This window comes from Python bivittatus, unplaced genomic scaffold, assembly GCF_059951505.1.
Source record: "Python bivittatus isolate LINGU-HERP-01145 unplaced genomic scaffold, Pbiv_v1 ctg000700_np1212, whole genome shotgun sequence".
Classification (NCBI taxonomy): domain Eukaryota; kingdom Metazoa; phylum Chordata; class Lepidosauria; order Squamata; family Pythonidae; genus Python; species Python bivittatus.
The window spans coordinates 13,106,137-13,250,315 of record NW_028277098.1 but is presented as its reverse complement, the minus strand read 5'-3'; the positions used below and the strand labels follow the sequence as shown (position 1 = coordinate 13,250,315).

Genomic DNA, 144,179 nt, shown 5'->3' with positions numbered 1-144,179 from the left:
TAAGCTTACCTCTGGGGGGGTATTTAATTCTTTGTTTAATAATGGCACTTATCTCCCTAGAAATTGTATGTCAAAAGGGTATAGCTTTATTGCGTGACATATTCTCAAAACTAAACGTTACATTATATTCCCTAGGATTTGCATCCTATCTAGACTGGGACCACCAGCTAATAGTTGAGAAAGTATGAGCCTTCCCTTCCCAGGCATTTAAGTTAGGAATTCCTTTCCTTTAGTAGTGCTGAGTTAAAACAGAAAATATAATTTCTGTTATGTCAGTGGTAGGTTTACTTTTTCTTTTAACTTGAGTGCAGAAGCAAGGATAAGATGAATTCCTAATGCCAGTGTCTAGGGAGGAAAGTTTCACAGCAAAAGCTTTGCTTTTCAAAAGAATGTAATTTTAAAGGAAGACATTAGTCTTCTTGGTAGAAGTGTTGAAGTCCATGAAGGGCCTTTTCTTCTTGAGGAAAGGGTTAGTCTACTAGATGGAATTTCTGTGCACTTCCCCAAATAATTCTTATTTAGGGAACCTGCAAAATGAACAGGGCTTTAATGAAAAAAAAATGCTACAACACTGGAATATTAATTATTAAGAGAAAAAGAAAGAACATATTTGCTCATGGTTGCTTTAGTAGTACAGGTGTGAAAGAATGTAGACCTGGCCTTGGAATGGGGAAGGAATGAGCAAATCATTAAGGGAAGATTTTGGGAAAAGATAGCTCAGATCTGACAAAGAGGAAAACATGAGAAAGAAACTCAAAAATCACCTCACTTTGATTTTGTTTGTTATAAGATGGAGTAGAGAGAAACTCTGACAGGCTTTCAAGATTCTGTTATTCTGTCATAAAGCCATAACGGCATTCCTGGAATCCCTGCCATGCCTGTTTCTTGACCTTCCCTACCTTGATGGGCTGAAAATTAATTTCTTTACCTGATTAAATGTTTTCAGTCTTGATTGCTGATCCAGAACAAATGATAAGCACTTTCTGTTTTCTTGACATTTTATGAGCAATAATGAGCAACCAGATGGAAACAAGTAAGTGCTTAATGTTAAATAAAGAATTGGTCTTTTCAATTAAAGATTGCTCAAAGCATTTCCACCCCAGCAATTCAGAACATTATCCAGCCTTTACTGTGGTAATTTATTACTATTGTAGAGCCACTTACTGTAATATCACCACACTGAAGGCTGGGGACACGGTAAATGTACTTGGACTTCAGAATGGCTATTCATGCTTGGATGGGAATGCTGAGAGTTGTAGAGTTTGATACATCTGGAGGGCAATTGGTTGGCATGGATGGAATGCAATCAGATGGATACATGGTGAAAAACATAATGAGGATAGCATAAAACACCCTTATCCCATCAAGAGTCACATGTTGAAGTTTATCATCCCTAGGCAGCATAGTTAATGGTGTCTGGAGAATACCAAGTTTGAGAAAGCTGCTGAGGAAAGTCAGTTGTTGGAAACTACATATACAGTAGTTTCCAACAATGAGAAAGTCAAGGATTGATGGGTGTGAAGGCAGCCTATTTTGTTTTGGGGTTCTTTGGGGGGGTAATCTCTGTATCTTCTCTCCCCTTTAAAAGCTAATCATCCCACAGGGAAGCTTTCGGTGAGGATGTGGTGAACTAGACTTCCCTGAAGGAGCGGGTATGGCATTATGGCCGAAATTGGTGGCCAGAGGATGGATCCTGGCTGGTGAAATCTCTCTGGAGAAAGGAGAGATTATGGGTTCACCCACATATATTCTGGACAGCTACTCTTCACAAGTAGACTGCAGGAACTGGAGTTTTTGCAGTTGGCTGGTGAGTGGAGTAGCTGGGAGTCGAGGGATTCCAACTATACCCACAGTTGTAATGAAGCCTATATCGACATAAAGCTCAGACAAGCCACTTTTAGAATTATCTATTTACTACTTTTCAAATATTAAGAACCTTAAGAACAGCAAGTTTCATGGCATTCACTGGGTGAGTTTCCTTCAATCCTCAGTGAAAGATGTTTTTAAGTATGAGTTTAAGGACTTTGCAAGTTTGGGGAATAAACAACAAAAGGGTGATTAGAGTGTTGTTTCTGGAAAGTTATAAATGGACTAAGGGTCTAGATGGACTTGAAATGAGATTTTGAAATTAATTGAAAGAATCCTTCCCATGGGAAACGGCTGGTGTTTTGAATCCCCCCCCCCCAAAAAACACAACATGATAGGATGGGATTTTGAAAGTTGGACACTAGAAGGAGCCAGAAGGAAGTAAAGATTATAAATAAAGGAGAAAACACCTATTTGACCTTAAGCAAAATGTCTTAACATTGGATGCACTGAAGGATATTTTTGAACAACGGACTCAGACGTTAATTTTAAGAATGTCTGTCATCATAGATAGACTGTGTATGAATGATGTTATGAAAAAGAAACAAATTCTACCAGATATGATAGAAATGATTCGAAGATGGATTTAAAAGTGACTGGCTACAAGAATGATCTGAAAAAAAAGATAAAATACTGGATATACAAATGAAACTGGCTGATGTTTTAATAATTAAAAGTGACATACAAATAACAAACCAGGAGAGTGACTTGGATAATTTTTCTATATTGGATTTACAAAGGAGACCTGTTAAAGTTTTGAAAGACTTGGTGAGAAGAGACAAAGAAAAAAAGAAAAGAAATCAAGTTCTAGGACATTATTTCAAGGGATTAAAGACCAAGATTGTTAAAAATAAAGGGAAGGAATATAAATTTGGTTTATTTGATCAAGATGAAAACAAATGTTGTTATTTCTGGTAACTCTTAATGGACTTTTGCTGACCAAGACTGAACAACTAGGTTTTAAGGATTTGTCTATTGATAAGAGATGTGATACGGGTTGAAGAGATTGTTTGTAGCATTTTAAGGGAAAGTGACAAGTTGTTAAAATTGTTTATACTTGTTGTGATGAAGGGGGAAATTACTTCTTTATATTTTCTTTTCTTTGTTATATTCTCTTTCTTTCTTTCTTTCTTTCTTTCTTTCTTTCTTTCTTTCTTTCTTTTTCTTCCTTTTATATTTTTCTTTTTTTCTTTTCTGCACCTTCTGTTTTTTCTTTTTTTGTACTTTGTTTTCATTTGTATAATTGTAATGCTCAATAAAATTATTTTTTAAAAAATAAAAGTTAATTGTCCCACTGTGATAAGGTGGACAGGACAGCAAGGACAATTAGTTTTCAAGAACATTAAAGAGAAGCAGAGATAAATAGCAGGAGTGCTAGACAGCAACCTCTGGCCTCTCCCTCACTTTGCTCTTAGCTACTTTCTTTCCACAGGATAAGTATGGTTTCCACCAGGCTCAGAATCTCAGGAATCCCCTGCTCAGATTTCCTTAGCTGTGTGTTATTTGGAGCAGGCATTTGCAGCAGAAGTGTGGCTGTGCTGCTATTTCTTTCCACGCAGTCCAGGTTCAGAAAATGTGAATCAGTTTCTCTCTTTGGCATTGCTACAGATTCTGTGAGAAGCGACCTTAGCACAGAGAGGAACTGCAGAACTGCTACAGAGTGGATCAGGTCATCTTGTGCTCCTTTATAATGAGACATAAGAGTCCTGAGCTACATATCAGGAAGTCTGAGTTGCAGATCTCACCTTTGTCCTACTTTTGTCCTTACTATAAAAAGACTGCTCTTTGTCACGTTGAGTGGCCTCTTCTGTCTTTATGTAAATGAGAAGGATGCAGAATTATGTTCCAAGGACATTGCAATAATGAATGTATTGGCTGTAAAATGACTCTCTAGATGTATTGTTTTATATATGTTGGCCCAGAACATTTTTAAAAACGCAGGAGTCATAAAACTGTTGAGTTGGAAAAGGCAGTTTAGGTCATGGAGTTCTAGCCTTTGCTTGGTACAAGTACAAGTACAGTCTCCGGGTTAAGAACATCTGGTTTAAGGACAACCCATAGTTAAGAACGGAGCCTATTGTAGCAAAATTTGAGTTAAATACACAATGATTCGAATTAAACACACAATGGTTTGAGTTAATTACACAATACTACTTATACAATATTATACAATAACACTGTTCTGGTTTGCATAGAAATTTGACTTAAGGACAGACCTTGGGAATGAAACTCGTTCTTAAACTGGGGACTACCTGTATAACTAATTTCCCTCAAAGTGCATCCACTGAGTGATAGAATTTCTCCCATTACTGTTACTATTACTAGTAGTACTACTACAAATGACAATAAACAAATATAGTAAATACTTTATCAAAACTAACACATATTTTTATTGATGCCTGTTGGAGTTTTTATGCTTTTTGCATGGTTTTTAATGTTGATCCTTATCTGCATATCTGTATCTACCTACCATCTGTATTTATGTCATCCATATCTACAGATAGCTAAGCCATCCCGGCCATTCAGGAGTAAGTAAGGTATTTATTTGTAAAATAAAATGTTTAAAGTATATAAGTAATGAAATAAACATGCTAAAATAGAGGATAGAATTCAGCCACAGTACAATGCTTGCTGGAATGAAAACATAGCACTAATTAGCGGAGCCACATGGATTGCAATTAGAAACCATCCCTCTTCATGTGCTGAACCTTTTGCAATATCAGAGAGAGAGGAATGCTTCTACACCCTTGGCAGCCCAAGATGGTTGGCACTTCAAGCAGAAGTCAGATGAAGACTTCCACTTACAGGCACCTGCTGTATCTTTCAGGCAAGAGTCCCCTAATGCAGTGCTCTGTGGAAGAGATTCTGAATCTGGAAAAGATAAACAGCTCGCTGGGCCCTCTCCCACCATTTATAAACTGAATATGGACAGCTGCATAGAAATTATGAAACCTACGCTTAGAGAATTTTGTTCTGCACATGTCCAGGCTCAGTGTTAATGCCTGCCTTCCTCTATCACCATATCCCATGTGGTCCCTTTCCTGCATGGCAGGGCTAGCATCATGGGAATGCTGAGAACCTCCTCTCTTTCCACGACCTTCCTGCCCTAGACAGAGTTCCCAGACTTTATCAAATCATGGTTTGTTTAACCATGGTTTATTAAATAAACTACAGTTGGCTAGGTTCATACAACATACTAAGCCATATACATTATGCATTTACCACAATGTCTGGATTTGCACAATCTGCTAAACTAAGCAAATCATGATATGGTTTATCGTGATGTGGGAACCCAGCCTCCCATAAAAGTCTTCTCATATCTGTACAGCTGTGGAATGGTTGAGATACAGTGGTTTGATTTCACCCCCCCCATAAATAAATAAATAAATGAGCATGAACCAACCATTACCACCTTCCGTTACCATCTGCCTTGGTTCTGTCTTCAGAGCTTGTGGAAGAGATATTTCCCCATTGGGAAGACCCTGCTCCCAGTTCCTGCACTTGCTCCACCATTTTATTTATTAAACCGTATCTTGCTAGTTGCATTCCTCCCTGCTTCTTCCTCAGTGTTTCATGAGGGCCTAACATGTCATGCAAAGCACAAAAATGACTACTGCTGCAGGCAATTTATCTATTCAAGAAAACTTTTAGAAGTATTCAGAAACATCCCTTGCCTTTTCCTGATTACTGATTAGGATGTCATATAGGTAAAATAACAGTAAGAGAATCATTTGTGGTAATCAAAAAGCTCCAAATGCAAAGAAAGATAGCAATTGTGCAATCCTAAACATGTTTACTGTTCCCAGTGGAATGGAACTATAAAGTTCAATCCCAATCTCAATTTTACATTTTAGAGCAGTATCTGATAATAAAGGTCCCCCAAAAGTGTAAGCCTTCAAGATGTTCAAATCTCTTCATTGGGCAAGATGTAGCAAGAGTAGCTACCCAAACTGCCCTCTATTTAATGTAGTATGTTCACCAAAAAGTACATTATTAATATAAAAATGGGCTTTTCATCTCCCTACTTTTGCTTCCATCTATCAAGGATCTGGTACGTTTGGCCTAAGAATGGCTTCAAAACAAGCTGCTGTTTGGGGAGCTATCAAACCATCATTTCTGTGTTGCATTGAAAAGATCCTGGAAAAACTTGTTGGCATGGACCCAGAATCTGGGAGCAGGATTCTCTTGAAGGGAAAATGTCCCATCCACAAGCTTTGCAGGCAGAATGAAAGCTGAGTCTAAGGTGGTGTGAAGTCCCTGTGTAGAATATAGAATAGTGTAGTGTAGTGTAGTGTAGTGTAGTGTAGTATAGTATAGTATAGTATAGTATAGTATAGTATAGTATAGTATAGTATAGTATAGTATAGTATAGTATAGTATAGAAAAGCAATAATAGTTTGTGCAGTGCTTCTGCTACAGGCAGTTTTGAAACCCCTCCATGAACTGAGAATAAATAACATTTACTGAGAGAGTTAGAAAGCCATTGCCAAAAGATATTCAAAAACTGCAATTAATCAAGGACTAATCCTGTTTATAAAGACAGAGTTGGAATCTTCTTGTGTTTAGTTTTTCGCTCCACCCTATCTAACGGATCACTATCTACTACATTTTGAATAGATTGCCTTATTTCATCTGTACAGTGGTCAGATTTGTTCATATCTTGTTTTTTACTGACAGGGTAAGGACTAACTCTCACACCTATGACTCTGTCCAAGGTGTCACCTTGTTCAGTCATTACAGACCCTTGTGTATTTTAATTCATTTTTCTTTAAGAGGAGAAAAGAAAAATGGTTTGAAGGGCTGGTTTGCAATGGTTTGAAGGGCTGGGAAAACAAGTAAGGGACATTCGACATGGTCAGACCAGACTGTATGCTGCTGGTGCATGGAGGTAAGACAACTGATCAGGGAAAGGGATGACTGGATCAGCCTTGTCATACAAACATATCTCATATTAAATGTTTTCGGGGGTGGAAGGGCTTTTTTTCCCACCAAGGTGGGTCCCACTCCTGAGGGCAGCACATGACAGAGCCTAAATGAGTGGATGAATGTAACAGGGGTGGGAGAGAGGCAAAGGCAGGCCCCTCCCCCTACCGTTTCCCCCCTTTTGCCACTACACATTCTTCTACTGAATGGCTTCCATGAAACCAATGTTTTTTTTGCTTGTACTATGTATAGTTTTATTTATAATCTACACCAAATTTTATATCAGGGGAACCTTTCAGTGACAAGTTATTGTTGGATTCCCACTCATGTTACTACCAACAGTCAACGATGAGGGGAGTTACAATTAACAGCATCTGAAGGGCTGCAAGCTCCATATCCCAGGTCCAAAGTAGCTAAGCATTGCTTCCTTATGCTGCTAGAACACAGGGCTATTGTTGTTTTTCCTTTTATGAATTTGCCCTATGATTTTTAACTTCACTATGTAGTAGTTGGCGGGTACAGTTATGTGCAAGACAGGAAAAACAAGAAATAAAATAAACTCGCTGGCTGGATTCTTCCTAATCTATTCCTGTTATATACATAAGTCCCTGCCATGCTACACGCAATTAAGGGAATATCATAGACCCAACTTTTGCACACTGTTCTTGTCTTTTCCATCTTGTTGTTTATACATATTTTTATATTTGTTGCCAAAAGGAGCTGAAGAACAAAAGTTGACAAAGGGCATGTCAATGAAACTCATCACAACTGGGAGTTTGTAAAAGGCCGCAAGTAACTGAAACAGTTATCAAAAAAGAAAGAAGAACATGCGCTTGCTTCCATGGCATTCGAATGGCCAAGCTAGAATGGCCAGAAAAGAAGTTTCTATTGTCTCTACCATGACATTGGCTAAGTCCACCAAAATTCTTGAGTTGTAAATCCTGGTTTATAGATCACAATGGCTAAATTTGCATACCATGGTAAGTAAAACCAAACAGACCCTATTTGACTTAGGGCCATGTACAAATCCTGACAAAGTTTTAGAAGCTTACCATCCTCGTTACTGTGGCCTATGACTGAATAGGACAGAAATCTTGCACCTTCAGTAGTTGTTTAGAAAAGTAAAGTTCAACAGGTGCATTTTATATAGCAAGGCAGAAATCCAGTCCATCTCACTTGTTGGTTAGGCATGGCCTAGAACCCAGTGTAATGTTAAAGAAAGGAATTTCACTACTCCGAAGAATTAAAATCTATCATGTACTAAATGCCTAACAGGTATGTACTGAAACTCTTTAAGCTGCTTTCAGTGAGATCATAAACAATTGTGGGCTAGATAGATAAAAAGTCTCAGTGGGTATAAAAGCTACTTCCTATATTTCTATATTGGGAATCATACCTTGTCTTCATGGTACGTATGTATGCGCTGGGCTTTGACTATTGGAAGGAAGCAAAGGGCAAGGATGCTAATGCTTGGCCATAAAATGACACAACCTATACCCTTATTTACATGAACACATGCAGTTGGTACCAGAAAGTCACTTTCAGTTCTTAGCTTTGTACTCTCTAGGCAAGGTGAGGTTCCATTTAAAGACGCTACACCCACTTTTATTAGAGAAGACTTATAACCATTCATCAGAGTGTTGAGCAGTCCTGTCTCTCTGAGGTCTGGCAAAGGGGAAGCATCATCCCCTCATCATTCTCCCCATTTTCCACCACCCCTTGGGTGTCTGTATTGATGGCGAAAGTGTCAAAAGGAAACAAGGATGGCATCCCTGAAGAACACCTATTTTTGAGGGGCCTCTCCAGAACATAGATTTCACATTAGAACTGGGAAGGGAACATTAACCCACCAGTAAGTAATTCACATGATTCAGTCAGCTAGAAGCTGTTTGTGGGTAAACTAACCCTCTCTCAGTTACAGGTGGGAATTAATTGATTGGTTTAGGGTATATACTGTGCAGGATACCTTAATCCTTGCCTCACCAAGTTAAGTATATTATGTCAACAGAGCCAGTGCATGGTGTTAGGAGGAAGTGGAGGAGCAATGCAAACCCCCGTCCCTAGCACCTCTGGATATTGGGGGTTGTAAGCATTTCTGGTTGAATGCCCTTCATAGGATTATGGATCATATGAATGTGATATATGGTATCATATTCAGAGATCATATTATTTGTGAAGAGAGCTTTGCATTGCATCTGCAAGGGAAACTGGCTCATTGAGATGCTGGTGGCAAAACTTGTACAAGTGTCAACATCCACACCACAGTTGAGGTCCACATGTAAGCTGGATGCTTACATAGTGCTACTCAGCCGCTTCTCCTAGTCAATGGTATAAAGGGGAGTGGATATGTGCAACACAGGGATTATATTCACACAACACAGTTCCCTATGATTAATTTAACTGTGTTTTCTGAAATTCTTAATTATCTGCGTTTGTACGATGCACTTATAATCAGTCTGAATTTGACCAATATGTTAGACTAAAATATAGTTCACTAGATTGTGATTCCGTATGTCATAGAAACAAAGCCAGAGATATTGGCTAGATTCAAACACTTAGCTTAATTATTGTTAACTATGTTTTGCTGAATAAGCCACAGTTGTTGCATCCAGACACTATGCTAAGCCATTAATTACATCCATGACTTCATGCAGTGTGTTAATCCAGTCATGCAATGCTGGACATTCACAGGAATTTAAACATCTTGTTCCACTGCTAAGTTTCTATTCAACAGGGAAGACAATTCTATGTTGTATATAAAATAACAGGTCTTGTGATGAAAATGTCCTGATTATTTGTCTATGGGAGGGAGTATTTGTTTACTATTCTCATTAAAGTTGAAGATAAAGATCTTTTTTTTTTTAAGTTCAAATGAGAAGCCGCACTGCCATTCTCAAAGTTGAGGCATTTTTGTACTAACTTTACTAGTGAGATGTATAGGAGTAGTCCGTTGAAGTATACATCCTTTCTGGCTTCCCATGCTTCAGTTAAATACCGAAGGAAGATATCTACAGGAAAATCCTTGGAAGGGCTTTTTCAGTTCAGGAAGCAGGGTGAGCTGCAGAGTGATGGGGAAGAAAAGCATCTGTCCCTACATTACATCACACTGATCAACCAAGCTCAAAGACATCGTCAAAGAAATTCTCAAGCACCCTGAGCATAAGGTAGAAAAGTAGAAGTGGGGAGGGGTACAGGAAACTGGGGGCAGATTTTGGCACAGAATTATTTCTGAAATAAATCCTCATCTGGAATTAAATGCACATAACCAATATTCATTCATATTTGGCAAATGTTGCACAGAATGTTTGACTTGAAGATTCTCAAAGAAAGAATATGTGAAGAAGTTTGAGGAACAAGCTCATTTTTGTTGTACCTAAAAGTAAGTGAAAATAAATGAAGGTATTTATGTAAGAATTATACTTTGAGGAGCAGAACACTATGTTCTGATCTTAACAAATGAGCCAAATGCAGTTGTGACACATGAAAGTCTCCCTGTTCAAATAAATCGTTATCAGATTGAAGTAGCTAACTAATAATAAATTCAGAGCTTCCCGGTTTTTGTGGCAGGAAAAAAAAAATGATCTTAGGTCAGAAGGGATATTTTAAATTTTCATTTTGGTCTATCTTGTAGCACAACATTTGGAGAGAGAAAACCCAGCAATGTTTTTCGTCATTCTAAAGAAATGTGATAAGGACTGGGGAGGGGAGAGGGGAGAAAGAAAGAGAGTAAAGAGAACTGGCAAAACTGCCTGCATCTCTAAATGTATATAGATGGGAATTATTTTCTAAATGTCCAGAACAACTGCAGACGCTACAGAAATATTTACAAAATACACAGGAAAGTACGAAAGGGGGGGAAAGGGGGGGAGTGTATTGCTTAGCAGTCACACAAGAAAGAGATCAGGACAAGATGTTACTGTATACTGGTTTTATATCATTGCTAAATTACTCAGAAAAAATAAATGATGAAGATCTTCCTGGAACTTCAGAATGACCAGGTTGTATCACACCAAGACTCGTTCATTCTGGGGTTGTACTTTAAACAATGGTCTGTCGTGCCTCTTGTATCTCACAAGCAGGACTGTTTGTTCACAGCACCTGCTATTTAAAGATATTCTGTCTCTGTGAAGTGGTGGCTCATGATGGTGTCATTGAAGGTATGCATGTGTGATGCACATTACAAAATGGGTGAATCTTCAATCACACCATCACGGCTGCCATTGTGACTTGTTTGACCATAACTTCCAGATACCCCTGCCATGCATTCATTTTCAGCTGTATCTTTTAGACTGTAAGACAAATCAGAAGCCATTCTGTGTGGCTTTGTGGCTCCATTTTCTGCCCTTTGGTTTTCTGTCCCTCTCTGAGTCACTCAGCTCCTGAACCTGTTCAATTCTTATTGGGCTGGTTTATTGTGGGAAGGGAGGATTGCCTCCTTCATTTTCTTTCCTTGAAGATTTGGGAAGTAGGAAAAAATTTGGCTAGTCTCTGGCTCTGTAATAGGGTTCAATGAGACAGTTATAAGGAAGGAATGGAATAAAGGAAAAAGAGAAAGGTTGGGAAAGGTTGGAACTGGAACATTTAGAAGGGAACAGAGTCTAGTTCTGACAGTTTGCTCCTTGGGCAAAAGGTAAGGACATCCAAGTTGAGCCTGACCACATGGCATTTCCTTGGTAACAACATGGAGGGTTGCGATTGGCTTCTTCCTGGAAAGATTACTCTAGAGATTTGGGAATCCCAAGTGGTCTCCTGTTCAAGTACTAGTCAGTCCCATCCCTGCTCAGCCATGTCAGTTTCCTGCTGCCACCTGAGACCAACCATCAGACTGGTACCATTTAGATTGATGTCCTCCAATTGAATTGGGGCAACATCTCCCACTGAGTAATGGTTGCCTCGCTTAAATCTTTTTTTTTTTTTTTTTACACTGGCTATTTTATTTGTGGCACAGGCATTTCTATGTAGAAACTAGGACTTTTGAGAACAGAAAGAATATAATTAGCATGGGCTAGTGCTCTTTCCTTCCCTTACATTCCTTTAAATTCTAGCCTATTTGACAAACTCAGGTATGGCTACCTAAAATCTATCGGATGATGATTGATTCATTTAAAAGATAGGTTCTTTGGTTATTAATTGGATACTCTCAGGAGCCCTATTTGTCAAGATTATCTATCTATTGAAATAATTCTGGCAGGGGGCTGGGAGAAAACATGGTAAGGAAGGAAGGGGTAAACTGAAGGAAGTTATTTTTTTTTTTTTAAGGCCTTGTTATAAGTACTAAACTTAAAAATAACTTTTCTTATTCTTTTTGTATACTTCCAGCAATTAATAGACCTTGAATACACAAACATTGTGCACAGGGACAGGCTTATATACATTTCTGGCTGGTTATGACGGAACTGCTTCTTTTTCCATTGATGTCCTTTGAACCCCATCTGAAAACGGGGCAGCCCCGCCTGGTTAAAAAAGCCCTTTCTAGCATTGCTGGCGTCAGGCAGCCATGACTATGTGTTTATCAAAACAGTAGATTTAGGAAGCAGATGTCGGAACCGGCTTTCTGCCACATCTTTGGTGTCTTTGGCCACAAAAGCCGTACTTCCTTGATGTATGTAACTCTCCTCTTGCAGCAATAAAAGAATCTAAAATAGAAGAATTAGTCTTGTGGAGTCACCTATCACAACTTTAAGAAACAAAAGTAAAAAACACCCTTTTCTCTTCAACTGTATAGAAATGCTCCAGATTTTCTCCTTCTAAGTTGTTGTACCACACTATTTCTCATCCCCTGCCCGCCCCAGGCTATAAAATTGGGTCATGCTGGCCAGGTAATACCCCACAGTTATTTCTGAATTTGGTAAAGCAAATTACAGATGTCCTACTCTCATTTTCACCAGCCATTGTTCATATTTTATAACATCTAGTTTCGCTTTACTTTTGGTTTTATGCTCTAAGCTTGAATGAATTCCTGCATGTTCTCACCAGTATGCACATTTCTGTATATAGGCACTCAGGTGGTTCACACAGAGCACTAAAAACCAATGTGTGGTTGGCTTGGTTTTGAAGTAGCACATTGAATGAGCCCTGATTTGAAGTTAGGGTGCCAGGAGAGACAGCAAGGGCATACGAGAATGGTTTTATTCATGGGCCTAGCAGTTGAACTATCTTCAGATCCATTTGGGGTTAAGAAGCTTTAATTACAGTATATATGGAAGGAACTGGCAACTTTTTCAGACCCTGTATACCTCTCCCCACAAAATCACCTGAACTCTCCTGAGATCCCCCATATCATAAGGTTTTAACAATCTCACCCTAAAATCTTATGCAAGAATGCTGTATCTTGTGACTGAATGTGGGGTTCCCATTCAAGATTTCACCCACTTAAAAATAACAATAATAATAAATGTATTTTTATATTTAAATTTACTGTGTAGGAGGCTGAGATTTGTTGGTGTTCATTGTTCATGGACTCCCTATTACTGATCCTTGGTTGACACGTTGTATTTAATCCTGCTTTCCAGTTTCTCTGGGGACCCATCTTATTAAACAATGTGATTTTTTAAAAAATGTATCTTTCTACCAAGTCCTTTTAAATGAAGAAGCCAAGGACTGCACATACAGTGTATGTTTTGCCCCCTTCAGCTTTCACAATGGATAACTGAATCCCTCTGGGAAGATCACAAAAGGGATTGAAGGTAGTGACGACATTAAGACTGACAAAAATCTCTCTTCCACTTTTCCCTTCAAGATTTGCTTTAAAAAAAGGGGGGGGGGGAATATTGCTCTAAAAAAAAAGCTTCTGTTTTTCTTCCTGATCCTCAGAGTGCTTTCAAATAAACATCAGCTGTAGGGGGACAACAGATGGAATGTTGGTTCTTGTATAGCAGAGTCTTCTTTCCTAGAATTTTTCTTTGGAGTGTGTATGTGTATTTTTGTATTATATTGTTGGAAGGTAATGGAGGTTGTTTCAGCCTCCTGATCTTGGGGGAAAAAAATCTCACAAAATAATTCTCTTACGCGATCTTTCCTTATTAATTAATCAGCATGTGAGAAGGCAAGAGGGTTGCAAGTCACTGGGGAGATGATTTAAGCAGGATATTGCCAACATCCCATTTTCATGGTCACCTAAAAAACAAGAACACTTTTTTTCCACAGGATTTTCCTTTTCATCTGAATGGGATTTGAAAGCCATTTAATGACATGACACACATTTCCCATGCAGTGTGCCATGCTTGGAGCATAAAGAGGTAGTGTAATGTTCCTTTGCAAGGCACATTATTCCTGGGACTATAAACAAATGAGCAAAGATGCATTTTAGGAAAAAGAAGGCCCCAGGACCTCTGTTCTGTACATCGGATTTATCGAGGGGGCAGAATTAATAATCCCAACAATGGGACTAGAAACACAGCGACTATTCCATACTGTGGTATCGGTTGGCTGCTTTCCTTGAATGGAACACTGATTTGGATAGACCTTACCATTGCTACTTTTAGATATTTGGCATAAACAAACATATTCCAGGTTTAGCAGCCGCCCAGCATTTCAGATGTTCCATGTTTAAAAGCCTTTCTAATGTAATAGGGGAAAAAAACAAGTAAAAGCTCCATGTAAAATACTCAGGCTGGTAATGAGCATGTAGGAGATAGGAAAGCTAGAGAGAGAGAGAGAGACAGACAGACAGACAGACAGACAGACAGACAGAGTATGCTAGCAGAATTCAGTCAATTCCTTGCATATCTTTTCCCAGCATTGTCAAGGAATGTGCAACAGAGATGGCAGGATTGCATCTGTGTGTAAAGTGGCTTCATGCCAGGATGGGGAGGGGGGCAGATCTCAGTTAAGCCAGGCTTTCCTCTCAGGTGAACATCTTGGTACACAGACAGATATTAAATGGAAAGGCAGACAGAAGGGAACATGGATGACAGTACGCTATCAGTGAGGGTTGTGCTGGTCTGCCAAGGCTATGCAATACTTTGATTTGAACCTAAGGAAAGCATGTACTATAGACTCATCCCTAAATCCATGTTCCAAATCAGAATGTAATGCTAGTTCCCTTGTGCCATTGTAGCTTAATGGGTGGCATGTTCAGATTTATTGAACACTGAACTTCATTGAACCAGAAACATCAGTACATTGCAAGTATTTTTTTTTTCTTCCCATGTAGTGCAATTTTCAAATGTAGAGCAACAGACGTTAGAAACCAAAATGGTAAGTTATCACACATTTCAACCCTTAAACTAGAAAGAGTATAAAGTTGGCTTTAGTAATTTCAGTGGGATTATCATCAGAAAGCAGGATGGAAATGGTTTTTACCTGCATTAATAAATTCATTTCTAACATTTTGCTTCATTCTGTTATAGCAGCTAATTCAGTTCTTTGTCAGCATTCACAACAAGGAATTGCAAAAATCTCCCTTTAACAGGTATAACTTAGTTTCTTTCTGTATCATACAGTTTTCTGCCAATCTTGCTTCCTGTATTGTAAAGCTGTAACCATGTCCTAGAATCACCTTTTGTACCTTTTCAATCACTGGCAAACAAACATTTTGATCTGTAGATTTTTGAAATAACCTAAGATAGACATGCTTATCTGTTTAAGTCAATGAAATACCTGCTGGATGTTTCTGTATTCAGAAACAAGTTAGATGTGTTCTTGCAGAGTGTCTAGAATATTGTTCTTGCTGGGAGGAGCAATAAATCCATGACATCACACAGTAGCAAGCCATACAGTAGCAAAGCAGTCATATGATGATTGGTTTCATATATTACACTAAACCAAAGTTTGTTTGTTTGTTTTCCATCCATCCATCCATCCATCCATCCATCCATCCATCCATCCATCCATCCATCTTTTATAAGCTGCCCCAGACCACTAGCACTTTGGGACGCAAACAGCACAACTGGGATACCCAGTTAAAACCATGATATAAATTCCAAACAAATAAAAACTAAAATTTAATACTCAGGTAGCACTAGGACAATTAGGGGCTGAATGTCCTCTGGTATAACATGGTTTTAAGCTGCTTCCTAAATACAAGGAGACATATTGTTGACACCACATCCTGAACTGGCAGGCAACCTCTTTCAGCAGCTGAATGTAGATATTAAATTACATGAGGAAGAGGACCAAGCCCTGGGCAACCCTGTAATGGAACTCCCAAGCCCTCCAATAGCACCACCAACTGGATCCATTCATTAGGTAGGAGCAAAACCACCAAAAAACTGTCCCAACTCCCAACCACTGTAGGCAGCCCAGAGGTTTATCTAACTAAGCAACCAATGCATTTCTGTCCCTTGACTAGGTGTGAAACCTGGCTGGGAAGGACCCAGATAATACTTTTTTCCAGGATCCTCTGAAGTTGAACTTCTACCATCTTCACCATAACCTTCCTCAGAAAAGGGATGCTAGAGACTGGGTGAAAGTTGTCAAGAATGGCTAAGACCAAGAAAGGCTTCTTCGGGAAGCACCCCATAATTTATTTCAAGGCAGGTGACATCATGCCCTCCCAAAGAACATTAACAATCTCTTAGATCCAGCACATGCACCCTGCCTGGCCATTTGAAAAAGCCAGGTAGAGCATAGGTCAAGCCTACAAATGGTAGTGTTCAAACTACAGAGGACTTATCCACGTCCTCAGACTCTATACGCTCAAAAGAATCCCAGATAAATTCCACAAGACATTGTGCTGCTTACCATTGTAGATTCTGTCCAGTCAGCATCCTAACCACAGTGGATATGAGTGACTTCATCTGCTAAGACATCTGCAATGTCATGCATTGTGCCTCTTGGAACTGTGGCTCACCCATCCTTCCCCAGAATAGTCCAGGTTATACATAACACAGCTTCTAATTGTGGGTCTATGGACATAATAAACAGAACTGATGCTTTCTGGTCTTATTGCCACTGTGTAAGCTCAAACTTAAGTTCTTATCAGTACTTGGTGATGTCCACTCCTTGTTTTACATCAATGTTGCTCCAAACATCTCTTCAGTTTACCTCTTCCTCTAGTTCCATGGATCAACCCAGGCAATCATGGATCACAGACCAGAGGGGATAGATCAAAATATGTCATAACCAATCAGGGTTGGCTCTGTGATGCTGCCACTAGAAGCAACCCGCAGCTCCTCAGTAAACCAAGGAGTTGGTTGGGATTGGTAACTAGAGATAAGCCACACTGGGACAATTGTATCAAGTGCTGTGACCCTCTCCATATTCCACAGGTCAATCAGGTATAAGATAGAACTGCCTATCAGACAGTTGAAATAAACCCCAAGCATCCTCTGGACACCATCTGGATACCTTCAGGGCCTGAGGTGAATCAAAACAATTGGTCCCCTACCCTTGCAGAGTCAGAGCAGACATGATGTGCAGTTTGCTGAGGAAGTGATCTGACTTTGACAAAGGACAAATATCTATGTCCTCCATCTTCATTGCAATCTCATCTGCACTAATGTACAAATTAGGTCCAATCTGTGTGAAGCCATGTGTGTTGGGGCCACAGTTATTATGAGAATCCCTTGGTCACCATGGAGGCTATGGATTCAAAAGCTGTACTGGAATCTTTCCCTAAGGGATGAGGGTTGAAATCCTCCAGGACCAATAACCTTGGGAACTTTACCACCAGCCCCAATACAAAGTCTAAGGGCTCATAAAAGGCCACGTCTCAGCATCTAGGTGGAAGGAACACCAGCATCATCTCAAGCTTGTTAGTGTGGCACAATTCCACACAAAGATCACCTCCACAACAGTGCTGTTCACTACTGCAAGTATGTCTTTAACAATAACAGCTACCCCTTCTCTCTGTCATTGGAGTCATAGTTGCTCAGGTTCTGATTGTCACTTGGACAGATTTCTAATAGGGTTATATCCCTACCATTGCCCAGCCAGCAACACAAGACAGGTCAGTGAGTTCCCTCGTTGCAGTGTCATGAATGGACACAGTCTTATTGTGTACTGATTTGGCATTAACTAGCAGAAGTTGGAGACCAAAAGCTCCAACAATACAACCATCTGGGTCCAGGATAGGGGCCTCTGGCTTAGAAGAAAGAACCTGCACTAACATATGGGTATTCCTTTTCCAAGAACAACTACCCAGAAACCCCTGGCATAATGTCCTCTGCCTGATATAGTCATGATAGGGTGCCCTACCACTGAACCGATAGAAGACATCCCCAGTCCCCTATCCATTTCTAATCCAGTGTAAATTAACTCCATTAAACCATATACTGGTTTAAAAACTAAAATGGTAGGGCTCCCTAAGCCAAACTCAGAACAAATCTTACAGTGATATGTGAACCCAGTTTTTGTCTGAGGTCTAAAGTTCCAGCGTAATTCAGAACTGAGAGCTGAGCGTTATCAGCAGAATGAAAATAAATGCAAGCATGCTTTTGAGTATACACATCTTGAGTTACATAAAGTTTTCAATATGCACATCTTCATTGGGTAACAGGTACATCTATTAAGTGATTGTGCCCAACTTACTATACAAATCAGCCACTGGGGTTCTTCTTGTTGTCTTTTCTTATCTTAAAATATTATGTAAAAGCATTAGATTAACGCTGACCTTTTCCACTGGTGTCTCAGGAAATGAATGCTGGCCATGAAGACAACTGGAGGGCTCTTGCAAGCTTATTTATAGCTCATTAATCACATTAGCGTGCGTTCCAGCAGAGTAATTACAAGTCCTCTAAATGTTTAAGGAAAATATGACAGTAGTTTAAGTGATGTCTAATGTTAATAGCTCTCCTGATAAATGCTACTTATAAATATCTCTGCCTTTTGCTGGGGCTTTAAGCTAAGCATTGAGCTGACATGTTGCTTTATTTTTGGATCAAGGATTGTTTATATGATGTCTTATGAAGAGATATACTTATTTGGTTCCTAAAGGAGCTTGCTTGTTTGCTTGTTATTTATTTATTTATTTGTTTGTTTTTAAAAGTTTGCAAGATTAAGTGACATAAAGCTAGTAAATATCACTAGTAGTCTTAAAATACTGCTGAAGCATTGGCCTTATTGGCATAACTGTGTCATAGGAGATTAAGCATATTATGCACATACTCTAACTCATACAAAGGACCCACTTAATAAACCCAAGAGGAATATCTTTAGCCTCTGAGAGAATCAATCTTGTTTGGGGCTAAGCTAATTTCCCCCAGTCAACTAACTTCCCCTGTGTCATATGAACTTATTGGGAAGTTGATTATTTTCACTCTACATACTGAAATAACATTCTGGAGAGGACCTGCAAGAATGGGATCACTCTATGAATGTCGACATTGAAGATTTGGATTCAGTAAGAGCTCTTTTTAGGGAATGTGCCCCTAACCATTAGCAGAATGCTTAAAAAAAATACGAGGTAAAAATGTAGTAGAAAATCCCATTTAAAAGAAATATGTGTATAATACAGTTGTCTCACATGCGGAGTATTGGCTTAACCCAGTTACCAGTGAATGCTAGCACATATTCATTACATTTGAAGTAAAAGTCAGATTTATTAAGAGATACATAGGATAGAAAAACCTTGCTTTTTTAGAAGTTACCTCTTGATGAGAGAGAAGCACACAAGAAAAGGAGGGACAGGAATTTTCCTTTTGTCTCTTACATGTAGAGAGAGACTCATTTGACTAAAATAGGCCAGGTGAGAAACAGTCACAGCATGTGAAGACCCTTCCCCTTATCTATCTCTCACCATATACCCTAGTGGTCAAAACAGCCTAAATATGGTTGAAGTATGAAGACATGGAGTGGTGGGTTGAGGAAGAAGAAAAGAACAGATGGAAAGCCAGTGTTTTGGTGCCAGTCATAGTGGCACCAACATGATTGCATGACCATAGGTGACAGGTAATTATTTTGGGATGTTACTCTTACTATGGAATCAGATTAGATATCAAAGGATTGAAGCTGGTGAGGCAGGAATCTCTGATTCTTATGCCAGGGAAAGCCATTTTAAGGACAATGAACAGATGGCAGAAAACTTCAAGGCTGGGAAACCACCAGTTATAGTGCAATTGACTCAAAAGGCAGGAGGAAGAGGCCCAGAATTCAAGCCTATGGATTAACGTATAGGGAGTGGAGGATTCCAGAGTACTGTAATGCAGAGAATCTCCTTCTATGTATGGTTTCATAATTACCTCCAATAAGTCTACTTACCTAAACTTCTCTTGTGTCTGTTTGGGAATATGAAGCACGGAGATAGATGATGACCCACCTGCTCCTACATACCATTTCTACCACAATAAATCCTAGAAAAGCTCCAGGTTGCCAGAGGACTTACTGGCTAGGACTATCCGATATGCAAAATCTGGACAACCACTTGGTAGCAGCAAAAGTTGGATTTTTTTTATCTCTTTGCCAGTCTAGTGGTTGTCCAGTTTTTTTGCACCCTAGGTACCATAAATATTTAGGGATGTGCAAAATTCATCAACTCATTTCCCTTCTGACCATACTAAACCTCCTCCCAAATTATCCAATTCTAGGGGTGGTTCCAGAAGTAGATAATAACTCTGTGTAATTCTGAGTTAATTACACAGTTATTATCTACTTCTATAGATAATAACTATACAGATAAATGGGTCTAGGATTATTTATTTATTTATTTATTTATTTATTTATTTTTTCAATTTATATGGCTTCCCATCTCAAATTCATGTCTCTGGGCAGTTAACAACAATTACAAACTATATAAAAACATAGAACAATATTAAAAAAAAACCCTCACAAACACAATAAGCAGCCTAGGCAAAACAAAAACAACAACCAGAAAAAAAAACATCAACAACAAATTAGCACAACCACTGCATGGGCTCTGCCACATATCTGGAACCCCAAGCCTGGTGACAAAACCATATCTTTAAGGCCTTGATTTAAGGCATTGCTGTGCAGAAGATCCATTATAGGATTAATGGACCTTCTGCATAGGTGTGACAACTACTTTATGATGAGAAATAGAAGGAGAAACACCCAGACTTTGTTCACATTGATATTGTTGATCCACATCAATTCATTTTCTTAACTGCTATGCTACATGGCCTTTTGCCCCACTGAAAGCCATATTCTTTCATGACTTGATGGAAATGTAAGTGCTGTAGCACTTAGCACAGAGTATATAGAAGGTTGTTTTATACTGACTGTTCACACAGTCTTAAGTTATGGTTCAACCATAGTTTGTTGCATAAATCATAATTGGTTGGGATCATAAAATATGCTGACCCAAAAACCATGGCTTTCAGTCCCCAAAACCAGGACTCAAAAAACCCAAATAAATCACATTAGGCCTTAGAGCATTCAGTAAGTCATCACTGAGTAAGGCCACTGCTCTAGCTAGCTTACTATCCATAACTTGATGCCTTCTAAACTTACTGGAATGCATTTCCCATAATTCCCATCCCCATGGCTTTGGGTGCTTTACACTGACTGATAACCACAGGCTTTCAGACCAAGGGCCTTTCTCAGCTCAGTTTGCAGGTGCAGGACAGAAACATGGAATTTTTCTGTAGGAAAAACAGGTGCTTTATGACTGACCCATGGCCTTTCCTTCATTCCCTTCCTGATCATGCAAAGCAGAAATCCTGCTTCTCCTGTTGCTTACGCTGATCAACACATGTACTGTTGTTTCAAAGCAAAGGGTATTTAAAACATCACACTGACATCAGAAGCAACGTCATATTATGGCTTTGCTGAATTAATCAGTCAGGAAGGTCAAGTCCAAAGAGGAAAGAGGAAGATGGGCATGCATATTGATAGATTACTCTGCTCCTAAGTATGACTGTGAAATGACAATTGTTTATAAAAGACCACAAGTTCCATTCTGTAAAAAATAATACATCAGCTTTAAAACTACTCTTCTGAAAGTTTTTTAGAAGGAGCTGTCTACTTTTCAACAATGTGCCAGATTGTGGCCTTGGAAATGTCTGAGTGTATTGTCTAAAATTCACTAAACAATCCCCTGGTGTTTCAGGCACTGTGTATTTCTTCACTATTACTCACTTTCTCAAACTGAAGGTTCTCCAGATGTTGAACACCAGCTTCCATTAGCCCTAGCCAGCTATCACAGGAGTTTTGCCAGAAGGCAATTGTATTAATAATTAAAGAAATGGTTGATGTTACTTACAGATTTGATTAATGCATTCGAAGTCTAAATAAATAGAGATTTTTTTGTAGTGTCATTTTCTTATAAAATTAAGTACAGCTATTTATTCTAATGTATTTCTTTCCTTCAGTTATTCTTTTTCCCCTTCCTCTTTACATTTTAGCCCCGAGACATTAACCAAAGGGCTGGTTTCTTTTAAGAGGACAACTGTTTTGCAAGCAAATGTTGGTAAAAAATTGACACCTGGGGTATGCTGGTCACCCTTCAGGAAGGCCAAGATCACACCCATTTTTGCAGTAGATGAATGGTCAGTACTTTCAGTGTGTGTTCATAGTATGTATTTTTTTAAAAAATAAAACATAATGGCTGAGTTGGAGTCAGATGCACCACTGGCAGAGTAAAGTGTGTATTCTTCCTTTATGTACCTCTTTATCTCTCCATTTTATTTCTTACACGGCTGCAGGAGAAATCCATTTAGTATATGCTTCTTCGTAGTTTAGTGTGCTGTGTGAATCTAGTCATAGTGATTTGTAAACCATAGTTTATAGCATAATGTGTACACCCAGATGACTGTGGATTTTTACACATAAAAAGGAATATATTGGGGGAAAGGAAATGCAGCAAAAAGGGAGCAACAATCACACACATAGGATTCCAAATGACATCAACATATGCAGCCTAGTTAAAGTATCTGCTTATTGCACTTACAACATCTTAAAGTTCAGAAGCTGCTCAGAGTTCATAACAGAGGATGGATGGAGAGAGAATGGACCAACAGTTTGAATGTTATTAGGCAACATCCTCTTTTGTAGGACTATCCTTACAGTTTTATAGAATATGGAGTATAAGTGAAAAACAGCTTTTTAGGGGAAACTGTTGCTTAGCCCAAACAAACAAAATGCTCCATCTTTGGTATGATCTGTCTAGCCAGCAAATCAGAAATTTATCTGGCAGATCTTCCTAAGGATCTTATGCTTGAATCTTAAAGACACCAACTGTTGTTCACTTCTCGTGCTACTATATTAAAACAATTACAGAGAAGAGGCTTTTTATTGAAACAAAGGATGAATTATGTCTAGGGATAAGCAAAACGTTCTGTGCACAGAGCGTTCTGTGTACAGACTGGGTGATCTATACATAGTCTTGTGGGCTAGGAGAGAGTAGGGAAAAGGAAGGCTGATGCCATGTGGTGGTGGAGAGGGTGGGTCTACTGGGTGGGTGTGGAAAGTAGGAAAGAAAGGGGCAGCACAGGGGGGAAAGGAAGCAGAACACTGCTGAGTGCAGAGAAGGAAAATGTGTGGCAGCAGAGAAGTAAAGCACATCTATTTTCTGAATGTGAGGCAGCAGCAGTTAGCCCACAGCCCACACAAACAAAAAGAAGACAGAGGGATGAGGTACATCAGTCTAACACTGCTTGCTTCTTAAAACTCTTCTGTGTTTGCCTTGACCAAATCTGGAACAGCCTATGACTGTGTATTCAGGTCTCTCAGAATAGGATCAATGGAGAAGATGTTTTAAAGGCTACTGTTGCATGTGCGCGCACACCCACACGTTTTGTTGCAATGGTTCAATATAGTTTGTGCTGCTAATTTGATTTTTGAGTGGGTTGAATTCCTTACAGTGTCGCATTTCAAAATGTTCATACTATTTTGGTTGGGGGTTCAGAATGTTCACAGTTGCTCCAAACATGGAGGGATCCCCACTTGACAGGATCATCTCTCTCTCTCTCTCTTACTCAGTCATGAAAGCGATGCAACCATATCTGTAAAAAGTTATTCCTAAGATTTGTTTCAGAATTTGGAGTTTCCCCATATATTAGCATAGAATATAATAGGAAGAAAGTGGGTGATTGAGTTCAGATGATTCTGGGCCTCTCAGAGACTTAAAAACATTTCTGAGTATTCTGCACAAATACTTCTCCCCAATGTTCCTGGGAAGTCTTTAATTATTTTTTATCCGATAACTTTGCCAACTCTGGAACTGGCATCTTTTCCTTGAAGTGGCCAAGTCTCACTTCTGAAAATTAAGTTTGGGGATTTATTTTGAGGAAGTCAATAAGTTAAATGTCAGGGCCATTGTCTAGCCAGCTGAGACTTTCTTCTCACTGATGAAAACCATTGTACATATCACCACAGCTAGATAAATAACTGATGTACAAGAGGAGTGAATCAACCTGGACATGCTGGAGCTATCTTTCTGCACAGAGAAATGTATAAAGGTGGAACAAAATGTTTTTAAAATACCCCATTCAGAAAAGGTTATCTGGAAAAGAAAAAAAAAACTGTTTTGTTTATTTCCCTGGCACATTCCCTACTCTTTTCATTTCCCTACTGTGGTACATTTTCATTTTTCTGATTCACTCTTTACGACTGAATCATACAGCCCAACTCCATGGTTACATTTTGACTTCTGAGTCCTGCAATGTCATGACATATCTATGCCTCTTCATCTGTCAGCCTTGCAAGGCAGTCCAGACAAGATGCACACCCAGAACTACAGTGGTACCTCTAGTTACGAACGCCCCTCCTTACGAATTTTTCAAGATACGACCAGCTCCGGCCCCAAAAATTTACCTCGACATGCGAACTCCGCCTTGAGATACGAACCGGATCCGCGGCCATTTGCCCTGCTGCCACGCGGTCGCGGCTTCCTGTGGGCGAGATCGCGGTAGCAAGGAGACGTTCGGTGAGGCTTGTGGTGTGTTTTGTGGCGTTTGGAAGGTTTTTGTGGTGTTTGGAAGGTTTTTGAGGTTTAAAAATAAAATGCATATGTTTCAGAACTGTTTAGCCATATTTACATTGAACCTTATGGGGGAAATTTACCTGGGGGTGCGACCAAATTCAGAGGGTGGATTAGCCGTATTTACATTGAACCTTATGGGGAAATTTGCCTCGTGGTGCAACCAAATTCGGAGGGCGGAACGGATTAACCGTATTTACATTGAATCTTATGGGAAACTTTACCTCGACTTGAGACCAACTCGAGTTGCAACCAGAGTCACGGAACAGATTAAGTTCATAACTAGAGGTACCACTGTACTAGGTCTACCTTATTGTAAGGTTACATTAAAAGAATCTTGCAAGTCTGAAAGTGCATCTCTCCCCTGTCACGTTTACATCCCAAGAAACTAGGGAGGGTCCCTTCTGAGATGTTTGCCCTATCTACATTCCTTCTGAGGGCTAAACTGCTGCTTATTTTACCATTGCCCTGGCTGCAGCTCTTCCCCCGTCTCCCCAGGTCATTCCCACATACCATTACATCATCTGATATCAGCCCCACTTCATGAAATGCAGGCTTTAGAATCCTGGGCATCTGGTAACTATATCTAATCATCCATCCCAGAAGAAAGTCCAAGGTGATGATGATGATTTGAATGGGCCAGGTGCTGAAGCTCTGAACTGTGGGCAATGAGAAGCTTGTTGGGGGAAAACTGGTACTGACCCTTCTTGCTTTTCTGGCCACTGGACGGAAAGCAAAAGCCAGTTGACTGGTAACTTTCCAATTTATTCTGCTTTCTCAAATCCAGCAGTATGAAATCCCTGGATAGTCTTTATGGTGTAATGTAGAACAACTAATGAGGAAAACAAGAAGCCTACAGTTTGGGGTTTTTCAGAGTGGCAGAAGCAAGGGAGGCTAATATTGTTGTGTCAGATGCTGGAATGACATCTGATATGTCACAAATCTGACAAGAAAAGGCCTGATTTGTGCATCATGCTTAATCTAATCATAACTCCTTGCTATTTAATTTGGTAGTACCCAGTTATTTTAACTGGGCAGTGTGGTCCATCTGTGTCTGAGAGGCATTTCCTGGAGCTGCCAAGGTTTAGCAGTGGTTCTGTAATGCAACAGCTTATTTTCCAGCCAGTCCGTACCTCTAACATCTGTAGTTTTGTTTGGTTAGATTTGGAGGATTGAGTGGATATGGTTCCATGACTGAGTTTTTGGATTCACAAAGCATAACAGTATGGAGCAATGCTGCCCAGTGTTGCCTGAGTTAGTGGCTTCATGCAACACACTGACCTCATCATTGATCTTATTAGGTATGTTGTGTGAACTGAGCCATGGTGTATGAAACTTGCTTCTCAAGACTCATTATTGATAGCCTTAGAGCAGAGGTCAACAACTTCAGATTTGTAAGATATACTTTAAAAAGCTGATATGTAAAATAGTGTGTCAGGTGGGCATACACTAGTAACAGGAACAGGTGGAACACATGTTTAGTCCAGGAATTTGTGACTACTATAAAGATCAATTTCAAAAGATGTCTTAACCCTCCCCCCCCCCCCAAAAAAAAGACCCACTTGGATTTACCTCTGCCTGCAGATTATTTTTTCAGCAACCCAATATAGGGAAGGGGAAAAACTTTTTAATTGTTAGTATTATTGGAACACTTTTTATCTATTGTGCTTCACCCAAAGATCCATAGTAGAACACAAACTTCCGTCCGCTCATCCCTGACTTGGATAAGCCACTCATTACTTTTGCATGATATCAGAAACCAAAAATCCCAGTTAGCAAGCATATATGGGGTAACCAATTTTATTCCCTGCCTGACATAATTCTTTAACCAGTTTTAGACATGTTCTGTTGTCTGTACCAGAAATAATCACCATTTTCACTTTAGGGAATCCAGAATTTAAACCTTTGAATGACAGACTTGGTTACAAGCTACTTGATTCCTATTTTGCATCTCCTTTTTCATAAAAGGACAAAGTGGTCTAACCTCTCAGAAGATACATTATGGGAGCAGGGAACAAAAGAGGGATGCAAGTCAAAATAGTCAAGAAAGTGGTGAGAGAATATCTAGCTGCTTTGAATGAATTCAAGTTGCCAGGGCTGGATGGATTACATCCTAGGGTGTTAAAGGAACCTGGGGATGTGATCTCAGAACCACTAAGTCCTGTGGTACAGGTGAAGTGCTGGAAAATTGGAGAAGAGTTAATGTTCCAATCTCAAAAAAGGAAAAAAGCGGACCAGTGAAACTACAGACCAGTCAGCTTGACATCGATACCTAGGAAACTTCTAGATATATCATCAAGCAGTAGATTTGCAAATAATTAGAAAGAAGCAAGGTGATTATTAGAAGCCTACATGGGTTTGTTTAAAATAGGTCATGACTAAGACTAATTTTAAGGTAATCCTCAATTTATGACCATTTGTTCAGCAACCGTTTGAAATTATGAACAATCTGAAAAAAGTGACATATGACCAGTGATTGAAGTTATGGCTATTGCAGTGCCCCCACGGTCATGTGATTAGAATTTGGGTGCTTGGCAGCCTGCCCACACTTACGATTGCAGGGGAGCTTCATCTCCCCCAATCTATGCCCTTTTGCCTTCCTGCCACCCTGTGCTCCGCCGCCCCAGTTGACTTTCTCCATCTTCTTGCTCTCGCTGTTGACAAGGTGTGCCTGGCCTGGCTGCTGGGTCAGGATGGGCTGGGCTTCAGCTGCAAAAAAAAAAAAAAAAAAGCCAAAAGCAGCCCCAGAGCCATGGTATGCCAAAAAGCCCCTTTGCAAAAAGTTCCTGGAGTGCGATGTGCCAAAATGCCCCTTTGTACCATGTTCCTGGGCAGGGCTGGATGGGCTTTTGGCATTTTTTTTTGCAGTGTGAAACAAAAGCCCAGCCCTGCCCAGGAGTGTGGTGCAAAGGAGTGCTTTGGCATGCTGTGGTCCAGCAGCTTTTTGCAAAGGGGTGTTTTGGTGCACTGCAGCTCTGGGGCTGCTTTTGGCTTTTTTTTTTTTTTTTCCACAGCCAAAGCCCAGCCCAACAGCCAGGCTGGGCACACTTCATCAGCAGTGGAAGCAAGAAGACAGCGAAGGTCAGTTGGGGCGGTGGAGCGCAGGGCAGTAGGGGTCTTGGAATGCAGGGTGGTGAGGGTGACTGTGGCTCGGACTGGGCTGGGGTGGCCAAGGCTTCCCAGGGCATGGTAAGCAGCCCCAGAGCTGCACGGGCAGAGATGGGGTGGAGATAGGCGGGTAGGGGAGTTGGAGGTAGTCCTTTATCTTACTGACGCTCGGGGCTAGGAAGCACCAATCCCTGAATGGCTTGGATTGTTGTGGGTACTCGCTTAACGACCCATGATTCTAGGTTAACAATGGCAACTGGAACTGCCGGGACTGTGGTCGCTAAGTGATGCATCACTAGATGTCTCGCTTTATAACCACATTGCTTACTGATGGAAATTCCAGTCCCAATTGAGGTTGTAAGTCGAGGACTACCTTATTGCTTTTTTTTGACATAGTGATTAAATTAGTAGACCAAGGAAATGTAGTGTACCTAGATTTCAGTAAGTCTTCAATAAAGCATTTGATAAAGTTGACCTTAGCCTCCTTCTTGATAAAATGGAGCAAGATAGTCCCACTCCTGGATGGATTTACATTTGGCTGAACAACCGTATCTAATGTGCAAGTCCTTAAAAGATCTATATGTACATGGAGAGAGACATGCAGTGGGGTACCGCAGAGTATGTATATATCTCAGCCTTGTACCCAGTGCTCTTCAATCTTTTTATAAATGACTTAGATGTGGAGATAGAATGGATGCTCAGCAAATTTGCAGATGACACAATGCTGGGGGGATTGCTAACATCTCAAAAGCAGGTTCAAGAATCAAAAGTATCTTGATAGACTTGAACATTGTGCCTTTTTCAACATTATGCAGTTTGATGGCAGGAAATGTAGGGCTCTGTACTTAGGAAAGAAAACCACACCAGTACATCGGTGGAACATGACTCAGCAGCAGTACTTGTGAAAAGGATCTGAGTATCCTTGTAGACTGCAAATTAAACATGAGCCAGCATTGTGCTGCAGTTGCCAAAAGAACCAATGGAACCCTATGCTGCATCAATGTCTAATGTCAAGATCCTAGGAAGTGATAATTCCTCTCTGTTGCTGGTCAGACCATGCCTGGAATGCTGTGTCCAGTTTTGCTTGCTACAATACAATAAAGATGCCGAGGAACTGAGAAAAGTGCAGAGAAGAGCAACAAAGATGGTGAGGGGCTTGGAGGCTAAATCTATGAAGAAGGAAAAGCTAAAGGAAACATGACAGCAGTCTTGAAGGCCTGTCACAGGGAAGAAGGTGTGGATTTATTTTCTGTAGGGCCCAAAGATAGATAAGAACCAATAAGCAGAAGCTTTCCAGACAAAGATCCTAACTCAATATAAGGAGGACTTTCCTGACTGTGACTGCTGTTAGGCAGTAGAACAGCCTGTCCTGGAATTGTAGGTGTGCTGTCAATGGAGATTTTCAGCCAAAGGTTGGATAGCCATTTGTGTGGGATGGTCTGAGGATTCCTCAGTGGGTTGGTCTCAGAGACCTCCAAGACCCTTTCTAATCCAATGATTCTATGAAATTATAGATCCTGATGATTTTCTTTTTCAGTTTAGAAAACATGAAAATCCTAAGGCTGGTTGAAGAATTGCACTCAGGAGATAAAATGTTGAAGTCTGCACACTTGTTATCTAAACAACAGTTATTTCTCAGACTAAATTATCTAGGCTAAAGTGCATGGAGTACCTGCAGAAAACATAGTAAAGAAGTTGACAAATCACAGCCCTGAAGAAGAAACCTTGGTGAACTGCTATTAATAAAAGCAAAAGTACTCCACTTGATCAATCAATAAACTAAGTTTAAGAAAACCTCTGTTCCCAATATAGTGATACCTGTAGTAATATTGACATAGCTTATAGGAAGCTTAAGAGGATTACTGAGATAAAGTGCTCTGAAGACTTGAAATGCTATTTAAACAGTAAGTGGTGTCCTTCGTATCCCATGGAATGGTTTTTGTGACAGTGAATCACAGTTATCAATGGAAAATATCAACATAAATAAGATAAGGGCTTCTGGGAGACTTAAGTGTGACTTTTTATCGGCACATGCACCCATGCGTCTCTTGTTATCCTACGTGAAGTGATTGCATCAGTAAGACACTCCAAGTCAACTGTAAAAAGTATCAGCAAGGGCTTAAACTAGTATCCATTGCCCTCTCCTAAGACAGGTAAATTATTTGCACCATTGGACTTCTTCTCTGTTTAACGTCTTTAAAGTCTCCTTTCTTTTTTAGCTGGTATATTTGAAAACCTAATGTACTCATAATCCAAAGTAAAATGATGTTCACGTGAATGACTTATCCTTATTTAACCTTCATAGGCTGCTTATATTGAAGATACGATAGAGCAGAGGCTGGCTGATCATAAAACTCCAGTCTTTTAAAACCATAAAACAACTATCAGCTCAAAATGCTAATGAGAAGAAAAACTGAAGAAGCCAGAGGACCCCGTTTGATTGATGCAAAGAACTGGCTACAAAAGGAAAAAAAAAAATCTTTAAAATTATAAGAGTAAATGGGAGAAGCAAAAGGCCTTTACAGAATTTAGCATTGTTTATCTTAACAGTTGTGGGAATGAAATGATATTGCTTACATTTTTATCATACTCATTCACCACTTGACCTAGGTTCAAATTTGTGTTCAGTTTTAAAGGAATGATGGTTGCTTAGATAAAATTAAGTGTGTTTGTGAATACAGCCAGTTAGAGGAGGGTAAAGATTGCATACCATAAGAGTTACTTATATTTTGAAGGATATGTGCCCTCTCGCCACTAGGCTATACTGTGTGATAGGGCTTCTACTGACCATTTTTAGAAGTACTATCTCTGTCATTATAAAAATGATATGGTCCATTTCCAGGGAACCTGAAAGTTTTACCTAAGAATAGAAATGGCTTCAATTTTTGAACTGGATTTGAAATTTTTAGAATTTTTAGATTTAAAATTGCTTGCTTGGTCCTTCAGGGCAACAGACTGGTGCAAACCTATGCTAGCTCTGAACCTGACAGAGCCCAGATTACGTTTATAGACTACTTCCACATCCCACTGAAGACTTCGCCAATGCAGTTATGGCTTGAACAGGAGCCATATTTTTTCATCTCTTTCTTTATTCTGGTTTTCATTTCATCATTGTGAAATGAGTTTTGATCTTACACCACTCTATTTTATCCTCTAGTTTGCCTAATAAAAGCATTTAATGAATGCAAATGTTTGTTTTCTCATGGCAAAGTGGCTATTTTTATTTTTTTAAGATTATTTTGACAGTAGCTATGTACTTAGCCTAGCTCACTTCAGAGCTGCTGCATATACAACCCTTAGCTCTCAGTGATAAACGTACTGCACACAGTGTTCTGATGGTTATCCCCAAGTTAAAGTACATAGGATTATATCCAGATGATGTGGTTAAGGATTCAAATGTTAGACTAGAGCTAGTAAAATCTAGGTTAAAAATGTATTCATCTTGTTTGCCTTGTCTTTCTTTCTGTCTGTCTGTCTGTCTATCTGTCATCCATCTATCTGATCTTGTACACTCAGCTGACTAATTTGACTCAACAGAACTCACACAGAAGCTTGAAAATAGTAGCAAAAGATACACGAAAGATATCACCTTGAGATCCTTGGGGCAATAATGAATTAATAATGGAAAGAATTAATATTTGTAGGCATATCTGACTGATTAATTTAGGCTGTTTAGCTATTAGTAGAATAGCATGCACATTCTCTTTGAAAGAATAAAGAGGCAGTGGGGAGAAGATGAATTTTAAGAATAGCCATTATTCTTAAAGCAAAGTATCTATTATCACTGTTAAAATAGAAAAATCAAACTCAACTTTTGGTGACTTTATGTCCATGTACTTCGTTTGGCAACAGTACGGAACTGGTTTGCCATTGCCCTTTTTTTTTTTTTTTTTAATTTCCAGTCTAGCCTATGGCCCCAGAATTTCCTTATGGTTCCTTATTACCCAGGGCTGACCTTGCTTAGATTTTTGAGATCAACCATGTAGAACTAGAAATAAGGAGTTTAAGCAAAACAGTGATCCTGTGGCACCTTGATTACTTGCAGATTTATGCTGGGAGTCCTTGGCTCTCTAGATGTTGCTGAACTATAATCCCCAGCAGCCCTGGTCAATATGATCAGTGGTGAGGGATGTTGAGGGCTATTGTTTAACAATATCTGAAGGGCCCACAGGCTCCTCACACTTTTGTGAGCTTTCATAGAATCCTCTTCCTCAGAAGCATAAAGTATTTTTTTTTAGTTGCTGTTATATATACACAGATGGTGTTGGAAGAATAAACAGTGAGATCAGAGGGAAATGAAATGAAGTGCAGGCAGTGACAATTGTATAGACAGTTCTCTACTTATGAACAGGTTAAGTTCCAAGAGGCTGTTCATAAGTCCAATTTGTTTGTAAGTCCAACCAACATACATATGCAGTACACGGTAAATGCATGGTCATATGTATGCAGTGCGCCATAAACTTTCAGGGCCTTCCTTCCAGGACCTTCATTGTTGGAGTTGCAGACAGGTTTGTTCATATCAGTGAAAGTTTGTAAGTTGAAAGTTCATAAATAGAGGACTGTCTCTAAATGGTGAATGCTGTTGCTGATAACAAATATTTGGCACTGGATACATTAACACAAACATATCTTCTGCCAAATCAAGCCAATTTATCCTGGTTTTTGTGAATGACAACACACTGACCAAGAACAATTTTCTTTCATTCCTCTCTTTTTTTAGCCAACATAATACCAGGTAGAGACTAATTTGAAAGTCTAATATCCTACTTTTATTTTAAGCCTGTGAATGAATATAGATTTCATGAGTGCAACATCAGCCATTGGCCCCAATATGGTCCTACCAGTAATTATAAATCAGTAATATTTTGCTAAAATTCAGACACTGTATAACAGAATGAATAAGTGAGGTTATGATTCCCAAGACAAGGTTCTTTGGAAGAAAGCTTCACATGATAATGGGAAAGTAATCTACAGCAGCAAATAATCAAACAAGGGAGAAAAGGTTTAAAAAGGTATTTCTGAGAAACAACTTAATTATAAATATGATTCAAATATATCTCTATTATAGTTATTAAAACACCCACTTATCTTAGTTTAATTGTATTCTACCAGTTTACCTCAATCTGTGTCTTCCAAATGTATATGAGCACAAATCCCATCATTCCACTGTCAATATGCCAACTGTTATATTATGCCCCTGTAAGGATCATAAAACTGTCCCGGGAAGGCATAGTTTATGTGTCTGTGCGGGAGCTGGGGGCTGGTGCTATAAAATAATCAAAGAACTTGTAGTTTAGAACCATGTCCATCCTGGTTGGTTAAGGCCTCCTGGGAGGTGACATGTAGTTGGGTCCATGAGATGGTGAATGCTTTTCTGAGAAAGGGGATGTTGCTGCCTTTTTGGAAGAGACCATTGCTGAATCCCATAGAACTGGACAAATTTCATCCAGTCTTCATACTTTCCTTTTTAGGGGAAGTTGGTAAGTGGTAACTTGCAGCTCTAGAGGCTGGATTACTATAATGCAGTTTACACTGTACTACCCTAGAAGAGTACTTGGAAGCTGCAACTGGTCGAGAATGTAATGGCATGGGCAGTTTTAGATACTTGATAACATGTTTATATAGTTTCTCTGCTCTGAGAGCTGCACCAGTTTCTTGTGGGCTTCTGAGTGCAATTCAGGTGCTCATTATCACCTATAAAACAAATGCTTAAGTGTCATGATTACACAATGCAGACTCTATGATTTTGGTACTTGTGTTCAATGTCTGGATGCAATATGAAAAGCCATGACTTGCTTAGTGATATCACCATGTATGTGTGGTCACTTTTTCATCATCGTGACTGGCAGCTCTGCCTGTGATGCTTCCTTAATCACTGTCATCTGTATTATTTAAGGTAATGTGTGAATGCAGAGTTGCCATTACTTTCAGTCAATAGTAACTGGCATTTCAATTTCTACCAGCCTTCCCCAATTTGGTGACCATCAATTGGATTGGGATTACAATTTCCAAAAATGTTAGCTTCTGTGTTGTCTAGGTGATTTGTCCAGTGCTTCCAGAGGTTGTGTTGTCTAGGTGATTTGTCCAGTGCTTCCAGAGGTTAAGATAGACTGGTATATTTAGTACTACTGCTGGACAATAAACTGTGATCTCAGTATTGCCCCATTTGCGACAGCGGTGGCGCTGAATCAGTACCCTGTAATCTGATTAAAGAACATTGGCAAAGCTCTGATGTCTACTTCCTCCCAGTTCTGTGATTCAGTCAACATTTACTTCTTCTTTCTGGAGCTCTCCCGATTCCCTCTTTATAAGTTTGAGAAACCATCTGAAGTTAAGTCACAACTTAAAGGTAGAGCTAAAACCCCATTTCCATCCTCCTGTTTCTTCAGAGCTCTTGGCTTTACTGTACTTATTGGCTAATAATTTGACAGCCAGTCTGAGTCATTTCCTCTTTACCAATGGAAAAAAGGGGATCAGTTCATAGTTCATTTTCTGCCAAGAAGCAGCTCACACTTGATTAAGATATTTTGATGTCAGGGCATGAGGCTTTCAACTTTTCAACTTGCCATACAAAACCCCAGATTAAAAGACATCCAGTACTGAAATAGCATTTTAAAACATAGTCCATGTATAGCGGCCAACTGCCCTCCCACTCCTTTGCAGAATGTTCCTGCCTTTTTCTATCTTGATGCTGCCTAATAATTAATTTATGAGTTGAAACATTTTCCTTCATCCACAACAATTACCACCAGTACTACCACACAACACATTACAATCATATGAAACTTCCCATGCATTATCTTTTTGCAATCCTTGTTTTACAATCAGTCTGTGACATAGGACAGGATTTCTTTCATCACACGGCAGATGAAGGCGGAGGCCATGAAGAAGTTGCTTTTTCATGAGGCCACCTTTTGAGTTTGTGGCAGAGCTGAGATTCACACCCACAGCTTCCAGATTTGCAGCTCCGTTTCTTTCCTGCTGCTGCTGCTCCTCTTTCTCCTCCTTCTCCTCTTCCTTTCTCAAAGTATGTAATTCTCCAGTTGGGAGGGAAGCAAAGGCAAAGGTAAACAGGGGAAATGAGTAATTGCTACCAATTTAGGGTTAGTTGCAATCTTACATATACTTTCTTGTGGGCAAGTCCTGCTGAATACAGTGGAATTAACCTCTGAGTAAATACAAACAATTAGGCTTATTTGAGATGATGTGTTACTCTACGCCACCTTCCAGGGATAGCTTTTTCAATTTCTGTTGCTCATAGCCTGGGGGGGGGGGAGGGGAGGGGGGAGGGGAAGCAAATGTGATGTGGCAGTGCACTCTACAGCAGTACTGTCTGTCACCTACAGCAGATTTGTTCCCTGAAGATAATCCCCTACTTTGTCAGGCAAACAAATTAAGGGAAATCTACCAGTTCCTATCTTTACCGATGCATGTAAGAAAGGCTTGGCTTTGATCACATGGTATTGGTCACCATCTTGACCTTTTTGACTCCCTCCCTACCCACAGACACCCAGACTGTCAGACACGCACAAAGGATACTATAGAAACAATCTTGGGGAAATGCAGTAAATTACACTTCTGAGAAAACGTTCTGGAAACTTTCTTCACAGAAAGGTTTCATATACCCCCTTTGGCCAATGTACCTAGTTCAGTGAAGCAAAAAAGCATGCTTATCTTTTGAATTTATCAGATTATTGTGTTCTATATTATTTAATAGTTTCCTGAAACTGCACTCTGTTAGTGTGTGTTCTGAACTGATGTTTTGGACTTTCTTATTATTGGTCTGTTTAAAATAACTTTGGTCTGGTTTGTTGCATGCTTGGAATTCACTTGAGCATAAATCCAAGAAATGGCAATGAACTGCTGAACTGAAATAAATTTAGTAAGATGGTGATATGAAGAAAAAAATAAAGGCATTTTGTTATGGAGTTTAAATTTTATTTCAAATCTACTCTATTATTCCTTTCTAAAAATCTCCTGGCCACATATGGGCTAAGTTTCTGTTGCCTCCAACTTGCTACACATCAGATGCATACATTAGGGGACTACAACTCCCCTAATCCTAACCCAGCATATAGCAGCTCATAGTCCAACCCCAGGTTAGCCATGATTGTTTTGTTCTTTAATTATGCTTTAAATAAAAATAATTGTTCTTCTTTTAAAGAATGGGTGGCAGTTTTAAGAGCACCCCACACTTTATTCCTGTCATATCAATCACTGGAATTTGTATTTGTTTAGTATGGACTTGTATGATAATTGAGGCATTCATTTCCTGCCAAGTTTACTTATAGTAAATATGAGGAAAAGTTAAATTGTAGTAATTGTTTTCAGCAGGTAAGATGATCAAGGGCTTAACCGTCTTGCTGACATTAAATAGATTATTGTGTCCTGCATTACCTTGTGCCTGTATTTTAAAAATGTCTCTAGGAAATGTTTAGGATAGGGCTGACTGATCAGAAACAGACAAGCCCACAAGCTTCTGCCAGCCTTGAGACTTTCTCTCAGTAACAGCCTGATGTGCAGAAATCAGCAGGTGAAACCTTTCCCAGAAGCCGGATTAAATCATCATTGATTACAGGTTGGAAAAGTACATTGGATAATCACAATTTCCTAGTTATTTTTCCAGAAGTCCATTTATGCAGCCCCCCAAGGGATGAGTTTCTCGGTTGCTTAAATCCAAAATTCAGGGTTCTGCATGGATGCAGTTTGAATAACAAGCCATAGAGCAGTGTTTCTCAATCTTGGCAACTTTAAGATGAGTGGACTTCAACTCCCAGAATTTCCCAGCCAGGTTGGGGAATTCTGGAAGTTGAAGTCCACTCATCTTAAAGTTGCTAAGGCTGAGAAACCCTTCCACAGAAAATAGAAAGCAGTGGTGAGTGTTTAGAGGCCTTAAACTTCTTCGTACTCCAGTTCTGGAAATTTTCCATTCTGAGAGCAGGAAAATCTAAAACCTGCTGGACAGGTCTCTGGCTCAAACACATCCATTGTTCTCTAATCCAAAGGGTTTGGTTGCCATGGGAACACAGTAGGCCCTTAATGGTCAGCAAATATCCAAATGAGAAGGCCTTTCCTCCTCTCCTTAAAAGAATGTTTTAGTCCAAATGCCTGTAGTTTCAGGGCAATAATTTGAGCAAAACCTGCATCTCCACAGACACCATACTTTATGATGCTTTTATATGTTTTCATTTAGGGGCTGAATAAAACCAGCCATGTCCACTGTACTTTGTAAACCATAATTTATGATTTAAGGGTTGTGCAAGTCCAGATGTGGTTTCTTCAATTTTTTTTTTTTAATAAATCAGGGCTTGGTGCAGGGTTTGAGCCTAGCTAATTGAGAACTGAGATGGATTGTGCAAGAATCTTAGGATGTTGTCTGTCTCATGAAGGAGCAAGGAACCATAGGGGTAATTTGGGCATATCATATAATATATACTTATGGCATATTATTTTCATGAATTCCTCTAGACCCCTACACTTTCTTAGGAAATAAAAATAATAAACATGTTTAGCCTGTTTAGCTGGGCAGTTGAAAAACTGTTCAACTGCCCAGGAAAGTGAGATACAGTAGAGGTAGGAAGGACCGTCCTGCAGAACGCAAAGTTAAAGGGATTTGTGTCAAGAAGCATTAGTGGCTAACCATATATTCTGGCTTGACCAGAAATTTCAGATTTTATATTACCATCTGGGTGTCCCAGCTGATTTACAAAACATTCCAGAAAGTACAAACCTGCAAAGGGAGTAATATGGATTTAGCCATCTTTCCAATTTGCTCACCCTTCACTGCATTTCTCTTGAATCTTTCTTGGATAATTATTTGAAGTAGTTGATATCTCTTATTGTGAACTATGTGTCCTAAATATTCCATTTTGCTTTTCTTGATGACATTATTTTCCTATCTTTGCCTATTCTTCGGAAGACTATCTCATTTCATATGCATTCAACCATAATATTTTAAACCATCTTCTGTAAATCCACTTCCCTAGGCTTCTGTTCATCTGATGGATCATTATCTATGCCTCTACTCCATGCAAAAACTCTATGTGCAGCCTTTGGAATTGATCTGGAAGCTACATATACTGGCAGGTCAGTCCCACCATGCAAAGTCACTGCACTGGTTACCAGTGGACTTCCAGGCCCAATTCAAAGTGCTGGTGACTTTTAAAGTCCTATATGGTATAGCAGTGGGGTACAACAAGATGTGCCTTCCTAGAATCGAATCTGCCTATCTGTTGAGAACATTTGGGAAAGCCTATTAAGAGCCCCCACCCTTGCCTGAAATGAGGACAACATGCATGTGATAACAGGCCTTCTTTATGGTGGCCCCCAACGTGGAATTCCTTAATTCTAGAGCTCTGTAAACCCCCCTCTGTCACTGTTCAGAGAAAATCTTTAAAGTCTTTCAACCCAGTCTTTCACAAAAAGGGAGGGGGGGGAAGTATTTTCACTAGTCTTTCAACCCGAGCTACTTTTTATTGGCATCCATCTTGGAAGAGGTTTGTTGATTTATTGTGACTGTTGGTTTCATAATTTTGATTTGCTTTATTGTTGTGTTTATACATTTAATTTGTAACATACCCAGAGTCTCTGGACTTGGGTGAGCTATAAAAACTGTTAAATAAAAATAGAGAAATAAAAAGATCCAGCAAGACAGACTGATAAATAGATAGAACAGGGGTAGAAACCATGTAATACTTAAGATAATGCTGAGCTTCAACTTCCAGAAGTCCCCATCATCTGGAAGGCCATAGGATCCCCACCCCTGCCTTACCGTACATGTACAATCTTTTTATCATAGTGGCCTGACTCATGCATGACACTGAAGTAAAGTTTAACACACTGTGTACATGCACAAACCTCAAAGTTTATTTCCTCTCCCTTATTCTTTGGTACAGCTATATGGAGGAGAGCAGAAGTTTTCATTTCTGTGTTTAGCTCTCTGAAGTTGCTCATTGTGTCTAAACCAAGACACACTGGGTTTGGTGTTAATTATCATTTGGAGAAGCAAGTTTAGACTGAAGTATAGTTTAGGATCCTGGCTTCTGTTCTGCTACTTATGACAAGTCCACAGGTCAAGATGGGGAGTAAGTGAGCTCTGACTCACCCAGACATATATATTGCCTTAGCACTAAAATAAGGTTTAGTCCAAATGCATCCCATTACAGGCATTTCATTAATAATGAACACTATTGCATTTTCTGTGTGCTGGGGCTAAAGCTTTGACTTGAAATCAGATTCCATGGCCAAAGTCTTACCCAAATGATACATATGCATTGCAACATCTCTTTTGATGACCTCTGCACAAGAAAGGGATGTTTAGAAACTGTTCTTATTCAACAGAGATTCAGCAATGCAATGGAAATTGCGCTAAGCAAAAAGGGAAGTAATTTTCAGGAAGCGTTTTTGAGCGTCACAAAATCTGCAGAGACACCCCAGCACTCATCAGCTAAACTTCAGTCACTGATCTGGTTTGATGAGAAGTCCAAATTCCAGTGAGTCCATGAGAAATCTTAATGCTAATGGCTCCCATCAATACAAATGAGGAATCCTGAAGGGAAAGCTTAGCAAAGCTGATGACCACAAACTTTTTTTAGGGACAAAAAAAATCCTATGATGTTTGATGGATCCCATTTTCAGGTTCCTCATCAAAGCTAACACAGAGAAAATTTCTTATCATCATCCATTCACTTCTAAATGAGTTAGATGTAACCTTTTAAAAGGCAGGTGATATGTTTCTTGGCTGCTCTGAAAACAGGCACATTTTTCTTATTTGTAATAAATTATTTGAGACAGAAAAAAAATGCATCTACAGGTATTTAGCTGTTCACACTGAAGCCCCCAAAAGCTGGCTGTGACAAGGACTTACTGGCTAGTATCTGACATGCTTCGTATTCCAGTCTTCAAAATGGTTTTGCAAAATTTGTGATAATTGGGAGAAGGCAAAAAGTGAGTGATACAGATGAAGTCACCCTCTTTACCTATTCCCTGGTCACAATTTAGACAGACATTTAAAACGACAATAATTAAAGGCAAATAGACATTTTGATATACTGCTCAGAATTTGGAACTGGAGGGACCCAGGTTCAAGTCTTTACTTAACCAGATGACTTCAAGCCAATCAGCATCTCTCAGCCTAGCCTACCTTACAGGACTGTTGTAAGGATAAAATTGGAGGATGAGTATTTCATAAATTGCCTTGAGCTTCTGAATAGAAAGGGGAAGGTAACTTCCCTGTATTTTTACCCCTTAACTTCCCTGTATTTTTCTACATAAGGCAAATTGTGGAGCTCACCTAGAATCACATGTTGCTTGAAGGGTCTGTTACATCTTCATGCCTTAAAGCATTCAAGTCTTTATTTTTAGAAATAACTTATAATCTGGTGTGCCAAAAGATAGGTTTTCAAACTTTTCAGCACCACGGCCATTAATAATAATAATCTGTTGATGAGAAAGACAAAAAAGTCTGGACAGTGGACATTGCAATACCTGGCGACAGCAGAATGGAAGAGAAAGAACTACAGAAAATCACAAAATATAAAGACCTGCAAAGAGAAGTAGAATGACTATGGCAAAAGAAAGCAAAGATAGTACCAATAGTTATAGATGCCTTAGGTTCAATCCCAAAACATCTGGAGCATCACTTGAACAAAATCACCATCAGTCAATTGCAAAAAGCAGCTTTACTTGGAACAGGTTATATCCTGTGACAATACCTTTAACAACATCAAACAACACCTGTCTATCCCAGGTCATTGGGAAGGACTTGATAGGTTGATAAAAACACCAAATCTAGTCTAAACATCTGGCTGACTGTGCAACCAACCATCATCATCATCATCATCATCATCATCATCATCATCATCATCATCTTTAATATGAACAGCTTATATCCTGCGATGATACCTTTTACACCATCAAACAACACCTGCCTATCCCAGGTCATTGGGAAGGACTCAATAAGTGGATAAAAACACCAAATCCAGTCTAAACATCTGGTTGACTGTGTGACCAATCATAATAATAATATGCAGTTGTAGGTGAATTTGACAAATAACTAGACCTGTCCATGAGAAATGGGAAGGCTGTCAAAACTGATTCTGAGGTTTGTTTTCACTTCACTATGGCTTTGGGTATTTTTCAAAATTTATTGGAGCTTTGCCTTCTGCTTAGCTTGGAAAGGGTGGGTGGCTAAGACCTTGGACCATATTCCTCTATTGATCCTGGGGTGAACGTTGGTTTACCAAGTTCCTCTGGGAGATGATGCACAGTAAGTGACACCAAGAGCACTGTTAGAGGAAGACTGGGGGCAAGTCTGATTGAACACAGGTAAGACCCCATATTTGGGATTATTTGGGTGAAAATGGTGATTAAATGTCAATATTTCTCTGCCTTTATGGTATCCACCAATAGTCATCCAACAGCCCTGTTTAGGGTGACCTCTTGGAATTGGACTCTGACTGGGCAGGTCTGGCTGAGGTACCTGGGGCTTAGTCTTGTGGTATGATCTGGGATGAATTTGAATTGGTGACTCTTATAGACAGGATTCTCTGAATCATCAGTTCACTTACCTCTTTGTTAGACCCAGATCTCTCCTTGTTGTTAAGGTGCCTGGGAGGTGACCTGTAGTTGGATCCATGCTGTAGTTTCCACTTTTTTGAGATAGGAGGTGCTACCTTCAGGTTTGAAGGTGGGGGTGGCACATCCCCTCCTGAAGAGGTTGTCCTTGCCCCCAACAATTCCGGACAATTATTGCTCTATCTCCAACCTTCCCTTTTTAGAGAAGGTTGTTGAGAAGGTGATCAGATCACAGTTGCAGAGAACCCTGGGGGAAGTGGATATCTAGACTCTTTTCAATCAGACTTCAGGCTGGGATCCAGTGTAGATCCTGAATTAATCACACTTGTTGATGACCTTTGGTAGAACTGGGATGGGGATGGTTTCTGCTGCTACTGCTCTTTTGCAGTAACAATTTCAGTATTTGAAAAAGTGGTTCACACAAGAAATCTGCTGCTTTTCAGGCTGTGAAAGTCCATTAATTCTTGCCCAACAGTTGTGTAGATATCTCTCCCCAACAGACTGGTGAGGCATAGATGAGAAAAGAAGCATGAGCTATTGCCCTGCTGGCTTTTTGCTCTATTATAAAAAGGAACATCTTTAAGACAAGCAGATCTGGCCAGATGACCCAGAGGCAGGATGGTAGAAGTAAGGCCAAGCTGACCTCCTAGTCTTGAAGTCCCTCTCCTGGTCTGCAACATGCTTCAGGCTCAGACCTCTTCACTACCAGCTATCCTGTATAGCCAGCAATCTTATATAACCCACTATAGCAGAACCAATGTGGAACATCTGAAGATGTTCATCTTGCACAAGGGTAAATCAGCAGGCAATGCCTTGGCTCCAGGTGGAAAGGCTCAGAATGGGACCCTAGCCCCCTCTTTATAGTAAGCTGCCCAGGACCTGCTAGATTGCCTTGCTGCTGCTGATCTCCCTTCTTGGGTTCTAGATATTGAAAGTGGGCTGAGGTGGATGGCAGATCTTCCCATGTCCAACCCATGAGCAGAGGAGACTGATGCAGGTACTCAGACCTCTGCATGCAGCACCCACCACTCCTGTACCTCAATCCAGAAAGGTGGTAACTGGCTTGGGATGCCAGTGCTCCAGCCTCAATAATTATAAACCTGTCCAGGTCATACCTCACCTGTGAGTCTGTAGACCAAGAATTGCCTTTCTTCTCCCACTGTTGTTTAATGAGGACATTCCAGCAATCTCTAGGGCAACCCACTTTCACCTGCTAAAATCTCAGCTTGAGCAAGACAATGGGGTGCTGAGCCCAAGGCTAGGTTAGAACTCTTGGTATCAGTGCTAAGGAAGAAGGCTGGGCCTTTAATCCCCACACACTATTTCCATCCTCTGATGCTGGCAGCTCCCCCATAGTTGCTCCCAGTTAAGTAGGGGATCAGAGTGCATGCAAGCTGATATTATGCTGCTCCTGCCAAAGGCTTGCTTGCAGAAGTGGCACTCTGATCCCTTCCTGACACAGTCTTTGGGACTTGCAACTCACACTTTATGCTCTCTCTCTCTCTCTCTCTGTGCGCACACAAATGCACAGACACACATATACATTTATTTCCCATCCATCCATCCATCCTCCCACAAAGTTGCTTAATAGAAATTCCTCCTCCCTGGTCTTTTATAGTTTTTGGTCATATTATGTTATGAATAAATTGTAGAAAGTTAAATTGGTAGCAAAAGGATACCGTGACATAATTAGAGCTTTATAGAGTTTTCCCAGCCTTTCTTGGCTTTAATTAGCCCATAATGTTGCTGACCATAAGCTGTTTTTCCCCCCCTTTTTTTCTTTTTGTCCAGGACTTGTGTTGCTGGGAAGATGGATTTAATCTTGGGTTATGGCTATGCTTGAAAAAGGAATAGTTTTCATTCTTTCTTTGTCCTTTCCTCCTCCTCCTTCTTTTAGGCACCCTTTTTTGTTTTCATTATTTTGCTTTCCTTCTGACGTCTGTGACTGCCTCTTTAAAGTACCAGCTAAATAAACTTTCCACTCTGCTCATAAGTACATTTTCCATATGGGGCCGTGCAGTGGATTTCTAAACCATGTGTCAGATTGATACAGGGAACCTGAAGTCAGAACAGTTCCAAGATGCATATCATCAGTGCCTGTTACAAATTTATAGAATAACCAAACCCTAAAAAATAATAATAACAAAATCAGCTAGAACACAAAGCACCTTGTTCTTACCTTTAGTATATCATTGGTAGTTTTATGTATTTATTTGAAAAAATGTATATGGCCACCTATATTAGATAAAACAACCCTACATGGCTAACAAATACACAAATAATATGAACACAAGGTTAAAATTTTAACACACAATCAGTGCCATAACAGTATCTTTTCAAAACACACACACACACACACATGCAGAAATGTTGGGCTCACCTCCCATCCTGACCCAATGAATTTACATTAATAGAACAGTGGTATTCAAACCCTGATCCATTTTATTTCTTTTGGGGGTAAAAGCTTTTATGCAGTCTACAAAGAGGCATGGAGCTTTAAATTGCAGTTGGCAATGTCCTGGAGGAACAGTTGGAGAGAACATTTAAGACCATAATGGCTGTGTTTGCACAACACACTCATGATTTACTGAATTAAACTAACCACACTGGTGCCCAGTTCATTATGTGAATTGGTTGGATGCCAGCTGTTACTGATGGGTGGAAGTAGATAGGTCAAACTTGATTGCCTCCTAGCTTATCCCAGGTGACTAGAGTGGATTCAAGTTGCTTTTATATGCCCCTACTCTCTGTCCGACACATAATATTACATGTGGAGGAGTTTGGGGTATTTTTCCTTTAGGATGGTGTGGGCAATCTGCAGACCCAGGACCACATGCAGCCCAGTGCCTAATTTCAAAAAGTCATAAATGTGAATTCCTGGCAGGAATACTTGCTGGGCAAGAAAAAAGAGAAGTCACGCTCATAGAGAAGAGCAGATCGGAAAGATAAGGGGAGATAGGTGGGGAAAGAGGCAATCAATGGTCTTGCCTGCTCATAACTGACATGTAATCTCTAACCTCTAACCTCTAAATCAGGGTTAAGCAACCCACAACATGGCAACTATGTGTTCTACACAGAGCTCTCAGTGAGTAGGACCAACATTTCAGCAATTTGGGGCATGTGGGACAGGTTTAGAAAGCAAAGTTGGTATTTGAAGCCCCATCCCCTTAAACTTCTGATTTGGCATATTCTTTCCCACATGGTATAATTCAAGGAACAAAATGGATCCTTCAGACCCTCCCTAACCCTGGCAAATTGGGTAACATGACATCACCACCCCCAAAACTCTAAGAGGCCTTTATTTTGTTTCTGGATGCAAGAAAGTTCCTCACTGTGCTCAAGGGGAATGTTGCCCTGATCAGAAAACAGTTGTCAGGCATGCCTATTTTTTCGATGTGAATCGAGAATTTTTAACAAGCAATGAGACTTCTGGTTTCAGAAACGAAAATAGCAGTAGCGACTGAGCGAAGGGCAAGGCTGAGAACAACCTGTATCCCTGTAGGCATCCAAAAGAAATTCAACCCTTTCTTCCCCACCTGCATTCCTCCCCAGTTGCACTCCTGAGCAAAATTTCTCCTCCTGAAGATGCTTTTTCCATTGGGAAGCCACCCTCTGATTTCCTTATTTCTTCCATTTTTAGATCCTGAAGAAAAGCAAAGGACTGTGCAGGGCATCAAAACCCAATCCCTTGCTGTTGGAAATCTGATTCAGGACTTTTTTTTCCCTGAGATGTCAGAGGATATTGTCTCCTGCCAGTGTAATCTTTCAGTTCCAAGAACTGCTCCCCAACATCTGAATCTTAGTATTAATAAACATTTATTCATCCCCTGTAAACTATCAGCAGATTTGCTATTGACTTCTTCTACCATCAAGGATAGAGAACTTTTTGTATGTGTTCTTTCTGCTGGGTTCCAGCTAGACAAGCCACTGTGACACAAATGTGGTATGAGAGGAAGGGGATGATTTAATGTATCTCAGTAGTCATTTAAAGAAGAAAAGGTAATCAGTAATCATGAAAAATATCATGGTGCATATTCATTTAAGCAAGGTTCCCCATTACTATCTACAAAATGTCAAAAACGAATGTGTTTCATATAGGTTGTGTATGGCAACTGTAGTGAAATAAAGTGCTAAAATTGCAATAAATAGAAAGGATTTCCCTTTTATTGTTACCGCAGCATTTTGCTGCTGTAGCTCTTAGTTTTAAGAATCATTTTAGTAACATTTTATTTGAAAAGAACTAACCTGAAAAAAATAGCATTGTGTTTTTAAAGCGGGTGTGTGAAATAGTTTGAAGGCTTTTGCTGAACACCAGTGGAACTGTGATAGTGCACTGGCCTTCCTCAGAGCCACACCTTTAAAACAGCACAGCATCTGTGGAGATTACATTTTTCTTCTGTCCATTTCAAAAAGTTGAACTTTCTGGAGGAAAAACAAATGGAAGTAATAGGAAAGTACAGGGAGACTACAAAGGAACAACATCATTCTGTGAGTACACATGGCAAGAAGCATTGACTTGTTTGTATTCATTTATGTCATTTACAATCCACTTAAACACTTATTATTGTATGCCACCCAGAGTTACATTTTTTGTGAGATGGGCAGCCATATAAATATGACTGACTGACTGACTGACTGACTGACTGACTAGGTTACTAGGCCACCTCTCTCTGAGTGTATCTGCCCATCCTACTAGGTTAGATAGGGTGTGCTCCAGGTCTCCCCCCTTAAGTGGTGCCACCTGATAGGACCTTCTCAGTGGCCACCCCAGCCCTTTGGAACAGGTTCCCATCTGAGATCCGAGGGATCCCTATCCTTAGCCTTCCAGAGGGCTGTGAAGACCTGACTCTTCCCCCAAGCATTGGGCTAGGATTAGGGTTGAGCTGCAAGGATGTTTGGTCTGGCACCCAAGGGGGTGGGGGAGTTTTTATCCATGTTTTTATGGATTGCTGTATAGGGTCATTATATGAGATAGGCAGCCATATAAGTCCTGTAAATATAATAAAATTTTAAAAAAGTATTTTAAATATACTCATTCATCTCCCTTGAAAGCAAGTTTCCCCATCCAAGTCTTTAGTTACTGCACCAGCCTAGCTTTCTAAGTAGGAAAGCAGAAGTCTGTGTCTTATTAGAAATGTGTCTTTCATGTGCAGGATTACAATATGTGATCTCATACTCCCACATACAGAGAACAGAGAGAGTGAGAGAAACCTAACTATGATTTCAAGTTTGGCAAAGAAAAGCAAACAACTGGAGCTGTGTGAGGTTAATTTTCCTTATTACTTTGGGAGAAATTGGTCACAGATTATGCAATGAACCAATGCAGTTGCTCCAAGATAGAGAGTTGATGGGAACTCTGAATTGGTGTAGCAACATCTGGTATGGAATTACTGCATCATCTTTGTGTGTGAGAGAGAGCAATGCACATGGTTTGTGTATTTGTCCACATGTAGGAGCCAGGAAAAGATTAAGTTGGAAAAGATTCAAAAGAATCTTTTGCCATTTTTCAGCCCTCACAAACATGATATTTGGGACAAAGGACTTTTTCTCCTGAAATTTGCTCCTGCTCTGGTTATTGTTAGTTCAGGGACAAGACCTGTTCTTCAAGTTCCTAAAAAAACTTACTAAAGAGTGCTTTTTAATTGTTTTTTGAAATGGAGAAACCTAAACCCAAAAGTATTGTAGCTTCCCCACGATAAATTATTCTGGGATCATTCCTGAAATTCCAAAGGCCTTAATTTCCTCTGATTCAAATAGAACAATAAACAAAGCTGAAGCCTTTTCACACACCCAGCAAATTTTTACCAAGTTACCTTATAATCTGTTTTTGCCATTTCAAATACATTTTCCCCAATTGTGAAAAATAGCAAAGCTTGGCTATTCCTTATCTCTGTAGTCTACTTGCCAGTCAAAATCTCCAACTCTGTGCAGCAACCTATCAAATACTTTATTTGTTTTCTCCTACAGTAAATATATTCATTAGTAGCTGAGATGGGGGGGTGGGGGGGTGGAGGAAGCCAGTCTTCAACCAAACAGCTTTTGGCAACAAGTATTTGCATTTCTTCAGACAGACTTATGGATTGGGTTTTTAACTCCTGGTGTGATAGCTGCAGTCAAGGAGGAAAGTTTTAGAATATTTATTTTTTGTACTTCCATACCGCACCCCCCACCGCCACCCTGCAAGAAACTCAAGGCAGCCTATGTGGTTTTACCTGCCTCCCATTTTATCCTTAGTTCAACTCTAGGCACTATGTAATGCTGAGAGAATAAGAGACTAGTTCAGGATCATCACAGTGAGCTGAAGGGGTGAGTGGGGATTTGTTTTCCCACTCTTTCCCCAATGCAATTATTATCACATCACTCTGCCTCTCAGTTTTGTTTAGTCCCTGACAAATAGCTTTCTATGCATTTTGTAAGTACATATATGACTATTGTTTATGTGAAGCAACATTCAGATTTTTTCCCCCCTCAGGATAGCTGTATTATATGTTTCCTCAATATCAACCAAGAAAACAAACAAATGGATCATTGAACAAATCAACCCAGAGTTCTTACTTGAGACACAAATGACCAAGCTCACATTATTCTACTCTGGACACAGTATGTGAAAACCTAGCTCTCTGGACAAGGCTGTAATGTTGGGAAAGGTGGAAGAAAAGAGAAGAAGAGGACAACCAGCAGCAAGGTAGATGGACTCATTTACAGTGGTGATGGGTGCACCATTGGAAGATCTGAAAGTCCAGGCTAGGGACAAATTGTCATGGAAAAAAATGTATCTATGCATTTGTTAAGAGTCGACAATGACTTGATGGTACATAATCAATCAATCAATCAATCAACCTGCATAGGACCCTGAAAGAATCACTTAATTATAGAGATCTGAAATGCTTCGCTTTAGTCAAGTTGCATGGGCTGAGAATGGACGCTCAACAGATAAAAGCCTGTTCTGACATATACCAAGCCAGTATTCAGTGTTACCTCCAAAATGATATGTGCTCTTATTAGACCTGCTCTTCAACTAGAATTTGTCTTGGATCAAACATCTCCTTCTCTTGTGCAGTCTATGTTCTATTGCAAGATATTAGCTTTCTCAATTAAATATGAACTATAGCAACTTTCCCTAACAAGTTGCCCTCAAAGTGTACTGGACTTCACTCTCATTAATCTCTCTCAGGGGAACTTAAAAAAACAAAGCAACTAGAAACTGTGGGAGTTGAAATCCAGCAGAGTCTGTATATTGGGAAAAACTGATTTATAGGCAGGGTTCACATATTAGGCCAAGCATACCTCTTTATTTACAAAGTTCAAACACAAATTTGTGAAACCCTGTTAGACTCCAACAAGAAGTTGTCTCATGCAGCTATGACTTAGCATGAGAGGTGAGCTAATGTCAGACAGAAAAATGCTGCAGTTTTTTTTTTCCTCATTCATTGTGATGGAAGAGCATTTGCTTCAGAAATTATTTCAGAGAAGAAGAGAAATTTAGCAAAACTTTCATGAGTAAGTATGGTATTCTTGGACTTACCTAGTTATTGAGTTTTGAGATGGCCAAGGGTTTTGTGTGAAGGTCCTATACTTAATTGTGCAATCAATGTATGGGCTGGTGGTAGGTCTGCAGCTCCTCTGGTTTCCCAAGCTTCAGTTAAACCACAAGGAAAAACATTATGAGGGAACATTATCCACTGGACTTCTTTCAACAAGCAGTGGTTTTGTAACTCGAAAGGGGAATCCTGTCCTTAAGAAAGTGTTGAATTCCTTCTTTTCCTGGAGATATTAGGAGAAACAACTCACCCCATTTCTCTGCCTAAAAATTCCAAGAATTTGGAAAGCTATTTCAGTCTAGTGTAATCAGGCTAATTTAAGCAGAACCCATTGGCCTGGTTCATATAGCATGCTAAACCTGGCATAACAAAGCATAAGTGGCTATGTGTCAGCCCTTTGAGGTAGTCCAGACAAAAAGCATAAACCATGAGTACTAACACTATTTTACTGTAAGGTTACAATAACAGAATCTTGCAAGTCTGAAAGTTCCCTTCCTTGACTTTTACTTTCCAGAAAACTAGGGAGGGTCCCTTCTGAGACACTTCCCACTCCCCTTTTGCTTCTGTGGGCTGAGATACTTTTTGCATGATGGTTGCCTAGTCTGCAGCTCTTCCTTCTGTCTACCAAGGTCATTCCCACATACCATTACATTATGCCCAAACAAATACCCCATATTACAGCTTAGAATGATGGTTGCATTTACATAATATGCTGCCACAAATAATCCAGATCAAGTTTAGCCTTGGGTAGTGGGTTGTGAGAATCCAGCCATTGAGTGCACAATATGGAGGGAGGGGTGAGAAACCAACCCACCTTGTATATATATTCTTCTGTACCAATGCCCCTGATCTGTTAGCAATTGCATTATGGATTGTTTTGACATCAGCCCAAGGCCTTAGTTTTTATTGTTCTCCCAAGACAGAGGTCAGATTTCAGATTTGACTGTTTGCCACCTGGACTCCAGTGCTTACCATTTTCCTTGGAGAGGAAGTGGTGGTCAACAGTAGCCCTTCAGCAGCTGCAGATTAAACAAACGATTCATAATTATGGAGACAGATGGCAAAAAGCCAAATGTACTGATTGTCAGGATGCCCAGAACATAGGCATAAAATATCTCTGCCTCTCCTTTTCTTTCTCACATTCTCTACTTTAATGACAGTGATAAAGAAAAGGAATTCATTAAGACTTTTTAGAGCATTTTAGTACTTTCAACACAGTGTTTGGACTGGCTTTCAAGTTATTAAGTGCCTCTTAGATGTTCTGCAGATGGTGCATAGTCCTTCAGAATTCAGCACTGAATTGGAAATACTCCCTGAAACTGCTTGTGTCAGGTGTCTCTTGGATGGAAATGGGCAGTGTGAATACAGCAGTCTATAGGGATGAACCACCTAGAGCAAAAGTGAAAACGGCATAAGGAAATATTTACTTATTTGTTAGATTTATATTTGTCAGCCTTCCCAGGAAAACCAGACAGGAAACATGATCAGATGAGCTAATTCTACTTTATTACATTAACAGAATCTTGCAAGTCTGAAAGTACAATTCTCCCGCCATCCCCTTTACCCCTGAGAAATTAGGGAAGGCCTTCTGAGCCTCTTGCTCTGCCCACTATGCAGCTGTGGGCTATGCTCCCACTTATCAGACTATTCCCTAGGCAGCATCTCTTCGGCCAGTCTTCCAAGATCATTCACACATACCATTACAATATTCTGCTTTCTGTTCAGGAACTTAAGGTGGCACACACAGTGGTCTCTCCACCCATTTTCCCCCACAACAAGAAGACTGTGAGGAAAGTTGGGGTGAGAGAATATGACTGGCACAAAGTGACCCACTGACCTGTGTCTGAGAGGAGACTAGAGCCTGTGTTTCGCTGGTGCCAGTTCAGTACCTTAACTACACTGCATTATATTGAAAAATGTGCTCTAAACAGAGGCATTCTGGGAACAGCATGGGGCTTACATGTGAGTATGAAGCACAACTAAGTTAGTTTATTAAGATTAAAATCCATGCATATGGATTGAAGATACCAGTTTAGGTTTCATTAATTCAGATTTCCCCATCCTGGTACCCACAAGATGTGCTGGGTTTATTAAAATATAACAAACTATTTTCATGCATGAGAAATTCTCATTTGAGCAGGGGTCCATAATTCCATTAGAATGGCTCCCATATATGTAATATTACATATTATACAGCAAGGTAAATACAAACACTTAGAGTATGTTCTGGAGGGAGGGAGGGAGGAAGGAAGCAAGGAAGCAAGGACAGAAGCAAGGACGGAAGCAAGGAAGGAGGATTTCTGATGCTCTCTGTCAGTTTCCCACAAGTCTCTCTGTTTAGGTAAGGAAATATCTCTGAAACAATGACCCATTGGGTTATGGGTTGTCTAGTTTATAGCTATAATCAAGCCATACTGAAATAAGGAGTGGGCAGTAGGATGGAAAGAGAAATGTTTGTGAATTTTTTGCGAGATCTGATTAAAACTTTAATTTATTCAACGTGCAGGTTCTGATGTAAACAATCTCTAATGATGTGGCATGCGCCATATGTCCCAGTGGTATGGCATGTCCAAATCATATGTTCCAGTAGCATGTATCTTAGATTAGGAGAATGCAATGTTGCTAAATATTTTTTGGGATGAGTGTCATTCCTTTAGAAAAGTATTTCCGCTGCATCCATTGAAGAATACAAATCTACATCCTGTTTTATGGAAAGAGAGAGATTTATGCCTTTTCAAATGGGTACAAAATTAATCTCTAAGTGGTCCTGTTAGTTTGGCACAACCTGCCAAATACAGGTGCTACGCAACTACATTCAGTTAAGTACAACTCAAGCTGGCCTTTTGTAGGGAAATATATGCCCATTTATGAGTAGCAAGTAAAATAAATTAAGATAGAATAGCCTTCTTTATCCTATTGCTTTCCAGTGATTTTGGAGGGGACTGAAAATTCTAGGAGCATCACATTAAAAAAGGCCTATTTAGAACATCCATGGTATTAGTTAAAATGGGCTTAAACCATCTTTCCCCCTTGTTGTTTCCAATCTCGGGTGGGGGGGACCTTCAATGATTTGGGCCAGTGTTTTTCAACCTCAGCAGCTTTAAGATGTGTGGACTTCAATTCCTAGAATTCCCCAACCAGCATATGGGTGGGGAATTTTGGGAGTTGAAGTCCCCACATCTTAAAGTTGCTGAGGTTGAGAAACACTGGTTTAGGCTATGTCTCACTGTTGATCTCCACATAGTGAGGCTGGTCTAAGAATTACATAAATGTATTATGAGAAAACGTTACCTTGGGTGGGGGGGAGCCAATTCTCCACTTCAACCCAAAGTCAGAAATCAGTTTTAGTACACCAGATCCTTTGTACTGACAAAAGTTTAGATATAGCTCTCAGTGAGCTGGGAATTTGACACCTGGAATGTACCACTCATACTGAGCAAATGAGGGTTTACATGTGATGAAATATGATACAAACACACCAATTTCCATACTTCCAAAGTGTTCTCCTCAACCAACCCCTTTGGAAGGAATGCTTTGTAAAATATTCTTAGTCATGGTATTCTCACACTCTGAAGTAGTGACCCCTGATAAAGTTATTGCTCAGTAAAGTCTGCTTGGGTTTCCATTCTGCATCTTCAAGAACAGTCAAGCAGAAGTGTTGTTCATCCCAGAATATATCTCTCTCACCTACTCTTTGTTCTCCATTGTTTGCTAGGATAACAGGGTACCTGTTCTTCTGTATGAAGCATTTACATAAGAATTGGAAACCTCAGAAGAGAACGTGATCATCAATGATCCAGATGATCTGAAAGGGCTGTCATCCTTTCCTGGTCTTGCAAGCAGTTACCTTATCAGCAAAACTTTTTATGGGGTTTAGTTAGAACTTAAATAGATTAACAATCAACTGGATACATGTCAACCTGAACCCCCAATCCCATCCCAGCAGTTGTGTCTTCCTACAATCAGGTGTCCTTCATTATATGATCATCAGGGCATTATTACTTCATATTCTAAATTTTGTACATTCACGCGTAATGTACAAAATCACCCTGGAATTGTTTTGTTATTATACGTTGTAACAGTAAATGGTTTAATCTTTTTACTTTAGCTGGCAGTTGGGCAAAGAAACCATTGGAGCAGTAAAACTGCATCTTCTGGTGGTTTCCTGGTTTACACATCACTGACATAAATCATGTGGTTGCTTATCTTTGGCTTAGCATGTATGCAGATCCAACCACTGTACTTTATTCAATCTATCATTGTTCAAAAAAATCATGAGAATATCACAGTACTGCTGGATCAGGCTATCAATCCATCTAGTCCAGCATCATGTATCACTCATAGCCAGCTGGATACATTTGCAAAACTCAGCACCTTGGACTGAAGGGAAAGCCCTCTTCACTGTCACTTCCAGGCAAGCACTATTTTTAAGACATGCTATCATTCAAGAGGTAATAAACAGCAATGAACATTAGGAACCACTGGTAGCCTGACTTTCCAGAAACCTGTCCAATCCTCTTTTAAAGCCATCCAATCTGGCTGCTATTGCCACAGCTGCTGTGTAAAGCCCACCATTCATTTAATTATTCATCTGAATTAGGAGGCTCATCCTTCCAAATAATGGCTGATGCAAAACATGCTATTCCTTCACATCAGATATCCTTGTTTTTTCTAAGAAAGCTTAGCTAGGTTTTAAGAACCTGTTTTTGAAGATCCTTCCAAATTTTTGGCAGCTAACAGCCCACTTTTCCCCTGCCCCGAGGAATGAAGAAAGGTTGTTCTTAGTAAAATAAAAATAATTTATTGAAACATTTGCTTCTCAAAAAAGACAACTTCACTGAAGTCTGTCCTTAAGTCAGTACATTCAACATTGACAGGAGTGTTCAACATAATGTCTATATATAAACACAGAAACAGTGTTCATTTGAAGTCTAGATCAGGTTTAACTCCAAATGGTACATGCACACAGACTGAATTTGTCCCTAGCTAATTAGCAAATCATCATGCTCTGCACATTAAATCAATTAAATTGCTCCTATCTGCAAGAAATCATACAGCAATATTGGTATTTGTGTAACAGTCATGAGGCAATACGCTACATCTGTGCAGAGTTGCAGGATCTGCAAGGAACAGAACCTGCGTAGGGAAGCCGATACAGCAATGATGATTATATACTCCTGGCTATTTAGGAACAAAAGACAATTATTCAAAGCATTTGTCAGGTCCCACAAAGGTCAGTCTGCAAGAACAATCCTAGAGCTTCTTTACATTTAAATATACACACACAGAGGACACTGGTCTTTCTTATGAGCATCAGTACACCCAGATTCACATACAAAGCTGGGTGACCCACACCAGTCCAGTGCTGCACAAGACATTCCATAAACATATATGGGAAGGAAAATCAGCTTTCCTTAATAACTGGCCAGCAGTTTATGTTGTTACTTTTAAACTTTAATAGGGCCACTTGCTAGATTCTGCCCAAGTCAACTATTTCCATCAGCCGAATAACTGTAAATTACCATTTGGGCAGATCTCCTTTGCATTCAGTTCATCGAACCCACTGAGCCAGCAAAGGCACATGGTCCTCTTCCTTATAACAGGCAAAATGCTTCTTTGGATTTTCTTCCCCTTCTTGCTTTATGAGAGGGTTCATGTTCCCTGAGGGTCTCTGCTGATTGACGACTTTCTGCATAACTCCTGGTAGAATTCAGATTCCAGGAATCGAGGGTAAGAATTGTTCTCCATTAAGCTATAGACTCTCTTCTGAGCTGCACTGAAGCACGTGTGTGTGGCTTCTTGGATGCTCTGAGCAATACTGTTTTTGGTCTGAAAGTCTATGTTGATCTGTAACACAAGAACAAATTCATAAAGATACTGTTTCATGGATAATATGCTCTCCAAAAATGGTTGGCTACAGGATATTGGATACTCAAGCTCTGCTCGTTCCCCAGCATCCAATAATCAGCAAGCTTATAAGGAAGAGCAGCTAATTTTTTAAAAAAACCAGTCTTCCCCATCCTCATGCCTCTCTACGTGACAGACTCTGCAACCAGCACAGCATTCTGAGAATTGAGGTCCAACTCATCTCAGGAAGGCTGCTTTAAAGCAATTTAAGTTAGAGGACATCCACACTGTTTGAACAGAACATAGTCTTGCTTATAAACAAATGAGATAGCTCAGTGATATCCTTTTGTGGTTGCAGATTATATATATATATAGATATACAATGACCAGAACACACTAGTGAACCAGGAAGAGTTTTTGCATTAGCCTTGCAGTTACTTCAGCATTCCTATTCAGTTAACATGAGCCTTCCACAGAAGGATTTGAGGGGTGTTAGAGGTTCATAATATTGCTGCTGGGGCTAGAACCCTAGTGCCATCTGACTAAGTGGATGATACAATTTCCTTTCTTCCTGCGAAATATCTGCCACAGTAATTATGATTCTCAGATTTTAAAGATCTGAAGGAATTTCTTGTTGCATCATACTTCTACTTGTACAACTATTAGGTCTATGCAATGCTTTAATTTTGATCCAGAAAAGATTCTTCAGAACTTGAACAAGCAAATCATTAAAACAAATACAATTGTTTTTCCCAAAATTGTGCAAGTACTTTGGGACACTTTTTGCACTGTCCACATAATCCTGGAAATAGATATATGCTAATATTCAGTCCTGTGTATTCTGAAGTCACTGTTTCCAAATACTGAAGCATTGCACAACTTCAATAGCCACTACAGAAAATAAATTTATATGCCTGAGAATTTAACGTTTTCCAACAGCCTTTATTATACAGAAGTAAAAAATTTAGTTTGTCCTTTTCAAATCCCTGTCATGCACTCTAACCTATAGCAGTGTATTGACATATAGTTAGATAATGTCATACAGCTTGAGAAAAGGTTGAAATGGTTAGACAAATTGGATGACTTTGGGGCAACATTCCCAAGTATAGACATGTTTTCTAAAAAAATCAGAAATAATTCCTACAGGGAATCTACATATGACACTAATATACACTACAGCAGAAACTTAAAGGAACCTTAGGTATAAAATTCATGAACAAAATCTATTTTTAATTCTAAAGTTAGCTTTCTGCAAGAGAATCCTTCTTTGGGAATAATTCTAAGCTGTTTATTAGTAAAACCAAGCCTGAGAACACTTGTTTGGTTCTACTAAACTAGTCAAAAGTAGTTTAACTGAACTAGTCAAAAGGAAAGCAATTTAAATTAGTCTACTTGCCTCCTTAGGAGATTCTTTTTCAATAAAGTCACTGTAAATCTTCTTAGCCTTGGCTGTCAGTTTTTGTGGAGACTTGATTTTCTTGAAATCTTCACAAGCCAGCCAGAAGTCAATGTTCTCTTCACAAAATTCTGATTTCAGGAAAGCTCTGAAAGCTGCCAGACCGTCTGCAAAGAAAGATGGAAAAGATCAACTTATGCAAAGCATCCCAGGAATGTTGTAGATGTCACACACACGCTTCTTTCCCTCTCTCATGCCCTTGTCTTGTTCTGGATATATCTCCTTTAAATTGTTTAAGAAAAATGTACCAGAACAAGTTAGAAAGAACATGAGTAATATGAAGCAGTTGGCCAATTTTTACAAGCTTAAACTTAGCAATCTACAATATTTTAAAAAAAAGTTGTATTCTTTCCCCACCAAGCCAAGCCAACTAAATTACTTAAAAAAAAAAAAAAAAATCTCTTTTGGACTTTGATAGCATATGTTAACCTTTAGACTGGATAACATGTTTATGGAAGAGCTATAAACTCTTGGAAGACAGCCACAATGGAAAGAGTGACCCAAAGTCCACTTTGCAGCAGATAAGATATAATTAGAAAGATCTCACTTAGATTAATAAGCACAATATTTCTCTTGCATAGCCGAGAAAGGAACTTTGAGCTTCCATATCTTTAATGAAAGTGTACACTACCACAAGCTTTTTTTAAAAAAAAACCCTACTGCACATTGTATGCTTTATTTATAATAACCATTGAAAAAAATATCAGTCCTGGAAGTTGCTGCCATATCAAATAGCCAGGATCCATTTAAATAGAATTAGTTCCTAAGACTCATGATACTTCTAATTTCAGCTAAAGTTGGACCTTAAAATCACCCAAGGCCAACTAAAAAATACAGATTAGAATTGCAGAAATACAACACAAAAGCAGCTATTTCACACAAAGCACCTGGGAATTGTGCCTAAAGAAGAAAAAAGCTTTTTCTAGGAATCTGGTGCCCAGGAAGTTTCAAGTGCTAATCCATGAATGAAGATTATTGCTAAATTGCAAACAGCCAATGAGAATTGTGATGTATAAAAAAAACTAGTTTGTTTCCTTCTGGGTCACTTTTCCTGAAACTAGCTTTCTAAAAAGGTTATATATGCTTATCTGTTAATTTTTAAAGGCAACTTACATTTGCTAGCTAGAAGTTCATCAAATGTTTCTGACCACAGCTGAGCTTCTTCAGGAGAAGGTCTGTGAAAAAAGACAAAATTGTTTTGATTTTCAAAGGGCACTGATTCTATGAATAATTTGCCTATATAAAGATTCATGAATGTGAAAGATGAAGTACTCACCTAAAACATGTCTTTTGTTGTCCTTTGTTAGCCTTTGGATTGGTAGAATTGGAGGAATTCTGTAGAAAGTAATTCAGTCTTGATTTCCAATCTTTTATGCTAAAATAAAAGAGAAAAGTATAAGTAAGTTCAATTGTCCTCTTACCAGAAATACCATGTAGTTTATAGATGAGTTGGGCTTGCTTAACAACATCTGCAGAGCTTAGTGCTAGCATATCATGTTTCCCAGATCCATTTGTTAAATTTGGAAATTTAGAAACTGCAGGGACTAATGATAGACTAATATTGTGCAGGCACATCTTAAGTTTTATCTTAATTCACTACCTGGCACACGAATTACATGAACTAAAAGAAATATTATGTAGCAGCAATATAACGCACTGCTTGATGCTCACTAGCCCATTCATTTGTAAGAAAATTCTTACATATTCATTGTTTGATTACTGTGGCTGTGAACCAACAATGACTATTTATTCCAAGGTAGATTCAGCAGAGTCAATATTATGTTCTAAGGTTCAGTGCAATATATGGTATTAGAACTGTAATAAGTATGCTATAGTCCAGCAATATATGGAAAAATAAATCATTCATTTTTGTTGCTGTAAAGGGTGGAGTTGTCTTATTTCTCTTATCTTTCAGAAGTGAAAAATGTTTGCATACTGCAGATTACATAATATAGAACTAATATTAGATCAATCATGATTACCACATTCTGCAGAACTACTTTTCTCAGCTAGCAAGGGATTCTCCTTTGCAAATACTTTTAATTCCATTAGAGATTAATAGCAGATCAAGATCACTCATTTGCAGGACTTTAGCACTTCATACATTCAGCAGAAACATGGCAAAGTTCACCTAACAAGCAACACTCACCTTCCATTCTAATAGAGTCTACCTCAAGAGCTGAGCTGTAGCCAAACTACATGACTAAACATGCTTAAAACAAAAGGGAATATCCTTTTAAGAAGAGCAAAACTGCCTCCAAAGAATTTCAGCCCTTAATTGAATTAGGGTACTGGCAGATCAGAACGTAAGGGAGAAGAATTCCTTTATCTCATTCTTTTTAAACGCTTCCAAAGTTCTAAAGCAACTGGATGCACCTACACACTATTTTTGCTCTGCATAATAGCACCAAAACACAAGACATAGGAGGAAGTGCTTTTAAGCCTCAGCTGTTTTAATGCATCATGTAGGCAACACCTATGCACACTGCTTGCAACAGTGAAAGGTGTTGAAAACCTGGATTTGCAGAGATTAGTCATTTTGACCATAGTATGCTCACAAAACGTACTTAAAATATTTATCTAATAAATTAGTTGCTTAGCTTTGCACAATGCAGTGAGCCGTAAACTAATCAAATAGCCTGAGTTCACACAATATACTAAGCCATAAAGAGATTAAGGCTAATGTTAGCATACTGTACAATGGGTAATAATTGGGCTTAAGGGCTTTGTGTCGATAGTCCCGGACTATCAAAGAAAGACAGTAGGTTCCAAAGAGTGAACTTCCAAAATATATTTATTAAAGTCATGCGATCCAGAAATGGGAGAGACATTATCCATCACCGTTCACTTTTGAGCAACTTTAGAAACGCGCTCGGATTTCACCCCCGCGGTTCTGTGGAAGCCTCTCGGAAGCACAGAACCCGTTGCTAAAATGTGCTCTGTGGAGCATCGAAATTGCCCGGAAGAAAAACGTTTAAATAAGACAATATCTTTGATCGCAACGTTCTAGCTACATTCGGGTTCCCCCCCCGTGTACAGAAGCTTTCGATTTAAATACTCACATGGTGTTTTTCATCTTGCCCTTTTTCTCTTCTTTGCTCTGGCAAAGGCTAGCACTTTTCTCCATTCGGCTGCAGTCGTGCTGGAACGCCAAGAACATTACACTCTGCATACTCTTCCTATACTAAGCACGCGCCCCAACCTAAGAGGATGCTTTGGCAACGCTCTAACCTCGCGCGCCCTTTTATAGGGGAGGAGGCGGGGCTTCGCTCGCACGCCTTTCCTCCGCTGATTTGCTTTGCCAAGGAACAAAACGCCTCCCAAATAAGGTGTTTGCTCGCGAGGCGTGCTCAGAAGAACAGCTCTGACGCAAAAAGCTGTCTTGTCTCCGTCTTGCTGCAAAGATCCCAGTTGGTCCAAGGTTTCCCTCTCCCCCCTTTCCTTCAGCAAGAACTGCATTTTTTTAAAAAATAGGGCTTTTTAAATAGTTGCATCTTTGGCTGCTTGGAGACAGGTAAAAATAGACATCCGGAAGAGTCCTCTACAAATTGGGGGACGCGGATGCAAAATCGATACATGTTTTTGGGGGGGGCGGGGTTGTTGTGACTTGGGAGTTTTGTTTTGCAGGTAGGTTAATTGCAAAAAAGCCTATATAGTGTTAGTCGTAACGCACGAGGAAGGAGCTTCTGCAGATGTGAATCAGTTGCATCTGCAGATTTTAGTGCATGAGGATTAAATCCTTCGGAACAAAGCTTGCTGGCTTCATAGGTTTGCATTAGCAACATCCGCTACAATCACTGAAAGATTCTTCCCAATGAATATAGTGGGACTTGCAGGATTAGGTTGTTAGGCTTCTGGGAGTAAGTCCCAGTGAATTCAATAAAACTTACTTCTGAGTGAAGAAACAGCGTTTTTAATTAGAGAGAGAGGCTCATGACAATATTCAGAGCTTCTGGGAATGAAGTGTTTTTAGTTTTGATCTCGGCCTAGAACAGGCTGTTATGTGTGAGTTGTTTTGTGCAACCTTTGCTTACCCTTCTGATGTGTCTGTATGCCTGCCAAAAAAGAGGTGATAGATATGGGAAAGTACTTTTCTCCCTACCACACTGAAATCTGGGTCTGGGTGTTGATTTTGGAAATACGCCATTTTGGTTTTTTTCCCCCAAGGGGCATAAAACTTAAACTTATCTAGAGAGTGGTTTATTTGATTGGAACAAGATTAAGGAACAAATGTTCAGCTATGGAGCACAAAATAACAGTCCAATGCCTGGATCTAAATGGAAACATTTGTATTTCTTTAAATAGTTTTCGTCATGCTTAAAGTAGACTTCTCTCAGTGCTGCTGTTGTAGGAGGAGAGTTGTGTTAGTGCAGGGTACTGGTAGAGGATTTAAATTGGGATGAATCTGATGAAGTGAGCTGCGCTTCACAAAAGCTTTTGCTTTTTAATAAAATGTTTTTTTTATTATTTTTTTGGAAAAGTTGCTACCAGGCTCCATTCGATTTTGTACTAATATTGGAGCTCACAGCTAAATTGAGATTTACACTGAGTGCTTCCCAGGTGATGCATCTAACACTGTGCTATCTCAACATATAGGTAGGTGTGCTCTTAGAAAATCTGATAAAGGATGTGATGACACACGAGTAGGTGGAATATTGAATGTTTGCAAAATAAATTTTCAGTTTGCTGATTTGGGCTATCCGTACTTAGAAGAACAGATAGCCCAAATCAACATTCTAAAAATTAGTTTGAATTGAATGAACCCCCCCCCCCATATGATTGTCAGTGCATACACCATTCTACTTTCTGGCCAACAATTATTTATTATTCCATAGCTATTGGGCATGTTTAGAACATAATTGCTTTATACCCTTAGGGATTCCCTTTTCTTTCTATTTTTGCAGATCCTGAGGTTCCTCCAAGCCTGGTGATATTTCTCTCTTATAGATGGTGATATTCTTTTAGCTATGTAAATGTCACTCAAAGCATGTTAGTTGCACATATTGAACCAAAATGTTATCTAATCTTATTCCAGTTTGTTTTCCATTTGCTTTTATGTAGTTCCTGCTAATTAAATCCTGTGGATCAGAAAAGAGGGTTATGGGTAGAAGTTGGGCATGTCATAAATCTCCTCCTCCTCCTGCTAATGCTCTGCTCATATATTTGAGATTAGTCCCTGCTATGAAGATCTTTGGCCAGCAGGGTCTGATCTGGCACTTCAGACTACATATTACATTCTGTATCTCCTTCCACAGCTGTAATACTTGTTTATCTTAAAGATTTTCAGAGGGTAACTAATAGAAGAGGAAATACATAGAAATGTTTGTTTTTAGTGTATTGTATTCACTAAAACCAGATTCCTACTGAAGCACACATTTACCGAAACACAACATGCAATTGCTTACATATCTTTCTTGGCAGACAACATCAACAGCTTACATCACAAGTAGCTCACAACTGAAAATGTTTGCTTGAAGTTTTATCCATGGGACAAGAAAGTGCTAGATATTATGGAAATAATGATTGTATTCCCAAATTGTACTATATGCTTTGTTTGGTTTAGATGTTGTATGAATCCAGCATTGCAATTTGGAAGGTATGACTTATATATGAATCCAGCATTGCAGTTTGGAAGACATGACTTATAACTTAATGCAGTAGGTAAAACCAGAATATCAATACCACAATGGAGGAGAGGCCCACAGACTAATTAACTAGCAGATCATTTCCATTTTCTCTCTCCCCTTCCCCCCCATTCCCAGTGAATGGTAAACCCAATCTGAAGTGGATTTGACCATGAGAGGGGAGGATACTTTAACTCTTCCTCTGATATGCCTGCAGCTAACATTGCCAAGGAAAACAGATAAACTTGGCTGCAAGTGGATTCAGTGTAGTTTATGGAAATCAGTTGTATACAAACTGTGTGTTACGTCCAGAACAAATGCCTCTGGGGTGATCAAAGGGCAAAATCTTTGTGTGGCCTGGAAATAGTTTTAGTTTTAGTTTAGAAGTGTAATCTTCCTACAGGAGTTGAGCAATTGCAAAGACTTGTCTAAATGCCATGTGACAAAACCTGGAAGTGAGAATAGCCACCCACTTATTAGGAGCAGACAAACCAGATGGGCTTAAAAATAGGAAGAACCTGAAACCTAGCTCTAAGCCTTACTCAAAACCAGCAAAAGTGTCAGAGTGATGTAAGGAATGTAAACAGAGTAACTTCTCTTTCCAGTTTCCTGTTATCCTAACACATCTTCTTTACAGCTGTAGTCTTCAGCTCTTTTACTGTTCTTTCTTCCCTTTTTAGGTGCCTGATTTGATTCCACTGAAAAGATATCTTCTAATTAGTTGATGTAAGGAAAATGGATAAGAAAATCTGCTTCTCTGTGTTGAGTCTTACTGAATAGATTGGGCCATAGATTTAAAGCTGCAACCTTATGTGGCATTGAATTCTGCAGTAGTTACTTTGAAGCAGGAATGGGGTGCATGTGGCTGTTCTGAGACTGTTGAATGAGAATCATGCAATCATATCCATTATTTGCTTGTTAGATTTATATCCCACCTGTCTTCTGGAAGCTTAAGTTAGCCTGTTTTTTTCCTACAACATCCACCCTTGGCTGGGCTGTGAGAATGACTGGTTCAGAATCAAGCCATGATTGAATTTCCATGACTAAAGCTGGACTCAGTCCTGGGTCTTCCCAAGTCCAGAGATGGTTGTCTAACCTCTGCTTGAATACTTGCAATGAACACCATTGGGTAATTGTTTCTGCTGCTGAACTCCTGTTAGGAAATTTTGTCTAACATTCAGTCAGAATTTGCCTTCCTATAACTTAAGCTACAGTTCTGAGAAGCCTGAAGCAAGATGATTGTGGGTGAGGAACAGAAGTGGAATTCTACAATATAGGGAGACCAACATTGAGAGGCTATTGCAGTTCCTACCTATATCTTGATGCAGATTGCAAATGCCAAGGTAATCTGTTCTCATGATTACCAGGATCTTATTTTTGCCCTGAGCTCCTATTCTAGCCCTTTGAGCAGAGCTGGGTGGCTGAATCTGCCCCTGACTTTAATTTTCTTCAGTGCCCCGATCTACACCACATAAAGACCTTATGGTATGGTAAAAATAAGTTCCTTTATTTTATTCAATAACCAACATAAAATAATAAGACAAAAACAGTAAAGTAATGGGGCAAGCAATGAAATAACCAATACAAAGGGGAGAATACAAGATCCATTAAAAAGATGGCTCCATTCCATTGCCTACTGCTTCTTGAAATGTTGCAAACACAGATAAACAGATCCCACTGATAGAGGTGAGAGCTGTACATTCTATATCTGACTTTTCTACTTTTCATTCCAGATACATTGGACTTTAGTCTCCAACTAAGGCAAGAATCTGGCAGATACAGGCTTCAGGCCCTTGTTCAGACATGATTTGAAGTTCATGAGAGAGCATTGCCTCCTTACTGATGGGACTGTGCTGTGTCACCCTAGTGACACACATCATACGGTAATGGAAAGAATATGATTTTTTTAAAAAATTGGTGTAAACAACAATAATAAAAATGTTTCCATTGAGGCGTTCATCTTGTTTTGGGAGCATTTCATTGCAGAGTTGGGTTATCGCATCAGAAGGTTTCAGAAGTTAACAAATGAAGATAAATGTGAAATTCATGAACTTTCCATAAGGAAGATTCCCTTTGAGACTCCTCACATGATAACGATGAGTGGAAAATTAGGACATTTCCTCTCTGTGCTTGGCACCCCTTGGTGAATGGAAACTCTCACAATGTCTCATATGTTTGCCTTATCTTTTCTTTTTTATTATTATTATTATAAGCCTTTATTGCTTTATTTCAATTAACCATAATATTGAAAGTACTGTGAAAGGAAACTCTTGCCATCTTTTTATAGACTCGAGGGAAGAAAAAGCAAATACATATTCAAGAATAGAGTTCGCTAAAAATAAGAGTATAAATATATTCCTGATATAAGTCTGCCTGAACTGTGTGAACTGGGTGGATTATAAAGAATGATCTAAATACTCATCTCTCCATTTGAGTATTTTTAAATTAAAATGATACGGCAACAGCACAGCTTGTAATAAGTAACTGCAGCTTTTTTGGATTGTGAGTGTCCTCATGTTCTTCCATTGGAACGGGTTGTTGCACTTAAGCATTGTTTTAAAGTAGAAACGGGTGGGGGGGGAGTGGGGGTAGAAAAGATTACATTTTAACAAAACAAGGCACTTGCCTTTATGAGCAGCACAAGGATGAGCTGCAATCCTTTTACTCCGGGATCTCACCCCCAGGGGTATAAAGAATGGCCAAATTAAACAAAATTACATTCTATGGATATCTAAGGGCATACTCATACATCCCACTAACTGCCTTAAAGATGCTTCACTCACATTCTTTAAGGACACATCTGTACGATCCAGATTTCCTCTTATCTGCAGCCCATGGCTCAAGTTAACTCTGAATTTTTCCCATCCAATGTGGAAGAAGTGTTTCTTATTTTCTGACACAAGTCTTGCTATGCGTGTGATTTGTGTTCTTTGGAGGTGACTGAGACAGTGGTTGGAATCTGCCCAGATACTATTGGTTACTTTCAGCTGTTGTGAACATAACCCTCCTCCTCTGATGACTGCTGACTTCCTTTCTTGCCCATTTTGGTTTGGGCTACTGGACTGACCTAACACCAGGAGAAGCACCACCACTATCTCTTGAGAAAGTGAAAGAACAGGACTTCTTTAAAGCCACCTACCTGTCAGAGAGGACCTGATCTACCACATTCTCTAGAGAGCTTGATGCTGCTTTAGAGATTGGAGAAATTCTGGTTTACCTGCTGTGTTAAAATAGCCCCGAGATTGCTAGCGAAAATGGGAAATCAGAACCTTTTAAACTAGTGTTTCTCAAACTTGGTAACTTTAAGATGTGTGGACTTCACCTCCCAGAATTCCCCAGTAGCCTATGTTTTATGGAGTATTTGGTGGATGTTTGTCCCACCAGCAAGAAAATCCATCAGTCACCACCGTAAGTTACCCTTCTGTAAAATGTTAGGACAGTGCCATTCACTAGTCTTATTCCCAAGGCAGAATAGAGTCCAGCTATCTGGACTGCGAATTATGCCAGTGTATTTTTGTGCTCCCTCACAAAATGGAGGAAAGCATAGCAAACTGGCTCTCTGGATGTGCCCTAAGAGTAAATTCCATTGAACTTTGTATGGCTTACTACCTGTGTATGATTGCCTTTTGAGATGTTAAACCTGTAGGTTTTTATTGGGAGTCCATCCCACTGAATTCAGTGTTGTTTATTTCTAAATAGGCATGCATGATGTTCTTCTATTAATAGTGAAGCATGTCTAAGATTTCTAACTTTTGAGTTTCTCAGAATGTTTCATCATCTAAAAGCTTGCATGTTCTTTTGTATCATTTTGATCAGTTTGTAGAGATACATGTTTTATTTAAATTATTTAAGGGTTTATCTTTTTTAATGCCTGCTTTGATATTTTCCCTCCACAGAAAGGATAGCACATAGCTACATATTAGCAGTGTGTGTGTTTAAAAATAACCTAAATCACATGCACTCTAGACTTACCTCAGATCACCCTCTACTGGTTGCACTTGCAAAAATGCATATGTATTGAAACACTATCATACACATATAATCTGTTCCTTAAATTGATTTAAACTGGTTCAATAGTCATTTCATTCCTTTTTCACAGGAAATTGTGGGCATTTTTACCCTATGTGTTAAGCACATCAACAAACCTATAGTTCTCAGGATTTTTTATTGGAATTGGTGATTGTAATACAAGAGTATGTATAAAATGGGTGAAGGCTTTATGTAAAGATCAACACATACTTGGCCCAGATAAGCAGATAAGGTGCTGCTTAGGCATATTAAGCCATTAGTCTTACCTAGATCAACGTTGCCTCTGTTTGCTACATGAACATGGAGCTCATGTAGGTTCAGTGCAGTTGAAGAGCTCTGGCTTAGGGAAGGCTGCTCTGTACTAACTGGGAGAAGATCTCCAGTATTTCAGATTGGGGCCAATCCCAGTTATCCTGGGAGAAGCCATGTGTTGAATTTATATTACTTGTATGAGCTCAATGACAGCATCAACTCATTGGCACAACTATAGCTGCCTCCAAAGATGTTTCCATGACCTGCAACATGTAATAAAGCAGATGAATGGGTTATCAGTAGAAACAATGAGTGTCAATGGCCAATTATCTCTAAGCCCTTGATAATGCTTTTATTGACTTAGTTCAGATGATAGAACTAAGCCTCAGGATCCTGTGTGGCTTTAACCAATATCCTCTTGTTTTTTCAGCCTCCATCATCTGGGAGAGAAGGTAACCTATAACTGCTACAAAACTAGCCTTGTTCCTTTTTTCTAGTCAACCAGAAAAATAGATTTTACCTGCTGCATTTCTGGACCCACCTAAGGACAGCTCAAAGCATTTTGTTACCTGGAATGAAATACATGAATATGATTTCCCCAATTCCACTGGGCTAGAATCCAGTGTCCTTCTACACTGGTGACAGGACAAGATTTTTCCTCTTGAAGAGCTTCTGGCTAGCTTGTGCTGTGGGTCAGGCTATGGAACAAACACCTCTGTCCTCTGATGAGTGGATCAGCTAGGTGGCTTCCAAGACTGGCCTCTCCATGCTACCCATTACTTACTACCCAATAAGTAGAGTCAGCACTTAGAGTAGCCCCCACCCAATCCTTTCTCCATCAGAGGATATCATTTAATTTGAGGGATAATCATTGGTTCTGGTGAGTGACCCTGCCACACATCTAGATGAGCGATCAAGCAGGAGAGAGACTTTATTAAACTCCTGTTGAAATGGAATATAAGCACTCTAGGTTGTTGTGGATTTGTTGTAAAGATTAGCTTCTGTCTTTTTCCACTAGTGGAAGGAACATTGACGTCAAAAATAGCCTGAATTACTGATGGATACTGCCTTTGAGATCCAGGCTGGAGATTATAAAATTCTTCTGTTGATTGGGTAAGACCTGAAAATGATCTGATTCTAGCCCTTAAATATTAGCTGTTCCTGTTTTCTTGACTCCCTTGTGTTGGCCTCTGTTCCCGATAATTCCAGGAATTAACTTGGGAAGGAAAAGCTAGAAGTAGAGAGAGTGGGATTTAATGTGGAAGTTGACACTGCAAGTGATGCTTTTCTTGAGGCAATGAAGTCTAGGCCTCGTTCTTTGTTTCAAAGATTTTATTGCTACAGAAGCAGTTTTTTCCCCCCAGGGAACTGTTGTTTGCTTATATGAAAATATAAAAAGAGTTGGAAGGTACCCAGAAGGTCATCAAGTCTAACCCCCTGCACACTGTAGTATTCACTACACCATCCCTGATAGAAAACCTCCAGTGAAGGGGAGGAAACCACTCTCTGTGGTAATCTATTCCACTGGTTGACATCTCTTACTTTGGAGCTCTTCCTAGTAACAAATCTGTATCTACATCCTTGAAGTTTCATCCCATTAGTTCTAGTCTTACCCTCTGGAGCAAGTGAGAATAAGTCCGAACCCTCACCCAATGTGACAGCATATTTGAAGATAGCTATCATGTCCCCTCTCAGCCTTCTCTTCTGTGCTACTGTGATGTAAAGAGTAAAAAAGTGATGCTTCTGTATTACAGCCTTTTAATACAGCTGAAATATTTGCTTTTCCACACTTAGCTACAAGCTGAAATGAAACAGAGGCAAAACACAATATATCAGTGTATATTCACCAGTGTTTCTCCCCCATGGCTGAGATCCTTCTGTAGAAACACTTCTCTCAAATTCTCTTCAACAAAACATTTTGTTTTGTTATCCCCTAATGCTAATTAAAAACCTTCTGTTGCAGTTGCAAACCATTGATCAAGGCTGAGATGTTCGTATTGAATAGCTGGTCACTGAGGTGGCCTTTGAAGGACCTCTATCAGTTCTCTTCTCATAGATGGAGGAGAAAAGACTTTGATTTCTGATATTCTTTATGCTAAGAAAATTTTGTTTTGGGCAAACAAATCTCACAGTAAATAAACAGTTTTGGTTAAAGAGAATTTCTAGCTTTAATCGAGGAGAGTTTTGGGAGAAGTTAAATGATGCTAGGTCTTTTCTATACAAATGTATTCAGTAAATAGTAATTCTGATCAAATTTAGCTGAGCTGTGAGCCAAAACAATTAAATGGGTGTGTGTCCTTTATTCTTATTCAGAGACCAAGAGAAAACGATACACGAAAAAAGAAGACTTCATTGCTTGTTGATATCAAAGCTGTTCTTGTGTTATTTGTACAGTATATGAAACTTTTTGACTCCTATTCATGTTTTGATTTCTCTCATTGTCATTTATGCAAACATTTGTATTGGTTTATAGAGCTCCAAAAATAACGTTTAGATAACTCAAAAAAATAGATAGTGTGCCTGTATGTTCATATGAAGAAGTTAAGATTGTACCCTTGTTTGTTCTAGTGGAAGTGTTAAAATAATGAGGATTTATGCAACAGTTGATTGTTTGGTTTATTTCCTCACTCTCCCTTGATTCTGCCATTTTGTGACATTTGGCTTGGTTTGTTTTAATATTTTGCAGACAAAAACTTTAATAAAATAAGGGTGCATATGAGAACAGCTTGTTTCCTAAGCATGCTGGGTACTGTTCCGGATTGTTATGTAATGGCTAGCCTTGTTCCCTCTCCTCTGCCTTCAAAAGGGGAATTGAAACAAGGTCCATGAAAGCATTTTGTATTTTAAAGGACAGGACATTCTCTTCTGATTTACACCTTTTGTCAATAGAGGAAACAAACTAGCTCAGTGGGAACAAGTATATTTTTAACCACTGAGTTTTCTTAACAAACATTCAGAGTAGTGTAAATATCATCTGGGAAGGCTATGAGAAAGGCCTTCTCTTGTTGAAGGCTGAATTAGAGTATGCAAGGAAGACCACAGTGATTCAGGTTAAACCAGTTTTGTAGCTGAGAATCTGCTGTGGGCTGGGCTTCCAACAGTGGAGGGAATTGCTTGCATTTTACCAGATTGCCCAATTCCCCCACCAAGCAATTCCAGATACAAGGAAAGCTAGGGAACATAATCAGGTGGTATACCAGGAAAGGAGAGTTAGCTTGTGTAGTTGAAATTGGGTTGATAAGAAATAACTTGTATTGTGGTTTCCTTGTGACCAGTTCAATTTGTATCTATCATGCCACTGAAAAGGTTAGCAAAAATATGCTGAGGCCTAATGCAAGTGTCTTTTTATGATGGAAGAGGGGATACCTGGTTAGTTGACATTCCACACTGCAGCACTTCAAGTCTCACTTGTCCTACTTAATAGCTGATTTCTTACGCATTTCTCTCATTTCTCTATCTCTATCTCTGTCTCCTATTGTAGTGATCTCTTGGGTCTGCCTTAATCTATGGTCAGTGGACTGGATAACCTAAACTTTAGGGAATCTCCACATGGATGGCACACAGTAGTACTACCAGTCAGAAGCCTTACATGCTTGAACACTGCTGATCCATGTAAACTTTCATTAGATTTTACCAGCAGTAGATTGTAAGATCGGAAGTTAATTAATCGTTGGTTGATTTGGCTGAAAAAAAGCTTCATCAAGAACCATTCATATTCACATCTTTGTAACTGGAATAAGTTCCTTTTGAGAAGCCTTTCTCTTATGTTCTGTGCCAGAATCTGTGAAAGAACTTCCTTCTGTCTTTTGAAAAAATAGCATCTCGAGCTTGTTTCTTAGGATGTGAGGGTTGCATCATTTTTTTCCTGGAGTACAGCATCATATCAATGGAGGTTCTCTTCTACATAGCACTTCCACGTGGTTACTCTAGGCCAGTTTTTCTCAACCTTGGCAACTTGAAGATGTGTGGACTTCAACTGGCTGAGGAATTCTGGGAGTTGAAGTCCACACATCTTCAAGCTGCAAAGGTTGAGAAACACTGCTCTAGATAATAGAGGAAGATGATTGTTTCCAAAACAGTATTGCTGAGTAGCAGAAAGTACTCTGTCCACAGATGTTGAAGTAGTTTGTGGACTTCCTATGCCATTGTGGGAGCCCGCAGATTCAGAAGACTTCTAGACCAATTAGAATTTGGTGTTTTCATTGAGTCCTTGCTATGTTGGAGGACTTGGAATATATAAGGGGGAACTCGGGTATGTGTAGTGCTGCTCTGCATGCCTAAATATCCAAGGCAGATCTTGATTTTTGTTTTATTTGAAATTATTTGTACTCCAACTGACTTATGATACTGGCTGGGATTGACTCCAGAAGCATTGCATCTTCTCCTTACACTTTTTAGGCTGTCTTTTGCTTTTGTTCCTCTATTTGCATTTGCCACAAACACTTTGTTCCACCCTTTCTTGTTCAGCAACCTGGCCTGCCCTCCCTCCCCCACCGTCCCCAAAAAAGCAATAGAACAATTTTGGCATCTGCAAATGTCAAGCCAGGCAGCATCAGTGATGTAATAGTGAGCTGGAAAGGGCCAACATTTGAACAGAATGGAACTGAAAAGAGCAGAAATTTCCTTGAATCCTGCAGATTGAACAGCCCTATATCTATCTAATTTCCTTAAATATTAGCAAGTAATATTTTTCAGGGCAGTTAAGTTCTGGATAATTAGGTGTTACATGATGAGTGTCAGTCATCTTTTGAGACTCATGAATTACAGAAGTGATATATCATCTGTTAGCCTCTCTCCTCACTGGTCTTGTTTGAAGTTTCTAATAGACTCTTATCTTGCAACTGAGAAGGGCAAAATGAGTGGGTTTTATCCACCATTTCCAGCGTTTCATGGTAACTGGTGTCCAAGATTAAATTATGTTAATATAATATGCCACAGAAAGAACACAGGATATCTAGGAATTTGTAAAACCTACCATTCTGGGAATGGAACATCCTAAAGACCTCCAATATACTCTGTTCCTGCTTTGGACAATGCTAATCTGAGGATCTGAGGATGGTTTAGCAGTTTCCTGAATTGGAAGTAGTTCCTGGTGTTATCACTTCTACTTTAGAGGATTAACCTCTGTAAAATCACCAGACCACCCCTGGAGCAGATCCATTGGAGGGCTGACATGTTTGGAAGTTCTGTTCAACATTCCATTCCAGAAATGTTATATTTTGTACATACCTAGTGACACCTCTGTTATGGGTATTAGTGTTTATATATTACTAGCAAAATACACTTAATTGAGGTAGTGTATCGGATGAGAGATCATGTGTTTCAAGCATTCTTGGCAGGAGTGGCATGCTCATTTGAGTCACTGAATTACCCATTAAATCTTACTAATGAAGGACTATTAAGTGTCAAGGGTGGAAGGAGAAGGCAGAGACTGCCTTTATTTCATCTATGCCCCCAGATGACATACTTTGTCATTTATCTATGTAGGAATACATTTCAAAACTGTCTTTGCCAAAGCATTTGAGATAGTTTACTGCAGGAGTGAGTAATCTCCAGCCGTGGTTGGTATATCCAGAACACTCCTGGAAAGAATTCAGCTACATTTTCCAGTTTGTATTTTGATTTGGTGCCAGTTTGGTGTAGTAGTTAAGGCACTGGGCTAGAAACTGGGAGACTGTGAGTTCTAGTCTCAGGCACAAAGCCAACTGGTGACAAGAGGAGAACACAAGGGCCTTCAAGCTGCTGAGAGATTGAAGAATATTAACAGGATCACATTCCCAACATAAATAATCTATCAGAGAGATCAATCCTGGTTCTAAACCCAGAGAGAGAAGGATCCAGGCAATCTGTTTCATCTAAGAGTGGTTGATCTTGCAAAATCAGATAGATCAGACAATATGCCCCAGAGATCCCAAGAAGCAACTCTAAGCATGCAAAGACTCTCAAGACTTTCTGCACCAAGACTTTCTGCTAAATTTTACAGATGAAAGTCTGACATCTGGGATAAATGTAAAATGCTACAAGAGGCAGATCCACATTATGTATTTTAAATATAGGGTTTTCATATATCATGATTGAATAAGCAAGCAAACAACTAAATGGAAGTGAAGTCCTGTTTAATTCAGGTGACACTCTCTCACACACACACACACACACAACAATCTTGACTTCAGAGGAGTCAAGGGTAAATAAGGACAAATTCTGAGGAGGATTGCAATCATTTACAATCTCAAAAGGCAACAGTGAAAACAAAGCTGCTCTTGAGAATTACTCCTTGTCCTCCACTGCTCTAACACATTGATGCTTGAATAGATTAGCAACTGTGTTCAGATAAATTATGTTCATGAATAACAATGTAATTGCCAACCTGTCTGATGATTATAACTGTCTGCTAGTCTTCGTGGGAGACTGATTTGATTCCCCATTGAATTTAGTATGTTCCTCTGAGTTACCTTGCCAATTCTTTCCTATTTTGAAGAAGTGTTTCTATTGCAGCTAGGAGAATATTAGACAGTAAAAAATTATAAGGATGCTCAATCAAAATCTTTCCATTAAGTCTCTATTTTTTTAATGGACTAGATAAATATAAGGAGTCCTTCCAGCCAAAGAACTCACTTGGCCTATGGGTAGCATGGTGGAACCCACACTCCAAAAAGTGGGTAGGACCAGTAAGAACTAAATTTCCTTTGAATGTATTTCAGTTGGCATAAAAAGAATTATCCAGTGATGTCTAGTTAATAAAGTAATTCTCTGTGTATTTAATCTTTCCCCATCAAGCTTAAATAAAGAAAAGATTGTCTTATATGAACTGTTACGTAGTTCCATTTCCCACTCCTGTAAAACAATATCATGATTAGTTAGGGGTTTGTTTGTTTTTTTAAGTTGGTGGGCATTTTTGAACTTGTGAGAACATGGCCTTTTACAATAAGGCTGGCATGGTGGCCAGAAAGAAAACACCAATTAAACAGAAGGAAGGTAGACTGGTAACCTAGGGCACTCTGCCACCCACAGAATACTCTCTCTTGACAAGTGAGTGCCTTTCCAAACCAGGCACTGGACTGCAACTGCCCATCCTTTTCATTTTATAAAAGTATCTCGGGGGGCTCTGTAAGGCCCAGAAATATTCTTCTAAACTGAGACGGTGCTTTGATTTTTTTTAGGATTAAAATATTCTTTTAAAATAATGGAGAAGCACTAAGAAAACAGTTTGCAGGCACAATGTTGCTTCCCTAGAGTAAATTATTTCTGGCTCAGGTACTCTGAGCAATGTGCCCATATAATCCATTCCACAGAGTGTGAGGGAGGAAGAGAGACATGGAACTGACCACAGAAGTATAAGAAACAGACTCTGCATTGTTTGAAAAGAAGATATGTTTATTCTGGTTAATCTGTTCATATACGGTCACACAGGGTCAACCTGTTACGGCATATCTTTTCAGGTATCAGTGGCACAGTTGGAGGCCTGTGAGGCCTGTCTAAAACTGGAAGCCAGTTTCTGCTCTCTTGCTGTGCTACTTCCTTGCCCAAGAGAATAAGGAACATCTACACTAAAGCAAAAATTGTCAGCCTGTGTCTTGAAACACCTGTGGAATAAGCACATAATAATGAATGGTCCCCATTTTCTAGGCAGAAAGCCAAGAAGTCTTGGATTCTGGGTTCTTGAAGCCTGTAGGATAGCCTATAGAATAAACACAAAATACTGTTACTTCTTGTAATTGCTGAACCAAATGTAAGCTCAGTTTTTAGCAGTGAGCAACACAATAATAGGACATGACTAAACCATAGGGATTAATGTTCCAAATTATGAGCAACATCTCCAACAGCTGGATGATTGGAATCAAACGTTAAACATCCCTTGAAGTATCCAATATACGTGGGGGAAAAATGGTTGTATTAACCTTCCTTTAAGTTCACAGAAGATGACTTTCACATTCTTTAATATCATCCCCCATTGCTATATAATGACAGGACATATCAACCCAAATGATGAAAAAATGCTTTTGTCCTTGCTGAGAAGATATGTTACTACCTTGTAAAAGAAAAGTAGTATAAATATCTTATTCTCTGAAAAAAATAAAGATTCCCATGACACACGCATAGAGTTTTCTTGGCAACAGTATGGGAGTGGTTTTCCTTTGCCTTCTTCTGGAATATATCTATCTATTTGTTTCTTTAACTTTGTTTTCTTCAAAATATCCCACCAAGTACTAAACGGGTCTGACCATGGTGTCGCTCTTACCCTCTAGTTTTATACTAATTTACTCTATTACTGTGCTACCAAACCTGAAGCTATATTTCTTTAACAGCTCTAGAGCATGGGGACATTTGATGAGAGTTTCCCACTGTGACCAGCTGTTGCTTAAATCAAACCAGGTTCCCTCAGCCAGCTATTACTTCAGAAAAACCACCCATATTGTAGCTAATTCCATGAATGGTGCTTTGTTTAGTTTGGCTTTAGTTTCAACTTAAAAATGGGCTAAATCCAGTTCATCAAATGAAGCTGATTGCAATCTAAACTATGTATCAGAATAAATCTGTTAGATGTTAAGGTTTCATGTATTTGTTGTTTTTGGTTCAGCAGGCACATGCAACTACCTTTCTGGAAATTGTTAGTTTAGAAATAATAGCACTACATAAAGCTGCAGCAAGAGAAGGTGACCCTATACTCTAGGTTACTTTGGACTGCAGCATCCTTCAGCCAGCATGGAAATTGGCAAGGATAATGGTATTTGAGGGCCAATAATCTAGAAGACATAATGCTTTCTCAGTGTATGTTAATAACTGCTGATTGACTTTTCCCCCTTATACCTACAAGCATGATAATCTTTCTTCAATGGCTGTCAATGGCTTCTTGAAGTAACTGCAGTGGATTAAAATGGCTTTGAATAACCACTCTTTTTTTCTGATTTGAACTTTGATTGGTTCCTCTGCGTGACTAATAAATAGATACTATTATTACTTAAGAACTTTCCAGTGTTCATTCTTGTTCTAAAGGAAATGATACATTCTAGCACTGCCTTGAGAAAATCCTTACTGTATTGCAAGTGGGAAACATAAGACAATATATTTGAATTAGGGAAAACTAATTTTGGAGGTGTAAAAGTAATTCATGTTGCATAATCAATTTTTCTAAGTCCCAAGTACACCTCAATACTTAAGGAAAGTTAGATACCCAGGGTAGTATAACTTCAAAACACTGTGATCTATTATAAACAGCTGAATGGAACGTTATGTTGGATATCAATCAAGTAAACGATTCCATTGTCTTATTTATTTTAGGGCTGCATTCACATATTACACTAAGCCAGGATTTTTTAAACTGTGGTTTGTTAAACCGTAGTCATTGGGATCATGTATAATGTAAAGCAAGCAAAGCACATTATGGCTTAGTCTTAATGTGTGAGCTAGACCTACATGTAATTGTGTCAAATTGAAGTTTTTGTTTTAAATTGGGTTAATTCTGAAACTAATTGAAGTTATGCTGTTTCTGGTTTTGGAAACTGCATTTGATCATGATGCATTAAATGTGGCCAAATAATGAGTCAAAGGGCAGATTTAATGTATGTGAGATTAAATACTTCCTGTTTGTGATTTTATGGTTTTACCTTAGTAATCCAGATGTAAATGATTGCCAGATCCAAGGATAATCTCTTTCCCTGTAACTGCCAAGCACTGTACAAAATTTACTGTTATCCATTACAAGTGAGATTTAATTCTTATTTGGGGCTGAACCCAACTGGATTTCATAGTGATTTCACAGATCAACACATATGTCATGGTTTATAGTATTATCTTTAGGGATAGATATATGTAAACAATATTTTTTTTTTTAATAGGAAATGGGTACATTGTGGTGAAAGTTGTATTTGCTTGAACCCTCCTTCAGATGGGTTAAAAAAGGCTGGGAATTCTGGGAATTATAGTCCAATTACATCTAGAGGAGGCCAGCTTGAGCAGGGCTCTTCCTCTGGAATCAGTGTGGCCAAGGATAATTTAAACAATCAAAGAATCAAGTGGTATCATAGAACATGCCATAATATGTATGAAAGGTATATCTGGTTGTCTTTAGGAGACAAACCACAAAGAAATAATTATAGCTACTCAGGGATAATTCAAATATGTAATTCCCTACCAACAGCCTGAAATGGTAGAGTTACTTGCCAAAGCTTTCTTACTAGATTCTGCAGGTTTTATCTTCTTTGATCGACAGCAACTTCGTGTGTTATAGAATCACTTCACACAAATTTCTAACACCCCTAGATTCCCCCTATAACTCACCCTGCCAGTCATGACTATTTCACTAACTATCCCACCCAACCCCTAACAACAACCATATGTCCCATAGCCTAATTCTCCAATAACAATGACTTGTTTGATTACCTGGAACAATCAGCTCACAAGTTGGCAGAATGGTACAGATTCCTAAGCCTTTTGGATGACACAAGCACAGCAGCTTTTAATCATAAGTTACCTTCTCTTACAGTCATTTAAATTGATACGTGATGACATTTATGTAATCCTTTATGCCATCTGTTTTTTCCACAATACCATTCATGGGTTGCATTCCAGTGGAAGCAAGAAGGAATTATTTTCAGTGGAGTCTGAATGTATCTGCAATTGTGAGAAAAATATTTATTTTGTTGCTCTTCTCTATGCTCTTTCTAGTTCCTAAGCATCCTTCTTGTATTGTGCCAATCAAAACTGGACACAGTATTTTTGTGTAGTTCGACTATTGCAGTGCAGTAGAACTATAACTTCCTGTGATATTATCATGATACCTCTGTTGTTGCAGCCCCAAATTACATTGGCTCTTTTGGCTTTATTTTTATCTGTATAGATGCAACATGTAGACTTTGCATGAACATTCCAAAAACATTAGGAATCTCCAGTGCTCTTTCTTTGAGTGCACTGCCCTGGGGCCTCTTTGATTTGGGACATTGGAGAACATTCTATGCAACTAAGTTTTCTTTCTACCCCTGCAGCATAAAGAAAGCTCCATTCTTGGGTCATTCTGATCAGTGAAAAGCATCCATGTGTCATGCAAGGTCTACCATGAAGAGAATGCTTGTGACCAAATTGATGAATGACCACCTATTTAGGTTGCTAAAGCAGTTGATTTCCTGAATCAGCAATGGATTAGATAACCTTTAAAGTCATTCCTAACTCTTTGAATCTATGAATGGATTATGGGAAAATGCATTGCACAACACATTGCACTTTATTGGAGTAAATCTTTCATAAACACTTTATGGCTGCAAGTCACTTGCTTGGATGAGTGAGCCATCGCTATCAGATATCACAAATACTTCCTCCATTCCAATGGAAGCAAGAAGGAATTATTTTCAGTGAAGTCTGTTCACACATTCATGTCTGAGTAATCAATAACAAGGTCCATAATTTCTCCTCAAATAATCTAAAGAACACAGGACAATGATGTTTGCTTTTGATGTCATTTTGCTCATGACAATATTTCCAGCCAAATTCATTGGCAATGCAGCACCTGGCCAGGTTTCTTCAGGCTTGGAAACTGAGCAGGAACAGTTCTGATTAGTACTTGAACGGAGATTGTAGGCTAGACCAGGTAGTTGAAAATATATTGAGGAGGAAGCCAATGGTTCCAGTTACCTCTTACTCATATTTGCTTGTTTGTTACTTTGATAGACTGCCAGAATGCCAAAGGATTCCCAGCAGTTCATAAATTTAAAATACACAAAAACAATACATAAAAATAATACACAATACAAGTAATACACAACAATCCAAATAAAGAAATATAAACTGCAAATTATGTTAACAACCAATTTATCAACCCAGACAAGATGGTATCACAGCCCAAATGCCCTCTGTTTGAACCTGCAGAAAGCAGTCAAAGTGGGAGGCCATTCCGAAGGACCAGCACTACCATTGAAAAGTCTTGGCTCCCTGCCCCCCCCACCCCCAAGTAGCACCTTCTCTCAGCTAGATTGAATGGGCTAAGCCAAAAAGCAATGGGAGATGCAATCCTGAAGATAACTTGGGGACAAGCCATGTAGGGCTTTGTAGGTCAGCACCAACACTTTAAATTCTACCTGAAAGCCCACCGTTAACCAATGCAGAGCCCACAGCACTGGCATAATGTGTTCCTCCAATAAACACCAGTTAGTATATGTGCTGCTACGTTCTAAACCATCTGCAGCCTCCAAGTGGTCTTTAAAGGCAGCCCCATGTAGATGCATTGCAAAGGTTAAAGCAGGCGGTGATGAGGGCATGAGTCACTGTAGCAAGATCCTCCTACCTGAGATAGGGCTGCAACTGGCACACTAGCCAAAGCTGGGAAAAGCTTCCCAGACTACTGCCTCCACTGCTGTTGCAGCAGGAACTGTGAGTCCAGGAGGACCCCCAAGTAATAGGCCTGCTTCTTCAGGGGCAATGACACCCTAACAAGAAAGACCCCTGTAGCAGACAGGGAACCCAATGGGCAAACAGGAACTCCTTACTATGATTCAGTTTGATGTTCTCTCCCATCCAGACTCTCACAGCCTCCAGGCACTGGGACAGGACTTAACAGCATCTCTACTCTGGCATGGGGTAATGATGTAAAGCTGAGTATCCTCAGCACACTGATGTTGCTGAACCTCAAACCCCATTGGAACCTCTTGCAGTGGCTTCATGTAGATGTTAAATAAGAGTAGGGAGAGGACTGACCTTGCAGCAGCCTACAAAGGAGTAGCCATCAGCCTGATCTCTACTTTTACACTGACTGAAACCAACCATTAAGGACGGAGCTAAACCACTGCAACACACCGTCTCCAGCCCTAATCTCCACAGGCAGTGTAGAAGGATAACATATTTAGTGTACTGAAAGCTGAGAAGTCTGAAAGGACCGGGATGGGCTCCCTGCTCCCATTTAGGTCCCCACAAAGGGACCTAAATTGTCCTCTCCATCCTATGTCCAGGCCTTAACCCTGACTGAAGAGAGTCCAGATAACCCACTTCCTCTAGGGTCCTATGTACTTGACTCCTCACCACCATCTCAACGTTCCCTTTTTAGAGCAGGGTGGAGACCGGGCAATAACACCTCTGGATCCAGAGAGGGTCTTTCAAGGAAGGGAAAATCTTTCTAATCTTTGGGTTACTTGCTCTCCTAATTGGAATGGTTTGTTTCTTATCTCCCTCTTTTCTTTAGCTGCCTGACTCACTTTAAAATTTGTTTCTTTCTTCCCTTACTCTTAAGAATTATTTCTGACTCTCTCTATCCTTTTAGATTGCTTTCCTATGTTAACCATTTCCTCCAAGCTTTGTCTCTCTGGATCAAGCCTATCTGCATCCCTAGGTTTGTTCTTGCCCTTTGCTCTGTGTTTTTCTTGCTTCTCAGTCTCCATGTTTGCACCCACAACTCCATGCCTTTTATACCTTTTCCAAACTCCTAAGTTTCATTTCTTCCTCCCACCTCGGGGTGAATTCTCCGCTCCTTTTGGAAGGTCCCCAATTCCAATTTCCTTGCAGGCTCCATTTTATCCACTAAGAAGCCACTCATCTTGTGATCTAACTACAGTTATCTTATTTCTGTACTGTTTACCTTTATAACTGAGGCCTCTTTTCTACATCCTGCTAATTTAAGGACCCTGGATACTCAAGTTATTCCCTACCACCTAAGTTAGTTCCTTGCTTCTCATGGCAAAGCCCTACCAGTCTCCACCAGTTTCATGCATTTCGCCAACTTCACTGAAGCCTCCTGCATTATAGTGAAATCACCACTTTAACACCAGAACAGTTGGTTTCCTCAGGTAAAGAGGCAGAAATTTGCAGAACAAAGAGGTTGCTGGGACATGTTTGTTGCATTATTAGCTTACAACCTAATGCAATCTGGCCCTGCATAGCTCTTCAAGGGAAAGGCATTTACTGTGTTGCATGAACTCACAGTACTGGGTCAGTTACAATTCACTGTTTTGTGTAAACTCAGAGTTCATTCAGGAAGCAGGTATAGTATGTTGTGCCAACTCAACTGAAGAGTAAACAGACCATGTCCTTTTTTGTGCTTAGTATTAGTCTCTGAACAAAAGTTTTATTTACCCATTGCTTAAATATTTTCCAGGAATTTTATTTTATTTTTATTTTATTTTATTTATACTATAAGGGGCCAGCAAACATATTGCTGTAAATGCCTCTAAGTATCTAGCAGCAGCTACACATTTTTTGATGGAAAACAGTGTGTTTCAAATGTTAATGATAGATCTGTTTCAGTTCAGCATTAATATTTTATTGATTCCTTGGTTTACTTTCTTTTATAAAGATCAGTAGGTCATATCTACTAGAAAACAAGACACCCGTGATAGCTGTTCATAATGTATATGCTGCCAGTGATGTGACCACAGCATGTTCATGCGTAATCATAATCATCATTTTTATTCTATTCATTTTACTGTATCTGTGAGTCTGGAGCTTGGCTCTCAACATTACCTCTTTATAATACAGCCATGGATTGAACTAGTGGTGTTGCTTCTGCTGCTTTGGCAATCTGTCACTGGGATGAAAAACAGCAGGTTTTTCACTGGGATGAAAAACCCAATCTAGATCCAGTTATCTTTCTGGATCAAGTAGAGCATGCATAAATGGCAATTCAATGGCACTTAGAGAGTCAGGAAATTAAGCTTCCACATCTGACTGGTGAGTTTCTCCCAGGTCACTGGCTGGCTGCTGTTAGAAGCAGACTGTGGGGCCAGATGGATTGTAGCCCGATCCAGCAAGGCAAGTTTTTTCATTCCTTAAAAATGGTTTATATAAAACATGTGTTATTTTCAGATAAACAAAGAATAGGATACACATATTAGATAATTACCTAAATCATAACAAAGAAACATTCAGCAACGTTAAATGGAAAGAACAGAAAGGAATGGAAATGCTGCATTAAGTTAAAGGTAGTGTATCTTTCTCTATTTTTCTCATGTTCAGGCTGTGACTAACATTACATAAGTGTCCTGAAAGCAGGAAACATGGCTGCAAGCTTGCAGACATGCAAACAATGGAAAGTTGTGTGTATGCATGTGGGTAATGGGGCATGTGAAAGAAGGCATGGCTGGCAGAAAAAAGGGGAAGGAACATTCCAGATTGCAACATTCTGTGACCTTCCAGATGTTGCTGAACTATAATTTTCAGCATCCCTCACTGTTGGCTGGGGCTTCTTGGATTTGTAGTTCAGCTATATCTGATGTCCTGCAAGTTTTCACTTTTTGTATCATGGCTTATATCATAGCTTGTATCATAGAGCAGCTTAATCTCTTAATCTCTTGGCTGATTTTGTGTCATATAAACAAAAGGCTTCTAGTCAATCTTCTCAGGGAACATAAAATGTTACACTTCCATGCAAAGCTATCGTGTTCTTCAGTGATCTGAAGCCCATTAGCGGAGAAAAATGTGTATGTGAGCATAGAGCGCATTGCACCCTCCAAGCATCTTTCTGTAAGCATATATAAAATGCTTGAAAGTTACATTGATCATATTGGTGAAATTGTAAGCGGTCTACTTCCCTTAGGGTATGTTACTCATTCTTAGCTAATTTAGAAGCTGCATCTAAACATTGCTCTGCTTTAGAATTTCAGTTGAAATCCAGTTAAACAATAAGGTTTCTGGAATTGCTGGCAATTTTCATCATAACTAGGGAAACTAATTCTGAACTCACAATACTAAAGACACTTAATGCAACAGCTAAATATTAAAAGCATGCTTTTAATTCCATGTGTGTAAATATGATGGAAATTGTAATTCAGCCAATACATCTGAAGATCCCAGGCTGGAAAAGGCTTCTATCTGAGTTCTATAATGACCTTCAGGTTTAATTTCTACAAAGACTCCTGTTCTTCACTGAACTATTTTCTCTTCACTTGAAAATTTCCCTGTGGAATAAAGAATGGTTATTACATGTTTGATCCTACTGGCCTGATGACCCTGCTGTTGTCAGACAGCTACCAATCTCACTGCCACCGTACCTATATGGAAGAACTTTGCAATCTTGGCCTCTCTCCTGAATATTTAGGCCAATTAACCCTGGAGAAGTCCAAATCAATAGTAAAAGAAAGACTTAGGGACACTGATTGCCAAAACAGTGTCACCAGTGCTCCTGAACTCTGTTGCCAAATGTTAGATAGCCACAAACCCTTTACTGTGGGGTACCTATACAATTTAACCCTAAGCAAATATAGATGGGCCTTTTCCAGAGCCCACTTTGATGCCCTCTCTTCAGCATTGCTGGTGGGAAGTTTTCATGGGACTCCTTATTTACAGAGACTTTGCCCTTGTGGATCCAGGGAGGCAGAAACTCTTGCCCATGTCCTCATACGGTGTCCTTTTTATGATGCCCCAAGACATGCTTTAATCTCCCCAATCATCTCTAAATTTGAGGGTCAGATTGATAGATTTTATGATTATTACTTTTTAAGGAGAGCTAACTCTGTACTCACATACTAGGTGGCCAAATATCTTTATCAAGTCAAAAAATTGTGAATAACTTTTAATTAGATATGTTGTTTTCTTGTTTTTTTCTTTTCCCTGATAATGAACTGTTGTACTAAACTATTTCTCTTTTGCTACTGTAAAGGCTGGTCAAAGACCTTAATAAAGATATTTATTTATAACAATAGTTAAGCCACATCAACCCATAGTAGTGACATATGATATTACCAAGTGAGAGATTCTACAAAATGAGATCATTCAACACCTCACCACCACCATCCCCCCATTTTCATTTTCCCCCAATAACTCTACCTGAAGTGATTTTAAATCAATGGTATGGCATGGTACACATGCTGAATGACTATAAATAGCATCTGCGGTGTGTGTGTGCATGGTGCATGTGTATGATCATGATCACTATACATGGAGTTTGCTATAGGTTGAACTTAGGATGCTGCTATTATGATTATGATTATGATTATTATTATTATTTTCAATCCTGATAGAATGTACCGACAGATCTAGCCTAGGATTGTTTTTGCTTATTTTGCAACTGCATCACATTGTTGACTCAAGTCCTACTTGTGAGCCATCAAACACTCAGGTTCTTTTCTAGTGCCCAGTATGGTTTCATTCCTTCTATACTGATATCTTTGATTTTTTGTACTCAGATGGAAGACTTGGATTGTTACTGCTCAAATTCATCTTATTTGTTTCTGCCCATTTTTCCAGCCTGTCCAATCCTCCTGAATCCTATAAGGTTCCTAAATGTTGTTTCCTATCTTCCTGTATTTTTATGTTGTCCATAAATTTGATAAATATGTTTTCTATCTTTTCACAGGGCCTAGAATGGAGCCATGCAATATGCCATTGAATACCTTCCAGCTTGATGTGGAGCCAGTGACGTACATCCACTGAGTATATTACTTGGGTACTGGGTTTTTCCTCTTGTTTTCCTCTCTCTCCCCCCCCCCCTTTAAAGATAGAAAAATAGTTTCATTTCTCTAATCTTTTCTAGTCTTCTAGAGAATTCTGTACGATTTCCCAAAGATCACAGAAAGGGATTTCATCCACAAGCTCCTTCAAGACTTGGGTCTATAACCAGTCTAGACGTGGGAACTGAAACTGGTTTATGGAGGCTAGTGCTCCCTAATTATTTCCTCACTTACTTGGGGTTACCATTCCCTCTTTTTTCTTAATGGTTCTGTATAGGTCCATTTGGACACAGTTCCCCATTTGGGAGGAAACTGAAACCAAGCAGAAGTTGAAAAGCTCTGCCTTTTCCCTGTCACTTACTATCATCCTCCAAGCACTGGGCACCCTTTTTCTTCCTCTTACTGCTGAGCTAGCCCCCTGAATTCTCTTTCATTGCCATTAGCATCCTTTGTGAGTTTAAGTGCAAATTTGCTCACTGCCTTTTTTGACTTTCTTTTTTGCAAACATTAACTACTTGCTGATACATCTTCTTAGTGATTATACCCATCTTCCATTTTCTGTAAGCTAAAAACTTTGTATGCATCCACAGGGATTTCCTAAGCTCTCTCCATTTTTTTCTTCTCACTGGAATGGTGTGTAGTTGCATTTCCACCATCTTATTTTTGAGAAGTGCCCAACCCTTCTATGACTTGAGGAGTTCTGTTTGTGGGATTCCACTTTGTACTTCTCAAAGCTTACACATATTTTTCTACTGAGATTTTTTGTTGCTATTCATTTGAATGAGATGCAGATGCAACCCCTTTCAGTTTCATGAAGAAGAGGGGTACAGGCATGAAATATTATAAAAACAGAATGTCCTGTTTTTATGTCCTCAAAAAGTTATTCATTTCTCCAGGGCCTGTGAACTGAACTGTTGAGGACAGCTGACAGATTTCCCCCAACATTACACAAGATGCTTTTCATGCATTTTTTTTATAGTTGCAATATTATATGCCTGAGAATCATACTGGCCCTTCAGCTACATGCTAGGTCTCCATTTGAAAGAATAAGGTGAAACCAGGACAAAAAAAAGGTTAAATTTAATTTACATTTAAATGTAATAACAAGTAAATTTATACAATTATTCATTATTAAAAGATATTTAATAATTCTCTCTCTCACATTTAAAATTACAATTTGAATGCAATGTTTTAATGCATTGTGGAGGAAGGGAGAAAATAAGTTACTTAATGATTTAATAAATATTAAATTTATTATATTTTTTCATAGCCCCATTTTTTTGGGGGGGAGTGTGGCCCTTCACCAATGCAACCAAAATTATGCATCCTTTTTGTTTTGGAACAAGGCTCATTCAAAATGCTGCCTTGCCTTGCCATCTTTCTGTTGTGACATGTGCAATTGGAGTACATCCAGAGGAGGATGAGAGGAAAAAAAGAAAAAAACTCAGCCCTTTGAGGAATGACTAAAAGAGCTTGGTATGTTTAGCTTAGAGAAAAGAAGGCTAAACTCTAGACTGTCATGCCAAAGATGAAACAAACACATTATCTGTTGTTCCTAAAGGCAGGACTAGCTCAAAAGCTGGAAACAGTAAGGAAATGGAATTCAGTAAAACATCTGTGCAAATATCTTAATGAAACAGATCACCTCCCTCATGGGAGATGTTTAAGCACATCTGTCAGGGATGCTGCATTTACATCCTCTATAGACTAGGTGACTTCCACATATATGACTCTAGAAGCAAAATCACTCTGAAACAGTAAAATAATATTTGTTGCATTCTATTCTCCTTGAATGGAGTTTTGGCCCACTTGTGAAGAAAGATGTTTATTGGCTCGAGGCAGGAAACTCAAGAAGATAAGATATTCTTATTCAGAATAATATGTCTGCCAGATATACTGCAAAATACTGAAGGATGCTGAAGAAAGGGAAATGATGATATTTGATTCAGAATAGTTCAATAAAGAAAGAAGAGGGTCATTGTCAAGCTAGAATGATGTTTCTGGGGATGCAATCTGGTGAAAGAACATTGAAGCAGATTTTTAATTGAATAATGTATTGACAAAATTTGCACAAATACAACACTCCACAAAATAATTTACCTTTGTTAATTTCTGACTAATTCTGAAACCTGTACAATTGAACACATTTCATCTGAAATGTGCGTAAAGTTTGCCAACTTCATAAAATTTTATAAACTCAGATATCAAAAGCATACACCATTCTCCTACACCTATGTTTTTTAAAAAAATATTGTCAGATTTCAAAGTAATCATTTCCTGAAAGTCAAACAAAACAAAATTATCTCCGTTTTCCAGTCCCAGTCAGTGTCTTATTTTCATCAGTAGCCAGCCAAATGCAGTTTCTCACCCTTTACTGCAAAATAACAATGTTGTTTTAGCAAAACAGTTACTCAGGAAAACTCCAGATATTCCTATTCCAGCCAATGACGTCCAGATGCAAAATGTAAACCCAGAGAGTTGACAATTTGGTCCCATTATAATCTTATTTCAAAGTGAGAGGAAGACTTTGGAGGGAAAAACCAATAACTCACATTGGTTTTTTATAATACTGAAATAGCGATGAGAAATACGTGACTATTTTTTTGGAGTTGGGGGAAATCTTTCTAAAGGAGTTCTAAATCTGTAAGCATTACCCCCCAAAATAATTTGTTCATTGGAAGCATGAGCAACAGCTTTTTAAAGATTTACCAGAAGGAATAACCAGTGACTCATCCTACTGCTTATACACGACAACCAGGAGATGAGCTGTTTAGGTTGGTGGGTGGCTAAGTTGCACGATTCATTTTTGGAACGGTGGAGGTTGAGACGTGCTTTTCTACTGGGGCTATATGATCCACACCACAGAAGAATGACTTTTTTTTTTTTGCCCCTAGCATGTTTGCTGTCCTGAGAATGAGAGATATTTATGAATAAATTAGAATTTGACTTCTTCATATTAGACACTGAAAAGAGGGATTGATTGAGGTTTGTGTTTTTTGCATGCGCCTCAAAAATTATTTCAGTTCTTAAACTCAAGGCAAACAGTTGTACTTTAAAGAAGTGTCTATTTCCACACCATGTTAGCTTCACAGGTTAATGCCTGCTCCCATAGGAATTAAGAAATGGGTGATGCAAATGGATTATTCAGTATTTTAAAAAGGATACACTATTTACTAGTGAAATGTTCATTAGAGATTCATTCTGTTGTTAATTCATAGCAAGCAGAAAATGAAGTTGCTCTTTTCTGGGAATGTCTCTCAAGTGGCTGACCCATCAGGCTGAAGATTCGTGGAGATCACCCAGAAAAGTAATGATAGTTTGGACATCTCAGGTTGCCCAGTGGGAAGGATACCTTTGCAGGTTTCCCAGTCCCAACCCATGAAAGTCCATATAATTGCTGTCATGAATAGAATATTGGTGTTGGCAGAGAGGTAATGATCAGATTCCCTGCTCAGCTCAGCCAGTGCTTTTCCATCTGTCAGTCTAATTTACCCTGCAGGAGTGCTGCATGGGTAAAACTGGCAGCATCCTGGAGGAAGAGCTGGATGCAATGCCACCTTTTCAGTTGCTGGGGACTTTTGTTTTGCTTTGTTTTGTTTTCTGAAATGGCTACAATCTCAGAATGTTCCTAATTGAGATTTTGAAGATCTCTTATAATATTACTGAACTCACATGATATTGCATGAGAATGCAGTAAAGATACTCCTTGAGTTATGACGGTAATTGGGACGGGAATTTCCATCACTAAGCGATGTGGTCATAAAGCGCAATGTCACATGACTGCTTCACTTAGTGATGGCAATCCTGGCACTCCCTGTTGCCGTCATTAGCTGGGGATCCACCCCAATCCAAGCCATTCTGGGCTTGATCCCTCGCTGCCCTGAGCCTCAGTAAGGTAAGGGACTGTCTCCCCTCCGCCTCCCCCATCTATCTGTCCCCCATCTCTGCTCTTTTCAGTATCCTGCAACCTGCCTTTCATGGTGGCAAGCAGCCCCAGAACTGTGCAGCTCTTTGGCTGCTTGCCACACTGTGGCTCAGGGGTTTCTTGGCACGCTGTGGCTCTGGGGCTACAAGAAACCCCTGAGCTGCAGAACAAAGCCGCAGCTCCCCCTGGAAACCTCAGTGGCCCCAGCAGCATGGTGCAAAGCTGCAGTGCCCCAGGAAGTCCCAGCAACACGGCACGAAGCCACAGCGCCCTGGGAAACCCCAGCAGTATAATGCAAAGCCGCAGTGCCTCAGGAAACCCCAGCTGTCTCAGCAGTGCTTCTACTCTTCATGCTTGCCAGTTTCCTCTCCTTTTCTTTAAATTCCCCATGCCGTTCTGTATGAAAGCTGTGCAATATCACTGAATCACCTCAATTGTGCCAAATGCAAAACATCTGGAAGAAGCTTAAACCTTTGTGTAGAATTGGACAAAATTGAATAGGAGTCCCACCGCAACACTTTTAGCAGCATGGTAAGCTAGAGTGGGAAAACCTGTCCTATTTGGATTGTAAACACTGGCTGGGTGGCACCGCTAAGTCCTACTGGCCCGGAAAAGATGCTACATTGCTGTCAGGATCATTGAATGGCGCTGAAAGATAAGTGGCAATTTCAGATGCCTAGGATTGCATTCCAACATGATAAATATCTAATGTAAACAGGTTCTCAGGAGGAGAACATCTGCCCTCATGGGATTGAGTCATGTGATGTTAAGAGCTGGTAGAAGTGCTGTTATCAGCTGAACTGACTTACAGAAACCAGAATGAACCAACCAAAACGCTACTGTGCGTGTTTATCTTACCTTGGGGAAAAACTCAGCTAATTTGAGTAATGTGTTTTTTCATTATAACCATCTGATATATAACTAGATGGCAATCCGTCAAAACAGGCAGATAAGTTAGTGGCCATATGTTGGTGTGCTGTATTTATACTAGGTCTCTTCCTGCTGCCTGGATAGTTAATTTGCTTGCTTTATTTCACTGTTTGACCAAATGTCAGATTAGGCAGGATGCACTGTCTTGTATAAGACGTCAGGGTTTTCCTTTGAGAGGAAGCCTACACATGTAGATTTCTTTCCTTAAAAACCTAAAAAGTGGATAGATGCAATTGCAGCCCAGAATCTCAGAAGGAGGCTAATTTTTATGGTTGGGCAATGCTTTGGAACACACTGGAGCATGAACCCAGCATCTTGTCTGTGGATGATTAAACAGACATGCCTTTTTCCACATGATCCTGGGAAAAGAAGCAGATGCTTTTATGACTTGCAGACAGGTGTTATGCTCGTGCTTCTATGTGTTCTGAACTGTCTCTTCCAAAGTGTTTCCGAAACACTAATTTTATCTCTGTGAGTAATTTGGGCTGGGGCGGGGCGGGGGGGGGGAGAGAGAGAGAGAGACAAGATCACCAATGACTGCTATGGTTGAGTGAGGATTTCATTCTTGCTCTCCCTAATCCATGTCTTTCATCTTAACAACTATACTCTACTGCAGTGTTTCTCAACCTTGGCAACTTTAAGATGGGTGGACTTCAACTCCTAGAATTCCCCAGCCAGCAAGGCTGGCTGGGGAATTTTGGGAGTTGAAGTCCACCCATCTTAAAGTTGCCAAGGTTGAGAAACACTGCTCCACTGTATCTTCTAGTCATCTTCAAGTGTGTAGGGTGGACAGATGCTTACCTGACAGAGCAGCCTGGCCAGTCTGGCAACCCCCAAAGTTGATGCGATTGTGTTGCCCAGACTGCTGAACCAGTGTGGCTAAAAGATTAATTCAAAAAATGACAATAAAATGTTATGGAAATGTTACAATTTTATGTCTTTTACTCTGTTATATTTTGTCACATTTTACTACTGTAGCTTTAAGAAGAAAAACATCTTCTCATTTTCCCTCATTTCCCTCATGGCCATGTTGGGTTTTAGAAAAGGACAGGTCTACCTCCATATTTTCTTCCTACTTGTCGATCCTTGAATTTCCCTCCTTGCTTTTCCTGTTCTATTCCAATGCATCCTCAGCATTACTGGATCTTTTCCCCACCAATGATGAAATTCAGGCTGTCATATGGAGCACAACTAACATTAACCTTTACCTGACCACCAGCATACCTTGTTTAAATTCTTCCTGTTTAGGGATAGCATGCAGGGAATGGCATCTTTAATTTGTTCTAGCTCCTTTACCAGCAGTGGCCAGAAGCAACCTCTCTGTTTTCCTCTCTGCAATGAAGTAATGTGCTACATCTATTAGTGTGTATGTGTTTCTACTTTCTCCTGATGTTACATTTGTGTGCATGTGGGAAACATAAGGTAGCCTACATATGCTTCACTTTGGGACATGTGACCAGCAAGGAGGAGGGAGGGGCCATAGAATGGAGCATTTGCAGCAATCTGGGCCACTGTCTTACTAGTTCTCCCATAGATATGTTTTGGGGATTTTCTTTTTCCTGGATTATTTTCCCCAAGGCAGACCCAGCACATTTTCAAACTTGAACTTTGTGTTGCGGGTTTCACCCACTTCTGATCTCAAAATTGGTGCTATTTTGTTTAGTTTTTGGAGTCATCCTGCTGATGCATGGAAAGGTGGACGGAATCCTGAACCTCCTTCCATGCAGTCATAGAGCTGGAAGGAACCGTAAAAGTCTCTGAGTCCAACCTCCTGCTCAGTGCAGGATGCACCAAACATCTCTGATTGAAGACCTCTAGCAAAGGAAATTCACCATGTTATGTGGCAGCCTGTTCTACAAGCTGATAGCCTATGCAGTCCAGAAATTTCTCCTGATATCTTGCTTGAATCTCCTTCTTTGTAGCATTAACCCAGTTACTCTGATCCATTCCTTCTTTTGTGTGACAACCTTCAGATATCTGATGACTGCTATCATATCTTTCCTGAATCATCTTTTTTGTAAGGTAAACATACCAAGATCATTTAGTTGTTCCTCATACAACTTTATCTCCAGATGCTTCACCATCTTGGTCATCTTCCTCTGAGTTTGCTTCAATTTATCATTGTCCTTGAACTGAGGAACTCAGAACTGGACACAATGCTCCAGACTGAATCTGATGGCAGCAGAATGGAACAATAACTTTGTATGATCTATGTTCCTGTTGATGCACCCTAAGATGGCATTTGCCTTTTTACTAGCTGCATCACATGTTGGCTCATGTTTAACTTTGGTGGACAAGGACATCCAGATCCATTTCATATGTATTATTGCCAAGCCAGGCCTCCCCATTTCATACTTGTTCCTTACAACTTTTCCAACCTAGTTTCAAAACTTTACTTTTCTCCTTGTTAAATTCCATCTATTCATTTCAGCTCATTGCTCAAGCTTGTCTAGATCTTTTTGAATTTGCTCTCTTCCACCTAAAATATTAGCAACCTCTCCTAGTTTTTGTCATCTGCAACTTTTATAAGCTGCCCCCATATCCATCATCCAAATCATTAATAAAAAACATTGAACAGCCCAGGGCCCAGCCTTGTGGCACTTGACTTGATAACTTCCCTTCAAGCTAAACTGGACCTATTAATGAGCACTCTTTTCTGTGCAGTCATTTAACCAAATGTGAGTCCATCCAACGGTGGTATCATCTAGCCCAAATTTGCCATTGCATGAAGAAGACTATCACGAGGCACTCTGTTGAATGTTTTGCTGAGTTCTGTGTGCACTATGTCTACTTAATTGCCCTGTTCTACTCAGTTAATTACTCTATCAAAGGAAGTGAGATTAGTCTGGCAGAGTTTCTTTGTGACAGACCCATGCTGGCTTTTGTTAATTGTAGCATGCCTATCTGAACTGTACACAAACATGCTGCTTGATAGTCAATTTGAAGACCTTGTCCAGTATAGGCATCAAGCTGACAGATCTGTAGTTTTCCAGGGCCTTGTTCTTCCCCTTTTTGAAGATGGGGACAATATTTGCTCTCCTCCAGTCTTTTCAGACCTTACCAGTCTTCCAGGACTTCTCAAAGATTACCAAGAATGAATCTGTGATCACCTCTGTTAGTTTACAGCATCCTGAGATCTAATGCATCTGGCCCTGGAGACCTGAATTCATTAATATTAACTTAATGAGTGCACCATTGAAAAACCTGAAGGACTACAATGAAGGCAGATCATCCTGGAGAAACTCTATGTATGTTGTCACTAAGAGTTGACATCAACTTCATGGCACATAATCAACTAAATTCTCTCTTAACAGTATTCCTTCATTGTCCCACATTCTGCTGAGTTGGAAATAATAATAATAATAATAATAATAATAATAATAATAATAATAATAATAATACACCCCAGACAACTGTTGATAAAAAAGACAAAAAAAGTCTTGAGAAAGAACTGGAGAAAATCGCAAAATACAAAGACCTGGAAATACAAATAGAACAACTGTGGCAAAAGAAAGCCAAGATAGTACCAGTAGTAATAGGCACCTTTGGTGCCATCCCAAACCACCTGAAGACCATCGGCATTGACAAAATCACCATCCGTCAAGGTAGCTTTACTTGGAACAGTTTACATCCTGCGTTGATACCTTTAACACCATCAAACAACAACATCTGCCTATCCCAGGTCCTTGGGAAGGACTCAGTAGGTGGATAAAAATGCCAAATCCAGTCTAAACATCTGGCTGACTGTGCAACCACCAATAATACTTTAGCTCAATGGCCACCTATTGAGTTCAAATATGAACAGTAAAAGGATTTTTTCGTTTGCAATTTAGCCCTAGTTTATATAGAATAGTTAAAATATGCTCCCCAGTCTCAGTCTTCAGATATTGGATTATTCATAGGTATCTGCAGCAAAATGAGATTATGTGAAATGATGAAAGATGTGCAGTGACATAACAGTGCAAATCCTGCAGTTATGTTCTTGCATCCTGGCATCTGATGTGAATATGTTAGTTGCACTTTCTGTGTCATGACATGATGCATATTACCTGTGGATCATACAAACAATTCCTTCCAAGTATACACAGATTTTCTGTAGATAGACATGTGACATTCCAGAGAAAGATTAAGACTGGACCCTTTCTCCTCCTTCCCCTCCTCCTCCTCCCTCCCCCCCCCACATGAGTGTGTTTAAAGGTTTGTTGATTTTGTTTTTTCCCTGCCTCCAGCTTACCACTTCAGTTAAAATAATAGATATATGCTTTACATATTATGCTGAGGGCACAAAGAAGATTTTATACCTACCTACATGCATATACCAAATTAATCTCCAATAAAAGATATCATTCCCATGCATTGAGCTAGACTCCTGGTGATTACATAGAAATATCCACACATTTGCTTGGTAACAATATTGAAATGGTTTGCCACTGATTTCCTAGGTTGTGGGGTTTTGTTGTGGTTGTTGTGATCTTCCCAGTTTAGCCTATAGCTTAACCAGATCTCACCCTTCATAGCTTTTTTCAAGACTGACTCAGATGTCAGGCAAGATCAGGTGGATGCTGCCATCTGGCTGGGTATTTGGGAGGAGATGAAGATCATGAATCTTATGAAATTATCATAATGGTCCACCTTTTTTAACAGAATGGAAATATCTTTGTGTGGGATATTTACGATTAGTATCTGTGAAGTAGTCCCTTGTGTTCTAGTACACAATAATGTGTTGCAAATATTGACAGTTTAGTTGGGTAAGTTACATAAACCAACATGATACTGGATGACTCATGTACTTGGCCAACAATGAGGCCCACAGTGAATGCCACATCATAATATTAAGCCATTTGCTCCCTAATCCGCAGGTCCAACGAAGCTAAATAATTGCAGTTAAGCCAAAATTATGCACTGGGAACAAAAAAAAAAACCCTCATTCAGTATCTATAACCTAGCAAGAACATAATTTGGACTTCTCAAACAAAATGAGGAATCCAAAAAGGTAAACCTGTTTGAATTTAACCACTTCAGTAAACTAGACTGTTGAGCTGGAAGATAGTACAGTAATGTAGATTTCATTGTTTTTCTTAAATTTGTACCTCTCTTCTGCAGTGCTAAGTGAAATTGCAGTATTTTTAGAACTGGAGAGGATTCAAATCCAGATTTCTGTAGAATCATGCGGCCCTGGAGAAATAACTTATCCATTCAGAGGGCGCTGTTCTAAGTATCTCTATGAATATATGCACAGACCTTCTATTTCTTCAGCACCTTGCCAGGTAAGGCCTAGGAATGATTTCAGATGATTCAAGAATGCTCTGAACAGTGTGAGTTAATTCTTTGAGTTATTGCCAGAAGGTTGAAAATATTTTACAGGCCCTATGCTGGGTTCACCAGACATGATATACCCTAACCCTAGATACAATTAATATGCTCACAAAGCATACAATGGTCAAGCCAATAGGTTGTATTGTAATAGTTTACTCATCAACTATTTATATATACAAACTAACAAATATTTTTATAGTGCCCATTTGAAGTTTCTAGGCAATGATGCTGTACTGAGTCATCATAGGAATTTCAGAGTAGCTGAACTTCCATTTCTACTGTTGCTTGCCAAAAGAGTAAGCTGTGGGATGGGATGAAGTCTTGCACTGGACTGGGCATGTACCATTTCACACACAGGTTTGTTGGTTCCTCCACAGTTTTTGTTGCTAAACTGTTGACTTTGTTTAGATGCACAGTGATCAACACTCTCAAATCCACTGTTGCACTTGTCAGTTGTACTATATTGAACTGGTATACATTTTACTTCAATGTTAACTTTCTACTAATAATAGGGAATTCCACATGCATCTTTCTAAACTTAGTTTCACTCGTTAAAAGCAGAACATAAAAGGCTTCTTCTGCCTATTTATTTCATTTTATTAACAAGTGGACAGGTAGGGGAAATAAGAATCAACTACCCAGTCTTACTGTAGCTCTAAAGAAATATCAGTCTACTACACTTATCTTGTTTTGCCATTTGTTAAAATTCCAAGAATTTATTCTAGTCAACTCTAAAATCCAGATTATTTTAGTGCTGTGTCCAGTGGCATCTTAACAAAACATCAAAATGATGATGTGTGCAATGACTCAACTTGCAGATACTGCAATCATACTCCTATGTCATGACATCGTGTGCACGCACGTAAATCAAGGCATTGCACATTATATATGTCATCCTTTCCATAAATACATATGTCTTACCTACAGATGAAAGCAGAAGATATTGAATAAAATGATGAAACATCTGCATTGAACAATTACAGTTAATAATTTGCCTTTTCAGTGACTATGGGCAACTTATATTTCCCCATCTCCAATGGCACAGCAATACATCCTTAAGGAAATTCAGTTATGATCATCTGATTAATGTGATAATGTTTATTTGCTTGTTTCAACTCTGGCCTCTTCTGAGACAATACTGTCTCAGGTGACTTAGTTGCCGATCACTTTAATAAAGCTCAGAGACCATTCTTTGTGTTTGATTTTTTTAGCTTAGCCTTCCATCTCTGCTGTGGGCCTTTGTTCTTCTTGCTCAGCGTGAGTAGTTCCTTATTTTATCCTTTCAGCTCACATATAACATTATGACCTCTTGTACTTTCAGGGTTGGAGTATCTTCTTTCTGAATATTTAGATTTAAGGATGTTAAAAGTTTTGATTTTCATTGCCTGTGTAACTGACAGCCCCAGGCTAAGAGTTGAAGTGTGCAGGCCTTGTGATCATGTTCTGATGGTAAAAGCTGTACTTTGGAACCAGTTGCTTGTGTATTTCACTTAGGTTATGATGAGAGTAGACTTCTCGTTTCATATAGATTTTATGGTAATGCACATTAACTTATGTTTTATTCAATGAAAGGCAATGTTTTCATTTGGTTTATCTTATTCATTGCTAACTTTTTTTTTTTTTTAACTAACTTGCACCTTTACAATATGTCTGTGGTTTTATGTTTCTTCTTTCTACTAATATGCTGGCAGTTACCTAGGTAGGAAGTGCAACTTTCTATGCTTTCTTTGGGTCAATATGTCCTTGTTCATCTGGAAACAGAAATTGATTTTTCCTGTGTTTGCACCAGCTTACTTATATCCCTTTATTGAGCTGAACTGATAATGCACATTGTCACACTCTGATCACGTGTAGCAGAGGGGAGGGGGCTGCAAATAAGAAACATCAGGGACTAATGGACTGGGGGGGAAGGGAGGGGGTTGGTGCCTTCAGTCATTGTTTACTCTTTAGTCTCTGCAGTTTTCTTGGCCAGGTTTTTCAGAAGTGGTTTGTCATTGCCTCCTTCCTAGGGCTGAGAGGCTGAGATGACTGGCCCAAGGACACACAGCTGGCTTTGTGCCTAAGGCAGGACTAGAACTCACAATCTCCTAGTTTCTAGCTTGATGTCTTAACCACTACACTAAACTGGCTGTCTAATAGACCTGTACTATGGGGGGAAAATATTTTAAATAGATTATAACACCCCCTTTGAAACTTGGTTGGGGATTCTCCATCCCTGCTCCACTTGACTGGAAGAGTTTTCCCACCCTGCACTGACTTTTGCCACTGACCATTTATAACAAGAAATGTAGCATCCTGCATAGGCCATAAGATTTTTTTCTATTTTAATCAACATACTTTTGATAAAGTGATTTGTATTGTTGCTCTATGCTTATAGGTGCCTTGTTAAGCATATCAGCATTCAGCAAATGTATATAGCTGAAGCTATTTTCTGAAGCTATGGTCTGGACCAGGAAAACAGCTGATGGGCAGTTACTGTAATAGGGAAACTGCTGTTTGAATTTAATTCCACAGTGTCCTTGACAAAATGTCTACAGCCATGCCACCCTGAACATGCCTGATGTTGTCTGATCTTGGAAGCTAAGCAGGATCAGGCCTGGTTAGTACTTGGGTGGGAGACTACCTGTGAATACTGGGTGTTGTAGTCTTTTTGCTTCACTCTGTGAGTTCCCTCCATCTTCTTTGAGAGCCTGTTTGGTCTAGTGGTTAAGGTTCCAGGCTAGAAAGCAGGAGATGGTGAGTTCTAGTCCTGCCTTAGGCATGAAAGCCAGCTGGGTGACTTTGGGCCAGTCACTCTCTCTCAGCCAAGGACGTCAGGCTCAGGTGACAAGCCAGTTGGTCAATTCCTGCACAACTAATGGATCAACATTTGGTTGATCTGAAAAAAGCAGACCCTGCACCTGCGGGAAAAATGCTAGGAAGAAAAAAAAAAGTCTCCCTGCCATAATATAGGGCCTTAGGCTCCAGGCTCATTACTTCCTAAGCACCTTTTAAGTTGATAGCTCTTCTTTTTAAACCTCATTGGCAGCTGGCAGAATGCAGGAGAATGGTCTCCCTGCAGTGAGATTTTAATTTAAAGGCTTGACTGAGCTTCAAATGGTAATCCAGAAAGGACATTAGCTGAATTAATCACTGTTTTAGCCTTCTTTCTAAACATGAATGGAGTATGGGCTGCATTTGAGATGATCCGAAAACCAGCTTTGGAACAAACTGAAAGATTAAAGACTCCCTCACTTCAAACTGGAATGAACCATGGATGTGCAGTTTTCCTTGGTGATATTGTAGAATTGGTTTATTGCTGCCTTCTTCAATTATTTTTTCCCCCTACTTCCCAGTCTAGCCTACAGTTCTGGACTTTCCTGTGATCTCCCATACAAATATTAACTAGTCTGATCCTGCTTAATATTTTTTGAGATTAGCCAAAGCTGGCTAGGTCCGGTTCATTACGTTACAAGATCCTCTCCAAGAGAAAAGATTATCAAGAAACTAGGCAGATATCAAGACCAAAGAATAATCAGAGATACAGGAACATCTCAGAACTTGGAGATACCACATTATATTACTCTTTACATTCTTCCAGGCCAGAAGAATCCAGGGGCTAATCTGGATAAGTGTCAGCCCTTCAAGTAGGCCAGGTTGGGAAACAGATACCACAAGAACTGCTGGAACTCTACTGTTATAGGATACAATAATGGAGTCTTGAAAGCCTACAGAGTTTTTTTCTGCCCAAGATAATCAAAGCAGGATTATTTTGAGTCTCTTTCTCACACTCCCTCCATTCCCAGGACTGTACTGTCATTACTGTCAATTGCATACTCCTTTATTATCCCTTACAGGTTCTGCTAACATTTCTTACATTTCTTCATCACCTTTATTTCTCCAATTCTCTACCGTAAGCAGAGTCAGTCAATCAGTTCAGATAATTCTGCCATATCTCTGCATTAGGAGTGTGATTGGATGATTCAGTCACTCCTGATTCATTAATGCATATCTCTGTAAGTCTCACAGACTCCATGGACTTTGTCCAGTCAAGAAGTAAACTCAGGCAGCATCTTCTATAGAATCACAAGCAGTGAACTTTTCTGAAGGGAAAAGACTAGATCAAACTGTTCAGGTCTGTTTCCCATTTTAAACTGGAGGTGGGAAAATACATTTCCCTGCAATTTAAGTGTGCCGCTGCATTTAGACAAGTACAGGTTTATATTATTGAATCCATGCCTGGATTCCTCTCTAATAGCTCTTGTCAGCTGTCACAATTAATAGCAGCACTTTGATTGGAGGTGGTTGGACGCAATGGAAAGGGCAATTAAACCTGGTGTTCAAGTGCTTTTCCTGACAGCACAAGGGGGCAGCAGTCCTGTTGTTTCAGGCGTGACGAGCATCTCTTAAGATGAACAATGTGACCTGAACAAGGTAGTGCCATTTATCTGCTAATAAGTGAAGGATATCCTATTCAGCAAGAATCAGACCTTCATATTTCCATTGCAAATGTCATAATTGTATAATCTGGAGTAAGCAACAGCATTCTTAACCCTTTAGCCATCTCCTGAGAACTGAATCTGTAAGACTCAACAATCTGCAAACAGAGCTTGTGGTTAACAGATTGCAAAACAGGTGCTATGTGTTCCATTTGTATACAGACTTGCTAGGAAGTAAACCCCATTTAACACAGTAGGACTTACTTCCCAGTAAACATGCTTAGGACTGGGGTGTAACAAGTAAGATAAACACAAGTAAGAATGTTATGATTCACACTCGGACCTAATGGTAGTGTTTCCTGTAATTTAGTGAAATTTAACTCCCTTCCCTCTACATCTATGCTTCATAGCCTAAGCAGCTGTGAATTGATGTCATTGATGCTGAAGCATTTGCAGAATCATCTGAGTATAGAATATCAATGTTATTGCTAATATTCCTATACGAACAACTGATGCTGCTGAATATCCTGAACAACATCATTCAATGTGGGCACCTGAGATTTACTTTGGGCCGTTCCACAGAAGTGACAGGCAATATTGTTAGCAATGCTTGGTGGGATGAGAGAGTGAATGTAGGGCTTGTATGTGCCCATTTTCTGGCCACACATAAAATGTATTATAGGATCTAGTAAAAAAAAAAAAATACTCGGCTTTTCAGATCAACAAATTTCATAGAAGAAACACGTAGGTATGACATGTGCTTGTAACCCATATACAAATACTGCTTGCATTGTGGTTTTTTTCTTCTCTGTTTTTAATAAATGCTTCTCAATTGTTTATATCTTAACTCTCACCAATAATTCTGTAAAGAACTCAGGTTTCACCAAAAGAAGGGAGGGGAAAAACATCCAATTTTCTTAAGAAAGGCATCATGTTATTATATAGGAGCAGGGGCTGAAGTCAATCTATGCCCCAAACCAACCAACAGACAGATGGACAAAACCACCTAAATAATTAAAAAGTTAACCAGTACAAGTTGCTACTCTATTTTGGCTCCCAAACCATTCAGACATTACTCCAGTCCCAGACTGCAAGAAATAATCAATTGAGATGTTAAGATCCTTTTGTATCAAGTATATTCCAGTTGAAGAGAGGTACTTCTGTCTACCATCTCTGCACTCTTCTGTCTGATAGGGTCTTTCCTGATTTGGAGAGAGGAATTACTTATTTCTGCATTCAAGCGGTGGTGCATGCATCACATTTTAATTTGAAATGTGAGGAGACAGGCACAAGCTGACAACTTGTTCTCACATTTCATCCTCAGTTTTGGGACTTTATGTGCACTACTTTTGTGGCATTACAATTACTGCTACCAATTTTATATTTGGCTGTGTACCCAGTGATAGAACACATCCATAAGTTCTTATGTGACTGATGAATTGATTGGATGTTCAGTCATTCTTTTTACCTGAAGCGTTCTGAATGTGTCAGTGCGCTCCTGGTTGGTTGGATGTAGGACATAGTATGTTGGCTTGCAAGGTAGTTTCTATATCAGAGGTACTAGTATACCAGGATGATGAGAGTTTCTGAATGCTGGACACAATTTGACACAGTCAGCAGTGGCTCTTGGGAAAAATGGATATGAAAAAGATACACACACACACACACACACACACATATATATATGTGTGTATATGTGTGTGTGTGTGTGTGTGTGTGTGTATATATATATATATATATATATATATATATATATACACACACACATATAATAGTGTGAAAGTAGAAAGTAGGATGAGTACAGGAAGAGATGGTATGAACCCTGTATGAAAAAGTTTCCATAAAATGTATGGAAAATGAACATAAGGATGTAGAAGCTGTTTGTAACAAAGTGAAAACAATTATGTGCCACAGAAGGCATAAAATATTACTGAGCGGTATAAAAAAGGATACTTGGTGGAATGATGCAGCAAAAGAGTCTGTGGAAGAGGGAAAAAAAGCATATCGGACAGTGATTGCTGTCCGGATAGCAGGTGGTCCGTTGCGAGGCATGAACATCTCTCAAGAGAACCAAAAATATCTGTGTATTGAAGTGTGGTTCTGCCCACAATATTATGCATTAAGTGAGAATTGGGTATGTCAGAAAAAGCATAAACGTTTAACGCAGTGGGATTGGGGTACTGAAATGCGTGCAGTAAAAGAAGTGAGAGGATTGAGAATGAGTAAGTGCTGAACGACTGTAGACTGAACACAAAATAAAGTAACCAGTGAGAAAGGAGTTAGGAGGTTTATATGACCTTTCAACTCTGGCAACCTGATTCTGGGCAGCGTATAAAAATTTCTGAACAAAATAGAAAAGAGAAGCAGCACTTGCTGCTAAAACAAAGCAAAAATGAATATACAATGTGCATATGCTAAATTGGATAGATGCTACCTGAGAAAGAATTATTCTAATTTAAATGGAAGCAGAATATATACCCCACAGGATATCAGATGCTATCCAGGTGATTTGTAGGCCAGCTGTCCAGGTGCTGTTCTGATTCTCCTTTGTTAATGATTCTTTACCTGGACTTGAACTGAAAAGCCTTCTTTCAAAGGACTCTGTAAATTAGTCTCCTGCGACTCATGGGCTTTCCTGATGTGTGGGTTTTAGATACTGTTTATCCTAACTGTGAAAGTGTCCTCACTCTGAATTGGCTGAGTGCATTGTGTTCCATCCTGGTGCCCTTTCCATGTCCTGCAAATGAAAATCAACTATATAATTTCATTGCCAACAATGCTATGGGTGTGTGTATGTGTATACACACACACACAAAGAAGAAAAAAAAAGACTAATCACGCAAATTCATAGCCATAAAAGAAAGAGGAGATTAATCCAACAAAATAAAATTTAATTGGAAGGAGGAAAGCCCTTTCTTACCCAACTGGACAATGAACATAGTGGGCAGGTAGCCCAGAGAGGAGTAGGAGAATTAAAATTGTCAGGGTTTCCACAATTCTAATAAACCTCAGGCAGACAGCAAACAGACCTCTCACAGAATTAATTTAGCCACACATTTTTCTCTGCATGTCTCAGTAATCAGATATGTGAGGCGACTGCTGTCATGACTCATTAAACTAACCAGTGTCCAACCTCAAGCAAAGACTTAATGAACTGCTTTTATCCTGCACTCTTAGCTGAAATGTGAAATTTAGTGTAAAATGTACCGTTTATGAATGCTATCAACATCACCCATGCCTGCAAATGCAAAAATTAAATGGCCGATTTAACCACATAGACGACCTGTGGTGGTTCATGGTTGGACTTAACAGAGGAGTGCATAATATTGCCTGAAGCCCTTAGATTGCACTTGATAAAATTATGTTGAACAAGGACAAAGGAGTGAATAAAATTATGAGACGGGCACAAACTAAGTTTGATTTAATTTCATTTAAGTATAAATGTCTTGGGATTTATATTAAATGAATCAAATATTTACTGTTCCCCATGCATTTCATATTTCCTCTTTATCACCGAGTAGCAAATTTTGGGGAGCATCACCAAATGTTTTCCTGGATCTTGAATTGGGAAGCTTTGATTCAAAATAAAGTCATACACGATACATCTACACATTCCCCTAACTTCAGCTTGAGGATATCTGGCTAACCATTGTTGGATACCTCTGTATGATGCAGCTGTTTTCTCATCCCCAGCCTGTAGCCAAGGCCAGCTGACTTTGGAATTTTTCGATCCAATGCCTTCTCCTAACACAAGTCTCATTATACAGTATGTACATTTTGTGCTGCTTTCATAACTGTCCAACATCTCTTGGTTATTTTCAGCTGCTGCACATGTATCTCTTCCTCTCCAGTCACTTCCAACTTCTCTCCACGGCCATTTTGATCTGTCATGCAGAGAGAGAGAGCAGCAGCATCAACATCACTAGAGAACATGACAGATCAGGATTTCTGAAAAGCAAACTGTAAAAGTTCTGATGGATGGCTGAATCCTCTGCTCAACCATCATTAAAACTTGCCTTTTCCAACAGCCACATGTAAGGGGCAGTTTTTCTTGCCAGCTGAAATCCACCAGGCACTGCATCTTCCACGATACGTGTTGGCCTTACAGGTTATCTTGTTACTGCTCAGCATTATAGATGGAGCAACTGTAGGATGGCATAATTTGTGCTGCCTCACAGACTGGAACAAACCATGTTAAACTGACTGTCTGGCTTGCCTTTTGACAGTATAAGGAGTTGTTAAGTATTCACACTACATTTAATTAAAAATACTCTAGGGAAAAAGCTTTGTGTACTTTTGTTTCATGTTTTAGTTTGCATAGGGGGAGCTCATTCGTTCATCACTTTACCTACAGGTCTTTTATAGTGATTTCATATTTCAGATGGATACTTTTTGTTTCATAAATATTATGTTATCGTGACTCAGTTTGTTTTCTTCCTTTCTAGTGAAATAAGAATGCATTTTTATCCTCTTGCAATAATTGAGATGATACATGCCTGTAGCTTAGCAAAAAGTATAAAAAGTTTTGTTTCACTCCTTGATTGTTATCTGGCAATGGAAAGCTTAAGATTGCTTATGATTCTAAGTTTTTTATCCTGTCAACAGTAAGTAAGCTGGGAGTAAGCTGAATTCAGTGGATTTCTGATTAGGGAGGTTTAGAATTGTGCTACAAGAGTCTTGTCTTATTGTATGATTGTCCATTAGCAGCAGCTGACATAATGAATGGTCATCTGTGTTTTCAGAAGTGGGAGAAGCAAACATTGCATCTTTCTCCAAAGGGTAAGCATAATATAATACCTGCAATACCTCATACAGGTACTTGGTTCCAATAATTGCACAATTCTGATTATTTGGAATGACCTTGTAACTTATCCATTGATGACAAATCACCAAACTATATTCCACACAGAACAGTTACTCTATTTCTATGTCACTGTTCCATCAATCAATTGGGGGAAGAAAGGCAGTGGAGGGTAACAACCAATGACCAGGGGAATATATTATTGCTATAATGCCCAGTGGCCAATTGGAATGGGTTTGCCTACTATGAAATGATGTGCAGCCAGAAAATCAGACAGCACTACTTCAGTTGGCACAGGATAATGTGTATTCCTACCCTCAAGACATGGTCAGAAGCCCTTACTCAAGCTTGAGCAAGCTGGTCATGTGGATCAGCCCAACATCTCCTCCCTCTCACCCCATAGAGCCAATAACTTACATATGCACACAGAGTTTGTGGTAACCTATTGTTATTAAGATACATCTTGCTTTACATGAATATATATTTGGTGGCCCAGTACTTTTAATAAAGTCCACACAAGCATTACCTACTGACTTCTCCCAATTTTTCTAAATCATGCATTGTCTAGTATTCTGCATTGAAGTGATCACAAAAGAGTAATCATACAAATTAATGTAATAAATAAATACATGAAAAATAAATGGATGTATGTCTTCTACCTCACCCTGGGGCCTCTCCGAGGGAGACTGTAACCCCAGGCCTCACGAGCTGAGGGTCTCTTTCCAGTGTCTGAACAATACATTGAATGATATCATGAATCAAAACTTTTCTTTCAAAGCAGTAAAGTTCATTGATTAAAAAGTTTAATTTCAGTCTTATGCCTCCCCCCTCCAATACTCCCATTGATTGGTCAATAATATTAGTGGCACAAAACAAGTCTCATTTACACAAAGTGCAATGAAAAGAATGTACGTTCTACTATCTCTTCCCCACAATATGAGGCTCTTATTGAACTCTGGCCTCTTACATTCCTAAAACGGTCTTGCCATCCAACCCTAACACGAGTACTGTGGTATCAACTATTCTAGATAAAGCATCAGTGTAAAATCTGATCATCTCATCCTGTAAAGGATGAGATCAGGGCTGCACATACTTTGAGCTCTGTCAAATCATCATCCCAGAAGTGGGCATAGCCAGAATGAAAAGTGGATGGAAAAAATGTAGGCAGAGCTCATTAATTTTGTTGTACAATTGTTTAGTCACTTCATGACCTGATGGATGCAATTTCTCCAGGACTGTCTTTCATTAACTGCTTGTTTGAGTTTTTGTAAGCTCCTGCTTGAGTCATCAATGATATTATATAGCCACCTTGCCTTCTGTTAACCTCTCCAATAAAATGTGGTTATTTATTTATTCAATTTATATGGCTGCCCGTCTCAGAATCTTGACACTGGGCAGCTAGCAACAGTGAAAAACTCCACAAAACAATAAAAACAACACATATATAACCAGTAGCTGACATAAAAACTAAACCACCACAACAAATCAACATTACCATTGCCCGGGCTCTGCTACACATCTAGATCCCCAAGCTCAGTGACAAAAACATGTCTTTAGGGTCTTGCAAAAGGCCAGCAAAGTTAGGGCCAATCTAATCCCTGGAGGGGTGATTGTGATGGAATGTATCTACGAAGAGGAAGAGGATGTGGGGGATAGCAACAGAGAGCAGGGCTATCAGGAAGGAGGGGGTGCATTCCAGGAAGGGAAAAGAGACAAAAGACAACACAGTCTTCAGGGGGAGTGTGGGAAGCATAAGAGGTTCAGGATAGCCACTCCCTAGAATCTCCCAGGGTATGTCCACTAGTTGCAGTAGCGTAGATTTAGTCTGGCAAGATTCTGTCTATAAGGTGTAAGCAAATAAAGGAGCTTAACTCAACTGGACTGTTTTATTGTTGTTCTTGGGCTAGGCCTGACAATGATGTTTCAAAGGACGGGCACCATGACAGACGAGGCTTTCTTCCTGGGCCCCATCAGATAGCACTCTCTAATACTGTATTTTTTTAAATGGTAATTTTATTAAATACACTCCCTAATACTGTAGACAGAACCTGGAACATGCCTCTCCTACCAAACCTGATGGGACAGCTAGACATAATTGGGGAGAGGTGGTCCCTCAGATAAGCTAATAAATAAGATAATTTTACTATTAATAACAGTTATTATTAATACGTTAATAACATCCAACTTTTATTGGATTATTCATTTGTACTCTATTAAATATAAATATTGTAAGATAAAAATAATTCAAGTACCTTTCAAATGATCCCCCCTTTCATTTACATTCATGCACTTCATATATTTACTTATTCCCTTATATTCATATTCACTTCACTGTTAACTTTCAGTGGGTTTGTGTTTAGTGTCTGCTTGTCTGCTTTGAAACAATTAGGTTTTAATTACAGTTACATAATTAAGTTTTGAAACACTTTAATTTGATATCTTTCTAAACCACCTAATAACTACACTTCTCTTGGAGGGGGGTGAACAAAACTTTAAGAGCATGCTATTCAAAATAAAATAGTAAATTTTAACATATAGTAATACCAGCATTATAAATATAGGTTTTTTTATAACATTATAAATACAGATTGTCCTTAATAGATCATTATGAATTTACTCATACTTTATCTTGCTTGCTGTGACTTTTGCACAGTGAGGGTGAACTCCAGGAGTCTTCCTTGAATTGTTTAAGGGAGGCTGAATGGCTTAATAGCTGGATGGCTGGTTGAGTGTTGATAGAGTTTCTGACCGTTGATGCTGTAGCTTGCAGAAGGCAGGAAGTGCTACAGAGGAGCATTAGATCAAGAAGTTGCTAAGTCTTAGAAGTTCTGATCTGAGTAAGAGAACTTGGTTAACCCAACCACATCAGCCTCTGACATTGTGATGATTCCATTATCCAGACAATACTAAAGCTTTGGCTGACGTCTTTTTAAATTTGTAATTTCTAGTTCCATTCCCTATAAACTTTCCCATGCCAAGTTAAAACAGGAAAATAATGGTCATGTCAAAATATTTATACTTTCTAAGTGTGTTCTTTTAGTGCATTCTTCCCCAAACTGAGACCCTCCAGATGTATTGCACTACAACTCACAGGGCACTAAACTGGGGAAGATGTTGCCATGCTAGCCGAGAACGATGGGAAGTGTAACTCATTAAGAAAGTGCCATGCTTGATTTTATCTGATCTTTGAAGCTCAAAATAAAGCTCTCACTTTTTCTCTTTGAGACATACCGGTGATTTTTGTTGGGCTGAAAGAGTAAAGATAAGGCTTTGGTAGATTTCTGAGCTAAGAAACCTGGGATATGAGTCTCTTTCCATATGCAGATAAACAATTTTCTGAGCTTCATCAAAACAAGACTGAGTTGGTTCCTGAATCTTCATGGTAATACCTTCTCTTACTGGACTGTCAATATTAATCTGAAAAAAAGGAAAGTAGTTTTTATTTTACTTTTTCAAGGATAGCCAGAAGGCAAAAAGCTGGACAGAGTAAGATGTTGAAGAAGGTACAAACACTGGCATCAAGAAAGATGGAAATCTTGAAACTGTCACGACACCAGGGTGGTTATTTGCAAGTTGGGCAGACATACCCAAATAAACAGAGAAACCAATAGAAAAACACACAAACCATCAAAATACAGAATAACTGAAGCCAAACCAAACATATTCCAATTCAAAATCATTTCAGGATGGGCTCGGACCTAAAGGTCTGGCCCACTGCTTTATCAAAGGCCAACAGATACTAGAGCCAGTATGGTGTAGGGGTTACAATGCTGGTTAAAATGCCACTGTAAATGTCACAGAAGCTCACTGGGTGACTTCAAGCCAGCTACTGACAGCCCAACCTATCTCACAGAGTAGTTGGTGTAAGAAAAAAATGGGAGGAAGAGGTTCTGTGTATGCTGACATGAGCTCCTGAAGGAACAATGGAATATAAATCTGATAAATAAGTGGCTAAATAAATAAAAGGAAGTGTAGAAACATAAAATGATACGGAGATATCATTGCCATTCTTTCATATTTGTAATTTTGTTATTTTTGAAGACCTTTTTATATAACAGGAAAAAATAGAGATGGATGTGACCTGAAATTTTATTTCATCCTGTGAATGTTTTGTCACAGATGACCAAGTCACCCCTGATTGACTTCATCAATACATTTGATGCTGTTTGGTGTGCCATAATGGAGACCCATATTTGAAATCTATATTTAAACACAATGAAGACTTCTACCATGACATTTGGTAGCAGAAGTTGTGTTGATGACCAATAACTTAGATAATTTTAAAAGAGAATTAGACGAATCCACAGAGGAACAGAGACACTACATCTCTGAATATCAAGATACTGCAGTGGGAAATGTCTTTCACATGTCAACCTGCTCATGTGCTTCCTGGGCTGCATTTGAGTTGCGTCTCTGAGAAACCAATTGATGGACTAATGAGATCCTTAGCTGGACCCAGCAGGCTTGTTTTATCCTCTCTAATAATTCAAATAATTTTAGTATTCCAATGAAAGTTGGAAAAGGATCAGAAGGATAATAAGTATGGAGAAGTGCACATAGCAGGTATGTTTGTTTTTTGAACTGAACATTAGGCCACCTAAATAAATGTGAAACAACTGTAATATTTAATGTACCATGAATTCATTATACATTTATTTATAATGTATTTATTTATAAAGGTAAACTTCTAGAGACATGTCTTCTCTCTTCTAGCCACCTGCTTGTGTAGCCTTATGTTGAGATATATTTGGAAGAAATGAGGTATTTCTCATTAGTAAAAAAAAGAAAAATCTTATTCATTATGCCAAACCAATTGGTGAGGTTTCAGTCTGCAATGCAAGGTGTCCACTAGGAGAAATTATTTACAGTGCTCAACATCTGTGAGAGCATCCCCATGTTTCTCTGCAAAACAAGAGAAATGGTATTGTATTCCAATCCAATTTATTAATTTACCTCTTTTGGGGCCTGGGGTTGGATATATTCCTTGAAAAGTTTCTGTGCCTCTGAAATTCTTTTCCTCTGTGATAAAATCTTCTTATACCTTTCACAAGCCAACCAGAATTCCATGTTCTCATCACTATATTCTGTCTTCAGGTAGGATTTGTAGACGATTGGCCCATCTGAAAATGATATGGGGTCAAATGTTGATTTGCAAACCATATTAAGAGTAATTATGATATCAGTTATGTTTTAATCTCAGTATGAGATGTCCTATGAGGGATCCTTTTCTGAGGCTCTGAAATTGGAACTGGATGTGAAAGTTACCTCAGCAGATAACTGTGTATTACTTTCCTCCTCCCATCTACCATAATATGTAGTTAAGGGAATATTCAATGAGATATTTCTTTTTCATCTTTCTCACCATTCTCATTCTCAAGGACCTGTGACACTATAGTCTACAACTCCCAGCTGTTCTATCCATTAACATATTCTATTCTCCTAGTAGTGTAGGAGATTTTGGGGTGTAAAACTAAAAGCTCCTAATCCAAATGCATCTTCCCAGGGAGAACAAACCACTGGTTCAGCTATATGGAGTCAAGTTGGACAACTAGCCCATTACAAAAACACTTTCCCAGGAAAACTGCACTGTCAGCTTAGCCATAAAACATTTATAAGGTCAAGGAATCCTGATGAAGTGGCAAAAGATATTGGGAAGCAAGCATTGCTCTGGGAAAGCAAAAGAAAGTAATTCCCTAGAAAGAAACTCTGTTCATGAAATACTGCCTCTTTTTCTTTCAAAACCCCATTGTCTTTATTATTATGCCCCATTATCTCATAGTTACACCATAATGACCTCACTATACAAATGATGCGTTATATCCAATGAAACACCTGGCTGCTGTATCCAATCACATGTCTATAATGAGGGACTGCCTAGGCCTATCTTTGCCTCCAGTGCTCTACAGTGGAATAAACCAATTTGTGTTCCAGTGTCCTGGTCTTTGGTTCAAATGTACCCCTAAACAATTCTATTACAAATTAGTGGCAGAAGTGGAATACTCTGGAAACACAGGAGGTGGAATTCTGCTTCTTGGCAAGCACCGGACAATCTACATCGAGGACCAAATTGATAAGGTTGTCTCCCTTTCCTTCTGTGTCTGTGGGAATGCTCCAGGTACTGCCCCAGAGGGTGTGGCAGTGGCACACAATGAGTGGTTATCCCAGGATATTTCCTCAAGTACATGGAGGGAGGTATGTTGATGCCTACAAGTTGACAAGGCATGTGGTATAGCCCTGGTCCCTGTGTTGACTGTGAGACTGGATGGGCAAGAAATGTGTCACCATGCATGAACAGATGGGGACAAGCTGGGCTTCTGGGTGAGTGCATCCATGCACATCTGTGGTAGGTAGGCTGATAGAAGCTAAGTCCACCATCTTCAGGGGGCCTATTTATATAAATAGCATGGATGAAAAAGGAAAACTCAGCACATTCACCATCATAAAGTCTAATTCTTGGGCACTTCTATAGTACCACTACAGGTCAAATGTTTAGCTTTTACTTGTTTATTCTTGAGAGTTTAGATGACAATTCTCCCATCTCATTGCACTTATATGTACTTGTCCACTATCATGCTATTTTCTGGTAGAGAGGTGTGGTTCCTCACATTTTCTCTGCTTTTCTCTGCTATAGATTTCTTGGAGAAAAACAACAACCTTGTTTTCTATTTCTCCAGTGAATTTTAGCACAGAAAAGAAGAATGTCAAGTTACCCTTTTATGAAGCTGGAAGGTCATCTGGAAGTATCATCTGACCAGATAATTTTTTGGCACATGTTTTTATTGTTTGCTTCAGTGGAGTTATTTATTCACTGAATAAATGCTTTAGGTGATAGATAGATAGTAGATAAATGATGATAGATGATAGATAGATATAGATAGACAGACATCTGGTTAACTGATCTACTATCACTAGAAAATAGAATATTTATCAAATCACTTTAGAGCAGAAAGCAAAGGAAAAAGGCTCTGGTAGAATTAAATTGTATTTTTTTCTGAAAGGGGAGAGAAATAATAATTTACCGAGTTAAAATAACATAAACCATATCATTATTTAAAATACTTGGGGAAAAAAACAGTGTTTTGTCTGGTGGCTGAAGGACATTCAGGTGGGAATTAGATTAGCTTTTCTGGGAAGAGCATTTCCCAGCTAAGAGGCCCTTTCTAAACAGATTTTCTCATCTGGTCATCCACCATGTCTCAAATGACGTTAGTAGTCTGGTTTACTGAATCTTTTTTGTAAACACCAATGGTAGAGCTGGAACATAAACTATTAGTACTATTAGTACTAATACATAATGCAGAAATCACTATATAGAAGCCTGATCTAGAACTCTGAAAAATGTCCTGATGACAGTCTAGGTTGCTCACAAGTGGGTTAATCTGACATGGCCCTTCTGCCTTAGGGCTCATCCTCATAACTCTTAAAGATGTTTCGCTAACAATTATTTAAGGGTGTGTCCATGCAGCCTTCATCTCATCCCCTACCTATTAGTGAGGCCACCTAACTTTGCATTTATCTGATCTGACCTTATATAGTGTTCTCCATTTTCTTCCAGCTCAGTCCTTGGTATATTTGTGATGCTTTGGTGGCAGTTGTGGTGTTGATGGATTAGCCTAGATCCTGTAGGCATCCTGTCTACCTTCTGGTCACCACTGACATCCCTCCATAGGCATTTTGACTTCAGCAGAGGTTCTCTGAACAAAACCCTGGCACCTGATACAGTGCATCAGTCAGGAAAAGCCAAAGGACACAAGGAAATGAGCCAGTCTGCTCAAAAGCAGGGCCAAGTAGTCTCTTACACATGAACACGTGAAATGTGCAAGAGGCTGTTTTCTTGAAAAACAGCAGTTGCTGAAATTCTCTTCTTATGGCTTCAATAAATATTCAAGAAGTTCTTGGATGTCTTGTGAGCTTGCCTAAGTGGCTTAGTCCTGCCTGTGGGATGAAGTCTGACACTGCCAGTGCCTGTCAAGAACCTCCCCAGCATCTGTTTTTAGATGAGGAATGAGCAGTTAAGAGTGTGAAAGTGAAAAAAAGGGACAAATTCAGAGTGAATGGGTAATAGGGTGAGTGATGGAGCAAAGGGGAAACAGACTGGCAGAGTGAGCAAAAGAATGTGAGCCAACATGAGAGAGAAATAAGTGAGAGAACATGCCAGTGATGGGGTGAGAAAGGGAATGTGTAAGAGAGATAATAATGGATAATCTGTGGGGTGGGTGGAGGTTCCAATGCATGATCCTTCTGATCAGCGGGATGTATGGGATCTTCTCAGTAAAGCAGGAAAAGCAGAAATCCCCCACACATCCAAAAAATCAGGTTTTGACAGATGGTTAAACTTGCTGCTCCAGCCATTTATTGAAATTTGCCTCTTCCCACACAATACCATAAAGAGCAATTTGGGGATGTTTTTCACCAAATTAGGATTGCATTTTCTGTTGATGCCAATAGAAGAGGATATATGTAGCTCAGGGTTGAACTGTGGAGTTCTTGGTGTAATCTGAGCTTGGTTGTTTGCTTGCAGATGTTTCATTACCCAACTAGGTAACATCAGTGCTAGTGAGTGTGGGGTTTGCTCCCTGTTTATATACAGTAGGTTGACCTGGGGGTGTGGTTTTCTCCTTCTTCAATAGTTCCTCAATTAGGGTATTGCTTTCTGCTTGATTGTTTGTCTGGTGTTAATCCTGCTTATCTGAGTGTTGACTGCTGGAGAGAATTTGTGATCTTTTTGTTTCCCTCTTAGCTCTTTTATTGGCTCTTTTGAATGGTGTGTAAATGTGGTTTATCTCTATGTGTCTATTGATGGCTGATTTGTCTGAATGCCAGGCTTCCAGGAATTCCCTAGCATTTTTGGATTTAGCTTGGTCTAGGACACTCAGTTTCCCAGTTTAAACTATGGTTGACTCTGTCCATGTTTTGTGAGATTAAGGAGTTTTCATCATGTCTTCTGACTGCTAGTTGGTGTTCATGGATGTGCTCTGCTAGTCTTCTGCCCGTCTGTCCTACATAGTGGCTGTTACAATGCTTATACTGTATGTTGTAGATGACTCCTGTTTTTTCTTCTTGGGCTACTGGATCTTTTGGCTTCCTTAAGATGTTTTGGAGGGCTTTAGTTGGTTTGTGTGCTACAGAGTTGCCATGCAGTTGTAATAGTCTATTGGTTGTTTCTGAGAAGTTTTTGATGTATGGTAGTGTCATCCTTTTATTTCTTTTTTAATCCATTCAATCATGTCCAGTTCTTGGAGACTGTCTGGACATTTTGCAATTTTCTTGGCAAAGTTTTTCAGAAGTGGTTTGCCCTTGCCTCCTTCCTAGGGCTGAGAGAAAGTGACTGGCCCAAGGTCACCCAGCTGGCTTTGTGTTTAAGGCAGGACTAGAATTCACAGTCTCTCAGTTTCTAGCCTGATGCCTTAATCACAACACCAGACTGGCTCTCCATCCTTTTCATAGCTTGTGTTGGTTGTGCTGTAATGGGTTGAGTGGTCAGGAACTTTTTGATAAAGTTGTGCAGGTATCCATTTTGTTGGAAGATGTATAGGTGGTCTGTTTCCTCTTTCTGGTGTTCTGGGTTGCAGCAGTGTGTTTGTACTCATCTGAATAATGTTCTTACACAGCTCCTCTTGTGGGAGGTGAGGTTGTTACTTTGGTAATGGAGCACTTGGTTAGTGTGAGTTGCTTTTCAATAGACACACTCAGTAGCACTGATGATGTTACCTACTTGGGTAATGAAACATCTGCAAGCAAATAATGAAGCTCAGAAAGCACCAAGGATTCCACATTTTCTGTTGAGTTGGAGATTTATATATGAAGTAAGCTAAATTCTGTAAACATCAATGCAGACTTTTTTTTTTAAGTTACATTCCTTTTTTAAAAGTTTGCAAGTGTTCTTTTTACTGGAAGCAATGATATTTGCAATAACAAGATCATTTTCTGTGGGGAACACTTACATTTTTGACAGATTGGGTGTGAAAGTATGTTACCAACTGGGAAGAGGAATAATCTGAAATGTCCTTGGCAGGGCTCCATTTGTACGAATTTCCCAGTAAAAGATAATTATGTTGGGTTGCCTTTAGTCAGGTTGAACCTTCTGATACCCCTTAGTCTGACCAGCTGGTAAGTTTCTGCCTTCCATAACAAACCATAACAAAATAGGAAAAAAGGCACTCTGGACATTCCTGTCCTGCTTTACTGGGACCTTCCCAGTCAGATTTGGAAAGATGGCTAAACCCACCCTTCTAGTCATTTGTCAGAACTTGTCTCCTCTACCAGCCCAGCCCAGTCCAGCCTACTCCACCCCACTTTAGGCACAGTGATTGGTGGATCACTGCCTGGGAAATCCACCAATTGTTGCACTTTAATTTCCCCTGCAGTAAACTACTAGGAGAGCACTACTCACTAACTTTGTGAATGAGACAGAGTTGACATCAGCTATATAGAGGGAGCAACTTTATGTTGGCATACTTCATGGTGCCTCATAGACTGGAAGACAGCATGCTAAATTGGGTATTTGAATAAGTCCTGTGCCATAGGTACCCTTTACCTATTCCCATACCATCTTACTGTTCTGATCAATAATGATGTATTAACTCACATTTAGTAGCCATTAGCTTTTCAAAAGACTGAGACCACAGCAGTACTTCTTCCAGACTTATTCTTTGAGAAGCAGGAGCAGGGAGAGAAAACACAAGGTTAGAGTAGCCAATAACAATATTTTTATAACTACCTTTTATAAAATCTGAGACTAAGGACATTGAAGATCTGTCCTCATGTTTTGCTGAGCATCCATAAATACTCCCTAAATTTGATTCCTAGTTATTTTCGGACCAAGCTAAGGGGAGAGGGAAAACAATGCTACCTTTAAAGGATACTTCTTAGGTCTCACAACATATCTGTATTTTCAGATAATTTAAATGATTCACCTAAAATAATTAAAACAGTTGTAATATTACCACATGTAGGGCTGCCTATCAAGAAAGCATAGACCAGCAGAAATCTGGATAAAAGCTAGATGGCTAGAAGCAGATAGAGAAAAGTTTAACTGTTTTGCTCTCCAGAGATGGAATCCCTAAGAAAGCAATTTTTATATCTGTGTGTGTCCTTGATGGAGCCTCCAGTTCCAGTATTAAGGCTGAGCATTATTTGCATTTTGTTTTGGAAGTTGCCTTGAAGATGTTTTTATTCTTAAAGGCATTCTGTCCATCTGTAAAATGAATGAATGAATGAACGAATGACATCATCAATCAACACTGGCACTAAAAATATCTTCAAGTGCCACTGCACTTACTGCAACATTAGGACCTATTTTACTTAGGCCTTCTTTGTTCAGAACTTGAAATTTTCCTATGTAGTTACAATTTTCCTTTGTAATGGAAATCTTACCCGATTTTTAAACTGTATATTTACTCATTCTTTCTCAACAGGTGCACTTGGAAATAACCAGTAAACAACCCAATCAACATGTACTTTAAAAATAGTTCCACCGAATTGATTGGGACCTACTCTTAGTTAAGTAGGATTGCAGACATTACATCAGAAATTACATTAGAAAGATACTACTGAAAGGAAGAGTAGTACAAAAATAACTAAATAGAACCATTATAATTAATATGTTATATTATGTTACAAAGTACTACGAAGTAATTTATTCTCGTAATTATTGAAAGGAATGGGTCATTTTGGATTTCTGCTGTTCATAACTGGGGAGTGAAGTAACTGAATGTCTGGCATTAAAGAAATTGAAGGGATTAGTTCTCGTAGACTGCCTTGTGCTGGGATTCAAACAGCAAATCAGAGGTATTTGTTTTCATCTGCTCCTTTGGCCTGATATCACCTCCCAAACACTCACCAAAGCAACTTCATTATTTTAAAGCTTAGCTATAATCCATTCTTGATTAAAAGTAAAATAGGCCTCTGGATGTTGAAACCAAATAAAAGATTCATAAACCTGCCTCATTATAGCCCAGCCCAGCTGTTTTGTAGGGTTTTATAGGCTTGTTAGTTTCTAATCGCCTTCATTATTTTCATTGGAATACATGAATAGATGTGTATGTATGTGTCTGTCTGTCTGTCTGTCTATGTGTTATGCTAGTAGCACCCCTGGGCCTGTAATCATTTGTTAACAATCAATGAGGCAATCTTTGATGACAATGTAATCTGGGTTATATTTGTTCAGCACCCAGAACTTCTATTTAGGACCAATCAAAATAGCATTAAAAGGTGTGCAAGCTTTCTAATTGTCCAGAATTCATCAGGCAAAACATTAACCAAAGGGAAAAAAGAATGGGGAAGAGAGTGTAAACTGTTAGGTCAAATGATTCAAGCCATGTGGTCTGTGGTCCAAAGTCCCAGGAACTCCTACATTTGTCATATGACAAAAAACCCACAACAAAACAAATGGCCTTTGTGTTTCATAGCTGGTGGGGGAATAATTACTTTCTTTATCCTTGAATGCCCAATATAGATTGATACTAATGAGAGTACATTTTTAAAATTCCACCTTAGACTGACTTAGAACTACAGACCACACTGAGCAGTGTCTGCAGGGCAGATGAGCAAAGAAAGCTTGACAGTCACAGCTGTACAATCAAAGCCCTGCCTCGTGTGTGTGTATGTGTGTGTGTGTGTGTGTGTGTGTCTAGTATAGATGGATCCCCATTTACCCAATGAAACTTTCCATCCCTATGTATCCAGTCTCTCCCCAAATCTGTTGTATTCCCAAACACTCCAGATCAGATTAAAGTGAAAGCATGGAGGGTTATGAATGGGACTGGGGAAGCAATACATGGAAGGATGCTGTTCTATCAGTGGACATACACAACTGAATTCAACTTGAATGTCAGCGGCCCTTTCATAACTGCTGAGCATGTCACTGAATTCTCTGAATGAGACAACAGATCCATGATAACAATGAGCTCAGCCTAATTTTATCCACTACTTTTTACCTGGCATCTCAGGCCTTACTCCAGAAGCTTGTAGGAAGTATATTCATCTGGTTTCATGTCTAAATGACAGAATTTCTATTTTGCTAATGGTTTGGGGTCAGAAAATATATAAACAATGAATTCATCAGGCTATGAGCTCTAAATGTGGTGGCTAAAGTAGGCCTATCTGACCAGGAGACTGGAGATTTCCCATGTTTGTCCATTTCTGGCTTGTCTTTTCTCAAAAAAGTTAAGGCTTTATACATGCTTGTGCATATACATCTTATTTTTATATTCTTCAGTGAAGGTTGGGTTAGGCTGAGAAAAAAATCAAGGTCATCAATGACCTTCATGGCTAAAAGATTTGGTCCTAACTCTCTTCTGTTCTAGATGTTTTAATCACCACATCATATTGGCTCTCTGCAAGGAAAGCTGTCTGTCCTATCAATGGCATTTGTGTTTAAAATATTTCCATTTAAAACAAAGGAACCATGTACCACTAAATCACACTCTGAATCTTGACTGGGTCCCCATATAGGATTTGGCCCAACATTTTCTCCTTCTCCTTCCATTGTTATTTGCTTCCAAAAGTTTTATATAAATATGGGTAGGACAAGTAGCATGTGAAGCTCACTCTTGGAAAACTGAGCATTCCTAGTCTACTCCTTTACCCTTTGTTCTGTAAATAAACCTCCTTGTGGATTGGTTTGTACTTACTTGGAAATGACTGTATTTGTGCCATCTCTGAACAAATTGCACAGCCAACAGATGCTGCGATTCATAATCCTGGATGAAGAAAACAAATATATTTAAGCATTCTGGTCAAGGGATATTGGTAAGATGCAGGCCCATAATGTATAAACAAATATATGCATGGTAATGCTTACGTATTGATGCAACTTTAGGTCATCTTCCAGACAAAACAAACCAGTTCTGGTCTTATCGGAGCTTACCTTGAGCTGATTATGTATGAGTTGAGCTAATATCCTGATTATTAGCTATCTTTCAATCCTTGCAAGCTTATACCCTTCTCCCTTGTCTCCTATCCCTGGGGCAGTTTCCCAGAATATCTGTGTGATGAAACCTTTTCTAAGTTCCTCATAACCCCTCTGTTCCATGAAGCCTTGGCCTTAAGTCTCAAATTTCCATATCTAACTGAACCTAAGATCTAGCATGTCCCTATAACATGCCTCAGTTTCCCTCTTTTTCTTCTGCTTTCCCTGTTGAATTTTAGATTGTAAGCTCCCTGATGCCAGTTCACTTTTTAGTAGATCTGCATCAGGGAGCACCATGCATATCACCATCATCATCATCATCATCATCATCAACATCCAGGTATCTTTTCTTATTATAGTGCACTCCTGTGCCCATGTTTCTGGTAGTTAAAATGTACCAAAGGTAATAGAACTTTTGGAAGTAAAGTGAGTAGGATTGTTCTCTGTCATTCTCTTCTTGGAGAAGCCATTCAAGAGGAAAGCAGCATCTTTGCTGCCCCTGTGTGGACTCCTCTGACAATGCTTTCCTATATCCTCTGACAATGTTTACTACATACAATCAGAGGATCTATGCAGACGAAGCTGAGGTGTGAAGAACTAATATAGTCAGTTATCCTGGGAACAGGGGGCTTTAGATGTGATTGGGTATACCTCTGTGGGTATACCTCTGTAATATACATTTGGGTATATATCTGTGGTTTCTAGATTATTGGGAATGTACTCCTTAAAGCAGTGTTTCTCAATCTTGGCAGCTTTCAGAGGTGTGGACTTTAACTCTCACAAGTCCACACATCTGGGGACTTCTGGGAGTTGAAGTCTACATATCTGAAAGCTGCCATGGTTGAGAAACACTGCCTTAAAATGAATATCTAAAATGTCTTAATTGCAGGACTGGTTTTATCGTTAGCTACAGTGGAATAGCTGCATCGGGTAGCACAGTCTGAGTGTTCTGAGTTACAACAAATTTTCAGTTATTTAATTTATTGTTGTACATTTACTGCCATGAAGAAGGAGAGGAAACTGGAATAGTTTACCTCCTACAAAATAAATTGCTTGGCGTTGAGGTCCTGTGCTTCTTGACTTGGCTGGTTATGGAAGTCATTTGTTACTTGACCTCAGACTGCAAAGTGTAATTGGTTCCTCAAGTTCAGTGGCTCTTTCAGATTTCAGGGAGGTGGTTAACTACCATACGGTGGCCTTTCCTTCTCAATCAGCAAAGTTATAAAGGAAGAAAATACATAAAATATTTCTCCTGAAAGCCTAGAGCCCTGGAACATACAATTCAGGACTTCTAGCCATTCTCTATAGCCATGCCTGTTTGTTTTTATCTGACACACTAGAGGTTAGCTTTCACTGAAGTTAAAATGAGAAGTATGTCTGTCTAATAAAGATATCTGCATGGAGGTTGGTTCCTCTTGGTTCCTCAAAAATGAGCCACAAATCTTCACAAAGTTGTGAAACAGCTAGGTATCTAGAGTTTGTTAAACAAAGGATTGCTTCATGCTTTTTGAAAAGCGTGCCCTGCACTTTATAAAATCTTCTGCTGTTTTTCAAATCATTTTAAGAAAGTTTACCTGCTTTTGCATCACTGTTCAGAATTCCATAAAGCAAGAATTCTCAAATTGTGAGTCTTCTCCCCCACCCCCTGGAGGCTGCAAGTGAGTAGAGGGGAGTCACAATTGTGTGTGAGTTTTAAATGTTGTTGAGGCTTGTGCACACAAAGCAGAAGTACTATCAGAACTTCTTCCTGTTTCCCTGGGCAAAACTTGCATGCAAAGTAGGGGGTAAAATGTTAGTACTTTTGGGTGTAAATGATGCTGTCAGTTAGGGAGACTTGCACCCAGATCCTTATTTAGAGATAAAGAATAATGGGTGAACTTGCTACTTCTCAGCCTAATTCATTTCAAAGGGATGTTGTATGGATGAAAAATGGAACTAGGGGTTAACTCATTATATATTTCATCCCTGGCTCTTTGGAAGAAGAGTTGGTTAAAATGTATTAGTGAATGGACAAGAAACCTGACAACTCTATTTAATAATTTTATAACAATAGTACTTCTTTTACTATATTTTATATTTTTATTATTTTATTTTAAATTTCTAATGTAAGCATAAACAATCAAGCCAGTATTGATTTAAAGTTCAATTATTATGTTCCAGATATCATTATCATTATCATCATCACATAGTTCAAAGCCAGTGACAATAAACGAGCAAGTGAATTTTGAATTAATCTTTGCCTTTGCATTCCACATGGACATCTTCATTAATATATAAAACATATTAAAAATATATGTTGAGATCTGAATGTAGCACCATTATCTTTGCCTGCATATTTGAACTATGGAAACAATTTAAAAAATAGTAATTTCTCTGATCTTTTGATGGCTAGTGGGTGATTTGATCTGCTGAATACGTTTTTCCATGAAGACAAGATTGTGAACCTTTCTGAGTCTTTCAACATTGTCAATGACTCTTCCAGTGACTGTGAAATATTATTTCAGTTGTAATAAGGTATATAACTAGGTATGCATGAACTTAACATATTTCCTTTTAAAAAAATAGGTACTTTTTCACAGGGAAAGTAAATGGATAAAGCTGTGATTAAATTTATGTTAGACTTACTCTTTGTCCAAAATTGTTTCAGCAGCAGGGCATTTCAGCTATACACACAAATAAGACTCATGCCTTTAGCATATTTCTATCCCCCGCCCCTCCAAAAAAAAATCAGGATTGGGCTATCTTATATGTTTTAGTCTCAGAGATATAATATCTTACTATTGTATGACCTTAATTTTTCTACTTTACCAAGTTTGCATTATACAATTTACAAAACACGGTGTATCTATTTTAGTTGCAGTGTATCTATCTTAGTTGTAACTGTATGTATCTTAGCCCACAGTTTTCTTCTAGCCTGGGAAAGACTTAGAACCCTTCAGAACATGGCTCATATCCACTGATTCAGAGTTAATAACTAAGAATTAAGAAATCAAATGATAGATATTCATTAATTACCATTGACGGTAGTTGAACAGAAATGGTTTCCCAAAAGTCAGATGAATGGTATTCCCATCCTTTCTGCCTTTCATCAACCCACTCAGTCTTGTAAGTTTTCCCTTCCCCCTGTAAAACAAGCCACATAAATTCACCTCTTTTTCAGAATTGGGTTAATGGGTTTCTGAATGTTTTTATTAGAAGCACAAATAGGTGGTGCCACATGAAACAGTAAAATATTTCAAACTGAGGAGAACCTATTAAACTGATACTGCCCTTACTCTTCTAGACTGCTCCACGGAATTTATATGGAGAATAACCAGAAACCTTGAACAATAGCTGTTTCAAAAATTTCTTGGCAATCAAGAATAGGCTAGTTGCATACTTACCACAATATCCTCCAAGGTTTTGAGGAGGAACTTATTTTGATGGTTGAGGAAATTATTTGCTTCTGTTTAAAATCAGAAGTATGCCAAAATCAGACCGTGGTTAGTAGACTTTTGCTTGCAGAGGATACAGGATTGGGGATCTGCTTCTTGAAAAGAACAGTATATCGTATTAATGTGTCCCTCTTGGTCTTACTGAAAGCAGTAAGCACTTCCCTTCTGCTTTTGGGAGATCATTGAGCATTGTCATCTTCAAGCGTTTACATTCAAACTTTGCTTGTGGTTAGTGGGAAGTTCTTTTTATGAAAAAAAAAAAAGAAAGAAAGTTTCATCAGCCTTCAGAGATCCATTGATAAGAGGATGTTTGTTCTGTCACTTGTAGGATATCTTTAGTGATTGACTGAAGCTGCATTAATTTTTTTGGAAGAGGTTATGAAAAATGACTGCAGTCAACAGATAAGGCTGTCATTTTGTGACTAAAAGTTTCCAGCTCCTTATCAAGAGACACTTCTCTTCTTCAACTACAAACCCTCATCTGAAAAGTGATGAGGAACTAGAGATAGGTGTAAACAACATTCTTTCCACAATGAAATAGCCATAACATGTGATCAATTACTGAAATATGCTTTTTGTGAAGTTCTTATATTTGCAGATTTTAAAAGCAATTCTTGGGCATACTCCAATTAGTAGTTTACACAATGTATAGCTATATGGAATTGTCTATCATCAGATATGGTGATGGCTCCCAGTGGTTGGAAATGAGGATTCAGTAAAGACCCTATCAATGGCTGCTAATCTCAATAACTGTATTCTACCTTCAGAATAAAAGCTGGTATGTCATAAATATATAGATATGCAGAGTCAACCCATCTGTTTAGAAGGGTTGAAAGTGGAGTCCTAGAAATAATTTAATCTGTAGGTAATCCAAGACAATTCAACACCTGGAGCATATTGGCAGAGCTATGTTCTCCCATAGTCTAACATGAGCAAATGGAAATAACCAACTTTTTTTATTTTCAACAGAATTGGATGAAATTGGCAGAGAAACAAACATTCTATCAGGAAATGAAGTTATACAAACTGTTCTCATCATGGTGGCCCAAGATTGGAACAAAGAGGTTTTAGAATCATGGTTTCAACTTGGGTAAATGAAAATCTGTTCTGAGTTAAGTCACTGCGTCACGGAATCCAGGTGTTGGCTGAATCTGATGTACAGTCTACTTAAATATCAGTTGCTAGGGAACCACAGTGGAAGAGGGCTATGACTCTCACATCCTGTTTGTGAGTTTCCAGGATGTAGTATGTCTCAGGGATAGAAAACCTAAGGACCTTTGGATATTTCCAGAATGCTTCACTACTTATGGTACTAGTTGGGGCTGTTAGGAGAACTTCAGAAATATATTTCCTTCCCCTAAAGGTTATTAGCCATGCCATACAGCTATAAGGGAGAAGGGAAGTTCAATGTAGCAATGTCTGTTTCACTAGTGGAATGAAAGGGTACCATCATGCACATTTTTACTTGCATGCAACTGCATTATATAGATTGGGTATGTAGACACCTGAAAGTTGCCTGCTCTGATATTTCAATCATAACTGAAGTCTCTGTCCTGGGAATCCCTATCAGATAAAGTGAAGTGCATTGGGACCCTGGGATTTTTTTTGGGGGGGGGGAGGTGTTGAAGGGACAAATATAACTTAAACTTGAAGCACGCAAACAAGCAGGCAATACAATTTAAACATGGTTAATTAAATATTTGATGAGGTGGAGATTTTTCTTGCAAACTAATTAAGTTTTGCAGATGTTTAGTAAACCCAGCTTGTGTCACTGCTTCCTGGACTGCTGCTGATCCTTTGCCAATATTTCCTCCTGTTAAATCTTTCCTCCACTTACTACACACAGATGACCCCTTCTGTCCAGTGATAAATCAAAGGGTGAATGGGCTGATGTTGCATATTTCCAAAACCATTCATGTTTCATTACAAGAACACATGGTGGATGAATGGAAGCAATTTTATTGAATGAGGAAAGTTTTGGTTTTTGTTTCTTTTTGTTTTTGCTTACAAAGGGTATAATCATTTAAATCATATGTTGGCAGCTTGAAGATCCACATCCCTCCCCTAAGCCTTCTCCAACCTGGCTGTCAGAAATTAGTGCCATGGTTCTCCCATCATTTTGAGCCATGAATGAAGTATAAATGCAATATAGGTGCAAAACGTATTCTTAAAAAAAACCCTTCTCCCCATTAAAAACTCCAGGAGGGAAAAAAAAACATTAAAAATTCTTGTCATCCTCACTCCAGAACCTTTTTAATCATCTGAGAGATCCAAGGGCAGAATGATCATTTGAACATTTCACCCCACATACTAAGGAGTATTACCCCCCCATCTCTTGCTTGTCCACTGAAGTCAGTAGCCTAGTAATTGAGATTGTGTGGGGGAAATCTGGAATAAAATTTTAAAATATTTAATTGTAGAATGTAGGGACATGGTGGGATTTTTTATCAAGGTTGAACAAGAAGGGAAAATACATAAATTTAGCTTCTCTGACCTCAAGTGTGACTCTGCCTCTTCAGGTTCCCCAGTGCTAAAATTAGCAATAGAATAAAAATATCCATTAAACCTCACAGAACATTTTTTTTCTTCCTAATACTAGGGAGATTTTTGCCTGGGCTTGTTTGGAGATGGAAGGATTAAGCCTCAGAAAGGAATTTGTTAGTTCTTGTGTGAAAATACCTAACAATTTATATGCATCAGAATGTGCACTTAAATACCTGAACATTTTTTATCCCCGCCCCCATCCCCAGTGAAAGGTATATCAAAATGTTTAACTACTTATCAAAATATTTAACTACCTATTATGAGACATTTTAAAAATACATAAGCAGATTAAAGGAAACCCAGTGGAATGGAACTGAACTGTAGATAAAAACATACAAAAGTGATATAGAACAGAAAGTATTTATCCAGCATGATTTAAAGCTGCATCCAAAAGCTTATTGTATCAGTACTCAAACAATTGTTCATATGCATTTGGTACAATGATTAACTTAAAGCTAAGAAATGTTGTGAAATAATAAAAAATGAAGAACAGAGGAATATACAGAAATGTACATTTGGCTGATTCAAAGTGTCCGATGGCTCACCCCCATGGGAACTTGAATTCATGTTGGGTGTTCATCTGAGTTCATCTTGAATTCATCTTGATGTTGTCTGAGCTTGGATGTTATCTATCCTGGTAATGAAACATCCACAGGAAAACAACCAAGTTCAGAGAACACCAAGAACTCAATAATTCAACTCTGAACTACATGTATATTATTGAAACTTGAATTCATGAAAACTCCCCAAGGCCAGATATTTCTGTTTTCTCTCCTCAGACTTCACTTTTCTCCTCGTATTTGTCACTGGCAAGTTCATGTTCTGGCTTTTTGTGGCTCAGCCTTATTTAAAATAGAATGTGACGAAGAGTTAACTGTGTTCTGCCTTCTCAAGCAATACTCAGAACACCAATTTGGTCAGATTTTAAACAATTGTTTAGCTGGGAGGACAGCTGTTCTATGAATTAGACACTCTTGCATTTCTTGGAAATCTTCTCCTTGTGCAATCTTGACATAGCCAAAAGATTTTTGTTGGGCTCTACTCTTCCCTTGTGTACTGAAGGAAGAGTATGGCTGATGCCTCTGGTCAGTAAAAGTCAAGGATGGGAATGGTCAGTGTACTCGGTGTATGTCTTTCCTTCCCTGTTCATAGATTGTACAGTTTCCTTATTAACTCCCATGTGAACAAATGGAATGGACTGCTCTATTAGTGTATGATAAGATGGTTAGAGGATATGATCTCTGTGTGCTTGAACTAGTTAGGAAAAATCATCTAAAAGTTTGCACTTACTAAGCAAGTAGGTAAACTAGTAATATAAAAGGGAGTTTTATATTTTCTCTGTGTCCATCTCTCCTCATACCACCACCACTCTTGCTGTTTCATTTCCTTCCTGATGGGTTTTCAGTTTGTGGGGGATTTATTAAGAATAGCAGAGAAGAAAGACTCTTACAAGGAAGTAGGATTAATCCTTTCTGTTCAGCTTTCTGGTTCTTCTTCCCATATGCTCCCACCCTGCAAGTGCCTTCTTCTAATGGAGAAGGGAACATCTTGCATCTTCCTCATATATTGTGGTTGCATCCTTTCTGCTTTCAGTCAAATGGCTTTTTATTATCATCCTGTCTTTTGCTTCTGCTATTATTCCACTGGAAGTTCAGGATGTTTTTGTCTCTTGGGAATGTGTCAGAAAGGAAGAATGCAAGTTTTTAAAATCAATAGTGCATGAGGAAAGAAAGAAAGAAAGAAAGAAAGAAGAGGGAAGGAAGGAAGGAAGGAAGGAAGGAAGGAAGGAAGGAAGGAAGGAAGGAAGGAAGGAAGGAAGGAAGGAAGGAAGGAAGGAAGGAAGATGAGATATAAGAAAGGTACATAAATTTTTGTCATTGTGCGTCTGTGTGGTTTTCTGTGAACTGTTACAAGTTAGAGAGAAAGAGAGAGACAAATAGTATAGTTGCCACAAATCAGGAATGCCCCTACTATTACTGTCTATCCTTTAGAAAGTCAAGCATATTTCTTTTCACTGCATGTCCATGACTTGTGTGTAAATATTTATGCAAAGCAACTTGAACCTTCAGAGAATCATATTTTGCAGGAATGTGTTTGCCCTACTTTTCTTTGCAGTCTGGAACTTAAATAGCATGTATTTACATAAGATTCAGGTTTATTACCATGTATTAACCGAATTTACAGGCATAAGGCCTAAGATAAGGTAGTCAGAAATGCCTTTCCCACCCCAAGGGAAAACAAGACAACTACAAGAGTTAATATTATTTCAGTGCTGATAATATTGATACAGTAAAGCAAACCATTTTTCTTTCCATGGAAAGCATGTGATTTACATTAAATGATACCATCACAAATATTAAACCTCTCCTAACACTGTTCAAATGCCATTGCAAGAGACTTCTGTTCATTGTAAAAAACATTCAGAAAGCCTCCCTCTTTCACAAACACACATTTGATATTATTATATAAAAGAAATTAGTTTTGCAGCCATCTCTAATTTGTGGGCAGATTCCATGTTTGAGTTTACAGTATATTCCATGAAGGTAATTTTTAAACACATGGTAGCCCCTTAAACACATGTTGGTATTTAAGCTACTACATGTTTTACAAAGAGAAAAGACAGCACTGGTGTCATGAAATAAAGTGGTTTTTATATGAAGGGACAGAATTGTCAACTTTTCATCCTGTCACTGAAGCTAGTGTGTCTAACATTGCTTTGATGTGCAGATGCTAAAAAGTGACAAGTGGAAAATTCTCCTTCATGTTGGAGGATGGGATATTCTTGTTTAACATGCAGTCAAGTATGGCTTCTTCCAGAATACTCCATTCCATTCCACCTCCAGCTTTCTCATTTTTTCCTCTTAAGAAACAACCAACATCTTGAATATCCTGGACCCTCTTTGAGCTCTTTTGGGCTTAGTTTTCCTACCTGAATTTTGTTGCACTGTTGGAAGCATTCTAAAAGCCTGCTAATTATACTTTGGGAGTAATGCTGTATTATCTATATAAGAAGCAGCACTCAGAGAAAGAATGTACTTGTATAAGATATATTGTATATATACTACATACTATATAGAAGATACTCTTTGTCAATGTCCTATTAAAAAATTCCCTAACTTTGAACTTCTCTTAACTTTGATGGTGTAGGCCAGTGTTGTCCAAACTTGGCCACTTTAAGATGAGTGGACTTCAACTCCCATGCTGGCTGGGGAATTCTGGCAGTTGAAGTCCACTCATCTTAAAGTGGCCAGGTTTGGACAACACTGGTGTAGGCAAACTAACCCATTAGCTTTCTTCTTCCTCCCATTCTCTTGGCAATCTTGTGGGAATTAAGATGCTAAACTATACTACAAATCTGCTGGGTATCCATGTATCCAATTTTACAGAGAAGATACTCTGTTTAAAAGATCACCTAGTGCAAGCCCAGTTTAGATAGAATCCTAACGAGAGAGAACTAACTTGAAATGGCCCATGAATAGTGAATTCCCATGAACACTGAAAGAGCAAACTGAACTGTCATATGCATCACTCCACACTGTCTTCTCCAATATTGTGAGATGCATTATATTTTTATTGTAATTAACATAATCATTTTTATATTTGGATCTATATATATAAAGCAATGAATGTTCGTTTTATGCAAATCAGTATATTCTTCTTCCTCTCCAGTTATACATTTTCTATTTTTTTTCTCTCTCTCTTTGAAACAAGAGCTACTTTTGAGATTAATAGCTACTCTGATGTTTATTCACACATACGCCCCCAGTGGGACAATCTATTTGGCAAGTGTTAGCACAAAAATCTGCTTGCAGTGCGCAACCAGCTATAATTAGAATAAAATGAGTAAGGAACCTCAGATATGTCTGCTTTATAGGCAAGAATTAGCATCAACTTTAGGCAGATGAGTGAATTTGGCATATATTTCATCAGAAAGCATTATGGGCACAGTAACTATTATTTTTCTTCTGGACTCTGTGATCTCAGGGAGCCTCATTGGTTCTGACTGGCAGGGTGCATCCACATTACACCCTCTCTATTCCCCAGTCTCTAAAAAATGGTTTGATCATCCCCTTATTTTTTAATTCTGCTACTTTGACAACTATTTTATTTTTATTTAATAGTAAATATGGTCTATGACCCGCAACAAAAAAAATTAGAAAGAAATAAAATATCGATATATAACTAAAGATAAAAATAAAATAAAAGCCACCAAAAGGGGAAAAACTCACAAAGGATAAAACTAGAGAGTAAAAAAGGACTAGTAACAAATGACCCTGTTTATTCCGACAGGGCCAGGATAAAACTGGTATTTTCCTTCTGATTGAAATAGTAGCCAGTAAACACTTAGCCACTCTATTCAGAACAAGTGAAATATGATCCTACGAAAGGAGGCACATAGCATCTGTCTCCAGGTAGAACTGCATTTTGTCTGTATATGCTATCATAGAAGGGACAATGGAAGAAAAAATGGGCAAAGATTTCAAACCATCAAGAGATTTTCCGGTACCTACCCTCCAACAGTGCTACAGGGAACATGTTGAGGTGGGCCAAGTGAAAAGCTCTGGGGTACGTAACAGAGGTGAGATTAAATAAGTACAAATAGTGGGTACAAGCAGGCTCTAATCAAGAACTCTCTAGTAAGAAATACCAATAGCCCCTGGACCCATTTGCTGTGCAATATCAAATTTTGTTGTTGTTGCTCAGTTGTTAAGTCATGTCCGACTCTTCGTGACCCCATGAACCATATTGCACCAGGCCTTCCTGTCCTTTACTGCCTCCCTGAGTTTGCTCAGTTTCATGCTCATTGCTTCAGTGATGCTATCTAACCATCTCATCCTCTGCCGTCCTCTTCTCCTTTTGCCTTCAATCTTTCCCAGCATCAGGGTCTTTTCCAAAGAGTCCTCTCTTTGCATTAGGTGACCAAAGTATCTGAGCTTGAGCTTCATTATCAATCCTTCCAGTGAGCAATCAGGGTTATATCAAATACTTGCTGGCTAATTTCTGCTCTGGTTCTCTCTAGACCTAAGCAACAAATACTGGGGAAGGAGACCACAGAAACGTATGCCAGACAATTTTTTTTTTATCTTCCGTCATGAAGGGAAGTAATCAGAAATAATTAACAGGGCCAGCAAATGTGTGGTGAAGAAGGATTTTAGCCAGTAAGACAGGTGACAAATGTGGGCTCTTTTCTCAGGTATCATTCCTGATTTAGCACAGATTGGTGTGTTTGAGGCACAACACCGGACCTGAAAGGCAGGATGCAAAAACTTAGACTGAACAATCTCTATATTCTGTGAGCCATAAAGCATCAGAGAAACAGGAAGTAAGATAATTCAGTTACACCACAAGCCAGTCAATACTATCTCCACCTGACCAATAGAAACATGCAAAAACAAAAACAAAACAAAACAAAACAAAACAAAACAAAACAAAAAAACCCAATATGCTACTGCCTGAGCTACTGCAGATCCTAGAGCAACAGAAAGGATAATAAAATAGTCAGCATTTCCTTTATTGCATATTTTCTGTATATTCTGTGTACATTTGTGTGGACATATGCAAAATAATTTTGAGTGGTTGCTATAACAGGAAACTTCCTGGCTGCAAAGGCACCATTGTTCTGTTGAATTTAAAAGCCCCTTGCAAATTGTGAGGGTGAAATAATAGCATTTCAGCATTTTTGCAACCAAGCACTCTCTTTAATATCTTTAATCATGACTATGTTGCTATAACTTAAGAAATGGAGGAGAGAGGGACATTGTTTACAAGCCCTACAGTAAATTACAAGAACAGGATGTTCAAGCTCTATGGGGTAGAGAGGAGAAAAGTGTAATGTCCAGGAGCAGGAAAATGGCTCACTCAAGTTTTACAGAGTTGTGGTATTGCAAGGGCAAAAACTAGCTTTGTTTTGGTTTAAAAAATATCTGTGGGCAGCCAGAAATAAGTTGAATCAGCTCCCCAAACTATCTAACATTATGAGATCAGACATATCCAGAGCTGCTTCTGAACTATTTTAGACCCCTCATTTAAAGGAGCCCTATGATGGCTTGATATTGGCTATAACCTTTAGCAGTAAGCTTTCACATTTTAAGTGGAGATCTTTCCACAGTTCTAGCTGTTCTTCAAGATTCTGCCTTCTGAAGCAGGATCAGAGGCACCCAGCCCTAAGACCCCACATTTTCATAAACTGGCTTTCATGCTGTATGAAGATATTCATAACAGCAGAACATCTGGCATTTATGTTTGGAGAACTGGGTGAACCTTATGAGTGACCAAGGAACCTTTGAATATTTGTCCTTGTACAGTGTGATGACTAAATTAAAAAAATTGTACCTTGTTCAATTAAAAAAAAGGGTGTGCTGTACACTGAGTACAGAATAGCCATGTCTAATAGATTGAAAACAGATTTTCCTTGCTAGTGCCAACAATGAGTGCCAGGAAACAAGCTCACCCAGTTCCAAACCTTGGGAGCAAAGGACAAGCATAGTCCTAAAATGGAGGTCTAATTGAAGGCAAGACCAAAAGGTGAATATTCTCAACTATTAACTATTACAAATGCTCTGATACTTCTATGAACAATTGTTATATGCTCTACTTTATTGGGGAAGGGAGAGCAGGGAGGCAACACCATTTTGCCCACCGCTATACCCTTTTACAGACCAATCACAGTGCCAGGTCATAGGTGCACCTGGACTATTTCTGAGCACAGGTCTATCTAGAGCAGTGTTTCTCAACCTTGGCAACTTTTAAGCTGTGTAGATTTCAACTCCCAGAATTGTTGGCTGGGGAATTCTGGAAGGTGAAGTCCACACTTCTTAAAGTTGCTAAGATTGAGAAACACTGCTCTAGAAGACTTCCAAACTTGTATCCCAAAATAGCCAGCTTATTGGTCAGGGAGTAGAGGAAGGGCACTGGATGAAACAAGAGGGAGAACTTTTGATGCACTGGGAGAACTTCATCCTACCTCACCCTGCAATCCTCCTCTGCTCTGCTGACCTATTGAGTGGGCTGTTTTTAGACACAGGTTCAGCATTATTCCAGAAAAATAATAGATCTTCTTAAGAAATATCCCTGTAATAAGTCACTGGTATGGAAAAACTGCAACTTGAGAGGTAGCTAAAGTCTATGTGCTATGCCAGGCATCTGCCCACAGTTGCCCAAGCCCGTTCCATAATACATAATGACAGGAATGGTGTTTTTTTTTTTCTTACCAGCAGGAGATGTTGGATGTTGAAACATAGCTGGGGAAGCTATGTGGGCTGCCCTTAAATTGTCCCATATTAAAACTGTAAGGACAGCACAAGTTGTCATTGAGGAAGAAGGGGGCTTGGGCTTCAGGACAGCAAAATTTATTGGAGGAATGCATATCATCATGGCTATGAGGAAGTTTCTACTATTTCACTTTTCCCATCTAGTGTCCTTTGGATTTTTGCAGCTCAGATCCAGTAGCCCTACACTGTGGCAAAAGAAGTTTGAAACTGGTTTTGAAGAACCAAGCTCTACTCAGTTCAGTTTAGTGAATTTAAACTGAGGTTGCAAGATTATGCTATACCAAAAAAAAACACAAAAGCATCTGAGGTGTGTAAACAACTGAAATATACCAAAATATCTTGTCTAATTTTATTCTTTATTACAATTTGTTATTGCAATTGGCAATTTGTAGGACTTACTAAGTATAAATGAAATGAATATATGCTGGCTCAATGGTTTAACTTGTTCCCTTTTGTGGATTGCTATTAATACTGTTTCCTCACCTTTAGTGCATTTCCTTTTCCTATGGCTTTTTCTCTTACTGATTTTCTCTTTTTTCCTTCTGTTGACAGTTCACTAAATTTTGTTTAGCTCTAGTTCTACTGTTTATTCACATTTCCTTTCCTATCTCTTTGGACTTAAGGCTTTTTTAATATTCAGTTTGACCATTTTTATATGAAGCTGATTCAATCAACTTGCCTTTGAATCAAATTTTTGAATTGAAACTTTGATTCAAATCAAGAGCGCTTGAAACAGTTTGCTGAATACTTGACCTTTTTAAAGATATATATTCTTCCAATTTGGATGGGCAGTTTGATTCAATTAACTGAGCTGACAAGTTGTGAATTGATGGTTCACATTGAATTGACTCAACTTCTTGAATTGATGATGATTCAAATGAGTTCTTGAGTGATTTGCACAGCAGTATCTGTGTGGGAGGGTTGTCAAGAAAGGCAAGATAGAAGCAGCATCGCAATGCAAACCAAGATCTTTTTATATTTGCACTGAAGCTGCACCATAAAGGGGCGAGAATTGCATTACAACTCCACTTCTGGATCTGCACATTCCTAACACTCAACATTGTTTTCTTTGGGCCAAAAGAAATATGTGTGTGTGTGTGTGTGTGTGTGTGTGTGTGTGTAAGGGAAAGAAGGATACCTCCAGAGTTATAGGTCAGTAAATATTCATTACTTAAATAGAGATATATGCTCTGTGTTAATTCTGACTTATAACAGCAAACTTAAAAACAACAAAGGAAACTGCATCCATAAAATCAGCAGACTGTTTAAGAAGCCTGGTATTTCTCCTATGACGAAGAGTACATTTTCAAAGGGAGTGGACAAATGATTTACTGACCTTCCTGAAATAACACTATTACCTATATATATAAAAAAATGTGTTTGTCTGCAGAAACATCTTAACAATATAGTTTGAATGAAGAGCAAATAACATTGGTCTTCCAACTTTCCATAGAAAGTTTTTAACTTCCTTTGGGGGAGAGCCATCACAAGGCCAATGTGTCCAGCATCAAATGTTAATGTCAGGCCCTTTGGCAGTTTCCTGAACAGAAAGCGATTCTTTTCCAAGCATGATTCTCACAAAGCCTTTTTAGCAACAGTCATTGAGAAGAAAGAGATGGGGTTATGAATTCCAGTAACTGAAATATTTCCCATCTAAAGCCAGCATCTCCCAAAATACATTAGAGTAGAGACTTCTTTATATTCTTTCCAGCTGCTTTCCAGTGAACTGCTGGAACTTTTCTTTGATAACATAGGAGTTTGCAACTGGCTGTTTACACCACAATCTCCTGAATCTTTATCACTCTGGGAACCAACCGTTACAAGCTAGGATGCTGGTGAGACATAGCCTTTAAAGGAGGAATGTGGAACAGTCTGGACTGATGGCTAATAGACATGGAACAACCTCTTCAAACTAGGTGGGGCCCAAATGAAAAAGTGGGTGAAGCCAGAATAAAACCTAAACATGTTTTAACATCTACTTATAAATGTAATTACAATTCACTTATAATTAATTGCAATTAAAATGATTGTTCCCCATGTATTTAATATTTTCTATTACATTACAAATGATAACTGGATGCCATTCAAGGCATTAAGCTTTGCATGTGGCTATGATACTTCAGGTTATGTACTAACCATATCTTTGCGGTAAGGCATATTTCCTTCCCTCAGCCTCTTCCTCCCCATTCAGTCACCTATTCTTCCTCCTTCATGCAATGTAGGAATTTCTGATCAGTGTCAGAGGAGCAGGAGGTGGATGATGGTGGTGGTGGTGGTTTTTGCTGTGCTCTGATAGGCTGTGGACACAGGATACTTCACTCTAAGAATACTGTTTACATTAATGTGTGGTATTTATGGGCATCACAGGAGATTTTAAGCTAGGCAAGCAAGAACTGTGAAAAAGCAAATGGGAAAATCCCTACTGTCTGATAAGAAAGGTGCACACTTCTAATTAAACAAGTTCATGGAAGATGGGCCAGAAAATGCTACCCTGTCCATATTTATGAATATCCATAATTCATCTGGTTGGCCACTGTAGCTATGGAATGCAGAGTATCTAACCAGCAGAGCTCTTTGTCTCTAATCCAGCAGAGCTCTTCCTACGTTTTTATCTTGCTGCTGTTTTTGTTGCAGATCCTAATTAGCTAATATAGTTTATTATTCATTCATTTGTTCATTCATTCATTCATTCAATCAATCAATCAATCAATCAATCAATCAATCAATTTATATGGCCCCCCATCTCAAATACATGACTCTGGGTGGCTAACAATAAATAAAAATATGATAGAAATGTCATAACTAATTAGTAATACTAGTTGAAGTGCTTTGCCAATTTTTTTTTTTTTTAATATCTTTCTTCCTGTTCCTGGGAATACTGAGGAACATGACAGTGACACATGAAAGGATCAATCATCACTTGTCAAGAGAACAAGTGAGCAAACTAGGGCTAGACTTCTTGATCACAGAGAAATGTGATCTGCACTGCTACCTTTTAACACACATTTTAGAAGGGACAAAAGCAAGCAGGGCAGGCCATGTGAAGGTGGGAAAGTGGGCAGATGTGTGTGTGTGTGTATTTTCCTGGTAATTTTAGTATTTCCTAAATAGATATACCAGTATAAGTAAAAGTTTCAATCCATTGGCTTGTGAGAAAACACAAGAGCTTTGGAATGTACCATTTCAGGAATTATGATTGGGCACCTCTGGAAATGTTATCTACGGCCATACTGCTTTCTGTGAGTGTAAGCTATATACCTAGATATATCACCCATCCTCCAAGTCATCCCAAATCTCTTGTCAATACATTTTGTCGGATTTTGATGAACTGACTCCAAAATTTTGTGAGAACTTGTAGGAGAATGATGAAATCTCATGAGGACTGATAATCTTTTCAGATGTCATTCATTTTTTAAAACTTTTTTTTTTTAAGTTGAATTTTGGAGAGTTTTCAGATGATATCATAGGGAAAACAGATGCCACAGGGCCCATGGGATGTCATATTGTTGCTATCTATAGAAATCAAGCCTCCAGAATTGATGTACTAGAAGAGACTGCCAGTGAAATGACAATTCCACTCTTTCCTTAATTGTATGCACCATTCCTGTTTCCTATACTGCTACCAAGTGAGTACCTAAAATGCTGCCACCCCCTCCATGCATACTGTGTATTGTGAGCTGTGCAGAGTATGTCAAAATTATACCTGTGTTTGATGCTTACAGGTTTGAAGAAGCTATTACCATTTCTGGAACAATAGTGCATTCAAAAATTCTGCTTACTTCTTGAAATTTGATTTCCCAATAGCTTTAGACAGAAAACAAATATTTGTGTTAGTAATTTTCAGACAGGTCCTTGGATACTGAAATCTAAGTATTTTTTTTTTTAAATCAGCCTGAATATATTACTGATTTTATAACAGGTTTGGACTAATATAGGCCCTTTTCCAATTAAGCATTAAAAGTACCTATTTTCAGCTGAATGGCTAAATATCCTGATTGGAAGAAGCTTTGCAAATCTATTAAAATTTCTTATTTGTTTTATTAAATTAATGAACCTCTTAACGAATCTCTTGTTTTCCTCTAAGAGAAAAGAAAACAAAAGGAAATACAAGTAGTTTGTATAATGGCAACAGATTCTAGACCAGTTTGGCCAATCTGTAACATAGATGACCATGCTACTTTGAAACATATTATTGATTGATTGATTATGTGCATATCATGTGTTGAAACATGTTATAATACATATAAAACTTGCAATGGTTTATTTTGATACATTATTATTATAAGGAATGCATATTTAATTCAATTATCAGTATTAATAATAAATATGAATACTAATATTTAATAATATTAGTATTAAAGTGTTCTTCCTCCAAGAAGAATATATAGCAGGCTATATTTTTACTTTTCTTACAATCGACCTCTTCTAAACATTGATGCACGCAATTACTCTTAAGTCCGCATCTCCTGATCTTTTCACACTGAACGTGACTATCTGGAAGAAGAGGGCAACTATGTTGTTCTGTGGGGGTTTTTATCATGAGAAGGACTTAACCCCATTTCATCACATGCAGTCATTATCTCAGAATGCAGTTATAACTCTTTTTGGCTGCCTAAAAAAGAGTCGAATGGTATGTTGAACCACAACTACTTCAATGTGGGGAAGATCAGGATGGAGAACAGCCAGGCTGACACACAGATCCCTCTATCCTTTCCACAATCAGAGTGTTGATAGCCTTGAAATACCAGGTCAGGCAATTAAATGGTGAATGTTATTCTTATCTCTCGCTCTCTCTTCCCCCCACCCCCTCATCAACAGTGGAATAATTTTTCCAGTCTGTTCAGATGAAGTATTTCCAAACTAGGCAGTTCATATAATCCACATTTTTAGGATTTGCACTGGAACAAAACAGTGTGGACTTACATTTGTCATGACAAACTTCAAAATATCTTGTGGGAGATCCCTAGTCTTCACAACAATTAAATCATGAAGTCTTCTGCTCAGACCTTGTATCGTTGTGCTATGCAGTCCCAATATTTCATTTCAGTACTGCATTGGCAAATAACAGAGAAAATAATAGTTGGGAGGTAGAACACTAGGAATATAAATTCTTTCCCTTTCCCTGCCTCCAGCTCTTCCCTCCTTCTTTCTGTCTCTCAATAGGAAATATGGTTGACCTGACTGATAGATAGCTAGATTGTACCATCTATTATTAGACACTAGAAATGGCACTGTGTAATTCCGTTCCATTCTGAGACAGCATGTACGGACCACTGCAAAACCAAAAAACCACAAACATCAAAATAACACTTTGGTTGACAGAGCTAACTTGGTACTTTATTACTAAAAGCAATATAGAAAGCCTTGCCACACAGAACTTATGAACACCAATTTTCCAGGCACAGAGCCCAAGATGATCTGGTAAGGTACATCTATCATCTCCTGTCTCTTTATCTCCTTGCTCTTGAAATAAAGAGGAATTATAGAAGACGAGTTGGGCTTTCATGAGTGACATTAGTGCAACATTAAAGAGAAAGCTGTAACACTGAAATATATATATATATATATATATATATATATATATATATATATATATATATAAGTATTACTTCATCCCTGCCTTTGTGAATGGGAAAAGTTAAATATAGGATCTTGAAAACAGAAGGCTGAATTTTTTAAGCATGTTGGCAAGTTTAGAATTAAAAAAGGATACTTGATTATAGGTATCTTGCAGTTTGAAGCAAGACATTTTAAGATCTGAGTCAAGATAGTATTTCTTGCTATCCTTTGTGCAGTCGACAACCAGACTAAGAGCTGAATAGAACTTCAGCACTAGAGACTGGATATCATTCCCCATGTCATCCGAGATCAGCACATTAATTTAAGGACAGAGGATAGGCCAGTTGCCACATACAAATCTGGCCTTCAGTACATCTCCATTCTTTGTGGTCCTATGACATCTCTTGTTGAGATGATTGCCTGTTTGATGGTAGGGTTGACCCTTCATGCCTGATAATATTAAATATTATATAAAGAATTCCTTTATTCCTTCCAACTATATCTAGGTAGACTGAGGTAACATGCAAGTTAGCAGTATCATGATAAGGGATTAAGTTGGACTAAACTGCTGAGAGACTTGTTAGTTGGCAATATAACAAGTTGAATAAATATATACAATAAAATCAGCATAGGTAGAAGCTGGTGGCTTCTGGTTTTGCTAGTTATCTTGTGTTTCCCATCATGTGGAGTTTGTGCTTTTGCTAATCTGATCTGCTGTAAATACATAATCATTCTCATTGCTGAGGAGAAAAAAACATATTGAAAAATATTCCAGATGTGAGTGATCATCCTAGCAAAATAGTGTTATAAAAATGTGGCTGTGGGAATAATTTGTTGGCTAATTATATGGTGTAACTAAAAAGATTTTCTCTTCCACCCTAACTCTCAGAGCAGTTTTCCAACTTTTCTTGAAGTGTTCATGAATATATTCTTCTTGAAGGAAAAAAAAAATAGTTAGCCTGTATGATGCAAGAATAATAAAAGGAAGATTATAAGATGATTTCTTTCTTTGTATAGGAAGCAATTTGTCAATTCAGTTTTCAACTTGCTGACATGTAAATCCTTAGCACAAATTCATGATGTGGGAGAGGAATCCTCTAGGTTTAGTATTATGCCAAACCATCATTATCGTCACCATCATCATCCTTCCCCCCCCCCTTACTTTGATGAAAATGAAAAGCAGAGGGGGGAAAAAATGATGAAATGTGTGCATATGTGTCTTCAATGACCTGCAGCCTTCCTGGTATTCCATACTTCAACTAAAGCCCTAAGGAAAGATTGGAAACTTTTCATTCAAGAAGGGAAATCAAAGAGACTACAGAACAATGGAGAAATGTGTAAAAGAAAAGAAAAAGAACACACACTGTCACTTGAAAACTCTTGAGTTCATAAACATCATCGGAAGAAATTCTAAAGAAAGTCTAAAGCATGTTAAGAGTAAAGAAGAAAAGCAGAATGGTCTTTTGGAATGGGGCACACATTTGGGAAGAAGACAACAGAGCTTTGACATGACACTCATTTGGATTCTCCTTAGAATGTCATAGCTTGATCTTGAGGAGCTGCAAAAACTGCACAGGAAGTGGAGTCTACAAATCCATCATATGTGCTTGTTACTAGCTTCTCTGTCCTGTAAAAGACATGGAGTAAATTAGGGAATCACTTTGAAAAGCAGTGGGCCTGTTTTTATCTTTCACATGATGGGTTGCTGAGCAACAAGAACATTTTTATCCAGACATAGGAATCTCTGTCTAATGGCAGTGAAAACTGCTTCATTATTTCTGCTTTTTGGAGATAGCTCATATAGCTTCTTCTTTCACTTATGGCACATGCTCTGGGTAAAATATGGAACTACGTAATGGAATAGTCACACCTCCCGTCTCTGTTCCTGAAATCAGAAACAATTTTGGTCATGTCTGAATGACTGAATATGTGGGAGACAGCTGAACAAGAAATCACAAGGTGTCTGGTGACTTTAAGCCACAGCTACAGTATCTCTTGTTAATTTTACCTTTTCCCAAAGGAATGAATGACAGCCCTTTGTTTAAAAGAGGGACCATTCAGGAATGATTTTGATGACATTGTATTTCAGGATGGAGCACATTTTTTCTCGGTCTTTGATAACCCTGGCTGTTAAGAATAAAGAATAAAAATAAATGCTATGTAGCATCAGACTGGGATTTATTTCTTGGATGTATTAGTATGTGACAAAGTAGACTCTGGTTTTTATAGGTAGGTCTGATTTATCGACCTATTTCTCTCCAAGAATTATTCTTCCAATTCAAGATAACCAAGGCATTAATTTGTTGGCCATTGCTTTCCACTAGGGCTGGAAAAAGTTATCTTGACTATGTATTCCAAGTAGTCTGCAGCAGAATCCATTTTTTTATATTCTAAAGAATCCAGGATCTATTTTTTGGGTTGTAAGTCTTAAATTTCAGGCAGATGGATAAATTGAATAGGCATAAAGAAAAGGCCTGCTTCCCACCCTACAAACTCCAGATATATGAAACAGTTCATATACTTCCCGGAGAGGTGGTTGTTTTGGGGAAAAAAAATTGATTGATTGATTGATTGATGCATATATCAAGGGTGTACTAGGAGTTCAAGGGGAATTTATGGGGAAGGGTCCTTTCTATTTCATAGTAGCTCTGTGAAATAGGCTGGGCTGAGAAGAGACCAACTGGCCTAAAGTCATCCAAGGTTAAGTGGGGACTTGAATCTAGGTTTGTCCAGTTGATGTCCAACACATGTACACACACTTATACACAAACACACAAAATACTCAAGCACACAATTGTACACACACTTACTCATATATACATGCACATATACACACTCCTACTCCCCACAGTGCTCTTCCTGTTGGCTATCCATCCCCAATAACAGTAGCAAGAATATAATTAGATGAATGACAGTTGGACTCCAGGTTGTGGAAGCAGGAAGAGAGAAAAAGAAAATTTGAAATGTGGAGTGGGGCAGGCTGAATCCTAGGTTGGGAGGGCATGAAAGGAAGAAAAGGATCAGATCCTGGGAAGAGAATTAGGGCTGGGAGGGATGGAAAAGGTGGAGATCAAGCAAAAAAGGGATCAAAGTTGGGAAGAAATGCAATGGCTTGACATGGACAAATTAGAGGGTCTGAAAAAGCAGATAGCAGCAAACACAGAGGAGTAGAAACAGAGAGTCATCAGAGCAAAGGGCAGAGGGAGACATGGTGGCATATGGTCCTATCAAAAGGAAGGATATTATGGCATGTGAGGGAATGGCAAGGTTGTTCAGGTTCTTTAAAAGCAGACATGCAATTCCAGTGTTTTTCAGACTTTTTAGATTCCCAGGCAGCAAGAGGTCTAAATAACTGGATATGTCTAGGAAATATCAAATCTGCAGTAATCCTATTTTTGTGTTATAAATACTTAGTAAGTGAATTAAACATGTTTGGTATGTTTCCATTATGCTTAACTCCCCTTAACTACAATATTAACCATTCTATAGAGCCTTAACTACAAGACAGTTCAGCCCTGGCTTTTCTTTCAGCCTCTGTGGTTTAAAGTTCAGGAACCTTTTTCTCTCTTGACATGCAATATCCCACCCTTGTTTGCAAGCCAAAAGGCTTCAGCTTGGGATCTGTTGTTCTTCTAGGTGTCCTCCCTTGGCCAGTGAAATCTTAACTATGCACAATACCCTTAATCAGATCAACTAAAGGCTTAGTGATTGTATTTGAACAATATATTAAACTTGGTTAGCGCTAATCTTGGTTAGGATTGTTGTGTATATATGTGTGTTGTTGGGTATGTATGTGTGTTGTTAGTGTGTTCTTGGAAACTGTTTAATTAGCTTATGGTTCAGTGTGAATCCAGAAAGTGGGTTCATTCCATTACGAGATAAAACAAGTTGTGTGTGTATTCATCCAATGTGGGAATAATAGAGAAATCTTACACATTTTTTGGTTTCTCTTCCACTTAATTGATAGTAAACAATAACCATATTAAGGTCTCAACCACTGTAAGAAAAATCTAATTCCTCCCATATTTCCTGTTATTTCCTTACATTTGCTCAAAACAAATCTCCATTGGGTTGCTTGAATTAGGAAATCTGCAAGTTAGAAATAGCAGAAATACAAGTGAGACGAAGGAGACTGAAAGTGGTTTCAATTTCTAGCCATTCTTGCTACTTATGTCTGTTCTAAGTGGACTAAAAATAGGTCTACCATCTCCAGCTTGCAAGAATCCAAACAACTACTGCATGTCAGTAATGAGATGCAGAAAACGCTTCCTCTTTGATGCCATCTAGTGATCATCAGAATTCATGCATCCCAGATGTTGTAGTCATACTTAAAAGGGCACTAACAATTGAGATCCTGTTCACAACCAACTTCAGGCAAACATTCTGCTCAGTAAACCAAAAAGCATTCATTAACCCAATGGCCCATGGCTTAATGTATTGTATAGATGTGTCTGTGTTTATTTATAGATTGGTTAAAATCAGTCTATAGGTGATGAAACTGAACTTGATGAAAAGCAATATATATGTTTCTCTCTAGAGTTCTTTGATGAAGCTCCTTTAGCTCATAGGATAGCTGACCATGTCAAGATTTTCTAAGCACTGAGATGTTCTTCCCTTGATTTCTGAATATCATTTGTTCTGATTGTAAGCATGGATTCATGTAGTTTTTTGGCTAGAATAGCATTTCTGAATCTTCCTGAAATAACTGAAACAACTAAGGATTAGTTGCTGATTAGCTGTGGACAACGAAGCTCAGTAATAAGTGCTGCCAGGAAGTGGAGTTAACAGTTTAGTAGTAATAGTTATTGTCACAGGATGTTTTCTGTGCAGTGCAACTAATACACAATTTGTATCCTAAATCCCCTTGGAATGTGCTTGATGTCCTTATCGCAAGAGAAGACAATTTGTGGCCTTTCAAGTGTAGCTGAACTACAATTTCCAGCATCTTTCACCTTGACCATTTTGAAGGGTCAACTTTTGAAGGGCCACATATTGTTGATTCCTCTTCCTTGTACAAATGCAACATGACCATAGTATTCTAGTGAAATCTGCAGATGGGGAATTGATGTATTTTACCAACAGCTGGGGCAAAGGTGAATAGGAATGGAAAGAATTGGACACATTTGCCATTCTTCATATATGGCTGGCATTTGGACAACATTGGCATTTGGACAACATTCATTGGCTGGTTTCCACTGCTTCATTTCATTAAATATATTTATGTGCATAACACTTGAAATTATGGTACTGCCAATGTTCATTGCTTTGTGTATAGCAACAGATATATAGTGCCAGGCTCATGGCAGGCTGATGGACAACTTTCTTAAGTTTTGGATCTGCTGTTTATTCCTTAACAGAGTGCAGGCAATGTTGCTAAGGAAGCTGGAATATTTCTACTTCGAGTAGGCTTTCATAGACAGATTTGCTTTAGCTCTTGCTGTCATAACTCATCTCAGCTGAAGGATTCAGGGAAGTATGTGACAAAGCAATTTCCATTGAGTGGAAGCAAGTCTGTAAGCTTTTCTTCATTTTAGTCCCTACCCTGGCCAAGTTCATAGGAGACTTCACCTGTTGTGAAAACCAATCTGGAATGGCCTCCTTTTTGTGATTAGGTAAAAATTTGTAATAAAACTAGGATAGGTTCCAGATTGTAAACTGAGAGTTTCTAAAGCTTTAAGAGCAATGAGCAATGCACACAAGTGAAAGAAATAAGTCAGTGTAACATCATGCTTGGAATGTATGTCTGGGGTGCAAACATGGTAATTATTTCATTTAAGTGTAAGCAGAGGGCAGGTCTGGATCAGGGAAAGTATTTGTGGGAAGTGAGGTACTTAATACTTTCCTCCCAAGCCTCTTTTATTTTCTTTCTTTCTTTCTTTCTTTCTTTCTTTCTTTCTTTCTTTCTTTCTTTCTTTCTTTCTTTCTTTCTTTCTTTCTTTCTTTCTTTCTTTCTTTCTCTCTCTCTCTCTCTCTCTCTCTCTCTCTCTCCTCCCCTGCCCCCACCCCACTGATGACAATGGAGTTCTGGAATGCTGAGGTGTTGTGGAAATTAAAAGGATTCCTGCTTCCTAAAACTGTTTGGATCAATGCCAGCTAGGGGTGTTCTGGTGATTGAGACTGCAAATAGTTACTAGATAGATAGACAGGCAAGTGAGCAAGGAAACATATCAGTAAATAAAATGTATGATGTAAACCTGTAGAGTCTACTGTCAAGTAATGGACACCAATGAAAACATGATGTCAGCCTTGCCTATTTTTCACACCCATTCCAGGGGACTAAATTTGGAAATAAGCTGAACTAGGACAAAATTATTGGCGAGACATTTTCAGGAAGAACGGGGAAATGCATGAAGAGCTTAGCCTGACCTTTCTACCTAATCTTTTTCTACAAATTGTGTCATCAATCAAACATGGGTAAAAAGAATATTTCATTCTATACCTACAGGGATTCCATGCTCAAGGATTCTCAATTATGGGCCCCCTCCTCTCGAACAGACTAAATTCAGACCACTTCTCCACTATTATATTTCAAAGAACTGTGGAAACATGGTTCTTCAGAAAGGTGTTTGGGAATGCATGAAGATTCTGCTGCCTGAATTTTAATACATCAGGGCCTTGTTGATGTTATGTTCTTGACTTTTTATGTTTTAATTTTGTGATATTTGTAAGCTACTTAGTTCATTTATTTTTAAATGGAGCACCATATAAGCTGAATAAATAAATAACTACCTTTCATTCTGAGCACTTATTTAAAGTAGTTAGTGGTAGTGTCCTGGTGCCTCTATTTATTTTATTTCCTTTTACTCCAGACAGGAGGGGTAAGGAAGTTCCAGCTATCCTGGTTCCTAAAGAAATCTTTGCACATTGGGAATTCATTTTTAAATTCATACTGGCTAGCAAATACAGTAAGTGCCAGTTAATTATGCAAGTAGGGCCAGTATATACTCTTTTGGATAATTAACAATTTAGGCAGTTAGTGAGCTCTACACTCAAGTGGAAACTTGAATCTAGATCTCCCTAGCCCCAAGGTTACACAATAACCATCACACTACACTGGGTCTCATAAGTTGGGTGCATGCCTTTTACCTGTACATCCATTGAGACAATAGCACTTGAGCACTTAAATGGTATGCCTTGTTCCCAATGCTCTCTTATCTGTAAATGCGTCACTGTTTCCTTTCTGGAGAGGCACCAATGAAAAGTTGACTCATGGCTTCTTTAGGGGAAATAGAGTAAGTTTTCGACATCCATTGAGAAGTCAAAAATTCAGTCTGATGCTTAATTAAGAAACTCATAGCCCAAGCAATGAGAATGCTATTGTGTATCAAAAAATATTACATCCTCCTGTGGCTTTCATTCCACAGGCAGGAATCTTCCCATTTGCTCCCATTTTATATTTCTGAGGTATTGTCAGCCTTGTGAGGTAGTCCAGAGAAGAAGTTCACCCAGAAGTACTAGTTCTAACTTGACTGTAAGATAACACTAACAGAATCTTGCAAGTCTGAAAGTATATCTCTCTTCCCCATCGCCTTTCTAGTCCAAAAAACTAGGGACGGTCCCTTCTGAGATGTTTGCCACACCCACATTCCTTCTGCAGAGTCAGCTGCCACTTGTCTGATCATTGTCTGGTCTGTGGCTTTTCCACCTGTCTCCCAAGGTCATTCCCACATACCATTACAGGTATGGTAGAAATGAGACAATCAGAGGCCTCTAGTGTCCAATTTTTTTTTTCTCAAACTGAAAATATTTTTTCCTAACACGATTCTTTCAGAACTGTCTTCTAAAAAAAATCATTGAAATGAAGGGGACAGGATTATATATATAAAACAAAAAAATCAGCAACAAAATTATTTCCAGCTTAGAACCAATCTATCACCCAGGACATTAAGGCAGAGCCATTTTTGGTTTCTTTCTAATGCCTTTCCTGTGAACCTGCAAGGAGGAGATTCTTTTCAATCGTAGCAAAAGAGCCTTCACTGGGCTGTTTACTGTATCTCCTGAATCCTTATCAGTCTGTGAACCAATCATTACACCTAGTCACGAAAACTGCAATGATGTTAAGCTTTTACAAGTTCCATGGCATCTGCATTCTGAACTTTGATTCCCTTCTCATCTTCTTTTCGATTCCCTCTGTGCTGCCATTTTCTCCCATATTATAATTGTAGTGCCACATTCCCTATCTCAATTTTTGTTTTTCATTGCTTTGTCTTTCCAAACTTCGGCCAAAGTTGTCTTCTGCTTTTTCACTCAACAGAAGCTTTACAATGTAGTTAGACAACCTTCAATTTCCTGTGCAGGGTTGAATTCCACAGAACTAACCTATTGGTGGGTATAAACCGGTGGTGTGTAGACAGGACTGAAGCACGCATGGGACCAACTTCAAAAATGAGTGGCCATCCATTGTCCTCTGACAAATTGATTTCTTGATCACCCAAAGCTGAAAGTTTAGACAGATCTGAGAATATCACTTGCAGAGGCTTCTAAAAATAGGGCAATGGGTCCCTGTGGCCTTAAGACTGTGGTTTCACCCATGTTGAAATGATTCATATACTGGTTATGCTGGTATCCTTAATCAGAAATGAACCAAGATTAGATTTGGAGAATGGAAAGACTGAAATGAGTCTAAGCTAAAAACGAAAATGGGAAGGGTGGAAAAATAGCTTTTCA

General features: G+C 39.0%; 2 protein-coding genes and 1 long non-coding RNA gene across 11 annotated transcripts; 1 reads left to right on the top strand and 2 right to left on the bottom strand.

Annotated features, from left to right (window-relative positions):
• Nucleotides 1–53,606: 53,606 nt before the first annotated feature.
• On the bottom strand, nucleotides 53,607–59,362 carry RGS2 (regulator of G protein signaling 2). Its single transcript, XM_007420995.4, has 5 exons — nucleotides 59,197–59,362; nucleotides 57,411–57,509; nucleotides 57,248–57,309; nucleotides 56,075–56,241; nucleotides 53,607–54,678 (listed from the first exon to the last, which is right to left on the bottom strand). Exons 1-5 carry the CDS (start codon nucleotides 59,304–59,306, stop codon nucleotides 54,484–54,486), a joined length of 633 nt encoding a protein of 210 aa, XP_007421057.1. The 5' UTR covers nucleotides 59,307–59,362; the 3' UTR covers nucleotides 53,607–54,483.
• A 115-nt stretch (nucleotides 59,363–59,477) lies between these two features.
• On the top strand, nucleotides 59,478–102,223 carry LOC112541052 (uncharacterized). 8 transcript variants are annotated; one of them, XR_015798342.1, is made up of 10 exons: nucleotides 59,478–59,648; nucleotides 61,039–61,061; nucleotides 62,439–62,484; nucleotides 63,492–63,641; nucleotides 66,470–66,491; nucleotides 67,058–67,152; nucleotides 83,309–83,398; nucleotides 93,361–93,524; nucleotides 94,785–94,830; nucleotides 101,814–102,223. It is a non-coding gene; the product is annotated as an uncharacterized LOC112541052 (long non-coding RNA). The 8 variants fall into 8 exon arrangements; XR_015798341.1 differs by having other exon boundaries at nucleotides 61,039–61,084; XR_015798337.1 differs by having other exon boundaries at nucleotides 61,039–61,103.
• A 1,159-nt stretch (nucleotides 102,224–103,382) lies between these two features.
• On the bottom strand, nucleotides 103,383–120,494 carry RGS13 (regulator of G protein signaling 13). 2 transcript variants are annotated; one of them, XM_007420996.4, is made up of 5 exons: nucleotides 120,088–120,494; nucleotides 116,427–116,495; nucleotides 113,381–113,442; nucleotides 107,746–107,912; nucleotides 103,383–106,209 (listed from the first exon to the last, which is right to left on the bottom strand). In XM_007420996.4, the coding sequence occupies exons 2-5, from the start codon at nucleotides 116,489–116,491 to the stop codon at nucleotides 106,000–106,002; spliced, it is 504 nt and encodes a 167-aa protein (XP_007421058.3). In that variant the 5' UTR covers nucleotides 116,492–116,495; nucleotides 120,088–120,494; the 3' UTR covers nucleotides 103,383–105,999. The 2 variants fall into 2 exon arrangements, with proteins under 2 accessions (XP_007421058.3, XP_088009392.1); XM_088153266.1 differs by lacking the exon at nucleotides 120,088–120,494 and adding an exon at nucleotides 119,720–119,822.
• Nucleotides 120,495–144,179: the final 23,685 nt, after the last annotated feature.

Coding starts and splice junctions, on each gene's coding strand:
- RGS2 (XM_007420995.4), bottom strand. CDS start 59,306: ATGCAGAGTGTAATGTTCTTGGCGTTCCAGCACGACTGCAGCCGAATG. Junction 57,310..57,410: donor CAACAAAAGACATGTTTTAG/GTGAGTACTTCA, acceptor CTTTTTTCACAG/ACCTTCTCCTGAAGAAGCTC. Junction 54,679..56,074: donor AAAAAGAATCTCCTAAGGAG/GCAAGTAGACTA, acceptor CTTGTGTTACAG/ATCAACATAGACTTTCAGAC.
- RGS13 (XM_088153266.1), bottom strand. CDS start 119,793: ATGAAAGGCAGAAAGGATGGGAATACCATTCATCTGACTTTTGGGAAA. Junction 116,496..119,719: donor CTGTTCAACTACCGTCAATG/GTAATTAATGAA, acceptor TTCTTCATCCAG/GATTATGAATCGCAGCATCT. Junction 107,913..113,380: donor AAAGCTAATGGCTACTAAAT/GTGAGTTAATAC, acceptor TATCATTTTCAG/ATGGGCCAATCGTCTACAAA.